The following is a 134,151-nucleotide window of genomic DNA, read 5'->3' as shown; positions in this document are numbered from 1 at the left end:
AGAGCATCACGCTCATGTGTACACAACATGTTCATACATTTCAGAAGTCCCTCCGCTTTACAGGTTCACAGGCAAGTGTCTCCCGGGGAGACAGATGACCAGAGCGTGTGGGGAAGGACGGATGGAGCCACACGCAGGACACAGGCTGGGCGTGGAGCCCGGACGCAGGCCTCCTGGGGGCCTCGCTCTGCGCGGGGACAGCCTGCAAGGCTCCCCAGCAAAGCCCTGTCACCAGGAGCTGCCCTGAAGCCCAAGGAGGGCCGGGCGGGGACGAGCCAGAGCCCGCGGTCTGCCCGCCCCCTGGTGGTGACCCAGGGGACTGCCGCTGCGCGGGGCCCGCAGGGCTGGGGTGGGGGGGCTGGGGGGGTGGATGATGATGGACAGACAGACCAGGGATGGGAGACCCAGGCAGGATGTGGCTCCCTGCCCTCAGCCCCAGACAGGGCCAGCGTGGTCCCCTCCAGGCCCCGGGCTGGCACGCACGAAGAAAGCACAGCCAGGAGGGCCGGCTGCCCGCGCTCTCGCGTCTCCCACCCTGCCTGGGCCCAGTCTCCCCATCTGCGAATGGGAGGAATGTCGCCCCTTTATAGGGAGCACACGAGTCAGGGCCCGCCTACACAAGCAGCGGTGTCATTACTGTTCTCATCCTCTTAGTTTTACAGAGGAGGAAGACGCCTCGGCCACTCCCTTCCCCGAGGGCACCAGCTGCTGGGCGCCCGTCCCCTCGCCCCGTCCTGCCCTGACTCAAGGAGGAAAAGCTCGCTCCTGGAGGGGCCTTTCTGCAAGCCGGCCCCGCGGAAGAAGGGCTCACCCGCCCTGCGTGGAAGCCAGGAAGTGGGGCACCGGGCAGAAGAGAGCTGCAATGGTGGGCCTGAGGCCGCCACCTCGCAGAGGCCGGCTCGCCAGGCCGGCCCCCAGTGGCGTCTGGACCTGGACTCGGGCTCAGTCAGCCACACTACCCGGGCTCCCAGCCCTCAGCCGTCTGTGCAGACACAGGCTCTGGTTGAGCTCTGCTCCCCTCCTGAGCCTGGAATCCCATGCCCGGCCCGAGAACCCAGTCCTGGGGACGGTCCCTCACACGTGCTGTCACATCTGGTTTGGGGGAATCAGGCACGTCCTGTGGGACTCCCCTGGGAGAGGACTCTGGAAGCTTCTGCCTGGTCTCCCGCCCCCGCCCCACATGCCCTTCCTTCTGCTCATTTTTACTCATGTCCTTTCTCTGCAGAAACCACAGCCGTGAGGACGACCATGGCTGAGTCCTGGGGTCCCCGGGGGTCCCCACTCCTGGGAGGATCCTGGGGACCCCAAGACAGCCCATTACTGGTCCTCCAGACCCAGATCTGGGAGGGTGTCAGCCAAGAAGGAATGCAACATTCAGGGTCCCCGCAGAGCCCACCTGCTCCCCACGCAGGAAGGGAGCGCCAGGGCCATGTGGGGGAGGCAAGATTCTGGAAGATCTGGCGAGAAGCAGACGGGGCAAGGCTCTGCACGAGGACGGGGCAGGCACGGCAGGAAACGGACCACAAAGAAGGAGCTCAAGAAGCCGGGCCCACGAGGCCGCAAACACCCGCACGAGGCCTCCAAGGCCAGAGAGACGGCATGACCTGTCTCCGGGCAGGACAGATCGCGGCAGCGCTCCCAGCGGACAGCGGAAAAGAGTGACGAGAATGAGAACCGCGGAAATGAAGGCAACCCGGGGGCCCAAACCAGGAGCCAGGAGGCCCACAAGTGAGCGAGAAGACCCCAAAGTTGCGAGGCCAGACAACCGGGGTGGGCAGAAGGCCCCAAAGATGACCCTGTCCTGGTCCCTGGCCCTGTGGATGTGTCACCTCACGAGGCAGAGGGGACTCTGCAGACAGGTTAAGTAGAGCCCCCTGGGATGGGGGTGACCCTGGATTCCTGGGGCCCAGGGTCATCCCAGGGTCCTGAGCAGAGGGAGGCAGGAGGGTCAGAGGCCGAGATGGAGACGCTGTGCTGCTGGCCGTGCGGACAGAGGAAGGGGCCCCGAGCCCAGGACGCAGCGCCTCTGGAAGCTGGAGGAGGCGGGACACGCTCCTCCCCTGGGGCCTCAGGAGGACCTGCCCTGCCCTCACCTGGGTTTAGCCCCTGGGACCCTGTCGGACTCCCGATCCCAGGACGTGAGATGATGTGTGTGTTTCACTTTAAGTCCCTAGGCTTGGAGTCATTTGTACAGCTGCCACAGAAACGTCCTGTAACACCTTACAGGCAAACCAACGAAGGTCGAGCGCTCTCTGGACGCTGGGGTCACAGGCGGTGCTGTGGGGCAGGCCCTCTCTCCATCTCCCAGTCCTCCTCCCAGGACACGCCGCAGGACCATGCTGCCCAGCAGCCAGCCGGGATGGAACGCAGCTGTGGCCGGCAGAACGTGGCCCTGGGTCTGTGCTTTGGGCCCGGCCCCCCGCCCCACAGAGTGTTTCCAGGAGCAGGGGGCAAACCCCCGGTCCCTCCCGGCCGGCCCGGGTTCTGGGGCCCATCTGTCAGCACGTGGCCCACGTTGACCGGTGCGTGTGTCCTCCCGTGTTTCCACAGCTCCCACGCGTCACACTGGCGCGTCTACCCACACGGCTCCCACGGGCCCCGCTTACCATGCGCCCCAGCCCGAGAAGCCGACGGCCTGGATGACGGTCAGGACAAACTGGGCTCCAAAGATGAAGAAGAAGGCCATGAAGTTAAAGGAGCTGTCGGCTCTGGGGAGGAAACGACACGCCGTTACCGTGGCCCACGCCCCGGACGGCGCCCCTGAGGAACAGGGGCAGCAGACGGCAAAGCGGGCTTCCCTCCTGCTTCCGACACTGACGCTCGGGTCACCGCGCACGAGCCCAGCAGGCTCTGACTGCAGGGGCTAGCACGCAGCACCTCTGAACAGATGCTACAGCCACTGGACCTCCACTGGGAAGGACGTGGGGCCGCTCTCCTGCGTCCTAAGGGTTTGACCACGTCCCGCGTGCACGCCACGCTCACGCGCTTGTTGGAGAGTAATCTGGGCAGACGGTGCATCTCGGGTTTGAGGGGCCCTGCAGACTGCCCTGAGCCCGAGGGACAGCTGCAGGGCCCCGTCCCAGGCCGCTGCCGGTGCACTGAGGGCGGGTAGGTGCTGGGGGACCCGGGGCTGGAGGAGGAGGCGAAGCTCTCACAGAGCAGGGCTGTCCCCGAGGGCCCACGGCGCTGTGCTGTCCTGCACACGTCTGCCCGAGCCAGCTGGGGACCTCGAGCCCCGGCCCTCCTCCAGCTTCCGCAAATGTGGGCGGGCTTCTGGTTCTTGGCTCCAAGAAAGGCTGACACACTCTGAGCCTGGGATTCAGGGACCACCTAGCAGCAAACACGGCACAGGCCTCAGAGCAGGGGGCCGGCTCGGGGCAAATGTCCACAGCAGCACAACTCACAACGGCCAAAAGGCAGACACAACCTGAGTGTCCGTCAACAGACGCGTGTGTCCATCCACACACTGGACTATTACGTGGCCGTGAAGAGGAGCGAGGCCCTGACACAGTCGCACGTGGACGGACCTGAACACACAACGCTCAGGGAGAGAAGCAGACACAGAAGGACACACGGCGTATGATCCCATTGACGGGAAACGTCCAGAACAGGCAGATCCACAGACAGAGAGCGGGCCCGTGGGTGCCAGGGGCTGGGGAGGGGGTGCGGGTGACTGCTCATGGGGACAGGGCTTCTTTTTAGGGTGATGGAATGTTCTAGAACTAGAGATGATCATACAACCTGGTGAAGATGCTAAGAACAGTGAACTGTTAAGTAGGTGAGTTGTGTGCTACATAAAGTCCATCTCAATAAGCTTCTTACAAAAGAAAACAAAACAAGAAGTAGCTGGATTCAGTCTGCAGACTCGATATAAACTGTCACCCAAACCGGACAGGAGAAAGGGACAGTTACTGATCCCTGGGCCAGAGTGACAGGTGTGGGCCAGGGTGCAGGCCCCAAGAGGAGCTGAGCACACACCTGGTTGATGTCCCGACCGCCTTGGTCGGGAGCCGCGCATCCGCCCCACACACTCCCAGAGGCCCCTCGGGGTGCGGGCCGGGCGTCGTCTTACCGGAAGGCCTTGTACGCGGGCCGGAACCAGCACACATAGCTGCAGGGGGAGAAGAGCAGCAGCCAGACCAAGGCCAGGCCGAAGTTGGCTCCCGAGCCGCCGCCGATCCACCAGGCCAGGCAGGCGATGAGGTTGACCCCCAGGGTGGCGCAGTAGACTGGGGAGGGGCGACGAGGAGGGTGAGCCGGGACACCTCCCACCCCCCGGGCGAGCCGGCAGGGCAGGCAGGCCAGCTCCCACCAGCGCGGGGACCACGGGGCCAGACAAGGGCTCCCACCCAGCCGGCCCCCTCGGCTCTGTCCCCCACACCATGTCGCTGCCGGGACAGAACTTGACTAGAAAGACGAGGTTTATCACAAAACCCTGAGGCTCTCCCCAGCCGAGGACGGGGCAGCTGCGTGGCCTGGACGTGCCTGGCCTGGGTGTCTGGGGTCCAGGGAGCCCCGCCCGGCCCCGCCCGCCGCTCACACAGCCACAGCCGGAAGATCCTCTTCACCAGCAGCTGGTGCTCGATGGGGATCTCGTCGGAGAAGTTCTGGTAGAAGCATGGCTTCAGCGGGATGAACTTGGGCAGCGGCGGGAAGTTGTTCTCCTTTCCTGCGGGACAGACGACAGCGCGGGGCCACACCGGCTCAGCTCAGTCACGGATCCAAAGACGTCCCCGTCCTGGTCCCGGGCCCTGTGCACGTGTCACCTCACACGGCAAAGGGACTCTGCAGACGGGCTAAGTCGAGGCCCCTGGGATGGGGGTGACCCTGGATCCCCGGGGCCCAGGGTCATCCCAGGGTCAGAGGCAGAGATGGGGACGCTGCACTGCTGGCCGTGCGGACGGAGGAAGGGGCCCCGAGCCCAGGACGCAGCGCCTCTGGAAGCTGGAGGAGGCGGGACACGCTCCTCCCCTGGGGCCTCAGGAGGACCCACCCTGCCCGCCCTGGGTTTAGCCCCTGGGACCCTGTTGGACTCCTGACGCCAGGACGTGAGACGATAAATTTTACGCCACCCGTTTGTAGTGACTTCTTCCAGCGCTCACAGGAAACACAGACCCGGCGGCAGAGCCCGCGTGCTGTCAACACCTGTGACTCCAGAGACATTTCTGGCACTGGGAATGGATGAGCTTCCCGGGGCCACTGTAACTAATGAGCACAAACTCGGGGGTTTAAAACAACAGAAATTTATCCTCTCTCAGTCCTGGAGGCCACACGCCCCAGATCCAGGCGGGCAGGGCCGCACTCCCTCCACACACTCCAGGGGAGGGTCCTTCCTTCCTCTTCCAGTCTCTGGGGTTCCAGCATCCCTGACATGTGGCCGCATCGCCCGTCTCTGCCTCCGCGGTCACATGGCCTCTCCCTGTGTGTCCGTCTCTAACTCTCCCTCTTCTCAGAAGGACGTCTGTCACATCATGTTAGCGTCCCCCATCTCGTGACCTCATCTTACCCACTTACACCTGCAAAGACCCTACTCCCAAACGAGGTCCCATCGTTCCCAGGTAGTGGGGTCTGGACTTGAACCTGTCTTTTGAGGACAAGATTCAACAGTGGCATGCTCCCCAGCACGGCTGCAGGACACGTGTCCTGGGCCCTGATGAGGGCCGGACAAGGGGCAAAGCAGACAGAGGCCTCTGTCCCCCGGGGCCACCGTGCCACAGGGGCAGACCACAATATCGTAACAACTGAGTAACTGTGCTAGAAGATGCTGTCAGGGAGAAGAACAGAGCAGGCGGGACTGCCAGGCACGTGTGCTGGGGTCGGGGGAGGCCTCATTCAAAGGGTGGCATCTGGACAAAGACTAAGCCGGTGAAGAAGAGAACCCAGTGGCCTCTAGGGGAGGGTGCCGCCAGTGCAAAGGCCCTGGGGTGGGTACCTGCCGGGCTAGGAGCACCGAGATCAGGGGCAGGAGGGCAGGTGGGCCGGGCAGACCACACTCTTTTGGCCACTGAGAAGCCTCAGGACGCCACGGAGTGCCCTGAGCCTGAGCACACAGGGGATTCAATCTGCTCTGAGCCAGCCCCCTCGCTGCTTCTATGATGAGAGGCTGGGAGGAGGCCTCCAGCCTGCCACTGCGGGTCATAGACCCCTCATCCCCGTCCCAGCTGAGACCGGGTCCCAAGGCCCCCACAACAGCTCCTCCGGCCCCCAGCCCCAGGTCCTGCTGCTCCCTTGGTCACCGGTACCCCTCTCCCGGCCTGACATTGACGCCACACCTCCCGCCAGCCAAGTGAGGACAGGGTGACATTCTCAGCAGCCAGTCCCGCCAGCAGGCACTGGGACAGGACGGAGGCTAAAACCGCCAGCCGAGTTGCCCGCCCCTGTGAAACCTCAGTTTCCTGGCAGATAGGGAGCCCCAGAGGGACAGTGTGTGCAGACAGAGGAACAGTGTGGCCTCGGGGGTCTGGTCCATGGCCGGCTCTGCCCCAGCCGGCTGAGCGTGGTCCACCCGCCTCCCTCCTCTCCCCATCCCCAGCAGGACGAGGCGGGCAGCCCGGGGGGCTCTTCACCGCGGCCGCCGGAGCGAGGGTGCTGTCGGACACGGGCAGGTGCGAACCCAGGTGCCCGGATCTCGATGCCCACCATCATGTCAACGACAAAGCAAGCCCTGAGGCAGAAGGCCGGCTGGGCCGGACACTCGCCTGGGGGACAAGAGTGAGGTGCGTGCCCGAGGGGGTCGCAGTGCGTCCAGCTGCCCGGGGACACTTCCTAGAAGGACAGAGAAGCCGGGACGCCTGCTGCAGGGCCCCGGGTAAGACTCACCTGACATTTCTGCTGTGATGACCAGCTGGGGGCGAAGCCTGCAGCCACCTAGGGGGAGACAGCCACAGTCAGGGGGTCCCCACGGCTGCCGGGTAGAGTGCTAGCTGCCAGGCCACCCAGGGGGTGTCTGGACTCTTCCCGAAAGGCCAGCCCCAAATGCGGGACCCCAGTCACCAGCTGGCCTCACAGCCTCCTGGGGGGCGTCTGCACTGACAGGGGGTCAGGCTGCAGCCCCACCCCGCAGTGGCCACAGCCAGGACGTTCCTGGGAGACCAGCGACCTGCCCCCACTGCTCTCCCACCTCCTCCTCCTCCCCCACGCCAAAGGATGGCTCTGAGCGCCTCCACAAGGTCCCACTTCCAAGTCACCGAGAACTGTGAGCACACTTGCTGTGTGACCTCAGGCAAGTCACACAGCCCAGACTCTCTGGGTCTGCAGGGTTTGCCCCCGTGAGCCTTGCAGGGCCAAGGTCCCCACTGCACCCCAAGCGAAGCACCCAGGGACAAGCGGGCACGCAGTGGCCCTTCCTAGAGGGAGCCACATGACTGTGTCACGGAGCAGCCCCCATGCCAGGCTGCCCCAACGCGCACAACCGAGCAGTGTCCGCCGGATCCACAGGGGCTCTGCACGCGGACGGCGCCACTTCCAGACAGGGCTGCGCCCACACGGCCACGGCCAGTCCCTGCCCAGTCATCACGGCACAGCTGGGCCTGAATGTCCCCAGCGCCTGGCACTGGGGCGTGGACACCAAGGCCTGCAGGCCAGCATGGGGCAGGAAGCTGGGACAGTCCAGGTGGGAAGGGTCCAGTGACACCGAGTTCCCCAGGGCCCACCCCTCAGCCCAGTGACAGCCCCACCTGGACCTTCTGTCTGGCCCAGCCCAGGCTGCCTGCAGTCCTGGCGGACTCACGGCCCATGCCAGTGTCTGTCCACTGCACAGAGCCCACGCGTGCCCTGCGCCACGGGCGTCCCCCGCTGAGGGCTCGGGGGGGCTCAGAGCAGGGCTGCCTCGGGGCCGCGCAGGGTCTGGGTGCTCAGATAGGGCACGGTGCTATGTGACAAACGGGCCTGCTCTGAGTCCTGACACCTTGCTTCTAGCCCTAGCTGCTCTGTGGCAGAACCCCGCTGGACCCCCCTGGGTCCCTGTGAAGCAGACATAGGATGGCCTCAAAGGAGCCTTGGGGTCAGCTGACTCTGAGCTGGCGGGCTACACCAGCGGAGACACACCCCGGCCAGGCACGCCCTTCGAGACCCAGGACACGGGCAGGGAGGTACACCTGGGGCCCCACTGTGCCCACACTCGGCTCAGAAGCTCCCTGCCCTACAACCCCAGGCCCTCAGCGGAGGGACTGCCCCGAACCTGGGACCCTCGGCCAGCATGGCCCCGTGACTATCAACAGACACCAACCTGGTTTGGGGGTTGTGTTTATTTTACAGGTCACATCTGTTTTCCGACCCGAGACAGAGGAGACACAATCCTAGAGAACCCATGGGCTCGAGGCTGAAGGTGGCTGGAGGAACGAGGCCTGACTGCCCGGCTCCACGGTCCACGGCCCGGCTGGATCCCAGCTGTGCTCCGGTCCTGGGAGAGCTCAGTCCGGGCAGAAACGTGCGCCCACGGGCCGGCGGGAACAGCGCGGCTGCTGGCTCCGAGGCTGGCAGGCGTGAGTGTCCCTACAATTGAGAGGACCACAGCCTCCTGGATGACGGCGGGGGAGGCCGGGGCAACATGTGGAGTCCGCGAGGAGGCCGGGGCCACGCCTGGAGTCCGGGAGGAGGCCAGGGCCAGCGCGGAGCAGAGGAAGTCCGGAAGCCGGCGGGCGGGCAGGCACGGGGCCTACGTGTCAGGGTCCAGCCGGCGGCACGCGGCCTCCAGCACGCCGCGGAACACCTGGAAGCGGTGGTTGAGGTCGGGCCGGGCGTGGAGGCGGAGGCGGGTGCCCAGGGCGCCGTCGGGCGAGGGCGCGCCGTAGAAGACGCGCTGCACGCGGGAGTGCACCAGGGCCATGGCGCACATGGCACAGGGCTCGCGGGTGATGTAGAGGTCGTAGCCGGTGCACACGTAGGGGAGGCCGTCCTCATCCGTGTCCACGTCCTCGTCCAGCTTGCGCACGGAGCCCACGCGGACGGCCTGGGCGCTGGCGGCCGGGGCGAAGGAGCAGGCGGGGTGGGGCCTGAGGTCGTAGGTGCCGCGGCCCTGGCCCTGGGCCACCAGGTCGATGCACACCATGGTGGCGTGCAGCAGGGGGGTGGCCGGGCTGCGGCAGTCGTGGCCCGTGGCCAGCACACGGTCTGAGGCTGGGTCCACCACCACGGCCCCCACGGCCCTCAGGCCCCTCGCGGCCGCCTGCTGCGCCGCCCGGATAGCCCGCTCCATGTGGCCCTGCATCGCAGCCCGCTCCTGTGCTGAGAAGAGCCGCCCGGCCAGGGCACAGGTCACCTGCCTGTCCTCGTGGAAGGATGTGGGCCAGTGGGCACGGGCCTCCTCAAACTGGCCCCTGGTCAGGGGCGGCCGGGCAGGCACGGGCACCAGGAAGGGCTGTCCCAGGCCACGGGCGTCCACGGCTGGCCACGGCAGGAGCTCAGCGAGCGAGCGCGCGCCCACGGCAGGCTCCGCCAGGCACAGCAGCATCTCCAGCGTGTGCGGGCGGCTGGCATCGCGGCTCGGCCGCACCCTCTTGAGGTGGGACTGCGCGGGCAGCGGGTGGACAGCTGACACCTCCTTGAGAAGCCGTGAGGTCTGGCGCTTGTCGAGGACGGGTGCAGCGTAGGCCAGCACCAGCTCCACGGCCCCGCACTGCTGTTCAGACAGGACCGGGAGGGCCTGCCATGGCGCGGGTTCTCGCTCCGGGCTCCCGGCCTCCTGGTCCCCACGCTGCTCTGCGGCGCCCGGGGCGGGGTCCATCCTGGGCACGGCTCCGACTGTGGGAGACAGAGACCGGAGCAGAGCATCATCCGTCAGCCGCGGGAGGCCGGGGTGAGCCGGAGGGGTCCGTCCCAGGAGCGCGCCGCATCGGAAGGCTCGTCCGGAGCTCCAGCCCAAGGACAACGCGTCACTGGCCACTGCGCTCTCGCCCACATCCTACTAGCTCTGGGTTTACAGAGAGTTTAAATTGCCACCACTTTTTCTCTTTCTCTTTCTTTGAGCTGTGCCTTGAGCAGAAATGCAGCCCGGATGTCGGAGACTTAAGACGGACGAGAGAGCGTAAACCGCCTCAGCTGCCTTATGTTGACAGTGTGCTTACGTGGTAATGCTTTGTGTGTCTTGGTTAAACAAACACATCCTTAAAATTGGTTTCACCTGTTTCTTTGTGCGATTTAAAAACTGGGCTTCTAACTGCTTTTACCCCTCACAATGCGCACCCCCGGCTCACTCTGCACCCCACGGGCTCCCGTGTGGTTACTGGCCAGGTCCCTCGGAGGGCACGTGAGGTCCTCATCCAACACAACGTGCCCTAAGGTCACGACGCAAGTCTGGCAAATGCACAGAGCGGAGGCGTGGGGGCAGCTGTGAGAAGTGGGAAGTGGGGGGCCCTGCTTGCACCCCCGACGCCGGTGCCAGGCAGAGCCCCCAGGAGGGCCCACAGCACCGATGCCAAATCCTGCTCCCGGCACACACCAAGTCCAGGAGCCACGGCCCAGATGGCCTGCCCCGGGCCACAAAGCTCTCACTGTCTCCAGGGCAAAAGACAGACACAGCCTCGTTTGTCCCTCCCAGACTACATCCTCTGCCCGACTAAAACAGAACAAGCCACAAGGAAAGGAGGCTGCCAGCGGGACGCTGCTGGCTGGGCCACCAACCCCTAGGGAGGATGGGTAAAAGTGACAAAACAGTCACTATCTGAGCCAGCAACTCCACTCCTAGGTATGTGCCCAGGAGAACTGAAAACACACATGCACACAGAAACCTGCACACATGTGTCGATGGCAGCACAATTCACAACGGCCAAAAGGTGCACACAACCCCAGTGTCCAACGACAGCTGACGGATCCACACACGGGTCCACCCACACACGGGTCCACCCACACAGTGGAGTATTATGAAGTCGTGAAAAGGAGTGAGGCCCTGACATGGCTGCATGCGGACAGACCTGAACACACGATGCCCAAGGAGAGAAGCAGACACAGAAGGACACACGGCGTGTGATCCCATTGACCTGAAACGTCCAGAACAGGCAGATCCACAGACAGAGAGCGGGCTTGTGGGTGTCACAGGCTGGGGAGGGGGCAGGGCTGATGCTGATGGGATGGGGTTGCTTTGCAGCGTGATGAGGATGTTCTAGAACCTGATAGAGATGAAAGTTATTCAACTCTGTGAACGTATTAAAAACCACTAAAACGCTCCTCATGAGTGGGTGACCTGCAGTCCGTGAATTGTATCTCAGCAGAGCGGCTGCGAAAGGGACCGAGAGGGGAGGATGTGAGTCAGCAGACCCCAGACGAGGCCCGGCGCCTCGAGGACAGCTGCGGGTCCTGTGACCACCACGGGTCCTCAGGCTTCCACGAACGGGCTCCCCTGCATCTCCACTGACCCGGGGAGGGAGATCCTGGGACCATCCCTGTTCTAAGGGCCGAGACGAGGCTCCCAGAGGTGAAGGGACTTGCCGGGAGCCACGTGGCTGGGACGGGCAGAGCTGGGACCTAACCTGGCAGCCGGCCGCTCACCAGCTCAGTGACCCTGCCTTCCGAGACAGACTGGCAGGCTCCGGCCCACGCAAGATGGGTCCATACCCCGTTCTACACGAGAAGGAAACAGCTTCTGCAGAGGGTGACGCCTGGGCCACCTGCAGAGCACCCACCCACAAACCTCCCGCTTGAACACTCCGGGGGGACCTGATGCGTGGCGGCGGCGGCCACCGCACCTCAGTTCCTCTTCTCCCAGCTCCTGACCCCCCACACCCTCCGCCTGCGCTCTCCCCGGGTCATGCCCAGCTCAGTCCCTTCCCTTTGCCAACAGCTTCCGTCTCCAAGTCTCCAAGGGGCTCAGGCGGGTCCCTTCACATTTACCGTTGCAGTCCTGAGCCTGCTGCCTCTGTCCAGGGCACAGAGGGTTCAACTGCAAAGACAGCCCCTTCCCCATGGACCACACACCCTGGAGGGGCTGCCTGGACCAGAAAGACGGGACCCCTAATGGCGACGGGGTCAGTGGCTTAGGACCACCCACCCTTCCAGCATCCCAATGGAAAATGGGCGTGCTCTGGAACTCCTGGGGACAATGGGCAGCCGGTGGCATCCAGGGGCTGTGGGCCTGGGGTCCCAGCAGGAGTGAACTCGGCTCCAGGAGGACGGGAAACGGCACTTCTTCCACGAGCGAGTCAGGCTCCGCAGGCGACACCCAGTAACCCTTGGGCTTGAGGCCTTATCTCATCCCCAGGTCAGGACGGAGAGAGCCTGGACTGGGTGCATCCAGGCCCTGCCCAAGGAGCCCTGACCCCAGCTCGGAAGGAAGCTCCCCTGTCCCCTGAGGCCTCAGGCACCAGTCCTACCCCCCACACCAGCTTCCCCCTCCGGGAAACGGGAACCCACCACTGTCACTCGGGGCTGTGTAGGGCACAAAGCAAGAAAACCCAGGCCTGGCCTGGAAACCACCCTACAGCTTCTCGGGGGCCCCGACTGTGGCGGGTGGAGCCCAGGAGGGCTCCTCAGAGGCAGTGACCCACAGCCAGGCCTGGAAGACAGGCAGAGCAGGGCAGTGAGTCCTGAGCATTAGGAACAGCCAGGGCTGGGGTCTCGGAGGCGCCCATGGGCTGGGTGGGCGCTGGTTCCAGACGCTGTTTCCAGGACTCGGCTCCACCGGAAAGGGACGGGGCCTCAATTGAATTCGCATTGCTAACACGCCCCCAATGGAGTGGGGTTGCGGGGTGATACCTAGGACGCCCCGATGAACCCGAATTCCAGAGGCGGCGCATATGATCTTTTGGGGTGCGCCTGTCCCATGCGATCTTTGGGACGTACAATTAAAAGAAAAATCACTCCTCGTCTATCAGGAATTCGAATTTAACGGGGCGTCCTGCGCTTTTACTTCCTGAACCTGGCCCCCCTACAAGCGGCCCTCCTGTGCATGACAGCTCGAGACCCTCGGAAATGTGGGGCGCGGGAGAGGACCCCTGATCCCCGGGGCCCGGATAAGAAGTAGTCTCGAAAATTCACCCTTGGATTAAGATCGTGTGGGATGATGAGCGTTTAGGAGGGTCCCCGCGCCCAAGGCGGGCAGGAGGCTGCAAACGGGGTACCCCCGAGGCAGGGGGCTGGCCGCGATGACCCGCGGGCACGCGCACCGGAAGCAGCTGGACCCGCGGGGCCTCCACGCCGGGCCGCAGGGGCGCGCGCACGCGCAGAAAGGCGAGGGTCGCGAGGAGCGGAGTCCCGCAGCCCGGCCGCCCCGCGCGCACGCGCACGCGCACACGCGCCGCTCCCCCCGCCCGTTTGAGGCGCGCGCCAGCCCGGCCCGGCTGCCCCGTCGCTCCCCACGCGGCCAGCGCCCCCCGCAGCCGAGACCCCCCCGTGGCCGCCCCCTCTCGCATCCGGGGGGGCCCGGGTCGCGAGAGCCCGAGACCCCAGAGGCCACGCGCTTACCTTAGGAGACGAGCGCGAGCGCTGCGCTTCTCCAAGTCTTAGCAACCGGCCGCCCGCCCCGCCTCCGCCTGGCGCCGCGGGGCACGACGGGAGCGTAGTTCCAGGGGCGGGGTCGGCGCGCGGCAGAGGCGGGGCCGGGACTACAATCCCCACAACGCCGCGCGCGCGGCCGCCTCGCTCCGCCCCTCCCCAGAGCGCCGCTCCCGTGACCGGCAGTTGAGCGTTGAGTTGCGGGTTCGAGACCCGTCCCGGCGGCGGCGAAAGTCGGACCCTGGGGACCCTTGGAGAAAATCAGTAGAGTAGGGAGACTGAGGCAGAAAGGCATACGACACCCACTCCAGTCACTCCCCGAGCACACTTTGGTGCTGCCACCTGGTTCCCGAGGAGCTGTCCCCAGAGACCTGGATGGACTCAGGTTCCAATTCTGGTCTGAGGCCCAGGCTGACTCCAGGGCTCAGTTTCCCCATTTGTACCGTAGGCAAAGGGGATTCTTGACTCTTCCGGGAAAGCCATGCTAATTTTATGAGCAAATCCAGTTATTCATTCCAGTGAAACAGGGTTTAACCCAGTGATTCTCAGCATCTGTTCCTGCAGAAAACAACACTCTGGGAAACCATTTTGCTTGTAGCTGGTCACTTTCTTTTTTCTTTTCTAAATAAAAACTCAGATTGATGTGTGGTTTAGTTTTTCCTTTTCTTTTTACACATCTCTCCATCACTGGATGTGCCAGTCAAGCTAGCCAAGACCCCCCGTTTTGCTGATTATTAAAAAAAAAAATATATTGATGGTCTTTCATTGGGATGTCGCTGGAAGCAATGCCTAATTTTTCTGCATGTCGAAAGTGAATCTCTTCGCTGTGTTTTCCTGCCTATTTTTAATTTCTCAGAATCCAAAAGACATATAAGTAGGGATGTAAAATGGTCCATCAGCTGGGGTAAAAACAGTTTGGCTGTTCTTCAAAAAGCTGAACATAGAATTACCCTACAACCCAGCAATTCCACTTCTAGGTATAGACTCAAGAGGATTGAAAGCAGGGATTTCAATGGATGCTTGGACACCATGCTTATAGCAGCATTATCCACAATAGACAGAAGCTTGTCAATCAGAGCATTTCCCTCCCCCTGATCACTGTGATTGGTTCAGGGATGGACATGTGATGCAGCGATACCAATGAGAGTCAGCCCTGGGACTCTGTCTGAAATGTGAGCAAAAAAGTGGCTCTCATTATGCTAGAGTTAAGCCTGGAATTCCCGGGGGGCGGGGGGGGCATCGTTTTTGCCACTCAGCAGTGGAGCCTGTCTGAGAATGAAGCCAGAGCAGAAGAGAGCAGATCCCAGAGAGAAAGCGAGGTCCATGCCTTGAAAACATTGTTTGAGCACCTGGATCCAGCCATGCCTGAATCAGGAAGCCTTTGGGCTTTCCCGTGATTTTTGGTTTTGCTGTTTTTTTTTTTTTTTTTTTTTTTACTTAAGCTAATTAGAGTCATAATTTCAGTGCTTTAGAAATCCAGATCTTTGACTGATAAGGTCCCTTTTGTTTTGACATTGTTCATCATCTAGCCCCTTTCACAAGCAACATGACCCTCAAAATTCGTGGTGATAGGTTAGTGTCCAGCACCAAAAGGTTGGAAAAACTGTGAAATCGGTTCCTTAATGGTAAGCTTAATGGCAGCGGAAAGCACATTGAAATCAGTCAGAAGCCTGGTTAGCTGCTGATGGGCTGGGTGCCATAAGCTCTTCCACGTCTGCAAGGCAGTCAGCAAACGACTCTGGAGGAGGACAGGGACTTCCCTACAAAACCCCTGCATCTCCATGGGGCTGGCGCCAAAATCAACGCTCTTTGCGCCAAGCATGGCTCGTGTTTATCTGGCTCATTATCCTGTTGACTTTCTCAGGCGGCTCCCGGCAGCTGTGTGGGCCCCAGGTGCTTCCCGCCTCGGCCGCGATCCTCAGACAAGGCTTTTCCTGGAAACGCGCTGGGGGGACTTCCTTCAACTGCCCGGGGAAGGCAGATGCAAGCCCGCCACAGCCTGACAAGGAGGGGAAAGTTGCCATCCCCTGCTTCCCAGACGTCACAGGACACTTTACCACCCCCAGCAGGGCTCTCGGTAAATGAGACTCCAAGAGGGCTCCATGACCCGATCACATGTGCGCGCGCACGCACGCACGCACACACACACACACACACAGAGTCGATCAGCTGCCAACCACCTGTCATCGGTCAGTTCCTCCAGGCTGGAAAACATTGGTTTCTGAAAAGCAAACTTAAGCGTCCTCAAATTCTTTTTTTTTTTTTTTTGGAAGATTAGCCCTGAGCTAACTGCTGCCAATCCTCCTTTTTTTTTTTTTTTTTTTTTTTTTTGCTGAGGAAGACTGGCTCTGAGCTCACATCCATGCCCGTCTTCCTCTGCTTTATATGTGGGACGCCTACCACAGCATGGCTTTTGCCAAGCAGTGCCATGTCTGTACCCAGGATCTGAACCGGCGAACCCCAGGCCAGGCCGCTGAAGCGGAATGTGCAAACTTAACCGCTGCACCACCGGGCCAGGCCCTCAAATTCTAAGACCCAACCTCTATGAGCACAACCTTTTAACCCTTAGTTTGCACACAATTATAACCCACCTTGTTCTCTGTTTTCCCAGGTTCCAGAGGCTGAGCCAAATGACAATAATTAATAATGAGTGACATGGGGCCGGCTGGCCTGGTGGCACAGCGGTTAAGTGTGCATGTTCCACTTCAGCAGCCGGGAGTTTGCGTGTCATGGGGTGGAATGCACCCCGCGTGGCACACAGTTCCAACCAATTCCTCCCAAAAACCATGAGCACACAGGACCAGGGGGTGTCAGGGGGAGCCCCCAGCTCAAACACTCCCAAGTCGCTCCTGGGACCCCTTTATTTTATTGTCTTCCCAGCACTTATGATCACCTGGTGATATGTTATTTCTCTAGAATGTCCGCTCCACCAATGCTGGAAATTTTCTTTGATGCGGTATCCGCATCGCCTGGCTCAGAGCGAGGTCCCCATGCACGTGAACAGAAGAGGTCATTATTACTATTATTTTGGCAAGACAAATGGGATCGCCCACGCATCCCCCCCACAGCCCTGTGACCCCCCCCCACCCCGACTCTCCAAGGATCAAACGGGCACTGTCGCCACCTGCTGACCAAGGGCAGCACGGCCGCCGTGGCCGGTTTCAGGCGGATGAGCAGCAGGTTATCAGACCACTTCCCAGACACCGACACCCACCGGCCTCCCCCTCCGCAAGGCCAGAGGGGTCCAGGTCGCTGAGCGAGGCAGGGGTGGCATCAGCAATGGGTCTGCAAGCGGGGCACCCCCAGCAGCGGCACCTGGGGTCCTTTAGAAATGCAGATTCTTGAGCCCCACCCTAGACCTGCCGAATCAGAAACTTGGGCCCAGCCATCTGTGCTTCGGTGCCCTCCCCCCAACCCCCGGCCTTCGGGGGGATTCCGGGGCAGCTCAAGTTTGAGAAGCGGCACTGAGCAGCAGTTCTCAAGCCTAATGACTTTGCAATGTCTGGGGACATCTGTGGTTGTCACCGCTGGGGATGCTCCTGGCATCGAGTGGGTGGGGGCCAGGGATGCTGTGCAACACCCCACAGCGCCCAGGACGGCCCCCCACAACCACGAATCGTCCACCTCAAACGTCAGTCGTGCCGAGGCCGAGAAATCCTGCCCCAGAGCCAAGCAGGTACACTAATCATCGTGGGGGACCTTGGGCACGGGTCTTGGAGCTCCGAACCTCAGTTTCCCCACCTGTAAGCTGGGAACGATGACAGGACCTAGTCACCTAAGGTTGTTGCAAAAACCCGGACGAGTGACGTCAAGGAAGGACCCAGCCCCCGATCTGGGGGAACCTATGGGGCAGCAGACCCCTCCCCTGAAAACGGAGGCCCCTCCCGGACTTGGGGAGATCTAATCAGGGAAGTGGGGGCCCTTCTGCAGGAGAAGGCTGTGCCCCTATGTCAGGGGCTGGGGGAACCTTCTTGTCCTCCTGTCCCCCTGCTCGGTCCTTCAGGTCCCAAAGCCCGGCCGGGTCTCTACCGCGAGCTGCGGGGAGCCACGCGCGACGTCCCGCCTCCGCTCGGAAAGAGCGCTTTCTATTGGCCCTGGGGCAGGGCGGCGAGGTGCTATTGGCCGAGAGGCGTGTCGCGGGGAGTGATGGACGGGCCGAGGGCGGGGCCTCCGGGGCCCTGCGAGTCTTAGGTTTCGCTCTGGTCCACGCCGTCCGGAGGGAGGATGCGCGGCGCGCGGAATCCCCCGCCCGCAATTCCGGGGTGAGGGACCGCGGTGGCTTCTCTTTTCCTTTCTCAGATGGGGAAACTGAGTCTCAGCCTCCTGTTATTTCCTCCACCGTGGATTTTTTCACATTAATTTTGATTTTTAAATATATGGCAATAAAATAGTTTTTACCTCCATCACCGAGTTTTTTGGGCGCCCTCTTGAGTGTGGAGCCTAAGGCGAGTGTCTCACTCTCCTGACACGACTCCCAGTTCTGCAGAGAAGGGTGGAAGCAAGCGAGACCTGTGGGTCTGCAGCGGCATCTTTGGGCTTCCCTGCTGGGGTCCAGTCATTACTCCCAGATCTGATCTCCAGCGGACCGGTGGGGGGTCCTGGCTCCTCCTTTGGCCTGAGCTCCTCCTTAAAAGTTGATTAATTATGCACAATCATTCAGTTTTGTAACATCTGTATTGAGATATAATTCGCACACTACACAATTCACCCATTTACACTGTCCAGTTCAACGGTTTTTCATACATTCATAGAGTTGTGCAACCATCACCCCAATCTATTTTAGAGCATTTTCAATACCATAAAGAGAAACCCCACATCCAACAGCAGTCACTCCTCATTCTTCCTCCCCAGCCGCTGGCACCCACGAGCCCGCTCTCTATCTGTGGATCTGCCTGTTCTGGATGTTTCACATCAATGGGATCACATGCCGTGTGTCCTTCTGTGTCTGCTTCTCTTCCTGAGCGTCATGTGTTCAAGATCCATCCATATTGTGCCGTGTGTCCATGCTTCACTCCTTTTCATGGCTGAATAATATTCCAGGGCACGGCTGGACCACATTTGTTTATTCACTCACCCATTGATGGACATTTGCGTTTTCCACTTCTTAGCGATTATGAACAATGCTGCTGTGAACAGGTATGCATGAGTTTTTAGTCGGACATATGTTTTCATTTCTTCTGGGTTTATCCCCGGGGGCAGAATTACTGGATCACCTGGCAACCTGAGACCCATCAGACTGTTTTCCACTGCGGCTGCCCCATTTCCACTCCCGCCCACCGAGAGCGAGGGTTCTGGTTCTCCACACCCTCGCCAACACTTGCTGTTATCTATCTTCTGGAATACTGTTGTCCTAAGGTGGGGCGTGCCATCTCACTGTGCCTTTGGTTTGCATTTTCCTGGTGGCTCTGGATGGTGAGGAGACAGTAATTATTGAATGCTTACTGTCTGCCTGGGCCCTGCACGCAGAGCTCTGGACAACAGACTTGGTCCCTGCTCCTGCAGAGCTCATGAACAGGAGACGGATGGTAACCGGGTAAGATAAAACACTGCTGAGATCTTCCCAATAGAGCAAGTGCTCCACGGGATGCTGAACGCAGATGTTGCCTTCATAGTGACCAAGTGGCTGTGGTCCCTGGAGCGGTCAGAAAAGACATCTCCGAAACGGTGACACTTCCCCTGAGCCCTGATCATAAGTTTTCTGTGGGAAGAGCATTCCAGGCAGAGGGAACAGCCCATGCAAAGGCCCTGAGGCAGGAGTTGGCTTGTCATGTTCGAGCTGGGAAGATCCTGCAGCCTGAAGTTTGGTGAACACAGGGGTGCGTGGAGATGAAGCCGTGAGAGCCGGAGAGCCCGGCTGCTTCAGAAAACCATTTGGCAGTTTTGACTAAAGCTAAGCTCATGTATATTCTATGACCCGGCAAATGGATGAGTGTCTGTCGTGGACTGGATTGTGTCCTCCAAACTTCATGCACTGAAGCCCTAACGCCTAGGACCTCAGGATGTGACTGTATTTGGAGACAGGGCCTTTGAAGGGGTAGTTAAGGTAAAATGAGGTCATTAGGGTGGGCCCTCATCCAGTTTGACAGGGGTCCTTATGAGAAGAGGAGATGAGGACACAGACATGCGCAGAGGGCACGCCGAGGAGAGAGGGCTCAGAAGGAATCAGCCCTGAGGACACCTTGGTCTCGGACTTCCAGCCTCCCTCGCTGGGAGACGATCCACGTCTCTCGTTTAAGCTCTCGGTCTGTGATACTGTGTGATGGCAGCCTGAGCAAATTAATACAGGGCCCAATAAAATGTGTTCACATCCAGCAAAAGATTTGTATGAATGTTCTTAGCAACTTTGTTCATAATAACCCCAAACTGGAAACAACCCAAGTGTCCATCTGTAAGTGAACGGGTCAAGAAGTTGCGGTCCATTGATACAACGGAATACTACGCAGCAACGAAAAAGGTGAGTGACTGTGCCACCCTACCCCCCGGCTGCATTTCTTGGACATGATGCTGAGTGGGAAGTAGCCAGCACAAAGGGAACACACCACAGGACTCTGTTTAGAGAAAGTATGAAATTGGGCAAAACGAATCAATGGTGATGAAAGTCAACCAGTGGTGACCTCTGGGAGGGGAGAGACGCGGACAGGGCAGGAGGAGGCCTCTGCGGCAAAGGAGGCTGGAAGTAGGTGATGGTGCTCAGGGTTGTATATATATGTGTGCAATTTTTTTATAGACTATTTTGTTTTTGAGAAGTTTTAGGTTCATAGTGAAATTGAGCAGGAGGTACAGAAATTTCTCACTGACCCCTTTCCCCAAAGCACGCACAGCCTCCCCTCTGATCAACATCCCCCACCAGAGTGGACATTTATTGCGAGGATGAACCTACGTGGACACGTCGTACTCACCCAGACCCCGCAGTTGACAGTGGGGTTCACTCCTGGTTTTGTACTTTCCATGGGTTTGGACAATGCGTGATGTCATGTGTCCACCATCATAGTGTGATACAGAGTGGGGTCACTGGGTCACTGCCCTAAAAACCTCCGTGCTCCGCCAACGCCTCCTCCACAACCCCGGCAAGCACAGATCTTTTTCCCGTCTCCATAGTTTAGCCTGCCCACAGGCACTTCAATGCAGCCGCGCGCTTAAGACTTGTGCACGTCACGGTGTGTAAGTCCTGTCTTCATCTTTTTTTTCTTTTTTGAGGAAGATTAGCCCTGAGCTAACATCTGCCGCCAATCCTCTTCTTTTTGCTGAGGAAGACTGGCCCTGAGCTAACACCTGTGCCCATCTTCCTCCACTTTATATGTGGGACGCTTACCACAGCATGGCCTGCCAAGCGGTGACATGTCCACACCCGGGATCCGAACCGGAGAACCCTAGGCCACCGAAGCGGAACGTGCGCACTTAACCGCTGCGCTACCAGGCCGGTCCCACGTCTTCATCTTTTACACATTATTTCTGGTGTATCTATGAGGGGGTTTCCAGACGAGGTCAGCCTTTGGGTCGGTGGTCTCAGTAAAGCAGACGGCCCTCCCCAAAGTGGGTGGGCATCATCCCATCCATTGTGGACCCGAATAGAAAAAAAAGGCAAAGGAAGGGAGGATTTGTCCCCTCTGCCTGACCGCTGGCGCCGGGCCATCCATCATCTCCCGTCCTCGGACTCGGCCTTACAGCGTCGGCCCTCCTGGGTCTCGACAGCCTGCAGATGGTACATCCTGGGACCTCTCAGGGTCCGTAATCATGTGAGCCAAATGCTCGCAATAAATCTCTTTCTGTCTATCTGTCTTTACACCCTTATAGATCCTCTAGGCTCTGTTTCTCTGGAGAGCCCCGACTAATGCAAGCTCCCAGGAGGGTCTTCCCGGCACCCCTTTCTTTGCTTCAAAACCCCATTGCTTCCTGGGGTAGGGCAGGGGGGGAGGTGGGCGCTGGGCCTGGCTGGGTAGTCAGAAGGAGGGGCTGGGGGCTGCTCTGGAAAGTCCCGGGGCCTCCTGGCTGTCTCCTCCAGTCCCTCTCCCCGCCCCCACCTGATCAGCTGGGTGGCCGTGCTATTTTAAGATGCTCCCCACACCCCCTTCCTTCCTTGCCGTGTCAGGAGCCCACTTCCTGATTGGGTCTCAGTCTTCCCCCTCGGGGTGGGGCAAAGACAGATTCGCCTGTTGGGGTGTTTCTCTACCAGCCCCAGGTGCCCAGCCCCCAATTTGGGCCTCCCTGCCCCTTCCTCAAACCAGGACTGGCCACATAATGTGCAGATCCCCATTCAAAATGAAAGTACGGGGCCCCTCGTTCAAACATGATTAGGAATTTCAAGACGGTGGTCACAGAGCAGTAAGTCATGCTCGGGGCCCCTCTGAGCTGGGGCCCTGGGGCTGGCCCGGTGGTGTAGTGGTTAAGCTTGTGCACTCTGCTTCGGCGACCTGGGGTTTGGATCCCGGGCATGGACCTACACACTGCTCATCGAGCCATGCTGTGGCAGCGTCCCACATACAAAATAGAGGAAGATGGGCACAGGTGTTAGCTCAGGGCCAATCTTCCTCAAGCAAAAAGAGGAAGATGGGCAACAGGTGTTAGCTCAGGACCAATCTTCCTCATAAAAAAATCCCCAAAACAAAAAACACCGAGCTGGGTCCCTGGGTGTGTGCGCAGGTCTCAGCCCAGGAAGCTGGCACTGCCCTAAGCTTGGAGCCCTGCCCCCTGCCTTGTCGTATCATACACTCGTGCTTATTTATTTTATTGTGGTAAAATACACATAATGTAAAACTCAAAATCCTCACCATTTTTCAGGGCACAGCTCAGCGACATGAAGCACATTCACATTGCTGTGCAACCATCCCCTCCATCCGTCTCCAGAACTTTCTATCTCCCCAAACTGAAGCTCTGTCCCCAGGAAACACTGACTCCCGCCCCTCCCCCAGCCCCTGGCCCCCCATCCACTTTCTGTCTCTGTGGATGTGGCTCCTCTGGGGACCTCCTGTGAGTGGACCACACAGTGTGTGTCCTTCTGTGTCTGGCTCATGTCACGAGCATCACGTCCTCCAGGTCGGTCCACATTGGAGCAGGCATCAGGATCTCCTTCCTTTTCAAGGCTGCGTAATATTCCCTTGTCTGAATGGAACATGCTGTGTTTATCCAGTCATTCGCCTATGGACGCACCTTTTGGCTATTGTGAATAACGCTGCTGTGCACATTTACGTACAAGTACCTATTTAAGGCCCTGCTTTCAATTCTTTTGGGTCTATACAGAGATAGACGCATCAGCATTAATTTTTAATAGCCAGTCTTCTTTTCGCCATCTAGTTTTATTTCAGCTTCTGGCTGATCATAACAGTGAAACACACCCTTTGCCAAGTAAAACTATCACTAAGTCAGAAAACACATCAAAGCGTGAAGGGAGAAAAATCACCCATAGTCTCACCTGCCAGGTCACTTCCCGTTCCTGTTGTGGCGTGTTTTTCTCAGCGGGGGGACCAATGATCGCTTTGTTTCCCAGATGCAGCTTTCTGAACCTTCTCATTAGAATTCTCTGCTTCCAGGAACCTTCCCCGAAGGTCCCCGTCCAGGAGGGTGAAACACCCCATGTGCATTGCTGTGGCTGGAAGCAACCTACGTGCCCATCAAGAGGGGACTGAATGTACATGAGGTGGGCCAGCCCTGGGGGTTGCATGGGAGGATCACAAGACGAGCCGAGGCAGAAGAAGTGAACATCTGTGCAGTTTTATTGAAAGCTGCTGTGTGTGTTAAAAAAAAAAAAAAAACAGTGAAAAAGTCGGGGTGATCTCTTTGCACCTGCTCACAGGCGCACACGGATGCAAGCTGAATGAATTCTCAGCGCTGAATGAGGAGCTATTGGGAGGATTGGCTGCCTTAGGATGGGGTCACCTGTTTCCTGGGAAGAGGCTTGGGAGAGAGACATTCTGTGCACAGCCTTTTAGACACTTTGTTTGTTTGTTTTTTGCTGAGGAAGATTGGCCCTGAACTAACATCTATGCCAATCTTCCTCTATTTCGTATGTGGGGTGCTGCCACAGAGTGGCTTGATGGGCGGTGTGCAGGTCTGCGGCTGGGATCTGAGTTCACAAACCTGTGAACACGGGGCCGCTGAAGCAGATCGTGGGAACTTAATGACGACACCACCAGGCCGGCCTCTGGTAGACGCTTTGAATTTTGAGCTGTGCAAATATATTTCCTGTGAAAACATAAATAAAAGTAAAACTATTTGAAAAAACAAGACAAAACCAACAGCCTGGTATTGGTCCCTGTACCTGGGGGCCGCATTTTTTTCATCAAGGGTTGACCTTAATCTTTTTATCCAGTCGGCTCTTGCTACACCTTGAAGACGCTTTTGTTTTCACTACTATACGTAACGCCGGGATGGACAGCCACGGACAGAACTTGCTGTTTTCATCTCATATTATTTACTTAGATCCTTAGAAAGCGAATTCTCCCTCCCTCTCCCCTCCCTCCTTCCCTTCCTTCCTACCTTCCTTCCTTCCATCAACATTTCTTGAGCACCTACTGAATGCTAAGCCCTGAGCTGGGCACTGGGGACACACAGGGGACAAAGCTGACACTGACCCCTTTCCTGGTGGAGCTCACCATCTCGACCTGTGCTGTCTAGAACCTTCTAGGTGACAGACCTGTTCTCCACCTGTGTGTGGCTCTTGAGCACTTGAAATAAGGCCACTGCAATGGAAGAAGTGACATTTAAATGTTCTTGACTGTTCATCAATTCGTTTAGATTTAAATAGCCACCTGGGGCTAGTGGCTTCCGTATTGGACAGGGAGGGGCTGGCATTCCTGGCTCCAGGGTGGAAGCGTTTTTAAAGACCACGGATTCCTGTGGCCAAGTGATTTTTTCCAGACGGGTTGAGTGTCTCAGGTCAGGAATGAAGGAAAATCACAGTGTCGGGATGGCCTGAGGGCGGTGCTGGGAGGTCCCCCAAAGCTCATACAGCTTCCCTCCACCCTAGCAAAAACGCAGGGCCATGAACTGGGGAATTATTCGCACCCCATGTGTTACACACCCACAGATTCCTCAGACAGCAGGGGGCAGCCGGGAATATGGTGGACAAGAGTCTGGGTCCCTGCTGTGAGGAGCTCATGGGATACAGGGAAGACAGGTGATAAACCAGGAAACAACTCAGTAAAGTGATGGCAGGTGGCAAGTTTTATGATGGAGATAAAGAGGGCAATGGGACTGTTGTGCCCACCGTAGGGACTTTGGCTGGGGGTGGTCAGGGAAGGCCCTCTGAGGAGGTGATGTCTGAGTGGACACCTGAAGATGAGGAGGTACTGGCCATGTGTCTCTGGGGGTGGGGCACTCCAGGCAGGAGGCATAGCTTGTGCAAAGGCCCTGGGGTAGGAACAAATCTGGCAAGGCCAGTGTGGCTGAAGCAGAGAGAGCAAGGGAAAATGGGGTGGGAGGTCACCCAGGACCTTTCGGAAGGGGTGGCTGTCCTTCTGAGACCCTGGGAGGTTTACAGCTGTCCCTTTATCTGTTGCAATGTGACATTTGGCTGGGAATTGAGCCTCATCCCTACCTCCTGGGCCCACTCCCCCTTCACCGTGTCTGCCAGTATTCCCCTCGGGGCATGTAGGTCAGGTGGAGCTGGCCTTTCTGGTGCCCTTCCAGCCCAGGGGGAGAGGGGCTGGAGGAAGGAAGGAGACTGCAGAGAAGCTTACCCCGCCCTCCTTCCCTCCGCTCCCAAAGAAGTCACAAAGAAATTGGCAGGAGCCTGGCCTGGTTGTGACCTTTGGACCCCAGGAGAACTTGAGCTGACGCTGGGAGCCTTCAGGGGGGCAGCTGAGGCAGGGGGGCTCCGGGGCACCCCTCGACAGCCCCCTGGCACACAGCTGGGGGAGGTGGCAGCTGGGGGAGGTGGCAGCTGAGCCCTGGGCAGGAGGCCAGTGGAAGCCGGCTGGAAACCACCCCTTGGCGGTCTCCATTCCTGAGACTGAGTCCTGTCTTGGCAGCTGACCCAGGAATGGGGGCCCTAGGGGAGGGCTGGCCGGGAAGGCCAGAGCCTCAGGCTTCTCTCTGTAAAGGAAGCTAAGATTAGAGTCCCTGGCAAGGACAGGGGGCTGGGGCTGCCTGCAGGGGGTGGGGGATTTCGAGCTGTAAAATGTGAAAGGTACTTGCCTGGAAGGGCAAGCCTGGCTAACAAATTTACAATCCTGCCTCCAGGCTGGACCCTATTGGCCTCTGCAGTTTTCCTGCCTGTGTCCCTGTCACCTGCTCAGAGACTCACCCTGACACCCTGGCAAAGAGCTTCCCTGGTCATCTTTGGCCACACTCCCATTTTGCTCTTAGCCCTCATCCTCATCCATCTCCTCTCCTTCGTGGTATGATGCTCCGCCTCCCTCCTTGCAGTGTGAGCTGAGCCTGCGGGACCAGGGTGAGGAGCGCCGGGCACTCGCCTCGGGCACAACATTTAAGGGACGGCGGGGCAAGGGGCGGGGGGAACCCAGCTACCAAGATTCATAATATTTAACGCAATATAAAAAAAGCAGAAACGAATGCAAAAGAATCCACGATGAACAAAACATCAAGATTTTAAATAAAGGCAGGATCCGATCCTGCACTTACTTGCACGACCTTGTCCCCCGCCCCTCACCGTCGTCAGGATCCTGGTTCCAGTAAGACTTTTTTTGGTTTTTGGTTTTTTACTAGTGCATTAACATATTCCTTAGGTCGATGACTGAGTTTTTCGGCGCCTCTGTAAATATTGTTTCTGGGGCGAGTGCCTCAGTCGCCTCACCCTAATCCCAGTCCTGGAAGGAGCGAAAGAAAAAATGAATGATGCTGTCTCCGCTGAAAACCGAGGCTGGAAACTCGGGCCCCGCCCACTCCGCCAGGACACGCCCACCCACGATGGCCACGCCCACCCAACCCCGCCCCTCTGCTCCACCAGCGGATAAAAGCCCCGCCCACAATCCTGGCCCCACCAACCACAAATCGGCCCTGGTCCCACGCTCGGCCACGCCCCCTTACAGGCCCCGCCCCCTGACGCGCGCCGCGCCGGCGCCGGGTCCCCAGTCCCTCCGGCCCCCAACGCGCGCCCGCGCGTCACTTCCGGGGCGGTGGCGGGAGCGAGGCTGACTTCCGCCCGCAGGGGAGCGGCGGCGGCGGCGGCGGCGGCGGCGGCGCAGGAGGCCGGGCCCGGGCGCCGAGGGACGGACGGACGCACGGGCGGGCGGCCGGGAGCCATGGAGCGCGGCCCCGGGGCCGAGGGGCGCGAGCCGCGGCGGTGAGTGCCGGGCAGGGGCGAGCGCGGCGGCGCGGGGCGGCCTCGGTGCCGCCACGGCCGTTTGGGGAGCCGGGCCGGGCCTCGAGGCCAGGGCAGCCGGGTCGGACGCCCCCGAGACCCCGCACTCCCGGCCGGGGGGCCCCGGACGGGGGTGCTGGGAGCGCGGGCCAGCGTCCCCGGCTCCGGCAGAGCCGTGTTCCCGTCCATGCAGCCCTCTAACGTGGGGTGGGTGCCCACCCTCCTGGGGACGCGCCCCCGCCTCGGGGAGCCCGCCGTCCGACCGCGGACGCGACCCCCGCGCCCGCCGCAGCATGCTATAGCCGAGCCCTGCTTCTTAAACGTCTCCCAGCCGCCTCTGCCCCTTCTCAGGCGTCCTCCCGCCCGCTGGGATCCCGGGGCAGGCTTCCCGGCCTCTGCTCCAGCCCGATTTCCAGGCCGGGGACATCCCATGGCCTCTAACCCATAGTGTCCACCCCCGGCCCGGGAGTCCCCGTGCCCCCCAGGATGAAGTCCAAACTCTGCAGCAGGGCTCACGGGCGCGGCCCGACCCGGCCCGGGCTCCCTCTGGGACCCCCGCTGCTCCCCTCTTCCTCCCGGTGTCCCCTCTAGCTGGGGACCCGCAGTTCCTGGACTGCTCTGTCTGTCTGTCACCTATGGGGTTTTGCCCATGCTCTCCGCTTTGCTCTGTCCCCTGGCCATTGTCCCTGCACCTCTCAGACGGCACCTTCTTCCCAGCCGCTTTCCCACCCCGGCTGGCTGGGTGAGGTGCCATCACAGTCGTCCGTATTTAGGTCGTCTTAGAGTATTGCAACTGCCTGGTTCCTTGTTTGTTTTTATAACACCGCCAGCCCGCACGGCGCCTAGCAGAGTGCCCAGTATGTGCTTGCGGACGGAGCCCCTGGGACTCCGGGTGCCACTGGTGTGTGCCTAGTGAGCAAGGCGTCTGGGGTGTGCACTGTCTGGTCCAAGGCCCGGTTCTGGGGGCACACTCGGTGACACCCGTAAATGACAGTGGGAGGTCCCAGGTGCGTGTGGCCCAAGAAGAGGCTGTCCCCCTTCCCTGTCACACCTGGCATACTGTGGCTTCCGTCTTTCGTCTTTTTCCCTTGTCGTTCACCCGTTTGTTCAGCAAGTGTTTGTTGAGCGAGAACAGATAGTGGTCCTGCTCTCATGGAGTTTCTCTCTGTTTGGAGGGGAGGTATGGTTGAGCTTGTAAATACAGGCTGTGATGAGTGCTGTGGAGATGGACCTGGAACCGGGAGAGTGTGTGTGGGGCACCTGACCCGCTTTGGGGGGCCCTCTCCAAGGGCGCTGGAAGGGACATCTGAAGGGTGGACAGGACAAGGGGCAAGGACCATGTGGTGAGGTGGAGGAGGGGGTTCCTGGCAGGGGAACTGCATGGGCTCTGGTGCTGAGGCAGGAGGGCGCAGTGCGGCTCGTCTGGGGAGAGCGAGGGGAGTGGGGGACAGGATGAGTGAGGCTGGCCCTGGGGGGGACTGCTGGCCCAGCAGGCTGTGGCGAGGGATTTGATCTCCATCCTGAAGGTAGTGGGAGGCCACTGGGGCACCCCACAGGGGAGGTGGGTGATCAGACTTGTGTTGTGAAAAGGTCCTTCAGCTGCTGGGGGGAGAATGTCCTGGAATGGGATGATGGTGGCCAAGGGGACTAACAAGGAAGGAGCCTGCCACCGCGGTCTAGGTGAGAGGTGACAGAGGCGGGGACCAGGTGTTGGCAGGAGAGAGAGAGGTAGAGCCAGCAGGCCCTCGTGATGGGTGGATCAGGGTGGAGGAAGGAGGCAAGGACGACATCCGGGTTTCTGGCTTGGTCAGTGGGGCTTGTCCACCTTGGTGTGCCCCTCATCCTCCAGGGTGCTAGGGGCCTCCCCCCTGTCCGCTGGCTCCCAGCCAGGCGTCCCTCTCACAACCGAGCTTCACGGGGCTGCCCGAACTCCAGACCCTCCAAGCTCCCCTAGCTCCCCCCAGCGGAGCGTCGCCTGTTGGGGCCTGGACCGCTTTGAGAATCTACTGGAGCAGTCTCGGTTCGGTTGACACTTGGGGACAGATAATTCTTTCTTGGAGGGGGCATCCTGGGCGCTGTGGGGGGTTGAGCCCCATCCCTGGCCTCCACCCTCTGCATGCCAGTGGCTCCCTTCCCCAGTCATCACAACCAGAAATGTCTCCAGGCTTCGGCAGGTGTCTCGTGGCAAACTCCCCTGTGTGTGACAGCGGGTGTGACGGACTCTCCCCTCTGAAAACTCCCTGCCTAGAAAGTGTGCACCTGGCCGGGGGCTCGGGGATGCCTAGAAGCTGTCAGCATCCCCACCTTGCCTTTGGCCACTCTCTGCCACTCCCCGCCGCGTGCCCCGAATCCCAGTGCCTGCGGGATGTGGCCCTCCAGCCCTCGGGCTCAGATCCCAGGTCCGGAGGGAGCAGGTGTGTTTCTGGGCCTCGGACTGCTCTGAATCCACGCGTCCCTGGCCCAGCGCTGTTCAAACGCTCTGGCCCCAAAACTGAACAAGGTGCCCTGCTGCTCAGACGGCGCTGCACACGCGCGCGTGCGTGTGTGTGTGTCTCCTCTGCCGGTTCCAGGCCGTGGGGAGAAGGCAGTGAGCGCACGGGTTCTTCTCAAACCTTTGAGTCCCTTCCAGCCTCTCCGTTGGCAGCTCGGATCCACTGTCGTTGCTTTAGCAGTTTAGCTGCCGTCTATTTAACACAACACTTCACGGCGTCCTGCCAAACGGAAGAACGTTTGTGTTCCACTCTGAGCCGTGCCCCCGCCCACCACTAAGCCCCTCGTCCCATTTACTCCTCTCTCAGGTGGGTGGTGTCTGTGGTGGGAGATGAGCCCCTGGCCCAAGGTCACAGACCCCTGCACTGGCAGAGCTGGAGAAGGAGCCCGGCTCCTGTGGCCCCCTGTCCCTCGGCAGGCCGACCCCCCAGCCTGGCCCCAAGCACAGGGGCCGCCATTGTGCCCGCTCAGTAGGCCTTCCGAGCCCCGAGATGTATCCTGCTTTTGTTCCCCGAGCCTTTGTTTGTTGTATTTCCTCCATCTGGGCTCCTCTGTCTCTGGACATCACAGTCCTGCCCTCTTGGGCCCCTCCCATTGGGCAGCAGCCTGTCCTTGCCTCGGCTGCTCCGTGTTACCTGTGGGTGGTGGATGAATCCTTGAAGGATAGCACGGAGATGGGCCAGCTGTGTGGCCAGAGGCATGGGGGTGACAGGGTTTCCCTGGGCCTGGAGCAGGGGCTGTGGGAGGAGAGCTGGGGTGGACCAGCAGTCTGATCGCCAGCACCGCCTGCGGGCCGAGGCTGGCCTGACAAATGGGCTTAACTGGCAAGAGCTGGTGACTGCAAGCTGTGGAAGGGTGGTGGCAGGCGGGGTCCTGGTCAGCTTTGGGTCCCACTGAGGTCCCTCGGGAGGTGTGTGGTCCCCGTGGAGAGTGGGCTTGGCCCGCGGGTCCATGGGGGCAGTGGGTGGAACTCTCTGGGCAGGAGAGGGTGGGCTGGACTGAGGGGAAGGCCAGGAGGCTCAGCATGGACGAGGTTGGGTCCCCCACCTCCCGGTGGTGCCCCCAGGACCCCGTATCTGCTGTCCCCTGTAGGGTTTTCCTCTGCACGACGTGGAGACACGAGGCTGTGAGGCTCCCGAGGGCTCGGCTTGGACCGCGATGGGGCTGGGCTGCCGCCTCCTAACGGGGTTCTCGTCTGGGGCGGTGGCCGGGGGTCGCCCTCCCCCCTGCCCACGTCTCGGAGCACCCCCACTCCTGCCCTGCTGGGTGCGGCCCGCCCCGGGGCGCGGCGCCCGCCATGAACGGCCTGTCGGTGACCGAGCTCTGCTGCCTCTTCTGCTGCCCGCCTTGCCCTGGCCGCATTGCCGCCAAGCTCGCCTTCCTGCCACCGGAGCCCACCTACTCACTGGTGCCCGAGCCCGAGCCGGGGCCCGGCGGGGCTGGGGCGGCCCCCTCGGGGACCCTGCGGTCGTCTGCTGGCACCCCGGGGCGCTGGAAGCTGCACCTGATGGAGCGCGCTGACTTCCAGTACAGCCAGCGCGAGCTGGACACCATCGAGGTCTTCCTGACCAAGAGCAGCCGCGGCAACCGCATCTCCTGCATGTACGTGCGCTGCGTGCCCGGCGCCAGGTGAGCCTCGCCGACACGACCCGGAGCGCGGAAGGACCAGGGGGACCTGGAGGGGGCGGTGCAGGTGCCCTGCAGATTGTCCTCCGTCTGCCCCTGCTCGCCGTGGCACTGCCCTGGCCCCTGATGCCGGGCATCCTGCACAGGAGGACCCCATGGCTCACGGAGGTGGCTCCTGGTGGCTTCAGGGTCTTGGTGCTCACCTTCCCAGGGACGGTCTGTGGGTGCTTGGGGCCTGGTACCTGAGGCCTGGCCAGCAGCTCAGGCCAAGTCTGAACCCCTGGAAACAGGTACCCTGGGCCTGGGACAGGCAGAGCCCTTCCCTGAGCCCCACGGTGGGCAGAGGTGGGGCCTTCCAGGGGCTTCTGCCTTCAGACCAGGCGGGGTTCTGCCTCCAGGCTGAGTCCAGAGGGCGAACCCTACCTTTTGGCGGGGTGGGGCAGGAGGAGGAAGACTCGAAAGTCCATCGGCCAGGGTCCAGCCTGGTCACCTGCTCTCGGCGTGACCTGGGGCAGATCCTGTTCCGTTGGTGGCCTCGCAATGCCGCCATGGGACATGAGGCAGAAATGGGTGCTGTGGTCATTCTCTGTAGGGCAGGAAGAGCCGCATCGCTGTGAACAGGGACTGGCTTTATTGGTTTGTGGGCAGGGCCAGCTGTCCAGAGCAGAGGGGCCAGCCCTGCCCACGGAGAAGCTCCAGTCTCATTCTCCTGGACGGTCCTGAGCAGCGGGCATAGGTGCCTGCCAGCCTCGGGGGCTGTTGGACTCCCTCCAAAAGGAGTTATTTCAGAGAGGCGGCCGCTGCCCAGAGGGGACATGTGGTGGTCACTGCAGCTTGCCGAGCTCATGCTGTGGGGCCACCCTGGGCTGAGAATGTGACCGATGGTCCTGGTGGCCCCCTTTCACGGAGGGGAAGCCCGAGGCTCCACTGGCCGTCCCCTGCCCAAGATCACACAGCCGGGAGGAGCTGGGCCACCATGCCCAGGCGCCCCGTCCCCCTCGTCAGTGCTGTTGTCCCCTGGGGGCGGTGCGGATCGCCCCTGACCTGTGGCCCGCCCCCAGGTACACGGTTCTCTTCTCGCACGGCAACGCGGTGGACCTGGGCCAGATGAGCAGCTTCTACATCGGCCTGGGCACCCGCATCAACTGCAACGTCTTCTCCTACGACTACTCGGGCTACGGCGCCAGCTCGGGCAGGCCCTCCGAGAAGAACCTCTACGCCGACATCGACGCTGCCTGGCAGGCCCTGCGCACCAGGCGAGCCTGATGCTGGGGGAGGGTCCCGACCCGGTGACAGTGGGTGGACTGGAAGGTGCCCACCCAGGGACTCTGGCCGGCATCCCTGGGGTGGGAGGAATCCCAGGCTGGGTCCTGCTGGGTGGCCCTGAAGGAGAGGGAGCCCGTCAGTGGCCACACTGGGCTGGAGGGTGAGGCCTGACCTGTGTCCCTTCTCTGGTGACGGGCATGCTTGGTGTGCGGGGAGGCAGGGCGGGCAGCCCGCACACCGCCCCTTCCTGGGCGTGGGCCCCCTCTGGGAGCCCTTGGCCTGGTAAGAGGTAGGGACGGGGCTGGGGCTGTCCCTAGGGGAGTGGAGGCTCTGTCTGGAGGGAGGGGCGGGCAGAGGATGTGGGCCCCGGAGGTGGTGGGTGAGGCTGTGTGAAAGGACTTGGGGAGCCCCGAGGCCAGGGAGCTCTAGGGATGCAGGGTGGGCCCGGGCAGTGGCATTGGGCTCTAGGGGCTGGTGGGTGGCCGTGGGGCTTGGTCCCATCCTGGGGGTGGAGGGTGGTGGTTGGGCTGCTCTGGGCCTGGAGAGTTCTCGAGGGTTCCTTCAGGCAGCTTGGTGCTTGGCACAGCCCTGGTGGCCAGTGGAGGTCATTGAGCAGAGGCCGGGTCCTCCCTGGGTGTGGTCCCCCAGCACACACCTGCGTGCTTGACTCAGACGGAGCCACCTGGGTCCGGGCCGTGCCTCCCTCCCTGGACCCCGTCCCCCTGGAGGCGGCACCCGCTGACCTCCTGCAGGGACCCAAGTCAGCCTGCCCTGGGGAGGCAGGGCCTAGGTTGCCAGAGTGACACACCAGGCTCACCAGGCACTCCTGCTGCAGGTCCCCGGAGTGGGGTGCCCTGGCACCGCCCTGGCTCCAGGGACCGGTCCTGGTGCAATTATGTGCCTGCCCTTAGCTGCCTCAGCCCTTCCGCCGCCCTGCTGGCCGGGGCTGCTGGTAGTATCACGCTGCTGTGGGGTGAGGGCTCTGAGCTTCATCCACTCGTTTAAACTGGTGTCACCAGCGTTGTCCTCCAGAGACCTGGGCCTTCAGCCCAGCAGCTGGCAGAGTCAGTGGGAGGCTGAGAGGCTTGGGCTCAAGTGGTGACCAGGGCTAGGGAGCCCCGGGAAGAAGAGCTGCTCCATCTGGCACCTGTCGCGTTGGTCCAGGTGCAGACGCACAGGTGATAGGGCTGGGCTGGCGCTCAGCGCAGCCATGGCCATGGCAGCCCGTGGAGCAGGCCGGGGAGGAGCGCCAGATGGTGGGCACAAGGCCAGGTGGCGTCCCGAGGCCCTAGGGGCAGGCAGTGGTTAACCTGGAGTGCTGCCAGGATGGGGACAGGTTCGGCCCACCCCTGGGTGGCCAGGGAGGTGGAGTCTGGCTGCCCAGGTGGGTTGCCCGGGTGAGACACAGACCTGCCCTGGCCTCTGTCCGCCAGGAGAGGGGCGTCCACTCGGGATCGGGGTCTTGGGTGTCTGGGAGGAGAGCTATCGCGGCCTCTTGCATGGAGAGGGTGGCCAGTGGGTCCCTGTGCGGTCGGAGCTCGCACATGGAGGCGTGGAGCTGGCTTGGGGCTGGGTCAGCCATGCTGGGGGTGGGGGTGGGGTGCTAGGGGAGGCCTGTCGGGGGTGGCAGCCCCGGAAGGGGCCGGACTGGGGCCCGGAGGTGGGAGTTGGTGTGGAGGAGGCGCGGGACCTGGCCGCTGTGTAGGGACGGCGCCGGGGAAGGAAGCGCAGCCCACCCACCTCACCACAGCAGCCCCTCTTCCTGCTCACCTGTGGTTACTAAGCTCGTAATTGGCTGAGACATCAGGGGACAGGGCTGCCACGATTCCCCGCAGCAAAGGGGTGGGCGAGGGGTGCAGGGAGGAAGACAGGCCCCCTCCCAGTGTGACCAGGGAGGGCTGTCTAGTCCTGAAGGCCGACACAGGAAGGCCCAAGCAGGTTCTGGGTGTGGCCCTGGTCAAGTGTGTGTAGGGCTGGGGGCGCGGGGTGAGCAGGCGCAGGAGAGGCCCCAGGGTCTACCCTGTCCCCGGGAGCCACAGCGGGGCGTGGGGTCCTCACCAGGTGCACTCCCCATGTGCTAGCCAAGTGGATACTTGGAGAAACACAGCATAGAGCCAGGTGACCTGGGGCGGCTCCGGCCGGCTCTCCTCACGCCTGCCCGCCTCCCCACTGAGCGCACTGCGTCGTTGTTGGGCGCCCCTGGGCCAGCCCCTATTGCCTGGAGGCTGTGCGCGAAGGGGGGCCCGCCCCAGCAGGCTGGGCAGTGGGAGGGGCGTGTGCGCCGGCGGCCCCGGCTGAGCCTGCCCCCGCCCCCGCCCCCAGGTACGGCATCAGCCCGGACAGCATCGTCCTGTACGGGCAGAGCATCGGCACGGTGCCCACCGTGGACCTGGCCTCGCGCTACGAGTGCGCCGCCGTGGTGCTGCACTCTCCGCTCACCTCGGGCATGCGCGTCGCCTTCCCCGACACCAAGAAGACCTACTGCTTCGACGCGTTCCCCAAGTGAGCGCGGGGCGGGCCCGGGGGGCGGGGCCTCGGCGGGGGCGGGCGCAGAGGCCTGACGCGCCCCTCCCCGCAGCATCGAGAAGGTGTCCAAGATCACGTCGCCGGTGCTCATCATCCACGGCACGGAGGACGAGGTGATCGACTTCTCTCACGGGCTGGCGCTCTACGAGCGCTGCCCCAAGGCCGTGGAGCCGCTGTGGGTGGAGGGCGCCGGGCACAACGACATCGAGCTCTACAGCCAGTACCTGGAGCGCCTGCGCCGCTTCATCTCCCAGGAGCTGCCCAGCCAGCGCGCCTAACCGAGCGGCCGAGCCGAGCCGCGCCGGACCTCAGCAATAAGGCGGCGCCCGGCCCTGCCCCGGGGGCTGCATGTGAACCCTCGGGCGCCCCAGGACTCCCAGGCAGCCGGCGCGCAGGGGGCTGGGACCTGCCCCGGCCCAGGGGCTGTGGACAGTGTACAGGCGATGAAGCTACGCTCTCCTTTGCTTTGGGAAGCAAAACGAAGGAAAAACGTGAAAACAGAAATTAAAGATTTAAAATTTTAGGATTTCTCTTTCATGACTCCTGTGCTTTTCCTGCGGAAGAGAGTGGGTGAGGTTCGGGTCCCATCCAGAGCGCCCCAAGGCTGCTGGTTGCTTGGGTGGTGATGGAGGGGCGGGCAGCATTCGAACCCAGGACCCTGCCGGCCTTCATCGGGCGCGCCTCCTGGTAGGGTGGTGGGCTCCCTGTGTCCAAGACAACCCTGGGGGGCTGGCCGCGGCGGGTCTGTGCTCGGCCCGCTCTGCGGCCCCAGCGAGGCACCCTTCCGCTCCTATGATAGTCCTCGGCCCCTCTGCAGAGAGGGTCTTGAAGGTCCGTGGCAGGTCTGAAGGCTCCGTGGGGGTTTCCCCAGGAAAGGGGGCTGACCCTGGGGCGGGGGTTACGGGAGCGCCCCTGCAAGACACCTCGGGGCCTTTGAGCTGTGTCCTCCGCCCAGGGTGCCCTTGAAGGCGGGACTGGGACCAGGTCTCCACCACCACCCCCTGGAGTGCCCCCTGCGACCTCCAGGGGCAGAGCCCTAGAGCAAGGAAGGTCCCGGGGGCCGGTGGCCTGTCCTCCACCTAGGCAGTGGCAAGGCCACGGCCGGGAACTGCTTTCGCCCTGCCGTCGTCCGAGGTCTCGCGCGGTCCCCGGCCCCTTTAAGAGGGGGCGGTGCTTCGACCTGGGGGCGGGGCCGACGCCGAGGGGGCGCGGCCGCCGGGAACCGGTGTCGCGTGCGAGGCGGCGGCGGCCGGGGCGGAAGCGGAAGTGACGCGAGCGCGCCCGGAAGCGCCTGCGGCGGGCGGCGGAGCGCGGAGGAGGCCGCGGCTCGGCGGTAAGTGGCTGCTTGGCCGGGCCCTGCTCTCCGCGCCGCTCCCGCCGGCCCCCGCCTTCCCGCGCCGCGGCCTCCCCGGTGCAGAACGGGCCGCCCGGGCGGGGCGCACGCACTTCCCCGCCTGCCGCGGGCTCGGTCTCGGGGTTCGCGCCGGTCCGCGGCCGTCCACGCCGCGTGCTGTGCTCTGAACTTCCTGTTCGCCATTCGGGATCGGGACCCGGGTGCTCCCAGAGCTGAGGGTGGCCCGCCGGGCACAGAAAGGGCGGGCCGCATGGCTGTGCTGACGCTGTCACGCGGGAGGGGAGGCGACCCCCGGGGCCCTCCTGCCGGCCCCTCCCGCCGCCGTCCTGGGCCGGCCTCTGGGCTGACCCAGCCCTTGGGCCCGTGGAGTCGCGGCCCACCCTTGTCTAACACGGGGAGATGCCCTGGCCTGGGTGTGGGCGCTCAAGCTGCCGGTGCCTTTGTCCCTCCCGAGGCCCACCGACCCCTCTTGCTGGGGGTCTAGGGACATTTTTGAAAATACAGGACGTTTAGAAGCAGAACTGAACGTGAGTGTGTCCTCCCTGAAGCAGAGAACGTCTGAGGTCCTATCTCTCGTCTGCCCTTCCCACCACCGGGCCTTTGCACAGGCTGGTCTTTGTGACCGAGGGGCTCTCTTTACATCCTGGTCTTGGGACGATGCCCCCAGCATGGGTAACATTCCTTAACACGCCTGAATTCCTCTCAGTCTCTTGCTGCGGTGTTTCTGCCCTGAAGTCGTGCCCCCCCCCCACCCCGACCGTGTCCTGCCCCCACGGACCCCTGGCCCTGCGCTTGTCACAGCGCATGTTGCCCTTTTCACCCCATCAGAATGTAAGTTCCCTGAGAGCCGGGTGTCCGCAGTGCATCGAGTTCAAAGCAACTGCTTACAAGTGGACAAAAATGTCTTCAGATACCCCGAGCAAGAAATCCAGAGTGTGAAGGGTGTTGGGCGCAAGCTCAGTGTCCTGCCCACCCCTGACCTGCAGGGCCTGGTTCCGCTCCCCCGGGGGCAGAGAGAAACCAGTTTCTCATGTGTCGACAGAGAAAGTCCGTGCGTGTGCATCGAGTGTGTTTCTACCCGATCCTGATTTTTAGCTCGGACAGTGTTCTCCGCGTTCCCAAATACAGATGGGACTCATTCGTTTGAACGGCTGCACCGTATTTTATCGATGCTTTAATTTACTTATCAGGCTTCCTGTTGGTAGGAATTTAGGTTCTTTCCAGTATTTTGTAACAAGCAGGGCTGGATTGACTGTCCTTGTACGAATGCCTTTGTCCCCAAGCACGAATATTTCTGCAGGCTGAATTCCTTAGTGCAGAGGTGCTGGGTCAGAGGACTTTCCATAGATCTCTGAATGGATAAATGATCTCTAAACAGGTCCTGCCACGATGCCCCTCCCCTGCAAAGGAGGGGTGTCCCCCATTGCCTATCAATGCTTGATCTTGCAGATCTGGTAGGCGTAGAATCGTATTTCATTGTAGCTTTTTTTTTTTTTCCTGAGGAAGATTGGCCCTGAGCTAACATCTGTACCCGTCTTCTACTTTACATGTGGGACACTGCCACAGCATGGCTTGACAAGCAGTGCATAGGTCCACGCTCGGGATCTGAACCCTCGAACTCAGGCTGCTGAAGTGGAGCGCATGAACTTAACCACTACGCCATGGGGCTAGCCACTCCCTGTAGCTTTATTTGTGTTTCCTAGAAGTATAATTGAACATTTCAGTGCTGTTGTCAGACTTATTTTTATGTTGATCATTTCTACCACTAAGATAATCATTTTGAAACCGGAAAAAATATTTATTGTAAACATGAAGCCAGTTGTGTTTCATTTTCTTTGCCCAATAGGGTCATCCGTGTTATTGTTTTCCTGGAGCACTTTATATATTAAGGAAACTAGCCCATTGTCTCTTAAAAGTGTTTTTTTTCCAATCTGTCCTTTGTCTTTGACTTGCATGGTGCTTTTTTGTTTGTTTGTATTTATTTTTGCCAGGTGTTTAAAATCGCCATTCATCATGATTACTTTTCTCATTTATGACTTCTGGATCGTGTTGTGCTCAGAAATACCTTCTCTACCCCAAGATTATAAAACATTTGATGTTTTCTTCTGGAAATGTAATGGATTCTTCTGGAAATGTAATGGTTTCTTTTTTTTTTTTTAGTATATATTTAAACTTTTGGTCTAATTCTAGAAAGGACTTTTGGTAAGGAGTGAGGTAGGAACCCAGACTGTTTTTTTCCAATCGTTTGCCCCAACTCCATTTCCCGAAAAAGCCACTCTCTCCCTGACTGCCATGCCGTCTTTATCCTCGCGTGCCGAGCCCTCGCATGCCTGGGTTTCTAGACTCCGGCTCCTCCTCGTCAACCCCAACCCTGCTGTCTCCTTTACCGAGTGTCCAGAGGCCCTGTCTCCCTTCCTTAAAGTCAAGAGAAAATTGTCATCTCACAATAAAGAGTGGATGGCAGGAATGTGTGCTCGGTCACCAGGCTCTCTCTGATGGGGGTTCCAAAGGCTTAAGTCCGGGCCCCCCGGATGCTCGGGGTGTGTGGTGCAGGCCGTGGTTGACGCAGTGGCTTTTCTCACGACGATGTGACTCACGCTCACACGCCAGCCCCTCTCCCCAGTGCCCGCCCATCGCACAGAAGGATAAGCCAAGGCCCGCTGCTGTGGCCCACCGGCTCCCTGGCCTCGCCTGGCCTGTGGGCTCTGCCCCTCTGCCGGGACTCGCCCCTCGCCCCTCTCCATGCCTGGTGTCTCTGAAGGGCTCACCCTCTGCCTCTGGCCTTGGGGGAACCAGGCAGGGGCGGTGATGGTGATGGGGGGAAGCCAGTGGTACATTCCAGGATGCACCCCCCCACACACACTCCCCCCGCTTCTGCTTGGTATGGCCCGTGGGCCAGGCCGCCTGGGACAGGGGCCAACTTTCAGTTCTCCATTTTGTGAATTTCCCAGGACACGTGTGTTCACACCCAGCAGCGTTCTCCTGCTGCCCAGCGGGCGCCTGAGCACACTCCCCCTGGGCAGGGCCCCCACGGCTCGCCGGAACCTGCTGCCCTCCCCAGGACACCTGAGTGGCCGCCCCTCGGACATGGGCCCTGAGCCCCAGAAGCGGATGCCAGGCTTTCTGTTCTGTGGCCTGGGCACACCCTGGTCCCCGGAGAACCCAGGGGACAGAGCCCGCGGGGGCTGTGGGTGCAGCAGGGACGGCTCAGCGTGTGGCGGGTGCACCTGCCTCGGCGGCACAGACCCTCCCCAGGGTCGGGTCCGGGACCCTGCAGATGCGCTCCCCCCAGGGCTTCCCTCCTGGGACCCTGATCACCGTCGAGCCCAGACTGCACTTCTCGGGGGTCCCAGCACCGAGGGCCGGTCTGTCCATGCTCCTCCCGTCCTCTGTGACCCTGCTTCCCCGTCCTCCCATTAAACTGAGCTGGCAGGACCACCCCGCTGGCTCTGCCCGTCTCTGTGTGAACTGGGGCCCCCCCGAGGTTCCAGAAGAGGATGGGGCTCTGTCCCCTCCTCCTCCCCTTGTGGCCATGTCAGGAGTAACTGCGCGGAGGGCCCACATCTGAGATGGGGTCTCCGGTGGTGCCACCCCTCAGGGCCCCGAGTGCCTGATCTGAGACATCGTGCCCCCCAGGACGGGCGCGGGTCTGTCTGGTTCACGTCGGGGGGCAGGACCGAACTGTTGGCTGTGGGATCCGTCAGATGGGCCCCGGCCCAGCATCTGGTCCCCTTCCATTTTAGAGCTCCTGCCAGGCGCCAAGTCAGTCTTCACGACAACCCTGGGCCAGTGGGCTGCCATCCCCACTGTCCCCACCCACAGGGGACATGACTCAGACCAGGCTACCCCCAGAGAGGAAGCCCTGGGACCCCAGCCGGACTCAGGCCCGGGGCTCCCATGGTGGTCACAGTCTTGGGACAGGCGTGCCCCTGCTCGACAGTGGGCTCTGTGCCTTCAGACCCCAGCGCCACGTGTGTGTCCACAGCATGTGCAGGGGAGACGGGAGGGTCGGGGCCTGGCCGAGGTCACTCGGCTGCAAGGAGCCGAGCCAGGGTGCTCTCAGTGCAGCCCACCACACCTAGCCGAGTGCCACGCGACTCTCTTAGAGGAGGGGACCATCTTGCAGAGGGTCTTTCCTGTCCTTCAGCAGATCACGTGGAGCCCAGAAGAGCACAGGCCTGCGGGAGGTGGCCTGGAGGCCCGGCCCAGGGTGTCCCCAGTGGGCCCGGCAGATAAGACCCCCTTTGCGGCTGGCCATCTGAGGGTGCATCCCAGGGGTCCTGGGCAGCCAATGAGTGGAGGCTGTGAGGGGGCTGGGGAGTGACTTCCCACGTGAAAGGAGGTGAGAGGACACCCATAGGGCCACATCCTGCTCCTCTCGTGCCTAGAGAAGCAGCTCTGAGCAGAGACCTGGCCCCTCTCGCGTGGAGTGTGTGCCAGCAGTGGCCTCGTCGTCCCCCAAGCAGACGAGCTCAGCCATGTGCCCCCCGGTCTGGCTAGGCCTGGCCTGGGGCCGGCTGCACCCAGGCTGGGCCAGTGTCCGTTGTCCCACCTCGAGTTCTCGTCTGCTCACCCTCCCGCGTGTGGCGGACCTCCGGGCGCCCGGCCCCTGTAAGTAACTTCTCAACACGTTAGAAATAAACACGGATAGGTTACAGAGGAGAACAAGAAACGTGCATTAATTTTTAAAGTGCTCTGTCACCAAAGTGTAGCATCCTGCTGGCACGGTGGCTCCCCCAGGGGTGGGGTTTTTGTGTCTCATTTGAGAGCAGTGAGCAGGACTGTCACGGAGAGGTCAGGGGTCGCACCCACGGATGCCCGATGCCATGCAGGTGGCAGACACGCGGCCGTGCTGCCTGGCGTGCCCCCGAGGAGCTGGCCCATCGCCTCCTGACCCCCCATGTCCCCTCTCCCTCCTCCCGTGCCCTGGGTCCCTGCAGGTCCCTCCAGAGGTAACTGCTGGGGACAGGCTGGCAGAAGTGGCTGCAGATACGGGTGGAAAGATGGAGAATTCCCAACACGAGTCCCCAGCGCTGGAGCGTGCTTGTCCCTCCTAACCCTGTGGCCTGCGGCCCGGCTCTCCCACAGCCACGTCCTCCTGGCTCTGTGGCCGACCTCTGGGTCCCTTCTCTCCCCGTTACAAACAGCACAACGACACACGGACTTCCTTCCTTCCTCATGAATGTTTCTTGGGCTCCTTTTTAGAGAGGAATTGCCGGCTCCCAGGGTACAACGTTACTGTTTCGATCAGCTACTTACAAAGTAACAAGAATGTAAAACTTAACGTGGTCCTTATTATTCAATGATTCCCACCTTTGCTCTTGACTTGTTTTCTTTTCTTTTGTGGGGAAGACTGGCCTTGAGCTAACATCTGTTGCCAGTCTTTCTCTTTTTTGTATGTGGGATGCCCCCACCGCGTGGCTTGGTGAGCTGTGTTTAGGTCCGTGCCCAGGATCCAAACCCGCAAACCCTGGGCTGCCGAAGCGGAGCCTGTGACCTTAACTGCTAAGCCACCAGGCCAGGCCCCACTCTTCACGTTTTACAATTTTCATCCTGGAATAATTTGGGGTTTACAGAAAAGTTGCAAGACAGTACAGAGAGTCCCGGCCGCCCTTCACCCAGCGCCCCTCATGTTAATATCTTGTCAAAACCAGGAAGTGAACTCGTGCGCATTCCCATAAACCATCCACCAGACTTGCCTCCCATCTCACCAGTTTTTTTCCACAGATGCCCTTTCCTGTTCCGGGGTCCCCACCCTCCGGGACCCCACTGGCCTCCGTTTGTCACATCTCCTTAGTCTTTTAAGATCTCCAGCGCGTCCCCGTCTTCCTTGTTTTTTGTGATCTTGACAGTCTGGGGGACGGTCAGGTATTTTTGTAAAACGCCCCCTAATCTGGCTTGTCCGTTTTCTTGTGATCAGGCCCAGGTTATGGGTTTTGGGGAAGGACACACCGAGGTGAGGTGCCTTTTTTGATCACTTCCCACGGGGGTCCCCGACACGCACATGATGTCACCCTGAGGTTCACTCTGACCGCTGGGCTAAGGTGGGGCCCGCCGGCTTCCCCATGGGCAGGGTGCTGGCCGCCCCCTGCCCTGCTCTGCTGTTGGGAAGCGAGTCCCTGAGTCCAGCCCACACCAAAGGGGGGCTTATTCTGAAAATGACTTTTCATACAGAAAACAATAAAAAAGAAGGACGCATGGCCCCTAGTGCACTTAGATAACCTGTTGACATTTAAAGAAAATAAGAGTAATAAATACACACATGAGTAAAAAAAAACCTGAACTGTACAGAAAGTACTGTTAAAACAAAAAGTAAAGGCTTCACTGTCTTTGAAAAAATAAAGAAGATCTGGTCATCCCAGGACGTCTAGACACACATCCACATCCAGGCACATGCAGACACACGGGGAGCAGGATCCCCACCCAACCCATCTGTGCGCACCGCCCCAGGGCAGCCATGATGTGGAGGCACCCCGCTTTATGCAACCTCCCCACACCTCACCACAGGAGGCCGACCGTGGCCCGCACCCCTCTGAGCCCCCTCCCCCTCCATACCTGGCTGCAGCTGTCCCCCACCCCCACCCAGCTTGGCTCCACGGGCCCGGTGGCCTGGCAAGAGCCCCCCTGAGCCCCTGGGTGCCGTCAGGCAAGGGTGGAGACAGAACCCGGTGTCCCATGTCTGGAGAAACAAGGGGCTGCCCGCCCCGCCTAAGCTCAGGCCACCTCATGGGTGTTTTCCCCAACCCCCCGGCTGCCTCCCAGCGCCGTGCAGGGCCACACCGCTGCTCAGCCCTCTCCCAGCCTTGGTCTCTTCATCTTGGAAATGGGGATGACTCCTGAAGGCTCGTGAGCGAGGATGCAGTGACACAGCACGAGGCCCAGCTGAGCACAGGGGCAGAGGGAGCGGGGGCCTCAGGCTCATTGGGTTTGAATATGCTGGGGGTCGAGGTGTGAACATGTCCCATAGACGAAAGCCACCGTCTCAAGACCCTGATTCCGGCTGGGAAGGGGTGCATACCTGAGGCTCCGGGAGCGTGTCCTGTCCCGGGCCAGCAGCCTGCCGGTCACGGCCAGGATGGCGGCCCTACCCCCTGCTTTGCCGCGGCTGCCTGCTCCTCCCCGTGGGAAGAAAGGCCCTTCCTCAGCCATTGCCAGTGTCCCTGTGGCTGCCCCTTGCTGCCCCCTGCCACCTCGGCAGGGAGTTCTTCCACTTCAGGCCCCAGGTGGAGCCATGCTGGCCCTACTGCCTCCCAAGTCAGGGCCTTGCCCACCCACCTGCGCCATCGTGGGACTCCCAGCTGCCCTGCTCAGACTGCGAGCCCCTCAAGGGCAGGCCGCTGGGGAGAACACTCTGGGCGCAATAAACATCGCTGGAAGCAAGGATGTGTCGTGGCCTCTTTCTCAATCCTGCTGGTGCTCGCGTGATCTTGGGGGAGAACCCGCAAGGCGCTTCCTGCCTCATCTGGACTTGGAGAGGCCGCCCTGGGGGGCTGGGCAGCACCTGTGCGTGGGGCTGGGGGGGGTGGTCCGAGGCCCCCTAGGGCTGCTGAGATGGGGGCTAGGAGCCTGCCCAGGAGGTCCACCTCCTCGATCCTCAAAGGCACCTGGATGGGCGCGTGGCTGGCCAGAGTTCACCTCCAAGCCCACAGCCTTGGGCCACTGGCCTCCTTTGTCAATGGGAACCCGTCCCAGGTCACACTTCATCTCTGCAGCCTGAGTCAACACTCCGTACCCCTCTCCCTCCTGTTTGTCCAGCCACAGCATACAGGGCATTGCTGGGGCCCGGGGGGGGGGGGGGTGGGGGTGGGGGCTGGCACAAGCTGGCACCACCAAGGACAGTCTGGCTTAGGGGATGGGGAGGACCCAGGGGACAGTGCCTGGGGGCAGAGAGAACGGGTCAGGTCAGCGGTGTGGCAGCTGAGGAGGATGAGGATGAGGCCCGGGCCAGGGTCACGGCCGCTGCCCACAGCCAGGCCAGGGCAGGTCACCCAGCAGGCGTTAGTGCCTGGAACCCGTGCAGGTCCAAGCAGCTCCGCCCCCTGGAGGCCGCGCCGGTCACTGCACAGCCCCCAAAGCCGGTTTAGGAAGGGGCGGGGGCGTGGTCGCAACAGAGGGGGCTACCTCGTCGCCCCACTTCTGCGCGCGCCGCCTTGGGCGTGTTTGGTTTGGCGGACCCTAGCCATCTGTGTCCCCGATGTCCTCGCCGGTATTAAACAACTTAGCTTGGACGTCCTCGGGGGCTTGGAGAGGCCCCACTTTCTCCGTCTGAGCTCTCCGGATCCCTGCCCGGCGCCGGAGAGGAATGTCCCCGACCGTCCTGTCCGGGCAGGGCCAGGATGCTGTGTCTCGCTGAGGAGCCCTGAGTCCAGCCCTTTGCGACCCCACCCGGCGCCTCTTCCTGACCCCGCTACTCTGGCCCTCCTCGAGCGGACACCGGCCCTCCCCACCGCTACCGAGGCGCGCACCAGTGACTCCTGAATGGGGCGCAAAAAGAGGAACGAGCGCAGGCTAGCTCGACCCAGCCGGGCGGGAGCCCCACCCTTCCCGTGCCAGCCTCGGGGCACTCGGTGTCTAGGCCCGGGAGGTCCCGCGGGGTTGCGAGGGCAGCCAGGGGTCTCCCAGAGAAGGTGGCGAGGAGACGCAGGGTCGTGCGGTCAACCACAGCCCCAAGCCGAGAAACAGGAGAGGGGGAAGGGTCGCGCACGTGGCCGGGGGGCGGGGCTGGCCGCTTCCGCACCCCCACCCGGCCACGTGGGGAGCTGAGCCCTTCCCCATCACGAGCGGGGACGCGCCCGGGGCCGGGTGGGGGGAAGCGTCCGGGGAAGGCGCGGGCTCTCGCCGGCCGCGCGCCCCGGCGTGGGGTGGGCGCGCCCGTGAGGAGGCGGGGCGCGCGCCGAGAAGGGAGGGGTGCGCCGGCAGGGGGCGGGACCGCTCCGGGGAGGGGGGTGGGGCGTGCCGGGATGGGGCGGGGCGCGCCCCACGGAGAGGGCCGTACGGGGGAGGGGGCGGAGCTCCCTGGCTTGGGGAGGGGGCGCTCCGGGAAGGCGACGGGGCCCGCGCCGCAGAGAGAGGGGCGCGCCGGGAGGGAGCGGGCTGCCCCGCCCGGCGCCCCGCGTGGGGCAGGCGCGCTCCGGGCGGCAGGGGGGCGCACTCCGAGGCACGAGTGGGCGCGCCGGGGGGCGGCTCCTCCGGCCCGGGCCCCGCCCCAGGCGGCCGCGCGCGGCTCACAGGGAGGTGGAAGGCGCGCCGGGCGGGGGGCGTGGCCGCGCGCCCCGAGGGGGCGTCCTCCGGGCGGGGCGGGCCGCGGCCGCCCCCGCGGGCTCCGGTGCGTCAGGGCGCGTCAGGCGGGGCGGGGCGGCTGAGCGCGGGCGGCGGCGGCGGCGGCGCGCGCCGGCCTCCTCCTCCTCCTCCTCCGCCTCCCGCACTCGAGCAGCCGCCGCCGGCCGGACGGGCGCCGCTCCCGCCGCCTCTGCTCCGCCCGCTCGGCCCGCGCCGCGCGCCCTTGCCCGGCATGTCGGCGGCCGTGGCGTGCGTGGATTACTTCGCCGCCGACGTGCTCATGGCCATCTCCTCCGGCGCCGTGGTGCACCGCGGGCGGCCGGGCCCCGAGGGCGCGGGCCCCGCCGCCGGCCTGGATGTGCGCGCGCCGCGCCGCGAGGCCACCCCGCCTGGGCCCCCGGGGCCGCCGCCGCCGCCCCCCGCCGCCCCCAGCTCGGGCCCGGGCGCCGCCGCCGCCGCGCCCCACCTGCTGGCCGCCAGCATCCTGGCCGACCTGCGCGGCGGGCCCGGCGCCGCCCCGGGGGGCGCCTCGCCCGCCTCCTCCTCTTCGGCCGCCTCGTCCCCGTCCTCCGGCCGCGCCCCCGGCGCCGCGCCCGCCGCCGCCGCCAAGAGCCATCGCTGTCCCTTCCCGGGTTGCGCCAAGGCGTACTACAAGTCCTCGCACCTCAAGTCGCACCTGCGGACGCACACAGGTGAGCTCGGCCCCCGTGGGGGCGGGCTCCCGCGCCCCCTCCCCCGCCGGGACCCCGAAACTGCGTGGCGCGTGGGGGGCGGGGAGGGGGGCGCGCCCGGGCCGCCGCCGCGCCGGCCGGGAGGGCGGGGCCTCGGTGGGTGGGGCGCGCGCAGGGGGCGTGGCGGCCACGCGGTCGGGCGGCGAGCGGATGGCGGGCGCCGCGGGTCCGCGGGCGGGATCCGGGCTCCCGGGCGGTCCCTCTCCCCGGTCTCGTTTCTCTTTTATTTTCCTTTGCTTTCGGATCTGGGGGGGGGGGGGGCGCCGTGGTGGGAGCGCGGAGCTGTGAGGTTCGCGTTTCTCCTCTGTCCCTGCCTCAGTTTCTTATTTATGGAGAGGGACGAGGAGCCGCATCGCCGCTTCCCGGGTGGCCGGGAGGGTTCGCCCCAGAGGGCGGCGGAGCGCCTGGCGCGGAGCCAGGGTGGGGGGTGCCCGGCCTGTATTTTCCTTTCCTTCTGTGTTTTAATAAGGCGGAGGGCGGGGCTGGGACGGTGGGTCGGGAGGAGGGGAATTGGAGAGGGCGACCCCTGTGCTGAAGGAGTCAGACCCTCACCGCGCTTCCCAGCGTGTTGGGTCCCCCCCACCTGCTGCGGGAGCCGGGAAGGAGCGCTGGGCTATCGGGGGAGAGTTCGGCGCCACTGTCACTTCTCGCAGCCCAGGGCGGGGGTGGGGGGCTGGCTAGAGGAGCCGGGCGGCAGGGGGGCGCTGGCCGCCCTTTCACTCTGAGACAGCCTTCTTGTCTTATTCTGAGCTTTCCTACCCGTGGGTTCCCGTTCTCAACCCTGAGAATCTTCTCCAAGCTGTGGGTTTGGGCTGGGGGCGGGGGAAGGTGGCGTGCCTGGATTTGAGTGTTCCCCTCGGGGAAGGGCGGGGGAGCAGGTGGGCGCCCCGGGGCGGGGGAGGCTGGGAGGGCGCGCATCGATTTGGTGTTTTGGCTCTGCCACGCCACTTCCTAGCGCACGACCCGCTTGCTCCGGGTTCCCGTTTTTTCGACTGTTTATGGGGTGCTCAAACCCTGTTTCCCTTTGAGAGTCGCCATGCGATGCGGGTCGCGTTGGACAACAGGCTGTTTCAGCGCGGGCTGAGGCGACATGCTCCCGTGGTGGGAATGCGTGGTGGGGGGCGTAGGAAAGGGGGCTTGGCTCAAGTGATGTGTCGTGTTGGAGACGGGGTGGGCAGCCCCAGGCTCACGAGGGGCCTCGAATGCCAGACGCCTGTCCGCAGCTGCACCTCTCTGCAGTTGTTCCACGTCTGGCTTGTTTTCCGGGCCTGCAGGCTCTGCCCACCAGCACACACAGCCATGGCAGGACTTGGGGTGGGGGTCTGTGTTTCCTGCCAGGAGCCACTGTCCTCTGAGTGGTCGCTGGGTGTTATTTCCTCTTCAAGGCAATGGGGTTCAGGTATTTCTGTGGGAGGCACGTCTGGGGGTCTGTGAAAATGGAGAGATGCCTTTACGACAGGGTCAGAGGGGGGTGCCTCTCTGGGTGGTGGGCGGGGGTCTAAGAGAGCCCAGGCACGTTGGGGTGAGCGTGCTCATCTGAACAGCGCCAGGCTGATGTGGGACCCCATCTTTCTCACTCATTGTTCTGCCCCCCTCTACTTGTCTCATCTCCAGCTTCAGGTGCCTGCTGGACGACGTGGCTCCTGAGAGCCTTTGGGACCCCCCAGCACACTGGTTAGGTTTGATTTCTCCCAAACCGTGTCTGATCTCCCAGGTCGGGTGAAGGGGATGGCCAGGCCACCCCCCACCGTGGCTTCCCAGAGACACCTCCCCAGGGTGTCCTGGGGTCCTTCAGAGCCTCCGTAGGCCCCCGGGCAGTGGTGGCCGCCCCCCTCAGCGTGGGGGGTAGGAAGGACTCCTCACCGCGGCCAGGACGTCAGTGTCGCCATCTGTGTTTTTAATGAGAAACTGAGGCCCATGAGGCCGAGTCGGGGTGTCCCGGTGGTGGCTGCAGATGTTGGGGAGGGCAGGGTGCCATCCTCGCCGGATCCTGACCCCCCGTGGGAGCTGTGGCTGTGGATGTCCTGTTTTGAAGCTCCTTCTATGATAGTGATGGAGGGACCACAAGGGGCACGGCTCCTGGACCATGTGGCTCTTGCTGACAGTGGAAGTCCCTGGCCCAGGCACCCTTGGTTCTGTTCCCCGAGGGTCTCGGACCCTTGGGTGTTTAAAGATTGCTTGTCTGGTGTCTCTGCGACCCCCAGGACTAAGAAGCCCTGTTGGGGTCTGTCTAAAGGCCTTTGGTCTTTTTGGCCCCTAGGGGCAATGGTTGCTGTTATGCCTGTCTTGGGGGTGGGGAAGCCATGCCTGTCCCGGGCCTCGCAAGGCCAGCTTGGTGTTGCCCATCGCCGGGGGCAGGTCTGGGGACAGATCTGAGGAGGAGCAGTAATTAGACTCAGCTGTCTGTTGAGCTGTCTCCCGAGGGCCATCGGGAGAGAGCCTTGCCGGAGGACCGTTCTCTCTGTAAAGGAAATGACACCAGTCCTGCCCTAGCCCCGTTTTACAGACGAGCAAACTGAGGCACTGAGCAGGCACTGGGCTGGAGCCGGGTGTGGTCCCCACATCACATCCCTGCTCCATTTGTGGCAGGGGCTGGGGGAGGTCAGGAGAGGCCGTGGGGTCTTCTCACAGGGCCACCGAGTCCCCGGGGAAGCAGGAGGGCCGTCCCGTCTCCCCGGTGTCTGGCCTGCAGCCCCTGGCCCGGCGCAGCACTCTCTTGCGTGGGGTGAGGAAGGACTTTGGAAGCTGAGGGCTGCGGGAGATGTTGACGCCGTTGCCGTGGATACAGAGAATGAGGGAGCAGGGAGATGGGGCGGGGGCGGGAGCAGAGGCTGGCTGTGTACTCCCTGCTCTCCCAACCTCCTCCACCTCCGGACGGCTCCCTGGGGCCCAGAGGGGCCCCCCTCCCGTCCCCCCCCCAACCCGTGCAGAGCATGCAGTGAGCCATGCGCCTTGTGGGGGGCTCAGGTCTTCTCCACCCAAGAAAGAGCTCAGATCTGGAAGTGAAGCTTCCAGGCCAGCGTCTGTCCCTCTGGGTACTGTAGACACTGGGCTGGGTTATTCTTTTCTGGGGGACCGTCCTGGGCGCTGTGGGGGGTTGAGCAGCATCCCCGGCCCCCACCCACTTGATGCCAGGAGCTCCCCTTAGTTGTGATGACAACAAATGTCCCCAGGCATTGCCCAGTATCCCCTGGGGGGGGGGGTTGCAGGATCACCCCCAGTTGAAAACCTTTGTTTTACTTTCAAACCCCGTCTTCTTAAGTCTGAGGAATATCAGCTGAGCATCTGCTGGGTGTAAGGTGCTGGGGGGACCACCCAGTCCTTGTTCCCTGGGAGCCTGGGGGGCGGTGACAGCAGCGGTGAAGGAGGAAGAGCCCTCTCAGCGGGTACCCCGGGGCAGGGAGGGCTGCGCGCCAGGAGAGAGGACGGCACCCTGGCTTCAGGGGCGCTGGGGCGTGGGTTTTGAGGACCAGGCGGTGGTGTGAGGTGAGGAGCGGGCAGAGCAGGTGAAGGGTTTATTAATCCCAAGGGCAGGCTGGGGGGTGGCAGGCCTGGCTTTGCTGAGGAAAATCCTGCAGAGGAAAATCCGTTTATGGAGAAAGGATTAGGACCGGGGAGAGGAGGACGGGCTGGCGCGTGGGAGAGAGAAAGGTGGGCCCGAATGAATTGGGTGGGGGGCAGAAGGCCCAGGGTGTGGGGGGCAGGAGGCGGCTAGGGTGACCCCCAGTGTTCTGACAGAGCAGCCCCAGGGATCGTATTGGTAGTGGTGGTGTTCCTTGCTGAAGAGGGCCCCTGGAGGAGAGGCAGACGGGGAAACTGAGGCCCAGAGGGGAAGTTGCTACCAAGCCCCCTCCCCCCAGGAATGTATGAGTGATCAGCAGACCCCAGCCCCCACTCCTAGGCAGAGCTGGGAGCTCCGTTAGGGTCAGGTGGGGCTTGAGAGACTGGTGGCTTATCTGGGGGGGGGCCAGTGCCAGGCCCGAGGGGGTGGGGGTGGCCTGGGAGCCTCCAGCCGGTCCCCAGAGACTGCGTCCCCACCTAGTTCCCTCCAGCAGGCAGGGTGCAGAGAACAGCTGGAACTGGCTGCAGGTGCGTGTGCCCCAGCTGGGGGGGTGGGGGAGGGACCCCCAACATTGCAGGGGGCGATAACCCGCCTCCTCCAGGCTCCCTGATAAAGGTGGCCCAGATGGCCCGGGAGCTGGCAAATGATACCAGCTCGAGGAGCCGGCCTCCCGGAGGGAGGGAGGGAGGGAGGGCGGGTGGCCGGGCTGGCTGGGCTGCCCTTGCCCAGTGCTCTTTCCAGAACAGCAGTGTGCAGAACACACGTGCTCAGGGGGCCTGTCGAGCTGTGCCCCCCTCACCCCCAGGCATCAAGAGCCCCCAAGCCGAGGATGCCAGCCTGGCTGGGAAAGTGAGCCCGGGGCAAGCCTGGGTCCTCGGGGAGGAAGGAGGGACAGCTGGTTGTAGATGGCCAGACTTTTAAATAAAAGGACGTAGTGACAGCTCCTGCTGGGGTGGGGGGACACGAGGCGATGAGGAGGCAACAGTTAACTGTTGTTGGAGCCGGAAGTCTGAGCTTGGTTTTCCGGCCCGTAGGCGCTTTCCACAGATGTGTGAGGCATCCACGGCATGCCAGGTCTGTGTCCTGGGCTTTTCAGCCGGGCCGGTGGTGGGGGTCACGTGTCACACCCAGGAGATGCTGAGAACAGATATAGAACAGCTGAGAAAAGGGACATTGGGGTGTAAGGAGAGACTGTTGTGAGGGGTGACACTGAGCAGAGAAGGGACAGAACAGTCAAAGGAGAGGTTGCAGGCTTGGGAAATGGTGTGTGAGGAGCCATGGGCAGGTGGGAGGTGAAGGGCCACAGTGAAGCCCTTGGCATTGACTCAGTGGAGGGCCGGCTCTGGGAAAGAGCAGAGAGGCACACAGGCTGTGTGGCCCAGGCACCAGCTGATGGGCTACTGCACCAGTCCAGGCGTGAGCTGGGGGCTGGAGTCAGGAGGAGCCAGGGTGGAGTCTGGAGATATTTTCAAGGGGGCTCGGACTGGATTTGCTGCCAGGTACCATGTGGGGAAGGTGAGGGATTGAGCTGGCCAGGGAGATGCCTGCCTAAGCTTTTGGTGGCGCCAGCAGAATAGTTGAAAGGGGAATCCTACAGAGGAGGAGTGGGGCCGGGGAGGGCAGTAAGCCTTGGGTTTGGGGGGCGTCCAGGGCCCAGGAGGTATTTGAGACCACAGAGCAGATGATCCTCCCATAGGCTGGTCTTTTTAAAGCCATGAGGGCGGCCAGCCTCGGGGGGACTCTCTGCTCTCCAGGCCCTACCATCAATTTTCCATTCCTTTTGCTGCCTCTCCAAAACTGTCCTGTGGGTTCTTTGTGGCCTGCTCAGAGGCCATCTCCTAGGGGAAGCTCCCTGCCGCTCCCCATCATCTACTGCAACCCCAGCCTTCCCCATCTCTCCTGGGCTGCTCCCTTACCTGGGCCTCTCCCCCAGGCAATCTGCCTGGTAGGTGGCCATTTGTTCAAGGGCCAGCTGCTGGCCACACCTCCCTCTCCACCCCTAGGGATGACCTCAGGAGGTCACGGCAGAGCTTAGCTGTCAGACCCAGGGCCCTTGAAGCCCCTGGCCCAGCCCAGGGCGGTGGGGCATTGTCCCCTGAACGCCAGGAGGCTGACCCGGACCTGGCACATGGTACGACCTCCACACTCGCCTCTGCTCCCTTTTTCTGAGTCTGCGTGGCAGCCTGTTGTCCCTAACTCACCTGTCCCAGCCCAAGTTAGAGGGTCAAGTCCACCGCGGCCCCGCCCACCGCGTCCTCCTCCAGCACCAGGCCCAGCCAGGTAGCCTGGAGCAGCGGGGTGTGCGCGCGCCTGGGCCCCTCCCGGCGCTGAGCCCCGAATGTTACCCGGCTTCCCGGCCAGGGGACTGAGAGACGGTGGCAGGGCCTGGCATTCTGCAGGCATTTGCCCAGCGTTATGGGGGCGGGAAGCCTCGCAGCGTGGTACCAGCCACCCACCCACGTGTGCACGTGCGCTCCCCAGCAACCGGGGTGGGGCGGGGCCGCAGGCGTCCAGACCCGCGAGGCGACCCCCGCCCAGGCGGGAGCGAGACCACGTGAGCGGGGCCGGCTGGGGCTGTGGATGTCCCCGCCGCCGCCAAGCTACGTGCGGCAGCTGTGTCCCCGGCGGCTGCCTGCGTCCTGCCCCGGCGGCGCGCTGGCACCGCTCTTGGAACCTGCTGGTTGCAAAGTGGAACCGCGGGGCGGAGTGGAGGGTGAGAGGCTGGGGGCCAGCCCCGCCGCCCTCAATGGGGAAGTGAGGAGACTGCGGGGTGCAGCGGCAGCGCGGTGGCCCCCCTTCTTTTCGGCTTTTCCCCCCGTCTGCGCCCTGCAAGATGGCGACAGGACTGCATGCCCCTCGGAGGGGCGTCCCTCCCGCAGGCCCGGGGTCTGGTCTAAAGCCGGCAGCCCCGCCCCCATAAGCAGACTCCCCATAACACCCGTAGACCGCTGCCCTCGGGAGCTGTCAGATCCGAGTGGTCGCAGTCGGGGTGGAGATGGGGGTGGGGGTCCCTTCCGGCGCTGTTTTGAGGCCCCAGTCCTTGCTGGGGCTCCCCTCTGAGCTGCTGCCATCGCTGCCTTCTCGAATGTTCCGGGGGAGGGATGGGGTGTGGAGGGGGCAGCCCCAGGGATTTCGGGTTGCCTGTGGTCTTGGGGACAGCTGCTCTTCCCCCAGCAGCACAGTAGTGGCCTGTGACCCCCTGGGGAGGTGGCACCAACCCACCTGGATTCACAGCCTCCTGGGGCCTGCCCTCCCCCAGCTGCATGACTGGCAGGAATCCCCCAAGAAACCTTGGAGGGGTCTGCTGGGCTCTGAGCCCCGCTTCTGTCGTGCTGGGGGGGGCCGGGAGGAAGGCGTGGGGGAGGGGAAGTTTTAGTCCAGCCCCCCTGAAGTCCCCTGGTGTCCCCCCACCCCAGGGAAGCCGTGAGCATTCGGAGCAGAGAGGTCACTGGGGCACCCTGGGAATCCAGGCCTTGCTCCCCCCACGGCTGCGAGTCTGTCCCATGGCTCCTCTCGCTGGGACCCCGGTCACCTCTACACTCCCCACCCCGCCATGGGTCCTGCCTTGGGGGCGCTTCTCGACCCCTGGCCGAGAACGCCTTTCTGTCTCGCTCCATTATCCCCCATTGGTGGGCATGTCCCGTGGGTCGCCACAGTGCCTGGCAAGGGCTCCCCCCTACGCCCCGTGTGTAACCCATGGGGTGACCCCGCTGTGGCTCCCTCCACCCTGTCTGGCCGGCTCCCGTCCTACTCGGGGCTCCATCCAGTGCCACGAGGGGCGTTGCACAGGCGCGTGGGCGCCTCGGCCCCCGTGTCCATATTCTATCCACAGCCCCACAGCCCCTTCAAGACCCCTGGGCAGCGGGCGAGACAACGCCCGAAGATTCCAGGGTCCCAGGTACCCCGCGCGGCGTCCGGAAGGGTGCCGGCTCCGGGATGCGCACGGCCCCTTGGCCTGGGGCTTGGCGGAGGTCCAGGGTGGACCGAGTCTAAGGGTGGGGCCCTTGGCGGCCCGGGCCGGCTGGGGAGACGCCGACGACACACGCTGGGGGCGCGCGGCCCGGCTAGATGGGGTGGGGGGGGTGGTCGGGCGGCACCGATTGGGGCGCAGAGACCCAGACAGCCTGTGGCTGGGGACAGGCGGGCCGCGATGGCGGCCGCCGGGTGGGGGGCAGGATGGGCGAGGCCCGGCCTGGGCGGTGGGAGGGGTCTGCGGAGGAAGTTGCAGGGTGGCGGCCCGCCCCTCCCCAGCGCCACCCGTGCGGGGCGGGGCGAGTCCAGCGGCTCCGGCCTCCGGGCCCCGCCCCTTCCCGGCGCCGCTGCGCTCCTCACCCCGCCCCACCCTCTGAGCGCTAGCGCGCCGCCACCGGCCTGCTGAGCTGCAGGTGGCTGGGGGGGGGGGGGGGGGGGAGGCCCTTCACGTGTCCGTCTGCCCGCAAAAGGGCCACTAGGGTCAGCGGAGGGGTCCGGCACGGGAGTCGGCCCGGATGGAGCCCCCCCACTGTGCAGCCCGGGTGGTCATTCCCTAAAGGAGGGGGTTAACTGGGGTCACCAACCCCTGGGAGGCTCCCGAATGCCCCACAGGAGGGGTGGGAAGGAGCTGCGCAGGGGTGGGGACAGCATGGCCCGCTGGCGTAAGGAGCTCTAAAAACCCGGCGTGCACGTGTGTGTGGCAAATACACTAGGAGACCTGGTCACCGAGGTGGGGCCGTGGGGGCGGGGTGGGGCTGGTAGGACTCAGCGTGTGTAGGGTCTATTAGTAACTGACGGAAGTGCTCAAGTCGTGTTATTACTGCAAGATCCTAGCTAATAGGAGACGAGAATATTTATTAGGGGTTCGTGAAGTGAGCGGGGGGTCGCATTCTTGGCACATTTTCACGTTTTCTATTCACACCCAGAATTCAGCCTCTAGAGCGAGGTGGAGCATGAGACAAACGACCTTTGGGATCTGATGGGACTTCTCTCTCTTTCTGTCTCCCCACCCCCACCCTTCCCCACTGACCGCTGTCCGTCTGTCCTTTGCCTTCTCCATCCAGGTGAGCGCCCCTTCGCCTGCGACTGGCTGGGCTGCGACAAGAAGTTCGCGCGCTCCGACGAGCTGGCCCGCCACCACCGGACGCACACGGGCGAGAAGCGCTTCCCCTGCCCGCTCTGCTCCAAGCGCTTCACCCGCAGCGACCACCTGACCAAGCACGCGCGCCGCCACCCCGGCTTCCGCCCGGAACTGCTCCGGCGCCCGGGCGCCCGCAGCTCCTCGCCCAGCGACTCTCTGCCCTGCAGCCCCGCACCCAGCCCGGCGCCCAGCCCGGCCCCCGCCGGCCTGTAGGGCCCGGCCCGCCCGCCCTGAGCGCGCCCTCGCAGGGCCGGGCATGGAACACCAGCATCACGCCTGCTGTCTAGGGCCCGGGGCGGGGCTCTCACCCACGGGTCAGCCCGGCCCCTTCCAGCGTTCCCCTGAGGGCCCCGAAGATGCCCCTGCCCCCCCTCGAGAAACCAAGGAGGGGGAGCTGAGACTGCACGGGGTCACCCGGGCCTCGGAGGGGTGGCTGGAGCCCGCGTCTGTAAATAGCCAGGATCTTTGATTTTCTTTCCATCTGTTAAACGGAGACCCCAGGCGGGTGGCTGGCGGGCGCTCCCCCCCCTTCCCCACCTCCCTGCTTTGGCGGGGGTGGGGGATGGGTCTTGGGAGGGGGGCAGAAAAGGCGCCCCCTTAACCAGCGCTCAGACTCAGCCCCCAGGCCCCTCGCTCCAGGTTGGGATGAAGTGTGCTAATAGCCATAGATGAACCAGGGGTTGTCGCAGCCCCTGCCTGTCCCCACCCCCCCAACCCCACCTGGGGCCCCTCACCCCACCGAAAGCCATTGGAAACGTTCAGGGAACGGGGTGCGGCCCTGCCGCCCCCTCTCGGGTACGCAATCTCAGGTGTCCACAGGTTCTGCCCCACTGCCCACTGTGGGGGGGGGGGGGCCGCCCAGCGCCGCAGCGGCAGGGGCAGGGCGTGGTGAGGTGGTAGGGTTTCCATAGGGGTCCGCATTTTGCTTCTGAGATTTTGGGGGGAGGGAGGGGAACTGGGGTTCTTCCAAAGAGCATTTGACTCACTTTTGGGGAGAGGCGCATATCATGAGATGGGAACGCAACGCCGGCTTATTTATTTTTTTCTGTCCATGCTGGCCTGGGGGGCCGCGGGGCCCCCTCTGGGTGGGTGTGTGAGTGCGTGAGTGAGAAAGACTGCAGGGGAAGCTGGCGCCACGCCCGGCTCCCTGCTCCTGCCGGGGTAGGGTCCCCGACTTTGGCCTTCCACAGCATCATGTGACAATCAGTCCCTCTTGTTTGGGACCATGACAGCCATTGGGAGAAGTGTGCCCCCTCCCAGCCCTGCAGGTGGGGGCTGGGCGCCCTGGCCCCTCCCCTTGTGCCGCGAGGCCCCTGGACCCGCGGTTGAGGTCCCGCCCACGGGGACTCGAGGCAGGCAGGCTGACCCCCGGACCCCCTGGGATAGCTCGTTTTTTTTGGACCGGGTAGAATATTTTTTCAGGCGCCGATCGCTTTCTTGATCCGGGCCCCCGTGGGTGGTCCGTCGTCCTCAGGGGGGTTGTGGGGGGGGAGGGTCTCCATGAACTGAACTTAGGGTGGGGAGGGGTCAACGCCACATCGTCTCCTAGTGTCTTCCCACTGTGGCTTCGGTTGGGTTCATTTTGGACTGAGGACTCCCATCCTGGAACGGGAAGGGACCCCCTGCTCCCTGCCCTGAGACCCCGACAGGGACACCCCCCCACCGTTGGCTGCAGGAGATTCGTCTCTCCTCCGTCTGTTCCCGAAGCATTCCTGTCTCCCCAGTGGGGACTGCGGGGCTTGGATGGCGGTGGTGTGGACCCGGCCCCCGGCCTGGCAGGATCCAGGGATGGGGGTCGGGGGTCGGGGGTCCGGGGTCCCGGGGAGGGGGGCGGGGTGGGCGGGGTCTTCCGGCTCGCCTCCCCCCCCCCCCCCGCATGTCCTTGCGGGGCAGGTCCATCAGTCCGCAAACGCTCCCCTTCGGCAGCATTGGTCAGATGCCTTAGTCCGTGGGGTGGGGGGCAGGCCGGGGCCCCGTTTTCCTTTGTGTCTGCCTGGACGTCCCCTTAGTTGCCCCAGCCCTGGCCGGCGCCTGTCCCCAGGGGTAGGCCAGTGGGTCCGAGGGCCCAGGAAGCCAAGAACTCGTCCCCGGTCCCTCTCCAGTGTCCAGGGGCCTGGAGAGCCCCGCGCCCCGCCTCCCGCAAGGGGCCGGTGGTCACTGGGACCTGGTTTCAGCCATTTAGCTGTGGCCCCTCGACAGGGTGTGGGGGGAGGAGGGGAGGGCCCCAAGGGACTTACGCTTTCGGGTGGCGCCCCTTCCCCTGCCCTGCCTGGCCTCATCCTCGTATTTAATTAATTAAAACAAGCCCTTTTTTAAACCCGACTCCAGTGCCCGCGTGGTTTTTCCCATCGCCGGCCCCCAGCCGGGGCGCCCTGTGAGCTCGTCTGTCCCAACTTGCAAATGTGGACCCCAGGTCCCCAGCCTTCTCCTGGGGAAACTGAGGCAGTGGGCTAGTGAATCCGGGGACCTCGTGGGGGTCTTGGAACGGCCCCACTGGTTGGGATGCAAAATCACACTCACGCCCCCAGCCCTAAGGCCGGAGAAAGGCGCTGCCGGCAGCGTGTCACCCACGCCTCGTGCAGCTGCGCCCCCCGCCCGCCTTCCCGCCTCGTCACCCGGCAACCGAGGCGGGGTGACACGGCTCTCCGGGGGCGTCCGCCGCCCGCCCCCTTCCGGCGCCGAGGGGGGCAGGGGTGTCTGCTCGAGGCGGCTCGCGGGCGCGATAGGGCTCCTCCCTGGAGGGTTGCCTGGACCCCCGGCCGTTCCCCACCCCGCCATCAGTGCCCCCCCCCCCCCCCCCCGGCTCCTGTGCCCGGTGGTCTGGCCGCTTCTGTGCGGTCCGCCTATTCTGTGCCTGTTCCCACCTGGGAGGGCTCACCTAGTGCGGGGGAGCGCAGGAGTCCCTTGGTGAGGGGGCTTAGCGTCCCCAGGAGCATTGAGAAGCTGGTGAGAGCTTTGAACCCCTCATAGGAAAAATGCACCCCAGATTCCAGCGCTTTCCAGAGCCCGGAAGGCCGGTGGGGCTGCGGTCCAGGGGAGCGCAGACCCTCTCGGGGGCTTCCCCGCTTCTCGCCCCAAGGAAGGTGAGGTGAGGTCCCGCCATCTGGTGGCCGCCCCTGGTGCTGCACCGCCCGCGCTGGCTCCCGCTGACCTCTCCCCAGGGTCCTGGCCTTGCGGCCACCCAGGTCGCCCCCGACTTGGGGACGCGGCCTTCGCCCTTGCTCGAGGACCCCCTCCCTGTTGCATCCCTGTCGCTCCTGCTTCACCTTGTCTGCTGGGTTCTGCCCCGCAAGCGCGCAGACGTCGCTCCCCGGACCCCTGTCCACTCCAGTTGGGCCAGCTTCTCCGCCCCTTCGTGGCAGGGCTCCTGGAATGTGGGGTCCATGCGTGCAGCCCTGCCCCTCAGTCCCTTGGACACACTCCCACAGCTCGAGGATGTCCCCTCCTGCCTGCTGGATGCAACCTTGGCATGCAGACCCCTGACCCTCCCGGATTCTTCTCCCTCCTCCCAGGCTCAGGTCCTCATCTCTGTGCTCCTGGCACACTCGCATCGCCGTGTGCCGATGACACCTCCAAATCCATCGCCAGCCGGACCTCACCCTCAACTCCACACTTGGGATGTTCCCACACCTGCCTGGTCCCCTCCTTGCCCTCCCCTCCTCCCTCTCTCCCCCTTGCTCACTCTGCTCCAGCCTCCTTGCTGTTCCTCTAACACCGCAGGCCTGGTCCTGCCCCAGGCCCCTTGCATGGGCTGTGCCCTCCGCCTGGCATGCCCTTCCACTTCATACCTCCTTGGTTACCTCTGCACCTTCTTCAGAACTGCTCGAATTCCACCTTTTCCTAGGACTAGGTGGACCACCCTTTTCCCAGCCCCCTGCCCTGTTCTGCTTTTCCCCCCACAGCACTTTCTGCCTTGTATCGTCGTACTGTCTCATTTACTTATTTGCTGTGGTTTGTCTGTCTCCCCATCTAGAGCTCCCCTCCACCAGGGTGGGGATCTTGCCTTCTTCACCGATGTTTCTAGCACCGTAGGAGGCATTTGGTACATATTTGTCGAATGAATGACCGAGGCCAGCGTGCATGGATGGAGCGCTCAAGGAGTGCGAGCCCGGAGGTGACCTCACTAGCATCGTCAAGACCACGCTCAGGAGCCTATTCTCCTGTTGGTGGTGAGGAGGCACTGGGAGACCCCTGAGCGAGCAGTCTCAAGCCCAAATTCCCGGTCACAGTGGGGGGAGGGGTCCTTGGCGATTGCCAGCCGGTGGACCCAGGGTGGCCAGCTCTTCCCAGAGAGGCTGGGAGTTGCAAACAGACTGACATCATTTTAAACACTAGGACTGAAACGGAGCGGGAGCTCATACACACACACACACACACACACACACACACACACACGCATCTTCACAGCAGCACCATTCACAGTAGACAAAAGGCGGAAACAACCCAAATGGCCGTCATCTGATGAGTAGATAAATCCGATAAGGTTTAGCATGGCATCTCGGACAAGGCCTCGTATACAGTAGGCGATCAATACTTGGTGAACAGATAAGAGAATGAGAAGAGGACACCTCCTGGGGACCTGAGGTATCGGTTGCTGACAAAAGCCCAGGTGGGAGAAATGAAGCACTTATTGAGAGCCAACTGTATACCAGGGCGGAGCTGAGTTTTAGAGCGTGAACGGGGTCACCGAGGCGGGTTCCTGGGTACAAGAAGCGCCCGCGGGACTCGCCTAGTCCAGCAGAGGGCGCTTTAGGGCGACATGCTAATGAGACGCAAATTAAACGCAAATGAGCCGTGACCGGGCCCTGAGGGTTGTTTTGGTCAGGCGCGCCGTGGACAGCCCAGGCGCCGCAGGGGCCTGGGGCTCAAGATGGCCGTGCTGCCGCCGCGGACGGCTGGGCGGCGGCGCCAGCGCGGCTCCCGGAGGCCGCAGCAAGGGCAGCCCGCTCCCTCCATCCCTCCTCCCGCGGCCACCTGTCCTGGCCTATGGGTCCGCAACCCGCTTCGGTCCCGCGGGAGTAGGCGTTTCTGATCAGGCGTGCTGCGGGCAGCCGCTCCCGGGGTCCCTTGCGGCGACGTCCCGGGGGCCTCCGGGGGCCTCGGAGCAAGATGGCGGCGGCGGGGTCCGTGAGGCGCGGGCGGCGGCGACCGCGGCGCCAGTGAGGGCCCGGGGGCCCGGGCGGCTCCGGGCCGGGGCCCCGCCGCGGGACGGACCATGCTACGCTCCACCGGCTTCTTCCGGGCCATCGACTGCCCTTATTGGGCCGGGGCGCCCGGGGGACCCTGCCGGCGGCCTTACTGTCACTTCCGGCACCGAGGGGCCCGGGGCCCGGGCGCGCCCGGTGGCGGCGGCGGAGCGGCGCCCCCCGCAGCAGGTAATGTCCGCCTGCCCGCCCTGGGCTCGGCTCTCCGGCCCGGGGCTGGACTCCACCGCCAGGACTTCCCCGATCCCCCGTTCCCGGCCCAGCCCCCTCCCTGCACCCTCGCGGGCGACGTCCCCGCAGCCGGGTCCCGGGTCCCCCCCACCCCGGGCCCGGTGCCAGTCGCGGGGCCTCTGTGAGCCTCCGTTTCCGCGAGTGTGGAATGTAAACAACGGGAGGACATGTCCTCCCAGAGCTGTCGCGAGGGTGGAGGGTGAACGCAGGCCGAGCGCCAACGCTGGCGGCCAGGCTCGGGCCTCCCGCCCCGGCCCTCACTGGCGCCCCAGCGTCCGGGGGGACCCTTCCCGCCGCGCCCCGACCCCGAGTGTTGTGGCCGCCCGTGTTCATTTCCTCGCCGCTTCCCCGGGCCGCGCCTCTGGTCGTGGCCACCCCTGTCTCCAATGGCGGAGTCAAGAGACTCTTATTTCGGAGCCCCCCTCTGTGTGTCAGACGCGACTGGAGGAGGAGTAAGTCAAACCCACTTGACCCGGACGGGAGGGGGCTAGGCTTCCAGCTTTGGGTTGGGCAGAGAACGCTAGTGGACTGCACGTCCATCGGAGCGGGGATGGCCAGCGTCATGGCAGGGTTTCCTGCGAGCTGCGGGGGATGAGGCAGGGCTTCTTGTCGGAGGTGTGGCGTTTAAGCTGAGACTGAAGACTTGGGGGGGAAGGCGCGTTCACTGTCTGGCTCCACACCTGTGTGGGCCATTGGGCATGCAGAGCCGTTGAGGGGGGCAGACAGATGTGCCCACGGGTCCTTACTGTCGGGTCGGACCTGACCCCCAGCTCTGCGGGGGCCGGGGAGTTGGCAGGGAAGGGCGGGCCTGCGGGATCCTCCTCGGAGGTGGTGGCACCCGCCTTGTGTGATTTGTTTTTCTTCTCTTGAAGTGAAGTTTCTTGACTCCAGTGGTTTACTCATCTGCATCGTACGTGGTGTTCTGCAAAGAGCCCCCTGACTTCTGGGGTCTTCGTCGTTGGCACAAACAGGGCAGGACCACACTCGTCGCCCTGACCTTCTGACCTGTCTTCGAGTCCATATGTCGCCTCCTAGCTTTCCTAATTCTGGAGCATTGATCTCTTTTCTCACGTGTTCTCTCCTTTCATGTCCAGTCTTTTCATTTCTTTCTACATCACAAATGGCCAGTTAGTTTTCAAAGGGTCATTTCTGGGACCTTATTTGGGGATATAGTGCCGCGTGCCCTGCTTTCCCTGCCCCTCTCCCCAGGCCATCTGCATGTGCCTTTTGCACCATCTCTGGTGGTGGGAAGGCCTCTGGTTACCTTGGGGTAGCACGCTGCCTACCCTTGCAGAGAGGCAGAGGCACATCCCAGCTCAGCCTCTTTCTTGCTGTGGGGCCTCTCTGACCCTCTGTTTCCTGCTTTGTGGCATGTTCCTGGGGCCGCCCCCTGTGGAGGCCTGGGGAGAGTGTGCCCAGACCTCTTCCTCCCTTTCAGCTCCCCCTGCTCCAGATTCTGACAAGCCTGGTTTCCTGTTGGGTTGGAAGAGGCTGCAGCCATCTAGGCTTTGGCCGGGTCCATTTGTGCCCAGATGTGCACGGGCCAAGCCGCGGTGCCATGTCTGCCTGGGCTCATTTTTAAGCAGCTGGCAGGGGTGCTAAGGTTCTGGCTGGGAGCAACCTGCAGGTGGGACTTGGGGGTTTCTGTGTGGCCCAGCCCCTCCAACCTTGGGCTGCTGGCCTCTGAGCCTTCCAGCAGAGTCTGAAGCCTGGAGGAACTAGGCAGGGGTCCTGAGCCGTCCAGCTCCTTGTGAGGGCTCCAGGATGCCCGCTCCAAACTTGGCCATGGAGTGCCCAGTTATGGCCGCACACATGTGGGCAGGCTCCCTATCTGTGACCCTCAAACAGTGGCGGGGCTGATTGTCCCAGTTTTACAGATGAGGAAACTGAGACCCGGAGATGGGAAGCCACTCGCTGTGTATGCATGGCTGGTAAGTGGGGACGCGGGGTCGACTCAGGCCTTCAGGCCCCACCCAGCTCAGCCCCTCCTGCCGGTTCCTAGTGCCCTGCACCTGTGGGGCACACGCGCCTGGGCGCAGTTGCTCTGTTGGGCTCAGTGCTCTGTCCTGGGGCTGCAGGTGACAGCGAGACCTGGGAGAGAGAGAATTATAGGACCTGAGCACTGAAACCTGAGGGCAGGCCAGAGGGGAGGCCTGGCTTACGGTGGATGGAAGCACTGGCCACAGCTGTGTGGCAGTGGCAGTGGTGGCAGCAGCTCCCTGGGTGTCCTTCCCCTGCCGGGCCTCACATGAGGCCCTCGGCTGCCCTGTGGGGTCTGGAGCCCCGAGAGGCAGGCTTGCTTCTCCAGGGAAGCTGCTCAGAGCCGCAGCAGCTGGGGAGGGAGGACGGAGTGGAGAAACGAGCGCTGCCCGCAGAGTGAGGGCTTTAGCTCCTCTGTGAGCTGACGTGGCGCAGGAGGGACAGGCGTCCCGACGTGTCCCTGCCCAGAGCAGGCCTGTGGGTGTGCGGCCCCTCAGCTGCTTCCCCAGAGGCTGGTGCCAGTGGATTTCATGTGGGGGGGCTTCCCACCGCCCTGTGACGGTTCCTTCAGACGGAACAAGGATGCGCTTCCCTCAGCCCTGCGCCTTCCCAGATAAGCGACTGCCTTGTTTCCCTCCTTCCAGGGAGGGCGTTGGCGGCAGGGGAGGCCCCAGCAGACAGTGCTGCTGCCCTTGGTGTCCCTGGGCCTGGCAGGGCACTTGAGGCCCGGGGACTGTTTTCCTTAGTTGCTGGTCAGGGTGGCCTTCGGTCGGGCCAGCGGGGCCTCCCACTTTGTCGGGGTGGGAGCTTCTGAAGCTGCTTGAAGGAATAGTGGAAACTGCAGACAGCGGGGCCATCCTGGGCCTTGAGGGGGGTGGGTTGACCAGCATCCCTGGCCCCCACCCACTTGATGCCAGGAGCACCCTCAGTATGACAGCCGCAGATGTCCCCAGACATCACCTGGTTTCCCCTGGGAGTAGGATCACCCCGGGTGAGACCCTTGGTCCTAGGCCGATGCTTGCTGGGGCCACTTTGTTTTCAAGCATCACCCGCTGCCCCTCCCAGAGAGCTGTGCATCAGGTGCGGCTCCGCCTCCTGGGGCCGGGTGCCAGGCTCGGGGGACTGAAGCTTGAGGAGCCTTCACGCCACCAGTGGGTGGGTGGGTGGTTCTCTTGTTCTCTTGTCGGTGATGTTTCTGTGAAGATGGGAGGAGGGGAGGTGCGGCAGATTTCCACAGCAGTCCTCTCTTTGTAGATGTCCTCAGCACGGACTTCCCCTCTTACGCACCACGGACCGCGGCTCCCGGTGTGAAAAGAACTGGCTCTCTCTTTGTGGTTCCGTCCCACATGCCCAGAAGCAGCCCTTCTCTCCGGGGGCAGTGTCCCAGCTGGTGGAAGCCCGCACACGTTGCCACTCTCCATTCAAAGCACTTTTTTCCAGGACTCAGGGTAGTGTTTATCTTAAAACATTGGAGAATACCAGAAAGTCAAAAGAAAAATGTTTTGTGAGTTGCCCCGAGTCCTGCCAGCGTGCCGTGCCTCCGCCCAGGCTTCGTGACAAAAGGCTTTGTGTCTTTTTCCTGTGGTTGTGGTCCTGCTGCGCCGATTAAGTTGGATTCTAGTTTCTGAGGCTCCACAGTCCCCAGTGAGGCGCAAGGCTGTCCCCAGCCCTGTGGTTCCCACCTCTGGCGGCCCGGCCCCTCTGGACGGCCTGGGGAGCTTTAAAAACCTGCCTTCTCGCCCGATCCAGGTCCGCGCCACTTAAATAAGGATGTGTTTGCATATAAAACTGTTTTGATACTTGAGGATTCTGTGCTTAGTGTCCATCAGTAGAGCAGTGGGTCTCCATGGGGGCGATCCTGACTCCCAGGGGACACTGGGCCATGTCTGGGGACATCTGTGGTTGTCACGACTGGGAGAGCTCCTGGCATCGAGTGGGTGGGGGCGGGGGATGCTGCTGCACACCCCACAGTGCCCGGGATGGCCGCTTCTCTCTACACGCACAGATTTATCCAGCCCCAAATGTCAGTGGTCCGAGCAAGACTGAGGAAGCTGGTCAGTGTCCCAGCACTGGGCCTGTGTGTGTCCTTGGGACGGGATGGGAAAGTGGGCCAAGCTGACAGGGGACAGACAGAAGCCCAGAAGAGCACCAGCTCCCCACAGCTCCTCAGGGCCCGGGGACAGAGGCCAGGGAGCCCCAGCTCCTGGATTGGGTCAGCCGGGGCAGTGGAGCCGTCTGGGAGGAGCTCGGGAGGCCTGTGCGGGGTGTTTGAGTGTGCCCCCCTCCCCCGAGTCCTCCAGGGGCTCCAGAGAGGAGGTGCGGGCGCCAGGGCTGGTCAGCCCCTGCAGGGGGGTGGAGCCGAAGCGGAGGCCTTTGGGCTTCGCTTTCTATTATGCAAAGAGGCGGCCCAGGAGGGGCCAGCCTGGTCTCCAGCTGGTCATTGTTGCCACCTCAGCCTCAGTTGCCTCTTCTGCAAAATGGGGTGATGGTGTGGGCCTCTTGTGTGTCACGTGGCTGCACTGCAGAAACTCTTTCTCCTGCCCTGCTGTCCTCTACCCGCCCCCGGCCCCTCAGAGGCCCCTTTACGACTGGGCTTCTAGGGGTGAGCAGAGTGGTGGGCGCCCAGGCGTTCGGGCTGTTACTCTGTACCCCCCCGTGCAGGTCAGTGGACTGGTCAGTGGGATCTTTTTTTTTTTTGAGGAAGATTAGCCCTGAGCTAACTACTACCAATCCTCCTCTTTTTGCTGAGGAAGACTGGCCCTGAACTAACATCCATGCTCATCTTTGTCCACTTTATACGTGGGACGCTTATCACAGCATGGGTTTTGCCAAGCGGTGACATGTCTGCACCCAGGATCCGAACTGGAACTGGCGAACCCTGGACCGCCGAAGCGGAATGTGCGCACTTAACCGCTGCGCCACCCGGCCGCGGGTGGGTGGGATCTGACTCGCAGCAAAGAGCGGGACGCTGAGAAGGGGTGGAGGAGCAGAGGAGCTGCCGGTCATGGGAGCTGCTCAGGGCCGATGCAGGGCCAGGCAGCAGTGGGGCCTCCTGGCCGCCCGTCCTCCTTCGTGCTGGCCGGGTCTCCGGACATTCCTGCGGGGGCAGCCTGCGCCCTTTGAGGAAGCAGGCACATGTGCTAGTGATTTCAGGGCAATAAGTGCGGCGGCTTCCTCTGGGCACTGAGCTTTCTGGAAGGGTGGTGTGGAGCGCCGGTCCACATTGGCTGCGTGGGTGGCAGGCAGGCCTGGAAGTGAGGCGTTTCTTGGGGAGCCGCCCTCCCGCTTGCTGCTTCGTTTGCTGGAAGAGAACGGGGTGGGGGGCTGATGGGGCCACAGTCTGGGTCTGGGGCTTGGCCATTCATAAGCTGTGGCCCTGGCCGGGACACACAGGTGCCCTGGGCCTCAGGGTCGTCTGTAAACTTGGGAGCCAGCCCCGGGGCCCCACATGGCCTTGTCTGGGACTGTCTGACTCCAGCGCGTGTCTATGGACCGCACAGGGCCCTGGAAGCAAGAAGGGCTGCCCAGCAGCCAGAGCTGGGCTGGGTCCAGGAGAGAGAGCCATTGGCACCTGTGTCTGCAGGGGAGCTGGGCGAGGATCCCCGAGCAAGTGGGTACGTCTTGGCTTTGGAGGATGAGCAGCAGTGTGCCTGGTGCTAGAGGCGGATGGGGCACAATCCAGGACTCTGGGCAGGGAGACCGTGCAGTGAAAGGCCTGGAATGTTCTCATGTTCTGTGGTTCAGAGGGGCGTGGGAGCAGGAAGGAGAGGCTGCCCCCCAGCATCACTCCCACCCCCAGTGGGCCTGGCAAGGGTCCTTGTTGTCACACTGACTTGTAACTTGTCCTTCTCTAGCACAGGCCCAGGGAGTGCCACCGTGGTCTGGCTGGTCCACCCCAAAGACGGGGAGCCAGTTACCTTTCCATGTGGCTGCCAGGAGCTGTCTGTCCTCCAGGGGCTGCCTCTTCTGATCACCACAGAGGCCCGTGTCCACGGGAGTGGATGTGCTCGAGGCATCGAGGGGCCGTGGCTCTTGGGCGGTATTTCATTTATTCCTTCACTCACTCGTTCCACACACCTTTGCAGACATTTGTGCTGGCCAGCTCGGTCAAGGCCAGGGGAAGAGAAGAGCCAGTGGGTCAGCGTGCTGAGCTGCTGGACCGCAGGGGACAGGGGGAGGCAGGGCCTGGAAGGTGATGGGGAGGGCGTGTCCAAGGGGCACTGGGACTGCATTCACTCCAGGTCCCTCCTGGTGATGCTTGTCCCTGTGTGTCCAAGAGGCCAGGTCCATCCCTGCCCAGCAGACGGTCACGCGTCACAGTCGCATGTCTGGAAAGACCTGTCTCTGGCAGAGTGGCCCAGGGGACCGTCAAGGACTAGCATCGTGGGCACTGTTTCAGGAGACGGGAACAGAGTCCCCGTGTACCCGGGTTCCAGCACTGTACCACCCAAACACCTCAGTCCCCTGGTTCCGCCGGGAGGATGTGGGAGGGCTGCCTGGAGGAGTTGCTGAGACAGAGGCCTCGTGGCCCTCTCTCCTGCTCTGGGCGGGAAGCCAGCGTGGACATGAACGTGGAAGGGGACTGGCCCACCTGGAAGGCCAGCCCTCCGTCACCCCCTCCTCAGTGCCTGTGTGCAGGGTCAACTAATAAAAGCTACTGATGCTCACGTGTGACCTGGCGTGCAGGCTCTTTCTTAGGGGACGCGGCTGGCCCCCCCTAGCCTTGGTCCCACATCCAGAATGCTGTGAGAGACACAGCATTCATCTCCCCTGGCTGGGGCCTGCACCCCCACCTGGCTTCACTCGGAGCACCGGAAGGTGCTGGGGGCCTCCCAGGAACCTCTGCTGTGGAGGAAGGTGGCCCCAGAACCACCCACTGGAAGACGGGTTTGGGGAATCGGAAGTGTCCCGGGGCCAGAAAGAGTGAGAGAACTCTCTTTTAAAGATGTTCTTATCCAGACCCGGACAGTGACTTGTGTGCCGCGGACAATCTGCGCGGATGGAGGAGGGCAGAGGAGAGGCCGGCCCCGCAGCCCCAGGCTCCCTTGTCCGTGCCCTGTTCCCAGTGGCCGCAGTGGGCCCTGTGACCGTGGCTTCCCCGTCCTCACTCTATGCCGCCCTGCAGTTTTGAAGTGTGATGGAGCTCCCAGCAGTCATGATCCTGGCTGCTTGGCACCAGGCGGGGGGTGTTTCCAGGACAGTGTCGCCCTGTCCTCCTGGGATCGGGATTCGGAGGGAGGGCGTGCAGCCGGGCAGCCTTGTGGTGGAGGATGCCCAGGGTGGCGCCCAGGGGTACGGAGGGGCCGAGTTGGGTGGTGGTCCAGGTCTGCCGGGGGCCCTCCGGCTTTTCTTTCCCAGAGCCAGCTGTGTGGTGCCTCCTGCCCCCAGCCCTGGCCTGGCGCTGCTTCCCTGCTGGGGGCTTTGGAGCTGAGATGAAGCTCGAAATCCAGGGTCGCGGGAGGGGTTGGGGGGGCTCCTCTGGCCTCATCCTCCTGCCCTGGAAGTGCAGGCCCCCAGACACTGCTCCTCCAGGCACAGCCCAGCCTCAGCCGGGGACATGTCTCTGACGTCCCTTCATATGTACCCTCGAGTACCCACCCCCAGGAGCCACCTCGGTTCTCTCCCCAGGTGTTTGGGGTAACCCAGGCAGCCGCGGGGCTCTCCCCTCTGGTCCAGAATGAGTGAATGGCCGGGTGCCTTCACCCCTGGGCTTCAGGCTCCTGGCCTGTCCACTGGGGGTGGCCAGACATCCAGGAGTGGGGCTTGAGGGTGTCCTGCTTGGGGGGTGGAGGGGAGGCCCCCAGGAGCGGGGACTCTGGGCCTGGAGGAAAGGAGTGAAGGCTGGCCCCCCTGAGGACCTCAGGGGCTACTCTGCCCCCACTGGGGGGAGGCCGGCCTTCAGGGGCACTGTCTGCGAAATCCCAAGGTCGGGGGTGCTCCGACCCTGTGAGCCCGACTGGCCTCCCGCCCTGCGTTCCGGCCGAGCCGTGACGGCCACTGGCGGCGTCTTCCAGCACCGTGGCCTCGGTTCCCTCCTCCGCCTTCTAGGCTTCTGCCCCGTAGGCAGCTCGGGGCAGGGGGTCCAGTCGTTCCACGTGACTAGCCCCGGTGTCCTGCTTATCTCTGGTGCACAAGGACTCTCTCCCCGCCTCGTGCCCACCACCCCTGCTCAGGGTCGCAGGCTGTGACCGCCACCTGGGTTGGAGGAGTGAGTCCCCACCGGTGTCTTATCAGGGGGACGAGACCCCCGTGCAGTCGGGTGCTTGTCATCTTTGGGCCTTGGGCCGAGGAGGAGGAGGAGAAGCAGATGGGTGACGGCCAGTCCTGCGGAGTCAGTGCCAGGTCTCCCTGTGGGTGGGGAGGACCCAGGTTTGGGGTCGGACAGACCTCTCAACAGCCACACGGGGCTTAGGAAGCTGCTAGCCCTGGCCGGGACCCGGTCTTGCCGTTGGTGAGGTGGGCTCACACGGGCAGGGCGACTGTGAAGACCAGATCGGGGAGGCCTGGCGCGCCTCCTCGCATTCATCGTGGGGCCGGGGAGAGGGAGTCAGGCACAGCAGGGTCGCGCACCTCCCCCGCGCAGCTGTCTTGTCTTGTCGTTGTGTTCGCTTGTCGTTAATTCCTGTGCAGCTGGGGCGTGTGCAGCGGGTGTGTGAGCAGTTCTGGGGCTTAGGGGGCGCGGCGGACCCAGGCCAGGGCGTTTCTGGGCAGAGGGAAGGTTCGGAGAGATTGGAGCTGGCCGCCAAGGACTCGGAAAGGACCACTGCCCCGTCTTGTTTGTCTCGCCTTCCATGGGCCCCCACGGGTTCTCAAACTCAGCGTCCCCAGCCCTGGAGCTGGGGCTTTGGCCTCCCCTTGTGGAGGCGGGGAGGCAGGCCTGCTGCTCTCTGCCTTGCTGCACGCCTGCGCCAGAAGCTGGCGGTTGGAGAGGGTGTCAGGATGGGGTCCCCAGAGAGCTGCCCGTGTTACTGGCGCTGGCTCTCTCCTGCAGCCGGAGCAGATCCTGGTCAGTGTGTGGCCGCTGCCTGCACTGAACCCAGCATGGCCGGGCCCGGGTGGGCCGTGGGGCGGGGAAGGGTCTTCCCAAGGGGAACCCCTCAAGTGACCGCCAGGCAGGCCCTTTGCCTTGTGGGTGTCCCTGGAGCCGGGCAGCAGCTGGCACCCTCATTGCCCCGTGGCGGGGCGGAGGGGAAGTTAGCCCCTGGAAGTGTAGCCCCACAGCCGGGCCTTGGGGGGCTTTTCTAGTCATCCCTTTCCCCAAAAACAGCCCAATTAACCTTGTTTACCAAATGCATGCATGTGTACCTGGTACGCACCCCTGAAAGAGCACCCATTCGGCTCCCTCCACGTTCGCTCCCAGGAATTGGAGGACTCCGCCTCGAGGGTCCCCTGCCTGTCCACATGCTGACGCGCCCCCATGGGTGGGCGGGCAGGGCTCCTGGGGCACTAGGCAGCTGACACACAGGTTCTAGAGTGGCTTCACCAGTTGCGACAGGCCCCCAGGGACCTGGCCCCCTGCAGCAGGGTGGAGCAGGGGCCAGGTGTCTCGAACAACGACCTTCTGCATTTGTCCCCTGACCCCCGGAAGCCTGAGGGAACCTCAGTGGGGGCTCCGGGACCCACCCGCTTCAGGGGCCAAGTGCCTGGCATCTGTGTGCTCTTAGCTTCTAAAACAGTCCAGAGTCCCCCAGGCTGGTGACCTAGCCACATGTCACCATAGCACTGCGGGGAGACTGAGGTCCCCGAGGGGCAGGCTCCTGACTTTGACCTTTTCGAGCCCGCATAGGGTGGTTTCTTTTGCTCTATGGTGCAGGGGGCCAGCCACCGCCTGGGGCTGAACATACCCCGTGTTGACAGGGCTCCTGGATGCTCAGTTCTGGGGGCTCTGTGCTCGGCTGGACCCACCTTAGAGTCCGAGCGGCTCAGCTCCCCAAGTGCACCCACGCTTCCCACCTGACAGGGCGCTGGGTTCCTGGGCTGCCTGGGGCCGGAGGGGTGGGGCCGGTGTAACTGCCCTTAGAAAACAGCTGCCAGTGCGGGGCTCCAAGTTAGGAAACAGGACCACCTCTGACCTAGACACCTGGTCGGTCCCCAGAGCCTTTGCGGCCTGCTCGCTCCGTCCCTCCCTTGGGTCTGGGTCCCAGGGTTTCGGGCGGAGGAGGGAAGGGGAAGGCTTCGGCTGCCCTCTGCCCAGAGGTGGGTCTGCGACAGCCGTCTTTGGGCCTGTTGTGGGTCTGGGTGGGCTGGGAGCCCGGCCCTCCATCCTGCTGCTGGGGTCTCTAGCCTTCCCTCTGGGTGGTCCCTTCGCCTTGTACCTCCCCAGGGGTGGCCATGCGTCCTGATCCTGAGCTGTGAGATGGGGACCCTGAAATGCTTGCTCCCCAGCACTGCCTTGGCACTGGCCTGGTGCTGTGCAAACGCCCCACGGGGAGAGCCCCCAGCACCCCATCCCGCCGCCCCCCATCTATGCCCACAGCCCTGGTGTGTCCTCGGTGCTCCAAGCCGTAGACACACACTTCCCTTCTCTTTTCTAATGTAATCTGAAGTAGAGCCCGCAGTGTGAGCTGGCCGGTGCCCACGGTGAGCCTGGCCCTCGGCCCCGGCACCCAGGCCGGCCCGTCGGGAGGCAGTGGCCACTCTCACTACATGATGCTGCATGCGTTTCTTTGGCTGCAGGAGCCCGTCGCCACACCCGGGTGCCTTCCCACAGCGCAGATGTTCTCTGAGAGTTCTGGGCTCAGAGGTCCCCAGCGGGCCCCCTGGGCTGGACCCAGGCCCGGGCAAGGCGAATGGGCTGTTCTGCTGCTGCCTGCCGGGCATCCAGTCTTGCGTGTCACTTCAGCGGTGGTACCCAACCACGCCTGACGGGCTTTCTGGGGACGGGCTCTTTGTACTCCGGGGTATCGGAACCTGCTGTGTTGGAAGGTGGTGTAGAATGCTTTTTTCGGACCTTGGGCTTTATTTGCTCACGTTTTATTTGGAATTTCTGCACCTCTGTCCGTAAGTTAGTCTCCTGTGAGTTTTTGGCCGACGTTGGTGGCCTTGGGGTCATTGGGGTTGCGCTGGTCTCGCAGAATATGCCCTAGAACCAGCTAAGTGGCACAGGAGTGACCTGTCCCCCGCCGCTCTCGGGACATTAAAGGACGCCCGCTTTGCCCTCCACGCACTTCGTGTTTTCCAACTGGTGACATTCTTTGACCGTACGACGCCTTTTCCCTTTGCACGCCCACGGACTCATACCACGGTTGGGGTTCTCTCGTTTTCTCTTCAAAGTGTTGTGTGGGTGTCCGTCGTCCACCCAGGGCCCCATTGATGCACTGGACACATCAGTGGTTTCTGTCCTGTCGCTGGCACGCGCATGGCTAGGTGGACTCCCCTGTGGGTGAGAAAGCGTGTGAGACGGAGCCCAAGGCGCCCTCGCCGCAGAGCCCTGCACGGGGCAGACCAGCCTGGGGGCTCTGCACGCCCCCAGCCCCACCCCGTCGAGCGTCTCTGTGCCCTGCTTGGGGGTCAGGCCCTCTGTGGGCATCCTCCCTGCTCCCTGGCTGGAGGAAGGAGCTCGGGGTGGCTTCCGTGTGGGCCAGGTCCAGTGGGGAGCCCACTGCCACCTCACCCCAGCTCCTGGGATCCCATGGTCCTGTCTGTAGGCTCTACCCGCGCCGGTTGTCGTGCACATTCCACGAGCTGCCCCAGCAAGTCCCCGGACCGAGTGGCCTTCTCTGGGGCCCGGTGTCAGCGCCCCTCACCCCGCCATCAGCCTCTGTGGGGTGAGGCCCGCATGGAGGGGTGCTCTGGGAACCTTGACTTGCTGCAGAGCCTTGGTGGGAGTCTGCTGGAGGCCTGGCCCCCAGTAGGTTCTGGAAGGCTGGTTGTCTGCTCTTCCTCGCCAGCCCCGGGGGTCGCACCCAGGCTGAGGCAGTGCGGTCGCCTTAGCAGGCCTGCTCACTGCCATCTCCCCTTCTGCCTGTTTCAGGGCTTGGCTATGACCCGTACAACCCCGAGCTGCCCAAGCCCCCAGTGCAGAGGGAGAATGGTGCCCTGGGCAGAGAGGACACGCCCCGCTCGGACATCCTGGAGCTGGAGCTGGTCAACCAAGCCATTGAGGCCGTGCGCTCCGAGGTGGAGCTGGAGCAGCGGCGGTACCAGGAGCTCCTGGAGACGGCCCGCGAGCACGGCTCTGCTGAGGCCCCTGCCCTGGCGCCCCGCGGCCCCGCTGCCTGCACTGCCGCCAGCCTGGACGAGGACGCCTTCTCGCTGTCCTTTGACTACAACCCCAGCGGCCGCAGCCTGCTAAGCCCCGATGCCACCTACCAGCCCACCCCTCTGGCTGCACCTGCCGAGCCGGGCAGCAAGTACTCGCTGGCCTCTCTGGACCGGGCTCAGGGCCACAGTGGAGGGGGCGGTGGCGCCTTGGAGTACGTCCCCAAGGCTGTGAGCCAGCCTCGGCGGTACAGCCGCCCCGTCCCCAGTGGCAAGTACGTGGTGGATGACTCCAAGCCGTCCACAGACCTGGAGTACGACCCGCTGTCCAACTTCTCCGCCCGCCTGCTCGGCAGGGCCGGCTCCAAGGACGACAGGGCCCCCAAGCGGCCCAGGGGTGCCCACGCCCGCGAGCCCTACACGCCCGCACCCAAGAAGCCCTGTGACCCCTTTGGCGGCTGTGACGCCAGGTTCTCGGACTCCGACGATGACGCCGCCGTTGTTCCGAGTGACAGGCCCGCCACCTGCAGCCCCCCAAGAGCCCGAGTGGGCACTGAGAGCAAGGTCCCCGGGAAGCCGGGCTCCAGGGACGGCCAGGAGCCTGAGGAGGGTGGCCCACGGGAGACCAAGGAGATGGCCGTGCAGTATGATGTGGGGGACCTTGGGCAGCCCCCCAAGGGCCCAGGCGAGCCGCCCCCAGCCAAGCCGCCCCCGGCCAAGCCCAGCTCCCCGGCCCAGGCCTCCCAGGACCACAGTAGCTCCAAGGAGGAAAAACCCAAGAAGAAGAAGCGGGGGGCGCCGCCGGCCCCCAGCCACAGGGACGGCGTGCAGAAGACAGACCGGGGGAAGGAGGGAGAGCGCGCAAAGCCGTCAGAGAAGGCTTGTGCGGACAGGAGGGGCCCGCAGGCCGGCAGCCCCCGGCACAGGGCACAGCGGCCCCAGGGGACCAAGAAGAAGCCATCTCCGGCCACCCCAGTGGCCAACTCAGGGAAAGACCGGCCGCGGCCCAGCCCCACCAGAGGGGGCGCCCCCCTGCCACCCGACAGGACGGGCCGGCTGAGCCCAGCGGGGAAGCTGGTGGAGCGGAAGGCCCGCTCGCTGGACGAGGGCACCTCCCGGGACGCCCCCAAGCTGCCGAGGCGGGCCCTGAGCCATGCTGACCTCTTCGGGGACGAGAGCGAGGACGAGGACCCGGGACCCGCAGGGCCTGGACTCCGGCCCCCCGCCCTCCCCAGCCTCAGCTCCACCTCGGACTCGGACTCGGACTCCAGCCTGGGCCTCTTGGCTGCTGGGGGGCCGCCCAAGCGCCTCAAGGCCTCCCCGCCCGCCTCGCCGGGCCCGTCCTCCTCGTCCTCCTCCTCAGGGGCGGGCTCAGACGTGGACTACGCAGCCCTGGAGAAGGAGGTCGACTTCGACTGCGACCCCATGGAGGAGTGCCTGCGCATCTTCCGCGAGTCCACCAGCGTCAAGACAGAGGACAAGGGCCGGCTGGCCCGGCAGGTGAGGGTCTGGGCCCCGCCCCCGAGGCTCCCTGGGCCTGGAGACGGCGCTGGCCGGCGATGGAGGTGCTCGCTCAGTGTCAGCCTCTTGACTCGTCCAAAATTCAGGGACCCTTGTTGGCCACCTGCTGCCTCCCTACGCCCTGTCCAGAGAGGACCCTGACTTCTGGCCCCCGGCGGGGTTCCTGTGGCAGCGATCCGGGTGCCCTCCAGCACAGGGGTACTGGGACCCCGCCATCCCGCTCCCTCTCTCCTCTCCTCCCCCGTCTCCTCGCGTCCCTCCTCCATGCTCCCAAACCGTCGCCAGCCTGGACCTGTCTGGGTCTCCTCGTCTGTTGTCCCCACATGGGCCACCAGAGGGAGCTCGCCTTAAGCAAAGCTGGATATGCGAGGACAGCGCGGAAACCTGCACCTTCTCCTCGGGCACAGGCGGCTTGCAGGGGCAGGGTCACAGGGTCGCACCCTGGGCTCCTGGGTCCCCGAGCACCCGCCCATCGCAGCCCCTCCATTCCCACCTTTCTGAGCCCCTGGCCCCTTCGAGGTAGGGGAGCAGGAGGTGGGGGTCCCAGCATGGTGAACGCAGGGATGGGGCACGTCCGCAGAACCCACCCTCAGTGAGGCCTGGGAGGTGGGCTCAGGACTCTCAGCCTTGGGGGACCTCGGCTTGGGGGGCTGAGTCTGTTTCCTCAGCTGTGAGGGGCCAGGGGGACCCCGTGGCAGCCCCTCCCTCAAGCGAGCCTTACTGCCTTCGCTCATGCCCTCTCGGACCTGGGAGTCCCAGCCTCCCTGTGCCCAGACCAGGGGGTGGCGAGGCTGAGGGAAGCCTTGCTCAGGGATGGGCATGTGTTTCAGCCCCCCAAAGAAGAGAAGATCGAGGACAAGGGCCCGGGTCTGACCACTCTGTTCCCTGGGCAGAAGCGGAGAATTTCTCATCTTTCCAAGCAAGGCAAGGAGGTAAGGGTGCACTCGGGGTCCTGGGCAGAGGCTGGCAAGAGGCAGAGGGACCCCCGTCTGCAGAGATGCGGCCCCTGTGTCCCTTCGCTGACGAATTCCTTTGGTAGGTATGTTCCCGGCACTCTGGGTCCTGGCGGAGAAGTGGCCGCGGCCCACGTGGAGTCCTCACGTTGTGCTCAGTGCCGGGGAGGGAGAGGAGGGATGGCCCGGGGACAGAGCCCTCCAGCAGGGTCACACGGCCCCATGCCAGTCCCAGCTCCACGTGCACTGTGTGATCTTGGGCAAATGGCCCGACTTCTGTGAGCCCAGGTTTCCTCCCCTGTGGCCTGGAGACAGGAACAGTTGTGGGTCACTGTGGGGGCAGTCAGAGAGCTAGCACAGGGAGGCTGGGCTCCAGTTGATCCAATCACCAGACCCCTCCCAGAGGAGGGTTCTGGAAGCTGGAATCCAGAGAAGATTGGATCAAGTGGGATGGGTTGGTGGGCCAATCTAATCAGACCCAGGGATTCCCTCCCACCCTGTGTCTATATCAGGGCTGAGAGCACGGCCTGGGTGCTCAGAAGCCAGGCCTGGGAGAGCAGGGCCCCGCAGGCTCCCTGGGACAGTGAGGCAGCATGAGTTTGAGGGCGTACACGCTGAGCTGGTTCCCAGTGCCGAGCCCATTCCCGCTGGGGCACCCGCAAGCTCAGAAGAAGGCGTGGGGGGCAGCCTGCACAGCCCCACCCCCAACCCTGGAGGCCCTGCTGCCCCGCCCGCCGCCCCACCAGCAGCCTGTAGCCCTTGGTAGCCTGCTCTGGGTGCCCCCGACATACAGCCAAGTCCTGAAATTCGTCATTGTCCAGGCAGAGCCTGTGAGGAGAGGCCCGGCGCCGCCCGCCCGGCCCCTGACCGCCCAGGAGGTGTGTTACCGGCGGGCCCAGCAGGCGCAGAGGGCATCAGCCAGCTGGCTCCAGGCTGCCCAGCGGCCAACCGAGAAGCTGTCCTCCGCCCACATCTCGGCCCCAGGGGAGAGGAAGAGGATCGCCCACATCCCCAACCCCCGCCTGGCTGCAGGTGAGTCCCGGTGCATGGGGCCAGGCCCCCTTACTCTGCCAGTCATGGCTTGGAGGGGGCCCGGCTGGGTCTCGGGGTGCTTGTCTGTAAGCTGGGGCTGAGTCTCCCCAACTGTCAGCAGGGGGCTGGCGTGGGCCTGGTGTGGTGCCCAGCGGCCCTCCGCCTCTGCTGCCTTTGGCGTCTTCTTCCCTTCCCCCTGGGTGTCCCAGACCCGGAGCCTCCTCTGTGCTGGCCGCCTGCCTGCCTCGGAGGCCCTGGCCAGAGGTCTCGCTGGGCTCTCCTGCCCCATCCCTGCCGGCCTGGGCTTGGTGTGCCTGCCTCCCCCAGGCTGCTGGGTGCTGGAGGCCGGCGGCCTGTCGGGGGCTGCTCCGTGTGTGGGCACTGGGCTGGAGGCATTGGGGATGGGGTCAGGGACAGGAGCTGGCCTTGGAACGGGCTGGGGCGCCAGGGCCCACCCAGGCGTGCGAGGTGTTCAGGGGGCAGCTGATCTGGGGAGGGGCCTGGGCTGTTCTGTCTCCTCGTCCGCCCCCGGGGGTGCTTGGCCCCACTTGTTCTTGTCTGGAAGTCCCGTGGGCAGGGCACTCAGTGGCTGAGTCTCTGCACTGGTGTGTCTGGGGCTGTGGAGGTGTGACAGGCCAGGGCCACCAGCATCTCTGCGAGCACGTGTCCCTTGCACATCCGCTTCCCTGGGCTGGGGAGACCCTGCCGTCCGGCCAGCTCCCAGGGGCCGGGGTGTCCTTGCTGCCGTCCTTGAGCAGTCAGCTGTCTGGGCCCCAGGGCCTGGAGGTGGGGGTGCCTCACACAGTGGTCTTGCAAGCACAGGCATCCTCAGCCCTCCCCTGGTTTCCCTGGTACCGAGAAGCTTCTTTGGGCCAAGCTCTCCAGTTCTGGGCCCTCTGTCCCCGGGCACCTGGTGAGCACCTGCCAGGAGAGGCCGTGCGGTGTGTTTCAGCAGCGGTTCCGCCTCAGGGGGTCGCGCTCGCACCTGCTGCGCTCGGGGCGTCCTGGTCATCCGCCATGGCCTGGGACTGTGCCGGCCACAGCCCTCGCTGCACAAGCTCGGCCGAGCGGCCTGCGGGAGTCTGGCATTCTGAGATCGGCGGCTGGCACTCCTGAGCCGCAGGGTTGCCCCTCGATCCTGGCGCTGGTTTCCCTTTCAAGTCTGCGTCAGCCTAAACCTGTTCCTCTGCCCCTGGAAAGGGCACGTTCCGCCCAGCCAGCGCCTCCCGTTCCTCTTGCGAGGCCGGGGGGCCCACCCTGGTGGAGGACAGGCTGCAGCCGGCCTGCAGGCACCATGGTCCCCACCCTCCCAGGCGCCAGGAACCTGGACCCTCCACTCTTGCCTCGCTCGGTCTCCTCATCTGCTCCTGTTCCTTCGTCAGGGCCAGGCCCAGGGTCAGAGCTGGACAGAAGACCCCCTGCCCACACACATGGGGCACCTTCCCTGGCCTGCTGCCCCGCCTGGAGCCCTGGGAGGCAGCTGGCAGGTGGGCGCCCTCCTCCCGGTGGGACGGGCTGGTTTGTGATGTCATCAAAGGGGGAGGCAGAACACAGAGGCAGCAGTGGGCAGGCGGCTGGTCACAATGCCCGGGCCGGGGCCTCCCCTGCCCTCCTGTCCTCAGCCCAGGAGCCAGGCCTTTCCTCGCTCAGACGTCAGTGCCTCGGAGTCGGGGGCTGGAACATGCGGCAGAGGCTCCCCACGCCCCCTGCCACTCACCGGACCCCCCCGCGGCGGCGTTGCCTGAGCCGGTCTTCCGAGCCCCGTTTTGTGTCCCCGCCCCTCGATGGACTTGCCCGAGAGCAGATAGAGCCTAATGTCATTCCACAGCCCGAGTCCCCGACCCCGGCCCTTCCCCCTGTGCTCCAAGATGCACGTCCTGCTGACGCTGAATGATCGTGGCTGCTTGGTCCTCTGCAGCTCGGTGATGGGCGTGCTCTCCTCCTGCACTCATGTCCCCTGTGCCCCACCAGCCCCCACAGGTGCCAAGAGGACCCTCGAGGCCAGCAGCAGCCAGCCCCCCAATGGCCCCGAGCCGGGCAGCCAGCCCCTGAAGACGCGCACGTTGTCGGGCATGGCGTCCAAGACCACCACCACCGTCACCCCCAAGCGCGTGGCGCACAGCCCCTCCTTACAGGTAACCGCCTGCCCACCCCGAGGGAGCCAGGTACCCCCAGCTTGCCGACATGCCTGGCGGCACAGGCTTGCTTTTCCCTCTTCCCACTTCCTCTACTGTTTTTCCTTTAGTTAATACACTCTCAGAGCAGCTTTAGTTTATAGAAACACTGAGCAGAGAGCAGAGTTCCATGTGCACCCCGTGCTCTCAGTTTCCCTTCTTTGTCAACACTGATGTGGTCGCCTCTTTGCACCAACAAGCCAGTGGCGACCCCTCGTAGTGACTAAATTTAGCCCAGAGTTTGCAGCAGGGTCCACCCTGTGCGTGGTGCCTTCCGTGGGCTCTGAGGAGTAATCAGAGCACCCGGCGGGGCGGCCACCCTCTGCGGTTCTGTGTCCCCTCTAGAGCTTGAAGAAGCCCATTATCCCCAAAGAGTTCGGGGGCAAAGTCCCCACCGTCATCCGCCAGCGGTACCTCAACCTGTTCATTGAGGAGTGTCTCAAGTTCTGCTCTTCAAACCAGGAAGCCATAGAGAAGGTGCGCGAGCCCAGGAGCTGGCAGCCGGCTGGCGGGGCGGGGGCCGGGCTGGCGCTCGGGCGGTCTCCCAGGGTGTCTCCCTGGTCCGTTGCCCCCCAGGCTGCTGTGTGGGCCCCGAGCCAGGGCCGCAGGGCTGAGTGGCGTGTCTGTCCCCAGGCGCTGAACGAGGAGAAGGCGGCCTATGACCGTAGCCCCAGCAAGAACATCTACCTGAGTGTGGCCGTGAACACCCTCAAGAAGCTGCGGGGCCTGGTTCCCAGCGCCGTGCCTGGGCTCAACAGTGAGTCGGGCGGGGCCGGGCTTGCCTGGGGAGGGTTCGGGCGGGCCTGCAGCCAGGACCGGCCCCGGGCTGCGCGAGCCGGGCGGCCGCAACCCTCACGGTGGCCTTTTTGCAGCTCTGAGCGCGTGAGTCTCAGACAAAAGGCGGGGCACGTGTGGCCCGGCTGTCAGCTGCGCGCTCACAACAGCCTCGCCTCGCTGTTAGCTGCCTCCTCAGCCAGCGGGGGTCTCGAGAGCCGGGCACCTGCTAATGAGGCGGCCTCTTCAAAGCGCGAGGCTGGCTGGGGCCTGCTCTGTGCATTAAGCCCAGCGAGCGAGCGGGCCCAGGACGCCTCGCCAAGGCTCTCGAAGGGCGCATTAGGCGGCGCTGGCCGGCTCTCCCCATTCTCCTGCTCTCGCCTCGGCCCCCCCGGCTCCTCTGCCCGCCCTCGCAGAGCCCGAGGAGGCCATTAGTTAAATTCTTCCCTTTCGTCTCCGAGGGGGCAAACGCCGGCCGGGCCAAGATCTGGGGCTTCCAGGCAGCTGAAAGCCTCCTGGTCCCAAGAGTTAAGGTGGGGGCGAGGGGGCTGCCCAAGGTCGTATGAGGTCAGGCCTTTAGTCTACCCTCCCTGCCCTGCCCCCTTCCAGAAACCAGCAGCCGGAGGGTTGTGTCTCACGAGGTGGTGCTGGGGGGCAAGTTGGCCGCCAAGACCAGCTTCTCGCTTAGCCGCCTGAGCAGCCCCCGGGTGGAGGATCTGAAAGGTGAGCCTGGCTCCTCGGGGGTCCAGCCCACCCCTGCTCCTTCCCCCGCTGCTCCCCAGAGAGGAGGAGAGGCCCCCCCCAGCAGCATCGGCCGTGGCTGCCCCCTGCCTGAGGCCCGTCCCCAGCTGCTGTGGGCTGACCGCCTCTCCCGGCTGTCCCCAGGGGCCGCCCTGTATGGCCGCCTCAAGGAGTACCTGCTCACCGAAGACCAGCTCAAGGAGAACGGCTTCCCCTTCCCGCACCCCGAGCGCCCAGGGGGCGCTGTCATCTTCACGGCCGAGGAGAAGAAGCCCAAGGACTGTGAGTTGCTTCCCCCGGGGAAGGCCATCTGGATAGAGGGAACAGCATGGGCGAGCGGGTGCAGACGCAGAGAGACGTGGGGCCCGGGACCGGCCTGACCCCCCCCTTCCTCCCCGCCGCCTGTCCGTCCACACAGCCTCCTGTAGAATCTGCTGCCGCTGTGGCGCCGAGTACCTCGTGGCTGCCTCGGGCCGCTGCGTGCGCGACGAGGAGTGCTACTACCACTGGGGGCGGCTCCGCCGGAACCGAGGTGAGGCCTGGCCGCTGCTGCCTTCTGCGTCCTGGGCCCCGGGCTGGGCCGGGCCGGGCCGCCCCCTCCACCCGACCCCCTGAAGTTTCTCCTCGTCTGTCAGTCTTCATGACAATAGTAGAAGGCCTTCCTGTCACGCTGCGCAAGGCAGATGAGAGGGAGCCCGCCCTTCCTCTGTCGGGGGTGTCCCGGCTGCGGCTGCTGCCTCACGTGGTCACTGTGGTCCCGCTCGGGGAGGGCGCGGGCCGCCTGCAGACCTGTCTCTGGGCAGGGGTGCCCAGGGCCTGGCACAGCAGTGTTCTTTTCGGCGGGCCTCCCTGGGGTCCATGCCTGCATGTGTCCTCACGGCCAGGCCAGGTCAGGGTCTGCTGGCCGTCCCGGATCCTCACCCGCTCTTGGGGCCTGAGGCCCCTCCAGGAAACGGGGCTGGCCGCCCCTGCCGCCCAGGCACACCGGGTGTCAGTGACTTTCTCTGGGCGGCACAGGATCCGTGTGGCGGGGCTCCCCTGACGGCTGTCTCTTTCCAGTGGCGGGCGGCTGGGAGACTCAGTACGCGTGCTGTTCAGCTGCTGTTGGCGCCACCGGCTGCCAGGTCGCCAAGGTAGGTCTCTGGCCTGCGAGGTGCCTCCTCGTCCCGGCGAGAGCTGAGGTGGGCCCGGGCCACCCTGAACTGCCTTTTTCCCATCCTTCAATTCGTCTGCCCTGCCCAGTGGCCTCGGAAGGGCAGGACTGTCCCCAGAAGCCTCTCAGTACCGCCCGGCCCCCAGCCACCTCACCGGCTCTCCCCAGGGTCCTCCCCGCACGGCCCGGCCCCCACCCTCACCTTCCCTTCCCTCCCCACCAGCAACACGTGCAGGACGGCCGGAAGGAAAACCTCGAAGGCTTTGTGAAGACTTTCGACAAAGAGCTTCCAGAAGATGCGCACCCGGGAATCTACGCCCTCGACTGTGAGATGGTGAGTTGGCTTGGCTGCACTCCAGTGCCCGCGGAGACCCCCTCGGGGCCCTTGCTGCTCACGGGGGCTGTCCCAGCTCCTGCCCTGAAGCTTGGAGCCAGTGGGGGTTTTAGGACAAAGAGCGGGTTAAGAGCTGGGAGCAGCCGCCTGCGCCCAGCCTTTCTCCGGGGAGTTGCATCTGCAGCCCCGAGGCGCTTCCCAGCCCCGCCGGCAGCTGCTCAGGAAGGGCTCTTCTCCCTCGACACACACCACGCCACGCACGCCGAACCACACGGCCCGACACGTACCACACATGCTCAACCACACGGCCCTGTACACCACGTGCACTGTGCACCGCAGCCGACACACACCACGCACGCCGAACCACATGGCCCGACACACCATGCAGTCTGTGTGCCATGGCCAACACACTACGCACGCCGTGCACCACAGCTGACACACCATGCACGCCAAACCACACGGCCCAACACACACCATGCATGCTGAACCACATGGCCCACTTTACTCAGGACTCGGGTGGGAGCCAGGGCCCTCTTGGCACTCGGGCTGTGTGGGCATAGGCGCAATGCCGGCTTTAGGAGAGGGTGCCCTGGTTCACGCCGCTGCGACCCCCAGAGGGCAGGCCAGCACCTCTGCCCCCAGGGCTCAGGGACAGGGCGGCCTTGTCCTGAGCTCTGGGCTGTGGCGTCAGGTCTGTGCTGTGCACAGAGGGAGGGAGCAAGGGAGGGAGGGAGGAGGCGGGCTGTGGCGGCGTGTCTGAGGTGCGTCTTCCCGCCCCGCAGTCCTACACCACGTACGGTCTGGAGCTGACGCGCGTCACCGTGGTGGACACGGACATGCAGGTCGTCTACGACACCTTTGTCAAGCCAGACAACGAGATCGTCGACTACAACACCAGGTGCGGCCCGACCCTCGAGGACCTGGGCCCCCAGAGTCGCTCTGCTCCGCACACGGGCCCAGCCGTGCTAACACCCTGCTCCTCCCACCAGGTTTTCGGGCGTGACTGAAGCCGACCTCACCGACACGAGCATCTCACTGCGGGACGTCCAGGCCGTCCTGCTGAGCATGTTCAGCGCCGACACCATCCTCATTGGACACAGCCTGGAGAGCGACCTGCTGGCCCTGAAGGTACCCCGGCCCCCCGCAGGCTCGGCTCCCTGGGGTCCACAGAGGGCGGCTGGGCTGTCGTGGGCCTGGTGCCCTGGGCCAGGGTGGGAGGCGTGGGCTCAGTGCCCGGGCCCCTTCACGCGCCAGCCCCCGGGCCCTGAGCTCCTGGTGCTGTCCGCCCGTAGGTCATCCACAGCACCGTGGTGGACACGTCCGTGCTCTTCCCGCACCGCCTGGGCCTCCCCTACAAGCGCTCCCTGCGGAACCTCATGGCCGACTACCTCAGACAGATCATCCAGGACAACGGTGAGGGCCCGGGCCGGGCCGGGGTGGGGGCTGGGGCTGCGGGGCGCGGGCAGGCCGTGAGTTCACCCCCGTGACGCCTCTCCCGCTCTGCAGTGGACGGGCACAGCTCCAGCGAGGACGCCAGCGCCTGCATGCACCTGGTGATCTGGAAGATCCGAGAAGACGCCAAGACCAAGCGGTGACCGCCGCCCCGCCCGCCCGCGCCTCTCCCACAGCCCCGCCAGTCCTTAGCCCCAGGCCTCTTCCAGAACAGTGCAATAAATCTCGAGAGCTAACCCTGTCCCGGCGCCCGGCCGGAACACCCACCGAGAGGACCCCCTCGCCCCGCCCCACACCCAAACTGTCCCCCGACCGCTGCCGACTCACGGGCTGAGGCGGCCGCTCGTGTCCCCGCGGGCCACGAGCCACCTGCTCCTGCCCCCTCTCACCAGTGGGAGCGGGCAGGTGGGTGGGCTTGTGGCCATTTGTTTGAGACAGGGGTATCTTTTGTTATTTTGTATTATTATTTTTATTATGTTTAATTTAAACCTGACCACTCGCACAGTTGTCTTCCCGACCCAGAGGAGCAGGACCCTGGTGCTGCCTGCCCTCCTGGGGTCCAGGAGCCGTCAGCCGGCGCCTCGGCAGCCACCGGGACCCAGGAGTCCAGCCGGCCTAGGCCTGGACGGGCGGGAGGGCTGCCCCCAGCCCGCCTGGGCTCCGTGACCTCGGAACCGAGCCAGCCCCCCTGCCAGCCCCCAGGCCTGCAGGTCCTCCCGCCGTGGGGGCTGTCTCTGAGGGCCGCAGCCCTGAGCGCCTGAGCCTCCCCAGCCCCGGGCAGGGATGGAATAAACGTTTGTATGGATTTTAGACCTCCCGGCGTCTGCGGCTGTTCTTGGTGCCAGGCTAGGACACACTCCCCGTGACCGGGGCAGCCGTGGAGCTTGGTTCGCCTTCTTGGAAACCAGCCCCAGTGCCCAGGCTGCCCCGGGGCCCTGCCATCCTGCCCTGGGGCCACTGTTCCTGAGCAAACCCAGGGTCCCAGTGGCCTCACTTGGCGGCCTGTCACCCTTCTGGCTCCTTTGGGGTGCTGTGGGCAGCGCTGGCTTTGCTCGCTGCTGCACCCGCCCCGAGGAGCGTCCGGGGTGAGGGGCCCCAGCTGGCCACTGCACGCTGCCATCTGAGCAGCTGCCTCGAGGTGGTGGGGGGCAGCTGCCAGCCCCTTGCGCGTGCCCCGTGTTGTGCTGACTTGTGGGTGGGCAGACCAGGGCTGTTCAGGTCCCGCTTTTAATTTATTTAAAGTAAAAAGTGAAAGGCCCGTGGAGAGGGACATGCTGGGGCGCCCAGGTCCAGATGCCCCAGCACAAAGGCTGGAAGGAGGGCTGCCCAGAGGAGGCCTCCACAACCCTGTCACTCGGGCTTCTGCTGAAGGCCAAGAGGATAGGGTCCCTGGCTGAGGACATGGCAGCTCTCCTCTATGGGCTTCCTGGGCCAGGGCTGCAGAGGAGAGTCGAGTCCCCTCTCTGGTCCTGGGGGGCCCCTGCCGTCGTTTCCCTCTGGGGTTGTTCCTGTGACCCGTTGGCTTCCTCCCCCCCATTCTGTAAACAAGGAATTGTTTTCTAAATAAACGGTGCAGGCGGCTTCACAGAAGCCCTGTTTCTGAGTGGTGTCTGCCCCCTCCCCAGAGCACGAGAGGGCCGGGGAGGCCTGGGCAGTGGAGGTGGGGCTCCCCAGCTCCGGAGGAGTGCCCGCCTTCAGCTCGCCAACCCTGCAGGCTCCAGGCTGCGGGGCCTTGGCAAACCCATTTTTCCCTGCTGTCACCATCCCAGGGACGGAATCAGGTCCCCTGCCTCCCTCCTCATGGCGGCACCCAGCAAGGTCTCTCCTAAAGGCTGTGAGAATAGTTTGTTTCAGTCCCGCTCGCCAGGGTGTTTCTCATTAACCACTGGGTAGGGCTGGCTAAGAGGTTTGTTGAGTGAATGAATGAAAGGAGAGGTTTACCTGGCGACCCCCCAGAGGCCAAGCAGAGTGTGCAGACCGGCTTCCAAAGAAATGTGAGTGGGAGGTTGGTGCTCTGACAGGGGGGTCAGATCGGGTGTCTGTCCTCACCACACCCAATCATTCATTCATTCATTCATTCAGCCAACATTTGCTCAGAGGTGATGCTGGTGTCAGAGGGGGCTCCAGCCCCATGCAGGGAGGGGAGGCTGGGGCACAGAGTCAGACGCAGGCGCTCCGGTCTGTTGGGTCAGGGCTGGGGACAAAGGTGGTGGGGGGGAGAAAGCACCCAGGGCCCACTGGACCCAGACCCTGCTTTACAAGGTCTCGCCCCTAAATGACGGGCCCCTTAATGCCCTGCCCCGCATTAAGATCCCTTCATCCCGCCCTACTGCTGCCCTCTGATTCATCCCAGCCCCCGCGGACCCTATCCTACGCGCTGCAGCTGCAAGACTAACCCTGGATCTTGGCCCCAGGCTAGGCTTCTGCCCCGGCCCCGCCCCTACCCTGGCCCTCTCCGTAAGGCCCCGCCCCCGGCCGCATCCCGCCCCAAGTCATGGCCCCGCCCACTGCTGTGACCCTGCCCCCTCAGACCACGCCTTCCGCGCTGGCCCCGCCCCTATCCTGGCCCTCTTGGTAAGACCCTGCTCACAGTCCCGCCCACTGCTGTGACCCCGCCCCTCGCGCTACCGCTTAGGCCACGCCTTCTGCTCTGGCCCCGCCCCTACCTGGCCCCGCCCACACACCCCGCCTTCCTGTATGACCCGCCCCCTCCGCTCCACCTTCTATCCTGGCCCCACCCTTCGGCCCGCCCCCGCCCCGCCCATCGGCCCCGCCTCCCGTTATGACCACGCCCACCCCCCCCCACTTTCTGCCTTGGCCCCTCCCCCCAGCCCCGCCTCCCATTCTGACCCCGCCCTCGGCCCCGCCTTCTGTCCTGGCCCCGCCCCCGGCCCCGCCTCCCGTCCTGACCCCGCCTTCGGCCCCGCCTTCGGCCCTGGCCCCGCCCCCGGCCCCGCCTCCCGTCCTGACCCCGCCTTCGGCCCCGCCTTCTGCCCTGGCCCCGCCCCCGGCCCCGCCTCCCGTCCTGACCCCGCCTTCGGCCCCGCCTTCTGCCCTGGCCCCGCCCCCGGCCCCGCCTCCCGTCCTGACCCCGCCTTCGGCCCCGCCTTCTGCCCTGGCCCCGCCTCCCGTTCTGACCCCGCCCACCGGGCCCACTTTCTGTCCTGGCCCCGCCCCGCGCCCGCGCCGCCCGTTTCAGGCCGGTTTCAGGCCCGTTGGCCCCGGGCTAACAGTTCCACCACGTCCGCCGCCCTGGACCCCCGCGGACCGCCCGCGGCAGCCCGGCCCCGCCCTCCCCGGCCGGCGCAGGTGAGCGGCGGCGCTCCAAGGCTGTGCGTCCCCGGGCGCCCGCGCACCCTCTCTGGACCCCGCCCCACCCGAGGGCGGGAGGGCACCGGGGCGACGGAAGGGGCGCCCCCATAGAGAATCGCGCAGGGCGGGGTCCCCAGGGGCGTCCTGTGGACGCAGATCTCCCGGTCGGGGCCGGGCGTCGAACCCTGAGCCGCGGCGGCCGCGGGAATACTGGGGCTCCCCGCGGGTTAATGGGGCGTTCTGGTGAGCCGAGAGGGAGTGAGTGAGCAGGAGCAGCCCTAAAGGGCGGGCTCCTGTCCCAGACAAACAGTGGGGTGGATTCTGGCCATCTCGGTGTCGCCTCCAGCCCCGTCTGTGCCCGCTGGGTCTCTCCGGCTCTGGGTCCCACTGGCTGGGCCTCACTTTCCCCCATCTGGAGAGTGGGCACCGGCCCCACTCAGGCCCGGGGAGCATCAGAGCTGGCCCTGAGCCGGGCCCTCCCTCCGGGGGACACCGATGACTCACAGGCCGGCCATCCCCGTCCCGGGAGGTTCCTAGTTCAGTGGGGCTGCCCAGACGGGGAGAACGGGCCATCAGAACGGGGATGGGGGACACCCCGGGCAGAGAGGAAGCCCAGAGGACGTGCCCCCACAAGCCTGGACGGTCCGAGAAGTATGAGCTGAGACCAGAAGGGTGAGGAGGCCTTGACGAGGCCTGTAGGAAGGGGGCCAACGGGGTTGGGGGGGCGCCCAGGGCTTGGAGGGGAGGGAGATGCTGAGTGCTGGGCGGCCAGGCTCATTTGGGGAGCCGCTGAGGGCCCCCCATCAAATTCCTGACCCCGAAGGACCAAGAGTGACCGTGAACTAGCTGGGGGAAGGTTCCGGGCTCTGTGGAAGGCGTGTCCGCCCCCATCTCTCCCACCACGCTCAGTTCAGCTCTCCAAGAGTGGCTTGGCCTTCCAGACAGAAGGCATAACCCTGGGGCCCCGTTTAGTCAGTCAACAAACATTGATCAGGCGTGTAACCCAGCTGGGCATTGCATGCCACGTGGGGTTTGGGACAGAAGGGGGCAGCAGGGGGACCCCGGGAGGCGATGGGGGCCTGGGCTGAGGGTGGCCATGGGGGTAGGGAGCAGTGCCCAGATGTACAATCCTTCATCCTAAGGTTACCAGCCAGAGTCGGGGGGGAGGCGAGCAGCGTCAGGTCACTAGCTGGGGGAACTGAGGGACGTGGGGGCTGTTGCGGCTTTGGGGATCAGCCCGGGCCCCCCTGGGCCTCAGGACATTCTAGGAAGGACACACTGCCGGCGGCTGAACCTTCAGAGCCCGGGGAAGGGGCAGCAGGTGGACATGAGAGGGGATGTTTCAGAGAGGGTCTCCTCTGGGCGTGAGCTCCCGGATGGCAAAGCAAGGGACAACGTCCAGCGAGGGCCGGGCCACCGGTGTGACCTCGCGTCCCTCTCCTGACAGCCCCACCGTCATGGGCAGCCTCGCCTACCGAGAAGGCCTTGAAGACGAAGAGAAGAACTCGGGTGCGTGTCCTGGGGCCGAGGACGGGGCGCGGGGCCGGGCGGAGGAAACCGAGGGGCATGACAAAGTGTAGTGGCCGAAGCGGGGGCACTGGGGAACCCCCCCAAACCCATCTGACCGGTCCAGTGCGGGGGGTCCTCATTGGGTTACAAATAGTCCCAAACCCTCTGCCTGAAATGTCGACTCGAGACTCAGGGGCTGCGAGCCCAGAACTATCTGGGCTGCCCAGGCCGGGCGTGTGGCCTCAGTTTACCCCTTCTGTAGAAGGAATGGGAGTGAATGGCCTGTTCTCCGAGCCCAGGGATGGGCCCTGGGGGCGGGGCGAGGGGCCACCCCTCACACCCCTGGGCTCCCGGAGCGCCCACTGTGTGCAGGGCCCCTGGGCCCTCCCTTTTGTTTACCGGCTCTGGCAGCCCACGGGGCAGCGTCCCCAGCCCCCGGGTCCCCGGGGGCCCATTAGCCCTCCTCTGGAGTGTCGTTAGCGGTGTTTGTCCGCGGGCCCGCGCGACGCTGGCTCTCTCGGCTTCAGGGTTCACGTGGGAGGTGAAAGCCAACAGCCGGGCCTACAACAGCCGCTTCAAGGAGAAGGCCTTCCTGTGCTGGCAGAGGCCGAAGTACAAGGTGGGCCGGCCATGCCGGGTCCCTGTCACGGAGCCCGGAGTGCCCCGTTCCCGCCGAGTCACCCGTTGGGTCGGTCCTGGCGTCTCCGGGGGCCCCCTCATCCCGCCCCAGTTCCCATCAAAATAAGTTAATACGAGACCTTGAAGCTACAGCTTGTCCGTCTCGGCTCTGCCTAAAATCCCCTGGGGGGGGGGGGGTCTCCTCTGGGGAAATGCCGGGGTCCCAGCTCGGGCTCAGGGAGTCTCTGCACCCAGTCAAGGACTCAAGAAATGCTAATTCAAGGCCTTGCATTCAGCAGGCGCTTAAGTAAATGCTGGCCTGAGGCCTTGCATTCAGTCGGTGCCCAATTAATGCTGGTTGGTGATGGCCGGAGGGCAGGGCAGGCGCCCACATGCCACCTCTCCCTCCAGACCAACATCATCCACACGGCCAAGTACAACTTCTTCTCCTTCCTGCCCTTGAACCTGTGTGAGCAGTTCCGCCGCATGTCGAACCTCTACTTCCTTCTCATCATCATCCTCCAGGTGGGGCGGGGCGGGGCGGGGCAGCCCCCCTGGGGGTCCGCGCTCGGGTCACCTCCTCCGGGAAGCCCTCCCTCAGCCCCCTGGCCAGCTGGCTCTGTGGACCCCGGGGCGGTTTCTCCGTGTGGTCGTCTGTGTGGTTACGGGGCCGGCATCCGGCTCCCCACGCCCCGGAAGCACCTTCATGGCTGGGTCCCCACTGCCCAGCCAGGGGCTTGGCACACAGGAGGCGCTCAATAGATGCTGAGCAGTGAGGGAGCACGGGCGGCTCCTCCAGGTCCGAGGAGGGTGGAGTCCTCCTGCAGGACGGACGGCCCCCTTGACCCCAGCTGGCCGAGCTGACCCCAGAGGGCAAGGAGGAAAGAGCGGGCGAGGGCGGGTTCTCGGGACCTGCCGGGCAGTCCCGGCTGGGGCACCTCCCTCCCCCAGCGAGTGGGCAGTTTCCAGGACACCCGACCACCCCCGCCCTGCTTCTCCGTTCTGTTCGGAGTAAAGTGAGAGGCTCTGCTTTTATCCATCGGTCCAGTGGACGCTTATTGAACACCTACTGTATGCAGGTCCTATCTGGGCACTGGGGACCTGGCGGTGGCCCTGACACCCGTCTTCGGGTGGCTCATGGGCTGGTGGGGTGACTGCCATTAAACCACGTGGTGGGGACCAGCGATGGGGGACCAGGCTGGTCTGGAGGGGGCCGCTGGAGGAGGTGACGATGGAACTCGGACCTGAAGGGTGATGGGCAGGAACACAGCTACAGGGAGGGAGAACAGAGAGAGCCAAGGCCCCGGGGCATAGGAGGACTTCCTGGAGGAGGTGACCTGGGAGCCGGGCGTGGGAGGGAGACGAGGCACGAGGGAGAAGTTCTGGGCAGGGAGAGGGGCTAGAGGGCAATTGTCCCGTGGTTTGTGGGGAGAGACGGCCGGGCCCTGGTGGCCAGCAGGAGCGACACGATGCCAGGTTGAGGGGCCGGGCGTGCCGGTGGGGAGGGCAGGAGGCCGCGGTCGGGGGGCGCCCAGGCGGGTAGACAGGGGCCAGCGTGACCTCCTCTGTGTCAGAGCATCCCCGAGATCTCCACCCTGCCCTGGTTCACGCTCTTCGCCCCGCTCGTCTGCCTCCTCGTCATCCGGGCCACGCGAGACCTGATGGACGACATCGTGAGTGGGGTTGGGGAGCGGCCGGGACAGGGATGGGGGTCAGAACGGGGTCCCCGGAGCCCCGGGCGGGTGCGGGGAGGGTTGGCGTGGGCGGCCCCGGTGGACCGTGTCATCCACACGGTCTCGCGGCCACAAGGGACAGGTGCCCGCTGGCCCTTCGGCCGGGCTGTCTTGGCGGCCACACGGGTGTGGCTGCACTCTGCCCTCTGCTCCTGCCGACAGCGGTTGGCCCAGCCGCCCTCCCGCCCGGGTCCCCGGACAGACGCAGCGTGCTGTGGCCTCGCTGGCAGGGCCGCCGGTGTGAGCAGGGACGGCTGTCTGCCCATCGCTGGGCGGCGTGGGGCACGGTGCCGTCTCTCTGACTCCCCCTGTCGGTGCAGGGGCGACACAGGAGCGATAGGGTCATCAACAACCGGCCCTGCCAGGTCCTGGTGGGCAAGAGGTGAGGCCACGGCGGGCGGCCGGCGGCGCAGGGGTCCATCCCGGTGCGGGGACCTCCAGCACGGCCGGCCAGACACGGCAGGGAGGGGTGCCCGGCGGAGGGTCCAGCACCTTCCATGCTCCCAGACATCCCGGCTGGGTGTGATGGGGGCCCAGGCCAGCGTTTATGGGGCGCCTGCCATCTACCAGGCCTGGGGTGGGCCCTGTGATGGGGGCAGAGGCTGAGGACCCCGTTGTCAGCACTGGCAGGGCTGAGCTCAGCTGAAGGGGCGGGCGGGGATGGCTGAGCCCCCCTGCCAAGACCTGCGGGTGGGGACGTCCCAGAAACAAAGGCCCTGCTCTTCCAGCTGCGGGGGCGGGGCGGGGGCGAGGGGGCCGGGGGTCCCCAGGCTGGGCCTGGGAGGGGCCCCCTCTCACACCTGCGGCCCCCCTCCCCGCAGCTTCCGGTGGAAGAGATGGAAGAACCTGTGTGTGGGCGACGTGGTCTGTCTACGCAGAGACAACATTGTCCCGGTGAGCACCAGGGACACCACTCCAGGGCGGGGGGGGCTCCTTCCGCCGCCGGCGTCGTGTCCCCCGCAACGCCGTGTGCTCACCCCACCCCCCTTCCCGCCCCAGGCCGACCTGCTCTTGCTGGCCAGCACCGAGCCCAGCAGCCTGTGCTACGTGGAGACGGCTGACATCGACGGGTGAGGCTCGGGGCATCGCTACGGGTTTGGGGGTCTGGGCGCCAGGCCTTCCGTGATGGGCTAGCCCGCTCGGGTATAATGGTCACTCACCCCAGGAGCATTTATGGGGCGCCTGCAGGCCAGCAGGGCAGCGAGGTGAAACCAGACAAAGGGACCCACCTTCTTCACACCAACATTTCTGGGAGCCCTACTGTGCGCCAGGTGCCACCACCCCAAAGGCAGGAAGGCCGACACTCTGGCCTCAGCCCTTTTGCAGACACCCTGTGTGACCTTGAGCAAGGCCCTCTCCCTCTCTGGGCCTCAGCCTCCTGATGAGCAGCTGACGCACAGTAGGTGCTTGGCGAAAACGTCTGAGTGACTCTGGAAGGGGGCTAGGGGGGCGCCTTGCCTGGGCGCCATCTGGTCCCCACCTTCCCCTCGCTCCCCTTCTCATCACCAGGGAGACCAACTTGAAGTTCAGGCAGGCGCCAATGGTCACCCACCATGAGCTGAACAATGTGAAGAAGATGGCGTCCTTCCAAGGTGAGAGGTGGTGAGTGGGGGACCACAGTGCCGTCCACCCCTCTGGCCTCCGTCCGCCCCTCCGTGCAGTGGGCGTGAAAGCCCCCCGCCTCACTGGGTTTGGGGTCCGTAATGAGGTGTCGGGGTAGGGGGTGTGTCCCAGGCAGCATCTACCCAGACAGGTACGGTCAGTTCTGCCTGCTACTGTTGTTACAAGACCCCCTGCAGCATTTTATCAGGAGTTTACGTTTTATTTGTAAAAACATGGCCATGGGGCCGGCCCCGTGGCCGAGTGGTTAAGTTCGCACGCTCTGCTGCAGCGGCCCAGGGTTTCGCCGGTTCGGATCCTGGGCGCGGCCATGGCACCCCTCATCAGGCCTCGCTGAGGTGGCGTCCCACATGTCACAGCTAGAAGGACCCACAACTGAAATACACAACTATGTACCCGGGGCGATTTGGGGAGAAAAAGCAGACAGAAAAAAAAAAAAAATTGGCAACAGTTGTTAGCGCAGGTGCCAATCTTTAAAAGAAAAAAAATAAACACGACCAGATTAAAGGAAACCTTTTTGGCGGTTTGATCGAAAAGGCAGCCTGCGTCCATGGGCTAAGGACTCGCAGCCGTGGTGGGAAACGCCGCCAGCGACAGGGCGCCATCCCCCCCCGGCAGTTTCTCATTTTCCGTCTGGAGCCATCTCACCCCTGTGGGTATAGTTACCGTTTGCTGCGGCCCAGCAAGGGGACCCTTGGTTGTTACGATTTTTCCTGTCTTGTTGCAAAGGCAAGTCGCTCTGTGTGGTTCTGCTGCAGACTCTTTGTCTCAAAGCGCAGCACCCTGGCTCCCGACGTCCACACGCTGGTCGCATGACTGGGGAAAGGCCTCGCTGGTGTGGACGGAGGCCATGCCCGTCCCAACAGCTCTCTCCAGGCCCTGACCTGACCCAGCCTCCCTGCAAGGCATCGCCCCAGTTTTTAGAGGAGGAGTCTGAGGGTCAGAGAGGTGGTGAGAGGCGTGGGTTTGTCCCCGGGCTCCTCCGCCCCCCAATCCACCCCACCCCACGACAGCCCCTATTTCCACACTCAGGACAAACTCAGTCTCTGAGACGGAGTGAGGCAGAGCAGGTGAGGGTTGTTCAAGAACCCCATGGCCCTCCAGGTCGCTCCCTTCTGGGGTCCCAGCCTGCATCTTGTTGTCGTTTTTTTTTTTCTTTTGAGGAAGAGTAGCCCTGAGCTGACATCTGCTGCCAATCCTCCTCTTTTTGCTGAGGAAGACTGGCCCTGAGCTAACATCTGTGCCCATCTTCCTCTACTTTATATGTGGGACGCCTACCACAGCATGGCTTGACAAGCGGTGCTGTGTCCACACCTGGGATCCGAACTGGTGAACCCTGGGCCACCGAAGTGGAACGTGCGCACTTAACTGCTGCGCCACCTGGCCGGCCCCTACCGTTGTCATTTTAACCCTTGCCAGGCACAGCCCTTGGCCGGCCTTTGCACCCTGAGCCTGTTTTCTCAGACAGAAGGGGGGCCAGCGCTATCATGCTGGGGAGCGTTGGTGGAGAGGCCCCAGCACCCAGTAGGAACTTCTCTGCTCCCACCACCTTCCGGAAAACTCCACCCCATGCCCTGCATTTGTCCCCTGTGGTTTCGGGGTGCTGGACGAATCTCCTGCCTGTGGGTGTCCTTCCTACTTTCCCTCCTCGCACATTTATTAAGCACCAACTGTGCATCAGGTGCTGGGGTGGGCCCCAGGGTCCCAGCTCGACCGAGACGAGGTTGGCACCTGCTGTCATGGAGGAGTAGACGTCTAGTGACATCCCTGGATCATAACCATGAGGAAGAGGCTGGCGGGGGGGAACCAGGTCAGGGAGGGCTTCCCTGAGGAGGTGTGAGTCCTGGTATGGGGAACAGCATGTGCAAAGGCCCTGAGGCCGGAAGGGGCCAGCACTGGAGCAGCTAGGCCACGTGGTGGGGGTGGAGGTGCCAGCAGGGAAGTTTGGGGCTGTGCGGGGCCATGAGGGCGGCCAGAGCCAGAGGGTGATAGGAACATTTCACAAGCCCACCCCTGCCGCGTTGGAGAGGGGTGGCCCGAGCCCAGCCATGCCCGCAGCTCCCTGACCTCCCAGTTGCTCACAGGCAAGGTGGTGTGTGAGGAACCCAACAGCCGGATGCACCAGTTTGTGGGGTGCCTGGAGTGGATGGGGAGGAAATACCCCCTGGACATCGGCAACATCCTCCTACGAGGCTGCAAGATCCGGAACACGCACACCTGCTACGGGCTGGTCATCTACGCGGGTACCGCCCCTCTGGGCCCCAGAGTGTGAGCTGTCCTGGTGGGGGGCGGTGAGAACCCTGAAGTCATCGGCAAGAAGTCACAAAGCCAGGCCCGGCTGCCACATGCATCTGTGCCGTGATGTGGGGCTCCTGGCGTGGCCTCTCTGGACCCTGGGTTCTGAAACTGTAGAGATGGACGTGTTCAGCCAGCGTCCTTGTCTTGGCTGGAAGAAGTGGGATGCTTGTGTGTCAACAGGAGAATGGGCGGCTGGACAGGTGGATGGATGGATGGGGGTGTGGGTGGAGGGTGGGTTGACGGAGGGATGGAGGATGGGGTGAGTGGGTGGGCGGGTGGGTGGATAGAAAAACAGATGGAAGGGCCGGCCTGGTGATGCGGCAGTTAAGTTCACACGTTCTGCTTCTTGGCGGCCTGGAATTCGCCGGTTCAGATCCCAGGGGCAGACATGGCACCACTTGGCAAAAGCCATGCTGTGGTAGGCATCCCACGTATAAAGTAGAAGGAGATGCGCACGGATGTTAGCTCAGGCCAGTCTTCCTCAGCAAAAAGAGGAGGATTGGCAGCAGTTAGCTCAGGGATAATCTTCCTCAAAACAAACAAACAAACAAACAGATGGATATATGGAAGGAGGGGTGGATGGATGGAAGGATGAATGGAGGGATGGATGGAAGGGATAGAGGGATGGATGGATGGAAAAATGGAGGAATGAATGGAGGGATGGAGGGAGTGATGGATGGATGATGGATGGATGGAGGGAGGGATGGATGGAGGGATGGTGGAGGGATGGATGGAGGGAGGGATGGAGAGATGGATGGATGGATGGATGGAGGGAGGGATGGATGGATGGATGGATGGATGGAGGGATGGTTGGAGGGATGGATGGAGGGATGGATGGTTGGAGGGGTGGATGGAAGGAGGGATGGAGGGATGGATGGAAGGAGGGATGCAAACCCTGCAGGTTTTGACACGAAGATCATGAGGAACTGTGGCAAGATCCACCTGAAGAGAACCAAGCTAGACCTCCTGATCAACAGGCTGGTGATCGTGGTAAGCGGCCCGGGGCCCCTGCCCCGGGGGGACGGCGCACCCACAGAAGCCCCACCGCCGTCTTCCAGGCCTGTCTCCCCTCTTCAAAATGTGCGGCCTGATCCCACGGACAGGTCTGTGGGCCAGAGAATCTTTTCTTAAAACAACGATTAAAAAAAAAAATGTTTCTGTAAGACAAATTTTGATCCTGACTTTTCCCAAAATCTCAGGAGATCATAAAACGCTCCCCTCCTCTCCTGACCTTTAACACCCCTTAACTTTCTGTGCAGTCAACTTTATCTTCTTAAAAGTTACTGTAATAATAATTTAAAAAAACAGCAGCTGGGACACCTGGCCAAACCCTGCCGTTCCCCCCCTCCCCGCTCCGGGACGGCCAGCTGCCTCCCCGCCGCCCCTTCATCCTGATGGCAGAGCCCGGGGCGGGGGTCCCGTGTCCACGTTTGTCCTTTCTCGCCGAGCGTGTCACCACCAGCGAGTCCCCGGGGTGTCTCGGGGCCGCCCGGGTGCCCCCACGCTTGGCCGTCTCCCGCCCGCCCCACAGATCTTTGTGTCCCTGGTGCTGATCTCGGCGGCCCTGACCGTGGGCTTCTGGTACAAGGTGAAGGAGTTCAAGACCAAGCACCACTACGTGGCCGCCAAGCACGCGCGCACCATGGCCACCGAGTCCTTCTTCATCTTCTGGGGCTTCCTCATCCTGCTGAGCGTCATGGTGCCCATGGCCATGTTCATCATGTGGGTCCCCGGGGCCCCCCTCCCACTGCCCGCCCGCCAGCCCGCTCCCCGGGGGGCACGGGGGGCCAGGGAAGTGACCCGGCTGCCTTTGCAGGGCCGAGTTCATCTACCTGGGGAACAGCGTCTTCATCAACTGGGACACGCAGATGTACTACGAGCCGAAAGATATGCCCGCCAAGGCCCGCAGCACGAGCCTCAACGACCAGCTGGGCCAGGTGGAGTACATCTTCTCGGACAAGACGGGCACGCTCACCCAGAACATCATGACCTTCAAGAAATGCTGCATCAACGGCGTCCTCTACGGTGGGGCCCCGCCCGGCACCCCGCCGCGGCCGGGACACTGGCCTTGGGCTGATGGAGGGCCCCCCCCAGGGGGCTGCATGGGTCTCGTGGATGTCCCACCTGCCCCGTGCCTGGCACTCCCACCCAGATCGAGCCACAGAACCGCGGCCTCATGTCATTTGGGGGTTGACAGACTGAACTTGGGAGCCCCGGCCACTGTGGGCATGTGGACGCTGAATTTCGAATTTTCATGGCGTTTGTTGTGTCACGGGATAACGTCCTTGTTACAATTTCCCCCAAGCCGTTTAGAAACGTGAAAACCCTTCCGAGCTCGCGGGCCACACGAAAATGGGCGGCGGGGTGGGCGTAGGTCTCCACCCCCGGTCTAGCTTCCAACAAGGGCACGTGGTCTAGACCAGAAGCTGGCAGAGGACCGGGCTGGGTCATAATCAGGGCGGGTGGGCAGCGACCAGCACCTCTGGCAAATGCCACCTGACCCTCGGCCGGGGACTGGGAGGGGGGCGATAGGGAGCAGTGGGGTCTGTGGCAAGCGGCATCCACCCCGGGCCGGGTCCTGTGATGTTCCTAGAAGCACTGTGGACCCAGGTTTTTATGTGAAATCATCCAGTTTTTCAAAGTAAGCAGCCAAGTTTCCCAGTTTTCAAAGGACACCATGAGGACATAAGACAAAACGTGTTTCTTAGGACTGAGTCCCCCTCCGGGCTGCCCTCCTGGGCCCCCTGGGAGATGGGGCTGCCTCTTTCCCTCCTTTGAGCAGAAGGTGAGGCTGAGGCTGGGGGTCCTTGGTTGCTGGGGGCGACAGGTCCTGAGCGCTGGGCCCGGCTGGTCTGGCTGCATCTGGCGGCTCCAGGAAGCCTGAGCTTGGCGGGTGGGGGCTGCGGGACCCCCGAGTGGGGCCCGGGGAGCTGAGGCCTGAAGCGGGGTCTTTCTGCAGGCGACGAGGAAAAGAAGACCGGCCGCAAGGTGAGCGTGGCCAACCCCGAGGCGCCGGGCGGCCGGGTGGTGGGGGGGACGGCCAGCTACGCCCCCAGAGCCGGCCCATGCGCTCACCGCCCCGCAGGAGAGCCCCTACCTCTGGAACAAATTCTCCGACGGGAAGCTGCCCTTCCACAACGCGGAGCTCCTGCAGGCTGTGCGCGGCAACAAGGACAAGATGGTGCGCGAGTTCTGGCGCCTGCTGGCCATCTGCCACACGGTGATGGTGCAGGAAAGGAACAGTGAGTGCCCGGCCGGCCTGTGCCACCTCCACCCGCCCGAGAGGGCGCTCCGGCCCCCGTCCCAAGCCTCACCTCTTGTGGACCTAGAGGGCGTCCAGGCCCGGGGCTCGAGGTCTGTTATCAAGCCGGGAGGGGGAGGTCCTCAAGGCTGGGGCCCAGGCATCCAGCTTCCTTTACTGGGCTTAGAGGTGGTACCGGCCCAGGGACCCTCATCCCACAAATATCTGGTGTGCTTCCGCCCTGTGCTGGGGATGGAAGCAGAACCGGCCGCCAGGGTTGGGGTAGGGGTGGGTCCTGACCGACCGGGTTGTTCTCAGCGAACCGCTGGTCCTGCCCCGCGGCCCCCTCCCCCTCCAGACCAGCTGTTGTACCAGGCGGCGTCGCCCGATGAGGAGGCGCTGGTGACGGCCGCGCGGAATTTCGGCTATGTGTTCCTGGCGCGCACGCAGGACAGCATCACGGTGATGGAGCTGGGCGAGGAGCGGGTGTACCAGGTGCTGGCCATGATGGACTTCAACAGTGTCCGAAAGCGCATGTCGGTGCTGGGTGAGCGGCGCTAGGTGGCCGGTCCCCTGGGGCCCAGAGCCCTCGCCTCCCCCCCGGGACGGGGGTGGAGGCGGGCGGGGAGGGGAGCGCGTGTGGTGGGCAGCCCGGCCTCTCCCTCCGCAGTCCGAGACCCCGAGGGCTCCATCTACCTGTATACCAAAGGCGCCGACACGGTCATCTTTGAGCGCTTGCGCAAGAAAGGCGTGATGGAGTGGACCACGGAGGACATCCTGGCCGTGAGTCCTTGTGGGACGTGAGGGCAGATGGGCAGGGATTGAGGGCCCAGGGACAGGAGGAGGGGGGCAAAGGAGGACAGTGTGTAGAGAAATGGCCTCAGGTAACCATGTACAGTTGGCCAGGTTGTGCACTGCACGAAGTCCTTTCTGCCTCCACCCCCAATCCCGCACACACATGGGCTGGGAGGGGGCTGAACTTCAAGCTGCACTTGCTCAGAGGGGGTGACTTTTTCTCAGTTACTCAAAGGCACCTTGTGGTTAGCCTTTGACCCTGGACGCTGCCCCCCTCCCGGCCAAATCTTTCCTCTCTGTGGCTGGATCCCAAACTCCTCAGCCCAGCTTTCGAGGCTGCGTCTTTCTTCCCATCTAGCCTGGTATGGCCTTGCCCCTTGAGGGGTTCCCAGGACCCCCATTTCTGGCTTGCAGTTTCCCCGTGCTCAGGTGATGCCTCAGGACCTTTGCATGCACTCTCCCTCCTGCTTGGAATGCCTTCCTCCTCTTAGTCACTCAGGATCTTTGGGGACCCAGGACTCAGCCACAAGGTCCCCACCTCCAGGGAGCCTCTCCTGCCTGGACCCTAACATGGGGCTGGCGTACGATGCCGGCACCTCTCTCTCTGTCCTATCCTTGACCCTGTGGGGCTCCCCGAGGACTTTGCTGGGTCCCCAACATCACTCCGCACAGGGGCCAGTGGTGGGAGCTGTTTGTGGAAAGAATGTCACGCATCCCTCTGCTTCGGGCCTCCCAGAGTTCCCTGCGCTGCTGGGAGCGGGGAGCGGGGTGTGTGGGGAGCCGGGAGTCAGGTCTCCGACTCAGAACTAGGGAACTGCAGTCAGATCATGACCCAGAGGCCAGGAGTAAGACGGCTCGGCTCAACGGCCCCATGGAACAGATGGGTAAACTGAGGCACAAGAGGGACAAAGGCCTGTCTGAAGCTCCTGATGCCCAGGGGCCACCCTCTAGTCAAGAGCAAAATTGAGAGACACCGGGGGCCACCGGTTGGGGCAGAAAGCAGGGGGCAGGGTGGGGGGCATAGGACGGAAGCAGGAGCCATGGCAGATGCCTTCCTCAGGGCCACCTGGTCCCCAGAGCAGCGTCCCTGGGGTGAGTGAGCTCTGGGTCCCCCCCCGGGGGGCTCGAGACAGAGTCCCTCAGGATCCTTCCTGTTCCCTCCCCACCCCGAGGCCTCAGCCCCTTGAAAAATGAGGCCAAGTGTGGGGCGCAGACATTCCTGGGCCCCGGGGTCCGGGAGGGGCCCAGGGGGCTGCACCCAGGGTCTTGCAGGGTCATTAGAAATTGCCACACCTGGGGCCAGCCTGGTGGTGCAGCGGTTAAGTGCACACGTTCCACTTCGGCGGCCCAGTGTTCGCTGGTTCGGATCACCATGCTGTGGTAGGCGTCCCACATAGAAAGTAGAGGAAGATGGGCACGGATGTTAGCTCAGGGCCAGTCTTCCTCGGCAAAAAAAAAGAGGAGGATTGGCAGAGGATGTTAGCTCAGGGCTGATCTTCTTCTTCTTCAAAAAAAAGAAATGGCCACGTGAAGCGGCAGGAGGGGGCTGCTGGCCAGGGGACCTCAGGTGCAGAGGTCTGGAGGCAGAATGGGGCTGGGCACCAGGGGGCCCAGGGGCCCAGACAGGGCAGGTTTGGGCCCCGGGTGGTGCACCACCCGCCCCTCTCTTGGGGGAGGACGGGCTGTGGGTGGGGACAAGGTCCCAGGAGCGCAGGCAGAGGGCAGGGCCGGGGGCGGGGCTGGAGGCGTGCAAGGAGGCAAGGTGGTGACCGGGTGGTGCCCGCCCGCCGGCCCCCAGTCTTTGGCTGAGCAGACCCTGCGGACGCTGTGCCTCGCCTACAAGGAGGTGGACAAGGATGCGTATGAGCAGTGGCACCAGCGCCACCAGGAGGCCAGCCTCCTGCTGCAGAACCGGGCCCACGCCCTGCACCAGCTGTATGAGGAGATGGAGCAGAACCTCCAGGTGGGCGGAGCGGGGGGCGGGCCCGGGACCCCCACCCCTGCCGGGAGCTGGCTCCCTGCTCAGTCTCTTCCCTGCCCCCCGCCCCGTGCCCCCTCAGCTGCTGGGAGCCACAGCCATTGAGGACAGGCTCCAGGACGGCGTCCCCGAAACCATCCAGTGTCTCAAGCAGGGGAACATCAAAGTGTGGGTGCTCACAGGGGACAAGCAAGGTGCGTTGGGGGCGGCCGCCCTCAGCGTGGAGACAAGGGAGGCGGGTGGGAGAGAGTCATAACCTGCTCGGAGCGCCACCGTCCACCCCTTCCGCCTGTGTGGGTTCAGCGTTGTCCTCCACCTTGTCTCTGGGAGAAGAGAAACTGGAACAATGAAAAATGCTGGGGTTCCCAGGGCACCTCCCTCAGGTGGGCAGTGTGGTGCCGGGTGCTTCCTGTGAGGTGGGGCCCTCGGTCCTCCCTTGTCACAGATGGCCCAGTGGGGCTCAGAGAGTTTGGGGCACCTGCCGGAGGTTGCCCAGCGACTTAGGCAAAAAGCTAGCCCACCTCGGGTCCAGTGGGCCTGGAGACCTGACTGGCCACCACCCCTGCAAGTTCTCTGGGACCCCACTGGGCACGGGTGCCAGCGGGGCCACATTAGGACTTCTGTGGGCATGAGCCACACACATGCACACAATATTGAAAATGACATCTCACAGCCGTGTCGGGATAAAGAGAAATATCCAGGCCGGGTTACGGTCACTTTGTTTTTCCTTCTGATTTGAACGGGAATTAGGTCATTTTCGTGGGTTCCTAAAAGTGCCCAGGGCCCTGGGCTTGCTGTGTCTCCCATTCCCCCTTGGCCGTGGCCTCAGACTCACCTCTTTCCAGGAGCCTGGCCCCAGCCAGCTGGAGGGGCGGTCCCTCTGCTCAGAGCTGCAGCCAAAGTCTCAAGGCTGGCTCTCATTGGCCGGCCTAGGTCGCATGCCCTCCTCTGAGCCAATCACCGTGGCCGGGGGGCGGGGCGTGCTGCTGTGATGGGCGGGGCTGGGTCTCCGGGGCGGAGGGGGCGTGGCCCGGGCGGAGGCTGCCCGGTGCTGAGCCCGCCGCTTTGCAGAGACGGCGGTGAACATCGGCTTTGCCTGTCAGCTGCTCTCGGAGAACATGCTCATCCTGGAGGAGAAGGAGATCACGTGAGCAGCGGGGACCGGGGCCCGGGCCGAGGCCGGGGCGGGGGCGGGGGCGGGCACCCCCAGCCCTGGGGGTCTGCCGAGCGCGCTCCCCTCCACCCGGGGCTGGGCTCCCAGGGCGGGGAAACCGAGGCACGGCTGCGGAGGGCCTGGAGAGGGCTGAGCCCCAGCTGGGTCCCCACCCCCCCAGTCGGATCCTGGAGGCCTACTGGGAGAGCAACAACAACCTGCTGGGAAAGAACTGCCTGAAGAAGCGGTTCCTGCCACAGGTCAAGATGGCCATGGTCATCAACGGGGATTTCCTGGTCAGTGCCCGCTCAGGGAGGATGCGGGGGCGCCCTGGCGCTCGGGAGGGGCCTGGGAGGACCCGCGGGGCCGGAGGTGGGAGGTGGGAGGTGGAAGGGGCAGAGCCAGGGAGGGTCAGGTCCAGCCTAGGGATGGCCCGGGAGGAGCGGAGTGATGCGCCCCCTGCCCCCCGACCCCCTCGTCCAGGACCAGCTGCTGCTGTCCCTGCGCAAGGAGCCGCGGGCGCTGGTCCAGAGCGCGGACGCGGACGCGGAGGAGCCGTGGCAGGAGCCTGGCGAGAGGAGGACGGACTTCCTGCAGGCCCGGCGGCTGTCCCTGATGTGGCGCTCCCTCGGGACGCAGCTGAGGAGCACGGGGCTGGCGTCGCCGGACCAGAAGGCGCGCGCCCACGAGAGCCCCGAGATGCGGCGGGAGCGCGCCTTCGTGGAGCTGGCCTCGCGGTGCCAAGCGGTCATCTGCTGCCGGGTGACGCCCAAGCAGAAGGCCTTGATCGTGGCCCTGGTCAAGAAATACCAGCACGTGGTGACCCTGGCCATCGGCGACGGCGCCAACGACGTCAACATGATCAAGAGTGGGTGGTGGGCAGCAGGGCGGGGGTGGAGGGGGGGGCGCGCGCGGGGGGAGGTGGTGGGCGCCGGGCGGGCTGGGGGCGGCCGGGACGGACAAGCTGTGTGTGTCCCCCTCGCAGCCGCGGACATCGGCGTGGGGCTGGCCGGCCAGGAGGGCATGCAGGCCACGCAGAACAGCGACTACGTGCTGGCCCAGTTCTGCTTCCTGCAGCGGCTGCTGCTGGTGCACGGGCGCTGGTCCTACCTGCGCGTCTGCAAGTTCCTGCGCTATTTCATCTATAAGACGCTGGCCAGCATGATGGCCCAGGTCTGGTTCGCCTTCTACAGCGGCTTCACCGCCCAGGTGCGCTGCAGGGAACGGCCGTGTCTCTCCCGTAGTCTTCGCAGAGAAGCCGGCGTGCTCACACTCTGGGGTCCTCAGGAGGCGGGGCTGGCCTGAGGTCACAGAGCAATGCAGCCTCTTGCATGGCTGCATTCATAGAGGCATAGAGTCCAGGGAAAGGGAGGGGATTGTTTCTGCTCAGCTCTGTGCCCAACATTTTCAGGCCTGTTTGGCAAATTGGAGCTTTGCAACAAGGGCAGGGCAGATGCCCCAAATGGGTGTCCTTCTAGGGAGAGAGGGACACCCTGAACCCCAGAGAATGTGACTGTGAGGGCTGCTTCCTGACTTGAAACTACTCAATGGTATCAGGGCGGAGACTAGATGTGCTCTCTGGGGCCTTAGAAGAATCATAGGGCTGTGTGAGAGAGTGAGCTCCCCGTCACTCATACCCAGGCATTTAAGCGGGAGTTCGACAGAGGCGCCCTTGACAAATACGTATCGCTCCTTTCACTTTTTTATTTCTAGACATTTTATTCTCTTAGACGCTACTTTAGAGGGCGTTGTTTTCTTAATTCCCTTCGGGGACGGCTCGTGGCTGCTGTACAGAAACACAGATGGTTTTCTGTAGGTTGATCTGTGCCCTGAGATTTGTGAATTCCTTCGTCGGCTCTTCCTTGTCAACTGGAATTCTTCTGCAGGAAGAGCGGCTCCTTCTCCCCCATTTCTTTATTCAGTTCCTTATTCCTCTCCGTGTGGACTCACGGAGGTTTACTCTGTTCTCTATTTTGTTGTTCGGATTGTCCCCGATTTGTCCTTGGGACACGTGTCTGCTCTTCTCCGAGCGCATCCTCACTTCCTGGGGCTACAAAGGGGTTCCCTGAGCAAAGCCTGGGGTCAGCAGCTCCCGTGAGGAGCTCCGCGTCTTTGCACGAGAGAAGGGCAGTTGGACACCCAGATCCCTGTGGCCGCTGTGCTCATCGCTGCTGGGCGCGCAGCCGTCTCAGCAGATGGAGCCAGCGACGCGCACGTGGTAACCACGTGCCGACCCACAGCCACGCCTGTGTCTCTCCGTCTGTCTGTCTCTGTGTCCTTTAAAGACCATGAGTTCACGCTGAGTCCGGTCCCACAGCGCAAGGCGCAGCTTAGCCTTTTCCACATCCTCGTCTGTGACTCTCTCCTCCGACAGTGAGAAATTCAAATTCTCGCAAACTTCCTGCTTGTTACCTATTTGCTCGGGCCCAGAAGGCACAGGAAGTGGTTTTTCGGAACCGAAACCCATCTCCTTTGAACTGGACTGCATTCCTGCATCGGGAAGGGAGCTGAGCTCCCTACCTGTGGGGTCTCTTCCGAATCTCTCACCCACCAGTGATTCCCTGAATCTAAAATGGTCTGAAAACGCATTCCCCAGCCGTGTTTCCTCCTGTGGCTCCTTGGGGAAGCCAGCCAGTCCCAACCCACGCAGAGGCGCTGTTTTAATAAGATTAGATTGTACTTTTTCCCTCTGCCTTTTATCTTCCAGCTTTTCTCAAGCCTCACTTAACCCACCCCTGGTCTTAGCCCCAAACTTGATTGCAATGTGACTTTCCAGCTCACCTGGAATCCTCTCCTGGAGCGGGGGCCCAGCTAGCTTGGGTGGGTCTCCTCAGGGAAAGATGCGTTTCTGGTTCCGCTGACCGCGTTCTCCTCCCCGCCGCCGCCCCCCAGCCCCTGTACGAAGGCTGGTTCCTGGCGCTCTTCAACCTGCTGTATACCACCCTTCCGGTCCTGTACATCGGCCTGTTCGAGCAGGTGAGCAGCCCGAGGCCTGGCTTCCTCCTTCCCTGAGGATGCTCCTGTCTCTGTGCCCCCTCCTCCCGCTGGGGGCCTAGGGTGGCGTGGGGGCCATCTCCCACCCCTGAGCCGGTCCCAAATGCTGCCGCTCCCTACCCACTATGCCCCGTTGCCAGGACGTGAGTGCGGAGCAGAGCCTGAAGTTGCCGGAGCTATACATCGTGGGCCAGAAGGACGAGCTCTTTAACTACTGGGTCTTTCTCCAAGCTGTGGCCCACGGCATGGGCACCTCCCTGGTCAACTTCTTCATGACCCTGTGGGTCTGCCGTGATTCGGGCGGGCCCGTCATCTTCGGCGACTATCAGTCATTTGCCGAGGTCGTGGCCCTGTCGGGCCTGCTGTCCGTCACCATGGAGGTAAGGGGGCCTCGGACACGGGCCGCTGAGGTCTCGCCGCCGGGTGAGCCTGCCCTTTGTGGACCCCGGGGGGCTCAGCCCTCGCCCTCCTCCACGGAGCCCAGCCCCGGGGTTCCCGCCCGCCCCTGCTTACCCCTCGCTCCTCGTGCAGGTCATCCTCATCCTCAAATACTGGACCGTCCTGTTTGTGCTGGCCATTCTCCTCAGCCTCTGTTTGTACATACTCATGACTTGGGCCAGCCAGAGCTTCTGGCTCTTCAAACTCTCCCCCAAGACCTTCCCGTTTCTGTGTGAGCCCCCAGCAGGGGACGGGGTGGCGGGCCCCGGAGATGGGCGTGCCCAGGACGGAGTGCCTGCTCTGCCCTCCCTGACCCGCCGTCTCCTTGGCCGCGCATGGGGAGGCGCGAGCGCCTTTTGGGAATTTGCACAAAGGTGTCCCTCTGGGGGGGGAAGAGAGGGGGCGGAGGTGGGGTGTCGGGCGGAGCGGGCAGCAAGCAGGCTCTGGGGAGGCTCCATCCTGGGCCGGGCCGTGACCCTGCCCTCTCACCAGACGCTGATCGCAACGTGCTGTCCCAGTCCCCCATCCTGCTGGTGATCCTGGTGAACGTGTCGTTGAACACGCTGCCTGTGCTGGCCTTCCGTCTCATTCACCAGACCCTCAAGAAGCCACGCCCCAAGGTGAGGGGGCCTGGGCTCCCTGCTGGGCGTTCCCCTGATCCAGAGTTTGTCCCAGGGAAGGACTCTGATTGGCTGGCCCGGAGTTAAGTCTCAGGGAAGGACTCTGATTGGCTGGCTCAGAGTTAAGTCTCAGGGAAGGACTCTGATTGGCTGGCTCGGAGTTAAGTCTCAGGCTAGGACTCTGACTGGCTGGCCCAGAGTTAAGTCCCAGGGAAGGACTCTGATTTGCTGGCCTGGAGTTAAGTCTCAGGGAAGGACTCTGATTGGCTGGCTCGGAGTTAAGTTCCAGGGAAGGACTCTGATTTGCTGGCCCGGAGTTAAGTCCCAGGGAAGGACTCTGATTTGCTGGCCCGGAGTTAAGTCTCAGGGAAGGACTCTGATTGGCTGGCTCGGAGTTAAGTCTCAGGCTAGGACTCTGACTGGCTGGCCCAGAGTTAAGTCCCAGGGAAGGACTCTGATTTGCTAGCCTGGAGTTAAGTCTCAGGGAAGGACTCTGATTGGCTGGCCCAGAGGTAAGTCCCAGGGAAGGACTCTGATTGGCTGGCCCAGAGTTAAGTCTCAGGAAAGGACTCTGATTGGCTGGTCCAGAATTAAGCCCCAGGGAAGGACTCTAGTTGGGTCAACCTGGGTAAGGAAGAGCCTGGCCAGTCAATGGTGGCCAAGGGCTCTGAATGACCCCCATGAAGGAGCAGGCTACCTGAGAGCAATCAGCATGGTGTGGGAGGCTGCTGACCCTCGCCCTCCCCTTTGCTGTGCAGGAGGAGGAGGAGGCCCCGAGTGAGGAGCTCGTCACCCCGGAGCCCATGCCCTACATACACCGGGAGTCACGTGGCCGGCGCTCCAGCTATGCCTTCTCCCACCGTGAGGGCTACGCAGACCTCATCACACAGGGCACCAGTCTGCGGAAGCCACCAGGGGTCAACAGCGACATGCTGACTGAACAGAAGGTCCCATCCGATGAGGAGCTCCCCCCGAGTTTCGAAGAGCTACCCTGGTACTCCAGGAGGATGTCATTCCTGGGGAGGAAGAGACACCAGCACCGGGGTAAGGTGTCCTCTGAGGACATGCAGCCCACCACTGTGGTGAGCTCATCCTTCACTGTGGATGGGCCATCCTCTCCTCATCTGAAGAACCAACTCTCCCTCGCCAGGAGCGTGGCTGCCAGCACAGAGTGGCAATCCAGGTCTTTCCAGGAGAAGTTGCCAGTGAAGCAGGGGAGGTCACTATCGGTTGGGTACTGGTCATTTTCTCTTCCTAAGAGTCTGCCACTAGCCAGGAAGAGGCCACCCTCCCTTCAAGACATGCCACTGTCACTCAGGGAAAACCAGCTGCCACTGTCTGGGAGTCAGCCACCGTCTTCGGGACAGCCGTCTTTGGAGAGCCAGCCAGGGGCCTGGGAAGCAAGGAAACCCCTCTGGAGTGTCTCGCTGCCGTCCTTGAAGAGCTTGGAAAAGGAGCTCGAGCTCCCAGAGGAGGAGGAGCTGGGGCCACCTCCCACCGACACCTCTTCTACCCTGGTGGAAGTCACGCCACTGTCTACAGAAGAGTCATCCGCCTACGAGCTGCCCATGGAGGGGGAGCCCGGGCCGGAGGAGGGGCAGCCGGTGGTGCCCAGTGGGGACCAAGTGCCACCCAACCCAGCGGAACAGCCGCCCCTGCCTGAGAAGGACCAGTGACCGCCCAGGCTTTGTCAGCATCAACCGGCGAGCATGAGGCCGTCCCCCGAAGACAACGGCTCCACGTCCTTTTCTTTCTCTAATAAACCAGGGTCCCTCGGACCCAGGGCTCCCCGAGGCTCCCTCACTTCCTTTTACCTCTTTCTCTGGTGCCTCATGGAACCATCTTCCCTGGTTTTAAAGATGAAAACCCTGACCCCTAGTGGCCTGATGGGGGATTTGCAGGGAAAGCGTCTCTTTCCTTTGGGATTTCTTCCGGTGGAGAAGGTGGATGGAGCTGGATGGCTCTCGCAGAGGAGGGAGGTGCCAAGCAGATTCTGCTGACCGGCCCTGGCTCCCAGACCGCTGCCTCCCGGCCCCTTCCCAGGCATCAGCTGAGGTCCACTTGCGGCACCACCCAGCCTCTTCCACCACCAGGCCGCCTTGCCTTCTGCCCCTCCACCGGGAGGAGGGGGGATGCACAACCTCCTCGTGCTTCAGGCTCCAGAGAGCAACGGGCAGCGACGCCTCCCAGACCCAGGCCCTGAGGCTCCCGCAAAGGCCCACAGCTCTGCTCTCAGATCCTTAACCATCCCGTGGAAGGTGGAGGCCCGCGGCGTGGGGGCTCAGGGAGGGCGGCTGCCAAGGAAGAGGGCAGGGCGCGGAGCGCAGAGGTGGGCTGGGAGAGGCGGCCTACCCCTCCCTCGACCCTTCCTCCCTCCCCATCCTCACGGTGGGCAGCCCTCCCCTCGCCTGCACCTGCCGCCCCCCAGCCCACCGCCTTCGGCCAACACACACACTCAGGTGAGTGACTTGAAAATAATTTATTGGAGAAAAACAAAACAACAGATCCAGCACAGCAACGGTTAACAATGATGATGATTTTTTTTCTTTTTTTTAAACTTTTAAGCCTGTCGCCTGAGGGTGGGGTGGAGATGGCGTCCATTCCCTCTAGCACTGGGGGGGGGGGGGGGGCTTCGGATGACCCATGTAGTGTCTCCCCTTAAAGCAGCCCCAGTGTCCAGTCCCGATTAAACACTCAGGGCCAGGCGGCCTCTTGGCCTTCCCTCACCCCAGGCTGAGAGAATCCCCCCAAAGACCAGCCCCTGGGGGGTCAGCTGGGGCCACCAGGAGGAGCCCCGGGATGTGATGGGCAGAGAATGCGACTGGGCCCAAGTTCCAGCTGGCACGGGGGCTCGGCGGGAGAGGCCTGGGAGCATGACCCCTGGCCCTCATTTGGGGTGGGTTGAGCCTGCGGCCTTGGGCCCACCCTCCACGGGGGGCTTCTGTTCTCCAGGGTGTAAGGGACCCCCTCTGGCTACCACAATCCACTGCCTGGGGCCCGGCCTGGAGAGCGGGCTCTCTCCTGTGGGGAGTGTGGGACCTCATGGCAGAAGTGGAGTCACAGGCAGAGAGGTTGTCCCGGGGCCCCGTTTCATGATCTTCGGGCAGCCCCTCTGTTCTCTAGGGTCCCAACGTGGGTCAGGAGGGAGGGGTCCCCAGGTGTGCATCCCCCCATCTCCCAGGCCGGAAGGAAAGGTGGACCCATGCCCAGCCCAGGGCCAAGGGGGATGAAGGTGTTGGTGGAGCTCCCCTGGGTGCCTGCCTGGGGAGGGGGGCGTCTCAGGAGGGCCCCTCGGATCTCAGAAGGTTGGGTACGCCCCAGCCCCCCACCGCCCTGGGTGACAAGACTTGAATTGTCTGATTGTCTCTCTCCTCTGAACAAGACACTTGGGAATTCATGCTACCATGAAACCAACCAGGTTGGGGTCGGGGTGGGGGTCCAGGAGGGCAGTGACACCCACGGGCCCCTGAGAACGAGGAACAGGAGGCCCAGGACCCCCGCCGGGTGGCACAGGCGGGTGGCACGTGGGTGTGGGAGGTGACCAGGGTTGGGTGCTGAGGCCCTGCAGCCATCGGCTCCTTCCTGCCTCTCCACCTGCCTCTGGGCCAGCTGGCCAGACACAGATCCTGGCCACGGGGGAACCGACACAGAGCAGCGCGAAGGAGCCTGGGACACCCCCGCCCCGGGGGGGACGAAACACAACGATGCGACACGGAATCGGGGGCTCTGCCCATGGCCCCGCCCACCCCCCCTCCCCCTGCACATAGTACATTATCGTCAAGAAAGAGTACATTGGTCATGCAGCAAATCAAATCCCATCGCCTCTTTTTTTTTTCATTTTTCTTCCTTTTTTTTTCTTAAATTACATTTGAACACAGAACACACAGAATAATAAATACTCTCATAAGACATGACTGCAAAAAACGAGAAACAGAGCTCGCCAGAATACAGAAAGGTGCACCTCTCTCCCTCTCTCTCTCTCCCCCCCCCTTTCCTCAAGGACTCGCTCCAGCAGGACATCTGTGAGCGCCCGCCGCCGTCCCCCCCTCCGCCCGCCCGGCCTCCGCGGGGACCACCCGGCCCCGCCCGACATTCACCAGTCTCCCACGGAACTCGCCAAAGACACGACATACCATCGTCTGCAAAATTATAATTTAACGGTATAAAGCTTCAAGTCACGTATTCCAAAAACTAGCTAAGGATTTTTTTTTTCGTATCACATAAACTATACATTAAATATTTTGAGGTATTTCAGAGAAAATTGTCAAAGGCTCGAAGGAGCTGTGCTGGAGGCGGTGTTCCCTGCACGGAGAGGGGTCTTTGGTGGGTGACCACCGGCTGCGGGATGGGGCAAGGCCCAGGGTGGGGTCAGAGGGTAGAGGTCAGGGCCAGGGCCTCCTGGAGGGGGCTGGCCAAGTGGGGTGGGGGGGTGGGGAGCTGGTGTGTGTGAGCGTGTGCGCGTGTGTGCATGAAATGAGAGTGTTTGAAATGGACCCAGGAGTCCAGGGACTCTTCCATGACCTGCGTCAATGGCGGCTTGACCCAATATGATCACCGTAGAATGTTCTAGAATGTTCTACAACTAGAAGGATCCCAAGCCAACTCCTCAGTTTCCAACAGAGGACAATACCAGAGGGCCTGGTCTCTGACCCCCTGGGCATTGAACGCCAGGAACAGCAAGTGATCAACCCAGCGGAGGGTGTCGGAGAAGCCCTGTCCACTGCAAGCAGGGACTCTGGCCAGCGGGCCTGGAGGTCAGGGGAAAGTGGAAGAAAGGGGCCTCGTCCACCTGGACTCCAGCGCCCGGCGCCCAGGGAACACCACGGGAAGGACGGCAGCCGGTGTGCGTGCGTGTGTGCACACGCATATGTACGCGTGTGTCTGGGGGGAGGGGTTGGTTGCTGGGCGGGAATGGGGACCCCACCCCCACCCCCAAGGGTTCTAGAAGCATCACTCAGATCCAGTTGCTTAAAAAGCTGGGAGAATAGCAAGTCGATAAGGACATGAGAACATTCCACACACATCTTTGGTTCAAGAAAAAGGCACCCATCGACCTCACTATCCTCTTTCTCCTCTGTCTCTCTCTCTCTCTCTCTCTCTCATCCTTGCTCGCTCTCCGGTGGGGGACGGGGCTGAGGGACCGGGGCCTGGAGGGCAGGCCGGAAGCCGGCCTTTGCACGACCTGGGCCCAGGGTGAGGGAATGAGGGCATCCAGCACAAGTCCTTGGGGGAAATCTTTGGTATCAAGTGTGATTTTTCCAATCACAGACACGAACGCTTGAGTGAGGTAGCCTTTACCTGGGGTGGGGGGGGCATTTCCCTAGAAACGTCTTTTGCAATCTCAAGGGGGGGGTGGCCACCTCCCTGGGAGGCGGCAGAAGGGATGGGAGGCTGGGGGAGGGGAGAGGTTCCTTCTAGCCTCCAGCTCTTGAACCTCCCGGGGAGGCAGGCTCTTGGGATCCAGCTGCCGGCCAGTCTTGGAGGTCACCCGGACCTGGCTGGGACTAGACGAGCAGGGGAGGCGGGGGTGACGGGAGGTCCTCCTCTTCATCTCGGACCCTTCCTTCCCCCGGTCACTTTTTTTTGGCAAAAAAAACGGAGCGAGCAGATTCCACCTTCTTCAGCATCTTCTCTCTGCGGAGAGATAGTGGCGAGCCTGTCCCCACCTTCAGGCCCAGGCGGCACCCCCTGAGCGATGGGAGGCGGGGTGGGGGGGTGAGTTCCAGAGGGTTCCAAGCAGGAAGCAACTCCGTGACCCCAGCACGGTGGGTGGGGGGGGCTCTGGATGGGCCCTGGGGTTTCCTCCGGGTCGCGCCTCCGTGGAATCTGGATGTGTCCTTCTGTGTCCTGGCGTCTGTCTCTCCCTGCGTGTCCGTCAAGGTGCCTAAAGGTGACAGGACTGACAGCGGTGTGCCGGAGACGGGGGGCGGCTGCAATTTACCCGCATACTTGAGCCGTCCCCTTGGTCTGGACCGGGTGGGAGAGTATGCTCGCCCGGGGGGGCGCTGCAGACCCCCTCCCCAGACGTTAAGGCAGGCAATTCTTGGCACAAGGAACCCTGGCCCCCGGAGGGGCGGCTGGGTTCTCGGCTGAGCGGGGCAGATCCGCCGGCGGGTCGGGGTCGGTCTCGATGTGGGTGGGGGCGCTGCGAACATCCGGCTCCACGTGGGTTTTGGCGACTTTGGAGGGAACGGAGCTCTGGGGCGGGGGAGGGTCCGTGGGAGGACCGGTGGGCAGGAAGCCTCTCCTTGCCTCCCGCTCGGGGTGGGGGCTGGGGGCTGGGGGCTGGCGAAGGAGGGGTTATTCTTAAAATTCCTTTTTTTTTTTTTTTAAATACCCGGATTATATTTCTAGTATGTGCTTCTTGACCCGCTTTGGGGGACGACCCGGTGAGCCCTGGTTTTCCTCGAGGCCCCCCGGGGGCGTCCTGAATAGAGAGGGAGCTGGGGGGCCCCTTTCTGTCGCCCCCTCCCCGCTGGGGAGGATGGAGGGTTTCCTGTGGCCTGGAGGGGGTTGGAGTGGAGGGAGGAGGGGGCCCTGTTTGTGCACTTGGGCTGGGGGGGTGTGCTGCGTCCCCTCCCTGGGTGTGGAGGACCCCGGACTGCAAACCCTCCAGGCGCCCCTCACCCCCTCCCCGGGGCGGGTCTCCGGACCGGCAGGGTAGGGTGGCAGGCGTGGGGGGGCGGCGCCCCGGGCCCGTCGAGGCTGGGAGGGCGCGTGGCCGGGGGTGGGGCGGGGGGCGGGGTCTCAGGCCTTGGAGAAGGTGGCGGCGGCGGCGCCGGCGGGGCCCCCTGGGGCCGCCCCGGGCTCCTCGGCCCAGCGGTTCATGCAGCGGCGCCGCGCGTTCATGAAGAAGTTGCTGACGGTGTTGAGCTCCAGGCCGAGCTGCTGCGAGATGGTCACCTGCATCTCCTTCGACGGCCGCTTGTTCTCCTTGAAGATGGCGATGAGCGTGCGCCGCTGCAGGTCGGTGAACACCAGGCGCTGCTTCTTGGGCTGCAGCGCGCGCTCCTTCTGCTGCTCCTGCTCTTTCCGCTTGCAGGCTGCGGGCGAGGGGCCGCGCGCGGGCAGGCGAGCCCGGGGGGGGGGGGGGGGGGGAACGGACACAACAGCGCCACCGCGCAGCCGGCCGGGAGAAGGCGGCCACCCGAGAAAAGACGGACACAGCCCAAAGCAGAGAGAGAGAAGAGGAGGGGGACACCAGGAAAAAGAGAAATATGGGGGACAGACGGCAGGGGGAGAGGGCCGGACAGACAAGGAGACGGAAATGTCAGCAGGAAGGGCCGCGTGCGAGAGATCAGGAGGCAGCAAGCAGGTGGTTGCGACATCCAGAAAGACAAGGAGAGCGAGGGCAGACAGCGTGTGGGGAGGCAGATGAGGCGGGGTGGGGCGGACAAAGAAGGGGACACAGTATGAGCACATGGCCACAGGCGTGAGTCACCACCCCCTCCCATCCTCCTCCTGCAGGCTAGCCCCCTCCCCAGCCTCATATCCCCAAACCCCTCTCCAACCCAAGGGCCCACGGAGAGGACAGCTGGTGCTGCTGGCCTCCCGACTCCCTTCTGCAGCCCACACCTGGGGGGCGTTGAGGGAAGTGACTGGAAACTCTGCGTGGGGGTTATCTGACTCAGTGTAGACCTGGGTGAGAAGCGGTTAATTAACAGGCTCTTGGGGCAAGTCACAAACCCCAGTAACCTCCCCCTGGAGTGATGGCACAACTGGGTTCTCAGCAGCGAGGGACAGTCCAGGCCTCCTTCTCTGGGCTGTCCTCTGAGGTCTCCCACCACTGGAGGGACCCTGTATCAGGCCGACGTTGGCGTCCGCAGCCTGATTCTGAAATCTGAGCTCCCACCCAAGCCGGCCCCCCAGCGGCGGGCTGAGACCCGGACACGGCTCTCCCACGAGCATCCACAGGGCCCTCTGGAGTGGGGAGGATCCAGGGCCACCTGGCACAAGGAAGGACAAACAGCAGGAGCTCCAGGTGGCGGAGCAGGCCTGGCACCCTCGGTCCGGCTCCTTCCTGCCCCAGCCCCAGATGGGACCCCATCCCTCGAGGCAGCGGAGGCCAGTGGGCAGAAAGGATGGGCCTTATCCGCTGGGGCTGGCGACCTCGGCCCAGGGGCTGGGGGAGGCTGTGTCTTCGGCGTGAATTCTACCAGCGTCTCAATTTCTCATCCACGTACCGCTCAGGGGCTGCGGGTGATGGAGAGCCCGCCCATCCCGCTCCCCGTGAGCCCCCCATGCCACGGTTGCCTCGCCAGAAGTGGTCTGTGGTGCAGGCTCTGCTAGCGGTCCTTGTCTGCCAGCCCTGGTGGCCTGCTGGGACCACACACCGAGCTGGCTCTTTCTGGTTCCGGAACAGTCCGAACCAGATGGCACGCCAGATCGATGCCCACGCACGTCCGCAGGAATCAATGAATGTTCCCTGGGCCGTGGCTCATTTCTCAGGAACAACAGGTTCCCCCGTGTGGACGGACACACCACTTCACTCCCCGTCTCCCTCTCACCCGGAGCTCACCGGCTTCTAATTGGCCGCTTCAGGTTGTATGATTACATGAGGGTGACAGCTGGGGGTTACCGGTCATTTTATAAAAGCCACTAATGGGAGAGAGAGAGAACAAACGAGAAAAGTGGTAGGAGGAGAGGAGGAAGATGAACTCAGAAGAAACGGACCAGTCAGACAAAGTTGCAATTAATATCCTCGGAGGGAGAAGAGAGGACCACTGCATCCATGAAACAAGAACAGGATGCTGTTCAATAAAAAGGACAATTAACCAGCAGGACGATGCTCTAAGGATTTAAACATATAAGAGGGGGAATAAAATTTGGATCGGAACCCAAAGTGAAGCCAATTCCCCTGGAAATGGAACAAAGGAGGTGTAGAGATGGCAAGGGAGGGAAAGATGACAAAGCGAGAGGAGGAGTGAGCAGGTCTGTCATCTGATCAAAAGGCCGTTCAAACTAGAGGAAGAGAGGATCAAATGAATAATGAAAAAAAAAAAAGATCCAAGGCTGAAGGGCACGAGAGTCCAATTTAAAAAAGTCCACGAGGGTTCAGCTCATTGAATGGAGAGAAGACATTGCCCAAGGCTCATCCTCCTGAAATTTGAGAGATTCAGAATAGAGAGGAGATCGTAAAACCTCCCAGAGAGGAGAGCCGGATGACCCACGAAGGACTAAGAAGTGGGGTGGAGAAGACAGTGCAGCAATGCCTTCAAAATTCGGAGGGAAAATTACACTCAGCTAGAATTGTACGCCTGGCCAAACACCAAGCACGAAGGTGGAACAGAGACATAGTCAGACATTCCAGGTCTCAAAAAGTTGACTTCCGTGCACCCTTTCTCAGAAAGCTACCGGAGGACGTGTTCCATCAGAACGAGGAGGTAAATCCAAAAAGGAAGGTGTGGGAGTCAGGAAATGTGATTCAACCCAGGAGAAGGGAAAAGGGGTCCCCCGAGTGATGAGGAGGGGAGAGCCCGGAAGACAGCGGGGACAAAGGCACCAAGGACATGGAAGGCAGCCCCATCCAGATGGGACGGGAAACCAAGGGGTGGGGAATAAGTATGCAAAATCCTATTGAGCTGGTTTTGCATTTTGTTGGGGAATGTGGGAAGAATTTGTGATTGGCAACTATTAACTCCCAGAAAAACAAAGAGTCGAGCAGGAAAGAAAATGGAACCCTAGTTACGTGGCTCAGCTGTGGACGGTATCTACTGAAACCACAATAATGTTAATATTGAATATTATTGAGGCAGGAGGCTGTGTTTGTAGCATTATTGAGAAGCTGACCGCGGGAGAGCGTGTGGTATGGATGCGGAAAGCCCGGGAGGCAAAACCCAGAAGATGAAGCGTGCGCCCGGCAGCCCTTTGTGTACAAAACGGGGGAGCAAGGCCACCTGCTGGTATTTTATCCGAATAAGGAAACGGGAGGACCTGCCTTGACCTCCCACCTCCTCGGAACTCGGCCGCCCTGTGAGGGTCACGGGAGGGGACCAGATCCCCGCCCTTTCAAAGGGAAAGCTGGGTCTCAGGCCTGGAACTCAGCCCCAGGCCTTCACGTTCCAGAGGAGGCCCTTCTTGATCACCTGTTGTAATCTTCAATTCATTCATTTATTCACTCACTTAGCCATTTACTCTCATTCATCAGACATTCACAGTACAGACGGGGATACAAACGCTCCTCAGAAAGCCCCAAAGAGCATCCCATGTATCCCGTCTTTTCATCCTTAGGACAATTCCATAAGGCAGGGATTTCTCTCCTTAGTTAATCGGAGAAGGTAAGCCACTTGCCCGAGGTTGCCCAGCAAGTCCCCGGCAGGCAGCACAGGACGGGAGCCGGGGTGGACTCGGGAGTCCGATGGGGAGGGAGGGAGGCTGTGGGGGTCTCCTCTTTCCCCGCCGCCTCCCCTTCTCCAATCACGTGCCCAGTGGGGGCCCCAGAGGCCGAGTGGGGGAGGGGCCGAGCGAAGCGGAGTCGTGAAGAAACTTCGCGTTTTGTCGATCGCAGCAAAAAGCGGCTCCGTCCCCCCTTCCCGGCGTTCAATCTAATTACAGCTCCTCGCAGCCCGAATCGATCCGGCTCCAGTCGGAGCTGTTTACCGCGAGCAGCTTTTGTCATCGCTTCCATCCCCCACCGCCCCCGGCGCCCCGGCCTGGAGGCGGTATCCGCCGCGGAGGTGTGAGTGCCCGCGGGGGGCAGGCAGCCCGGTCCCCGTCGCCAGCCTCCCCCCCCCCCTCACATCAGCATCCCTCCCTGGGCCCAGGATCGCCCCTCCCAGCCCTGGAGGCCACTGCGGACCGAGCGGAGGGCGACCCGGGGCGGGGCTGGGGGCGGAGCCGCACGGGGAGCCCTGCACTTACCAGCGAACGCCAGCCTCCTGTTGCGCCGCCGCTTCCAAGACGCTCCACGGGGACGCCACTGCGGCTTCCGCCTGCATCGCCTCCTCCACCGTCACCTCCACCACCTGCATCCCTCTACACCCATCACCTTCATCATCCCCTCCTCCGTCTGCCTTACTTCCACTGTCACCTCCTCCACCATCACCTCCTCCACCATCACCTCCTCCACCGTCACCTCCTCCACCGTCACCTCCTCATCATCACCTCCGCTTCCATCACCTTCTCCACCGTCACCTCCTCCACCATCACCTCCTCCACCGTCACCTCCACCACCTGCATCCCTCTACACCCATCACCTTCATCATCCCCTCCTCCTCCGTCTGCCTTACTTCCACTGTCACCTCCTCCATCACCTCCTCCACCGTCACCTCCTCCACCATCACCTCCTCCACCGTCACCTCCACCACCTGCATCCCTCTACACCCATCACCTTCATCATCCCCTCCTCCTCCGTCTGCCTTACTTCCACTGTCACCTCCTCCATCACCTCCTCCACCGTCACCTCCTCCACCATCACCTCCTCCACCGTCACCTCCGCTTCCATCACCTCCTCCACCGTCACCTCCTCCACCGTCACCTCCTCACCATCACCTCTGCCTCCATCACCTCCTCCACCGTCACCTCCTCCACCGTCACCTCCTCACCATTACCTCTGCCTCCATCACCTTCTCCATCATCACCTCCTCCACCGTCACCTCTGCCACCGTCACCTCCTCCATCACCTCTGCCGCCATCACCTCCGCCTCCATCACCTCCTCCACCATCATTTTCTCCACCTGCATCCCTCTCCACCCATCACCTTCATCTTCACCTCCGCCTCCACCATCTGCATCACTACCACCATCACCTCCTCCACCATCACCTCATCCACCATCACCTCTGCCACTGTCACCTCCTCCATCACCTCTGCCACCTTCACCTCCACCTCCATCACCTCTGCCACCATCACCTCCGCCTCCATCACCTCCTCCACCATCATTTCCTCCACCTGCATCCCTCTACACCCATCACCTTCATCTTCACCTCTGCCTCCACCATCTGCATCACTACCACCATCACCTCCTCCCCTGTCACCTCCTCCACCATCACCTCCTCTGCCATCACCTCTGCCTCCATCACCTCCCCCACCATCACCTACACCATGTGCCTCCCTCTACATCCATCACCTTCATCATCACCTCCGCCTCCACCATCTGCATCACTTCCACTGTCACCTCACTTTCACCTTCACCTCCACCACCTCCTCTACTGTCACCTCCTCAACCGTCACCGCCACCACATGCATCCTTCTACATCCATCACTTTCATCGTCACCTCCACCTCCACCATCTGCATCATTCTATCACTTTCACCACCTCCACCATCAGTGTCACTTCTACCTCATCATGTCCTCCACCATCACCTCCATCTCCATCGCCTCCTCCACCATCACCTCCACCACCTACATCCCTTCTACATCCATCACCTTCATCATCACCTCCTCCTCCACCATCTGCATCATTCTACCACATCACCTCCTCCACCATCAGTGTCACTTCTACCTCATCATTCTCTCCACCATCACCTCCACCACCTGCATCATCTCCACCTCCGTCACCTCCCCCATCATCACCTCCTCAACCATCAATATCCCTTTTACCACCATCACCTCCATTACTCCCACCTCCACCACCTGCATCAATTCTACTGCCATCATGTCCTCCTCCATCACCTCCTCCGCCCTCGGTGTCCCTTCTACCGCATCAGCTCCTCCACCATTAGCACCACCTGTAGCCGCATCGCCTCTATCAACAGCCACCCTCACTTCCCTCGCCACACCACCACCACCTCCATTTCTTCATCCCCACTGCCACCACTGCCCACCTCACCCTGTCGCCTTTCTTCGCATCGCCACCACCCCATCTATTCTGTTTCCTTCCCCTCCCCCACTGTCACCTGCACCGGCACCTCCATGATCCTCATCCACACCACCGAGCCCCATCATAGGGTCCACCTCACATGCACCCAGCACGGGGACTCAGCCCCGTGTTCCCTCCCCAGGGCTCCTAGCCTGTTGGGGGGGGATGAGGAATGGCCACCGACCTCACCACCCACCATGGTGACCAGGGCAGCTGGTGGGGGGGGGCTCTGGGATCTAGGAGGAGTCACCCCCTGCAGGGCCTCAATCTCCTCATTCGCAACATTGGGATGCTCTGCCTCCTTCAAACACTCTTCAGCACACACCAGCTGAGGGAGCCCTCCGCGTCACACTCGGCCCCTCCTGCCTCCCTCTGGGCACCTCTTACCACCCCTCACCCGGCTCGCTCCTCCGCTGCCACATGGGTCCCACCTCAGGGCCTTTGCACTGGCTGTCACCTCCACCTACATCACTCTTCCCACGTGTCTTCATGGCTCCCTTGCCTCCTCCTTGTCTTTATTCAAATACTTCCTCTGTGAGGCCTACCTGGACCCCCAAATTAAGACCACCTTCCCCCCACTGTCTTTTTCCCATAGCACTTATGACATTTCGCCCACTCTATCCAGAGGCCCCGCCGGTGAGGGTTTGGGCCCAACTTTCTCTCCCATCCGCCCTCCATGACCCAGGGACTGAGACCCTAAGCCTGAGACCCACCTACTCAGGGAGGCTCTGATCTTAGAGCCGCCGGGTGCCCCACTGCAGCCTGTCTCTCCCCCAGCTCCGTCTTTGGGAGCCAAGGGACACAGAGGGGCTGGGGCTGGCTCCTGGAGGCACCCAAAGGCCCCGGGAGGGCATAGAGGGGATCCAGAAGAGACTGAGACCCCATCCCCCAGTTGGCCCATCTTGCGGCCCCAGGCAAGTGCGCTAATGGGCTCTCTGCAGGGTGCGGCCCGCGCTTCCTGCTGTGACCAGCAGAGGGCAGCTGTCCCCAGCTCAGAGCGCGGCCCCAGGTGGGAGGGGTGGCCCTCTGGTCCACGTCCAGGTGGGGGCAAAGGGAGGGGACCTGGGGGGCTCTCAAGTTCCAGATGAAAAGCTTTTCATTTCAGATCCCCTGCTCATCTCTCCTTCTGCTCCCTGCCTTTCTAGAAAGTTGCTGGGGCCAGCAGGCCACCCTCTGCCACCTGGACCCCTCTGGGGGCCGGGAGGGTGAATCACGGCATCGTCTTGGTCCTCTGAGCCTCGGTTTGCTCAGCTGGAACCTGCTCTTAATCATGGTCTCTGCCTTGCGGGCTGTGGAAAGGGGTTTAGCCAGAAAAGTCCTGAATATGACGGTGGGGCTGGGACAAGGCTCCGAGCTCCCATCTCGGGGGGCCCTAGGAGGAGCTCGGCTCTGGGCCCACTTGCCACAAGGCCGAGAAGTTCCTCCCCCTCCCAGGGCAGGCCTCAAGCGTCCACATCTCTCCTGGAATATTCCTGGAGAGGGGAGGGATGGAGAAACTGAGGTCAGGAGTAAGGAGTTGGGCTGCCCCAGCCAGAGAACTCCTACACATCCCTCAAGACCCAGCAGCAGTGGCCCTTCCCCCCAGGAAGCCCTTCCCCTCACCCATAGCAGAGCCCCGGCTCCCTCCTGTGTGACCCCCAGTCCTGACCTTATGGCACCAGGCCTGGGCCTGAGACCCCCTCTGCTATGGGTCCACAGGAGGCTGCTGGCTGGGTGTGTTTGTCCAATGACTGATGCCCCTGGGGGTGGTGGGGCAGTGAGGGGCGCCCTGCTGGGGGACACCCAGCCGGTCACTGTCCTGGAGGACCATGCAGGACAGTGGGACCCCAGGGAGCGCCCTCAGCAGGGAGCACCCTGTCTGAGGCAGTCAGGGAGCAGCTGGGGCCTCATGGGGGGGGATCAGAGAGAATCAGGTCTGCACGGAGGATGCTGGGCTCACACCTGTCCTCCCCCACCATCTTCTGACAGACACCGGCTCTTTCCCCTCCCCCCTCCTCCTTCCCCTCCCCCCTCCTTCCCCTCCCCCTCCTTCCCTCCTGTCTCCCCCTCCCCCCTCCATCCTCCTCCTGCTTCCCCCGCCCCCCCGTCCCCCCTCCGTCCCGCCTCTTGTTCCCTTTCATCCTCTCCCCCTCCCCATCCCCTCTCCCAGAGGCCCCCTTGTGGTCAGGGCATGTAAGGGGGGGGCGCCCATAGGTCGTGGCCTCTGTCTCCCCACTGGGTCCCACAGGAGGTCAGTGGCTGTGCAGGTGGCCTTGGGTGCTGGGGGGTGGGGGGACGAGTGCCACGGCTGCACCTGTCCTGGACCATCCCTGGCTGGAGCGGGCTGACCACCCAGGTGTCCCTCTGTCCCCCCCTCATTGGGTGTGCTGGGGGGGAGGGGCTGCACAGGTGCCTGGCGGTGGAGGGCGCTGGATGTGGGTGTACGATGTGTGTGGTGCACCTTGCTCCAACGGGGGGAGGGGTCCACACACAGAAAAACCACATGCAGGTAACGGGGACACCTGCAGCTGTGGCAAGAGCCGTCCGTGTGGCAGGCGGGCAAGGTGAGCGGCAGCGTGGGACCTGGACGGCGGTGGAGGGAGAGGCCCTGAGCATATGGCCAGGTCAGCGGGTGTTGGGGGAGCCCCGGGGGCCAGCAGACCTCTGTGGACATCTGTTTGCAGCTGGCTGCGGGCAGGCAGGGGACACACAGAGTGGACATAAGACCAGAGGATGCAGCGTGAAGAACTGAGGGCGTGAGTGACCTGGCGGGGGCGGGGGGGGGTGACAGCGAGTGTGGCTGGCGCCCCAGGGAAGCCACTGCGTCTGAGGGTGGAGGATGCAGCCATGTCCATCCGTCCCCGGGGATGGCCCCTGTCTGCCTGCCTGGCCCTGGGCTGGCCACCCTCTGCCCCCTCGCTGTTCCCAGTCCACGGGGACGCTGGGGCTGGGCTCCACAGGCTGAGTGGCCTTGAGTGCACACTCTCTGGACATCAGATTCCCGGTTTATCAAGTGAACTCAGGGACTCGTGATCCTGATGTCCTTGTCTGTAAGTGGGGGTGATGGTCCCACCACGCAGCGGACATGAGGACCTGTGAAGCAAGCTCCGAATGAACGCCAAAGGGGGACCCTGCAACCCCTTCATCCCTCCTTTCCTTCCTCCATACATTTATCTGGCACCTACTGTGTGCACTGTGTGCGAGGCACTGCTGGGGACAGCCGGGAGCAAGACAGACGCAGCCCCCGACTCCCGGAGCCACATCCGATGTGGAGGACATGTTACTCTCACCGTCACACGGCTCCACGGAAGGTGACGACAACACAACCGGGCTGCTGGCTCCCCTGTCTGATCATCTGACCGTCGGGGGGGATGGAGGTGCACATGGGTGGGTTATTTGTGGGGAAGGACATGAGCCCGGCTGGGGTCCACAAGGCCTCCACTCGGGACAGACCTGGGCGTGGAGGTGGACTGGAGACCGAGCCCGAGTGTCAGGGACAGTCGGGCAGAGTGGTGGGAGCAGCATGGGGAGGGTGAAAACCCATGAAGGCTGGGTTTGACAAGGAAGGACAACAGCTGGACGATGGCCCCAGAACTCGGCGTGGGGGCACCTGAGTGACTGTCTTCGTCCCTCTGTGTCACACTCTCTGTGCAGCTAAGCCACTCTTGTCTGTGTGCCCCCTGCACCGTGCGCCTGTACCCACCCCCTACGGTGTCTGTCCACCTGGGCATGGGGTGTGCGTGTGGGCGCGGGAGCTGGAGCCACTGTCCCCCGCTCCAGCCACCACCTGAGCTCAGCTCCGGCCTCGAGGAGCAGACAATTCAATACGCAGCCTGGCCTCCGGCTGGGATGATGAGCTGTTTCCTTGGCGACAAGTCTCGCCCCACCACCAGCTGCCCGGCCCCAGATGTGGGGAACATTGACGCCCCACCGTCCCTACTGGGCTTGTCCCTACTGGGCTGAGCTGCCCTGAGCATCCCCTGATGGCCTCCCCAGCCCAGAGATGGTGACCGACTTGTCCAAGTTTGCACAGCGAGTCACTCCGAGGGGAGCCCGGAGCACACATGTGGACTCTCTTTATCCACACCCTGCACCACTGAGGGAGCGGGAAAAGGGGTTCCCCGGCGGGGGGGGGGTGCAGAGTCATCTCCTGGGAGGACCCCCGGAGGCCAGAGCAGCCACTCCATGTGTCCCCACTTGCCTCTGACGCCTCTCCACTCGGCCCCTTCTCCCCGTCCCCTGCCCGCCCAGCCCACACCTCCCCTTCCCGCCTCCGAACCACCTTGGCTGGCGCCCAGCCTGCCAGAGAGGCCCAGCCTCCCGCCCTCCCCGGCTCCCCCTGATGGGATTTTAATGGTCGCATTTTCAAATTAGTTCTGAGCCTTTCAAAGTCTTATCAGGGAAATGAGCGTTTCCACAAGGACGCCGGCTGCCCCTCCCGGGGGCCCATCTGGAAGTCCCACCACCTGGGGTTGGGGAACCGGGGTCCAGGGGCCGCTCTCATGCCGGGTCCTTCAGTCACAGAGACGCCCCCTCATCAGGCACCTTCACATGGGGGCAAACCACATTAGCGTGCACGCACATGCACACACACACACACACACACACGCCTGCATGCACGCATACACAGACCTTTTATTTAAAAACAAAATGTTAAGAAGTCACAGCGGCTGGCAGTCGGAAATGGATTTGAAAAAGATGACAGGAAAGGAACCTGTGATAAGAAAAAGAGCAGAGAGGCCAGCGCAGAAAAGGGGGGAGTGACCGGGGACATCAGCGAATGGGAAATTAATCCACAGATGAACTCACGAGCAAAATGGTCCACCCCGGCCGTGTCTACTGCGGCCCGAGGGTGACTGCCCACCGTCTGAAACGGCCTCAACGTCCGCTGGGCTGGGAGGTGGTTGAAGAGAGAGGGAGGTGACCAAAGAGAAGAATACTATGCAGCCCGCAAAAATGACCCCGGGGGGAACTCTCTTTCCCGATGTGGAAGGTCCCCACGACTTCCATCCGGTGCTCGCCATTGTGTGTGTTAGGAAAAGAACGTGGACTCGGGGCCCTGCCCCGTGGCCGAGTGGTTGGGTTTGCACGCTCTGCTGTGGCAGCCCAGGGTTCGGATCCTGGGCACGGACATGGCACCGCTCGTCAGGCCATGTTGAGGTGGCATCCCATATGCCACAACTAGAAGGACCTGCAACTAAGATATACAACTACGTACCAGGGGGGATTTGAGGAGATAAAGCAGAAAAAAAAAAAAAAAGAAGAACGTGGACTCGGAGCTGCTGGATTACGCACAACCTCTCTTTAGGAGGAGAAATAGAAAGTGTGGATTGCAGAAAGGAGGAGAAGGGAGCACGCTCTCTTGTTCCAATTTGCTAAATTTGGAACCTGGCGAATGTGTCAACCGTTTACAAAATAAGACGGCATTTTTTAAGAAGCGGGAACAAAGTTGGGGGGGGGAGAAAGCAGAGGCTTTGGCGACGCTCTGATTGCATGTAGGAGGATCTTTTCCTTTATCCACTCGGTGCTCCCCGCGGGGTGGAGATTCTGGTCTCCATTTGGGGAAACGGAGATGCGCAGGGGGAAGCGACATGCCCAAGGTCACCAGCCTGAGCCGAGGGCCCCGTCCCCCTCAGTCCATCGGGGGACCCCTCGCTCCGACGTCCGCGCTCCTGGCGCTGCGACCCCGCCGCGCGCAGCGAGCGCAGCAAGACCGACGCCGCCCTGGGGCGTCCCGCCGGCAGCGGGGATGTGATTCCGCACCGGGGTGGGATGCGGCTCCCGCTGGGGGCTGCCCTCTCCTGTGGAGCACGCGCCGGGAACCCTGAGGCTCGGAGGCCGCGGGCGTGCGGTGCTGGGCTAGGGTCTCCCCAGACCCGGCCGCGCGCGCCCACGCGCCGCCAGGCCGCAGACCGCGGGTGCACGCTGGATTCATTCGGGTTTGAAGCGAGACGTGCGGAAGGCGGCGGCACCGGCCGGGCTCCGAGGCTGGCTCTCCCGGCACTGCGGGGCGGCATTCGCCTGGCGGGGGGTAAACTGAGGCACTGACATCTCCCCCAGCGCGCGAGCGGTTGCGCAACGGCGCTTGGAGACGCCCGGCGCAAGGTTCCCCATCCACCCACCCTCGTCTAGGTGGGCGGATGCGACCCTCTCCCCATCCCCCAGCGCCAGGAAGGAGGGCCGGGCAGCATCTGCCCGGATCGGAGGAAAAGTGGTCCGGAGGGCCCAGGTGGGAGCGCACGGATGACCCCAGCCGCCAGAGAGGTCAGCGCAGGAGGCCGAGGTCTTCCTGATGCCCCCGCGCCCCCTGCGCCTCGAATCCACCAGACCCGGGCCGAGGGCCGACGCGGGTCCTGCGGCGGAGTCTGCGCGCTTGTCCAAGGTGAACGTGCCCGCCTACACTGTGTCCCTGTGCCGGTATACCCCGTCGTGGACGCCTCTCCCTGCCCCACTCCCTGGCTTTGTGCCCGTGACTCGGTAGGACTGAGCCACCCTCCCCACCCCCACATCTGCCCAAAGGGAAAGAGTCCAACCCCGGTTCCTAGCCCTACCCACGTCTACACCTGTTTGGCAGAGGGGAAACTGAGGCCGCAGGTGTCCCGGGACTGCCTGAGGTCAGGGTATCTCCCAGGCCTCGCCTGGCTCCTGCCCAGCCTCTCCCCTCCCCGACCAGCGCTGCCTTCCTTATTGATCACGGGCCATATTTAATTAAAACCTTGATTCAAACCAGCTTGAGCTCCCGTGGTTAAGCCGGCTCGCGGCTACATCCAGAGACCGGGCTCCAGCACCCGGCCGCGCTCCTGACAGCCGCTCTGGGCAGCCCCAGCTCCCAGCCTTTGTCCTCCAGGCTCCACGAGAGCCAGAGCGCTCTCCCGCGTCCACGCAGGACAGAAAGTCAGGCCATCCTATGCACCTCCTCTACATATTAAGGGCTCTGGGGAGCCATGCGGTGGGGTGCCAGGCAGAGGAGGGACCCGGTCCAAGGTGACCCTAAAAAGCCCCGTCCAGCTTTGGAGGGGGGAGGACACCAGGGGTGGGAGTGGAGCCTGGAGACCCCCAAGAAGGAAGAGGCGGCCAAACTAGAGGAAGTGGGTCACTCAGACTAGAGTGGTGATGGTTGATAGGGATGAAGCAAAAGAAGGAGAGAGAGATCACAGAGGAGAATGGCCAGTTCTTGGTTCGTTCCAGGATTTTAGGCCAAGGGGACTTCAGGATAAAGGAGCCAAAGGCCAGCTCCAGCCTCTCGCCCTGCGACTCGACTGTGAAGTGGGGGTGACCATCCCTGTCGCCCAGGCAGGAAGGGATTATGGGGCTGTGCCAACAATGCTGGGTCCAGGCTCACCCTCAGGGCCGGTGTCCAGGAGGGGGCTGTTCGTCAGGAGAAGCAGGGTGAGGGGGTGATCCTGGTGGCTTGGAGTTAGACGGGAGGAAGCTGGGACCTGGTCCTCACACACCCTCCCCGAGGGTCTCTGGTGGTCCCTGGGGGGGCTCACGTGGACCCGTAAGCCTGTCACCCCTGGAGGAGGCGGAAGGAGAAGCACGGGCTCCCAGCCTCCACTGTCCATTTGCCAGAGGGTCACCCAAGTCACCACTGTCCCAGGCTTCAATCCACTGAGTGCCCCCCCCCCGGCCTTTGTCCCCTCGGGGCCACCTGCCTGGAGTGTCCCCCACTGTTGCAGGAGGTGGGAACCTCAGCATCTGATTTCCTGCAGGAGAAGGCAGGGCGTCTCCTTCCAGGGGACCTGGGGCCTCGTCACCCTGGGCGTGGGGCTTTGGTGAGCACCTGGCTTCGTTCCTGAGCCTCAGCTCGGCCGTAAAGGGGGCACCACACCGGCTGAAAAAGCCGTTCTGGATGATTCCATCTCTCATCCCTGGGGGTTGATCGGAGGAGGGGAGGGCTTCTGGCACCCCAGCCGGCCACTCCCCATCTCAGACCCTGCCCCTCCCTACCCTCCCTCTCTGCATGGGGTGCCCCCAGAATCACTGAACCTGGGCAGGGGGCGGGGGCTGCCCCAACCCGGGTCTTGTGCTCTGGAAGGAGGGGGCTGGTCACCCTGGACGCCGTGCACAGCCCCACATGGCTCTGACCCACACAGCCCCTCACACTTTCCCCCCAGTCTGTGCATCCCCGTGGGGGCCTAGGGTGTCCTCTCCAGACCCCCTCCGTGGTCCCATGGAGCACAGGCTGCTGCAGCTGACCCCAGGTCCCCCCCACCCCCACCCCTGGGCAAGATGAGAAGATGGTGTGTGGAGGTGACCAGGCAACATGGCCTCAGGGTGCAGGTGAGTGTCTGAGGGGGGGAGCTGGGTTGATGAGGATAACTCAGCAAGCACCTGCCAGGTGGCTGGCTCTGTCCCTTTCTCAGATGGGGAAACTGAGGCTCAGATCTCGCCTAGGGTCGTCAGTGACCGACTCCCATTGAGGCCCAGGCTTCCTAGCTCCTCGCTCGAATGTCTTATCCGGGGGCGGGGCGTCTGTAAGAGGCGTGAACCTCCTGTGGTTCCAGGTAAGATTTTTCCAGAAGGCACAGAGGTCTTTGGTGGGGAGGGGGGTGTCTGGAGTGCTTGTGAGGGGATGGATGGCCGTCCCTCCAAGTGAGATGACCAGAGGGGACCCTGTGGGCTGGGTCCCTTCAGCTTCAGGATGCCCCCATGCACCCCCTGTCTGGGATGGTGGCTGCAGAGTAGGGGGAGAGGTGGGGAGGGCCTGTCTCCACGGCGGGGGGGGGGGGGGTTGGCTTGCCTTTTTTTCCCTTTTCATCATCAGCCCCAGCCGCCCGCCACTGTGCTGCCCACCCACCGCCACCCCTGCTGTCGGCCATGCCTGCGCCGCCCCCATCGGCAACTTGGTTCCAGAAATGGCCTCTCCCCCTGCCTCAGTTTCCCCCCCACCCCTCGGGGCTTCTGGGCTCAGGACTCACCAGTGGGTGATGAGGGAGAAAGGGCCCTTCTTTCCATGGCCTCCATCTGATATTTTATTTCATATATATTTTTTTTCTGATCCGTTACAAAAAACTCTTTTCCTCTGGAGTTGCAATTTAAACAATATTTGAGGACGGCCAAAGCTATCGACCGGGTGGCGGTGATGAATTAGAGACGGTAATTCGAATGCATCGACCACCGCCCCCGCCAAGGAGCCCGCCGGCCCCTCCCCCAGCCCCGCTCCCATAATTACTGTTCAAGATGCAGCCCAGGAGGGCTTCAAAGAGGAGGCAGCTGGGGAGCTGCGGCCTGGGGGTGGGTTGGGGCGAGGCCCCCCTGGCAGTGCGGTTGGGGGGCTGCAGGATGGCCTTGCCAGAATCTCAGAATGTCGCACCCAGAACCTGGCTCCCCCAATGCACACACATTTTACAGATGGGTAAACTGAGGCACGCAGCGCAGGCAGGTGTGGGGCCCGGGAGTGGGGAACTCTGATGTCCACCTGGCTAGATTTCTCCAGTGGTTGGAAGAAACAAAGAAATTCTCCCCTCCCGGCTGGGCCCCAGATCCTGGAAGGAGAGAGGAGGGGGGAGCTGGGAGAGACCCAGGCCGGGTAGACCCCACGAGGGGCTGCTGCAGCCCTGGAGGGATGTCTGCGTCCCCCTCTTTCTCTCTCTCTCCTTTAGTCTTTCTTTCTCCATTTCTGTTTTGCCACCCGTCTCTCCGCCGTCTCTCCATTTTCTTTCTCTGTTTTTGTCGCTGTCTCTCCCTGCCTATCTCTGTCTCTCTCCGTCTCTGCGTGTGTGTCCTCCTCTCTCGTGTCCCTTTCTCTCTCCCGGCCCCAGCGCTGGGCGGACACCCCGATGGGCCCGAGCGGGCAGCCCGCGGGCGCGCGGGATGGGGGCGCAGAGCTGGCGGGCGCGCAGGCGGCTTCGCCGGGCGCGGGCGGGGCGCGGGAGGAGGGCACGCGGCGGGTCCCCCGCGGGTTGAGCCGGGCGCCGGGCGAGCGGGTCGGGCACCTGGAGGCACCCTGGGGCCGTCGGGTGCGTGCGGGGCGGCGCGCTCGGGAGGGGGATGCGCCCCGCCGCCCCCTAACCGCCGCGATTTGCCGCCACTTAACCGCTTTTCATTTGCGCAGCGACCGGAACTAAAGGCCTCTGAGGCCGGCGCCTAATTACCCCGCGACCCTCGGCCGGCCGCCTCTCCCATCCCAGGCCAGCCCGCGGTGTGGACGCGCCCGAGCTGCAGCGGCGGCCCAGGAGGGTCGGCGGGGTCAGGGCGTGGGCAGCATCCCGGCTCACCGTCCCCAGGACCTCGGCGCGTGCCAAGCCCTCCGCTCACCCCTGCGCTTCCCCGGGGGAGGCACTGAGGCGGCCACTATTCCGACTCGCATTTCCCAAAGTGGGAAACCGAGGCTCCTTAGAGCCGCAGAAGTCAGGGATGTGGGGAGGGGGGACGCAAACTCGGCCTCAGTTTCCCCACCTATAATTCCACCGGCATCCAGAAGGGAAGCCCAACCACGGGAGTCCAGGCACCCTACGCAGCTGCGCTGGGATACTCACCATGGGGACCTCTCTCCTGTGGCTTGTCCTTCTGTCACACCCTGACCTATCTTTTGGGTGAGAAATGTGCGATTCAAATGCCACTGAAGGGGCACATTGGATACATAACATGACCGTGAGAGAAATGGAAAGCGGTGTGTTTTTTGGGGTACACCCATACTGGACACACTGTCCCCAGAAATATGTGCATGGGGTGGGGGGAGGAGGTGGACGATGGTCACGATGGTGAGAGGTCAAAGGCCACATGTTGCTGAGTCTGACGAATAGATGCCACTTATTACCGAAGGCCCTGCGGCCGGAGGTCCCCCACTTTGCACGCGGCAGGCCGGGGCTGTGGGCTGATAGGACCGCGTGTCCCCTCAGCACAGCCGTGTCCTTGCGTGTGTCACGGGGAGCAGGACAGAGCGGGGCCTGCCCTTACACAAGACCGTCCCGGTTCCTGCTGCCATTCCTAACATGTCACAAGGGCCTCCCTCCGTGCTCGGTCACCTGCCACGTGCGGAGGGGAATTTATTTCCCTGTTCCCAAAGTGGGGAATCTAGGAAGCCCATAGGAGGCTCAGCCAGTCTCTCACTCTGCAGAAGGGGGAAACTGAGGCTTCCATGCGAGTGCAGAATCCCTCTGTTGTCCAGTATGCCTGGGGGTGGGGGGTGTGAGGAGAGGAAAGAATACAGGAGCCCTCCAGGTCCCCCAGCCGGCACCCCGTCTTCCCCAGCCCCCTGCCTGCGTCCCTGCCCCCTGCTCCCCGGCGCCTGGGCTGAGCCCCAGCGCACTCCGTCCGCTCCACTCACCCCTGTGCGCAGAGAAGCGATCGATCAGGAGCCCGCCGCAGCTATTGTCCCCGCGGCTGGGGCGGCTGCAGCCCCCTCCCCAGTTCATGAGGGAAAGACCCCCCCCCACCTGAGCCACGCCTCCCACAGCAACAGCGCCGGGGGCTCTCCAGCACCCCGTACCCACCCAGAAGAGGGGGGCCTGACCAGGCCGCCTTGCTGGGGGCAAGTGTGGACCCAGCTGTTGTCAGCTGGGAGGTAGGAGGAAGCAGGGTCCCCAGGGGGTGGGGGGTTGAGTGTCAGTGTGAGAGAGACAGACAGAGACAGAGAGACAGAAAGAGAGAGCCACAGAAAGAGAAGAATGAGGAGGAACAGGAGAAAAACGGAAAGCAAGAGAAAAATAAATAGATGTCAGTTTGCCCCGACAGAGAGAGAAGAGGGAAACAACGGAGAAGCCAGGCCGCAGGGGCGCGCGCGCCCGAGCCAGGACCAAATGCGCGGGGCGGGCGGGCGGGCAGCCGGGGTGTGAAGGCCTCCGGGCCGCGCGGGCCGAGGGTCCCCCCGGGCCGCCCCGCCCCCCACCCGTTCTCGGTGACCTTTGCTGGCGGCCGGAGAGGGGGAGGGGGCTATCGATCGCGGAGGCCGAGCTACAAAGAAGCGCGCCCTGGGGCCGGGGGGGCTGAGCGCGGGCCCGGCCCTGGCTGCCACGGCGCCGGCGCCCGGTGCACGGTCCCGGCTCTCTGCCCCGGGGCTGGAGGCGCAGCGCGGGCCTGTTCGGGAGGAGGAGAGTGGCACCCCGCGCTGACAGCAGCGGCGCGTCTGGGGCGCAGCACCTCCACCCCACACACACCACACACACAATGAGCGACCCTGCAGGCTGCTTCTGGGGGATCCTCCCAGCGGTCTAAAAGGACCCAGGGACTCCCTCTCCCTTCCAGAGGGACTGGGGAGGGGGGCTATGGGGGAAGGTGGTACAATTCCTTTCTCCCACTTGGCGACGTACAGATGCACAGGGACTCAGATCACGCCGAAGGCTCCTGCAAGGAGTCCTAAGCCGGCTGCCGGGGCGCGCGGCCGCGGCATGGGGAGGGGGCCGGGGCGCCCCGCTAGCACCCTGCCGGGTGCTTGGGAGCCCCAAGCCGGAGCCCCTGGGTCGGGCGGTGTGCGCCGCGCTCCTACCTGCGAGGCGCAGCGCCGACATGCGCTGGAACTCGGGCTCCTGTAGCCACTTCCACATCCTGCGAAAGGTCTCGCGGCCCGACTTGAGCTTGCTCCACGGCTTGGGGTTGCGCAGCAGGTCGGAGAGCGTGCCCTGAGAGCGGCACAGGATGCGCTGAGCGAAGATAGCCTGCGGGATGCTGTAGCGTTTCAGCTCCGCGGTGATGCGCTGCGCCACCTCCTTCGTGTTGATCTCCTCCGCCGCCGCGCCCGCCCCGGGGCCGCCGCCACCTGCGCCCGGGCCGCCGCCGCCCGCGTGCGGCCCGTGCGCCCCGGCCGCCGCCAGCCCGCCCAGCGGCGCCAGCAGCCCCGCGGTGCCCCCGCCGCCCGCGCTGCCGCCGCCGCCGCCGCCGCCTCCGGGCAGCCCGCGGGCCAGCGCGTCCTCGGCGCGCCCCAGCAGCGCGGCGTGCGGCTCGAAGGCTGCGGGCGGCAGCAGCTTGTCCCCGGCCAGGTGACCCGGCGTGCCATAGGCGGCCAGCGGCGGAGGCGGCGGCGGCGGCGGGGGCTGCGGGGCACCGTGCAGCGCGGGCGGCAGCGTGTTCGGCAGCGGCGACAGCGGCGACCCCATGGCGGGCAGCTCCTTGCCATAGGGCCCGTAGAGGTGGCCCACGGAGGCCAGCGCTGCGCGCTCGTCGCGCATGAGGGTGAAGCTGCCGCTCACGCTGGCCGCCAAGCGCTGAGGCGGGGGCGGCGGGGGCGGCGCGGCCGCCGGATGCGGGTGCGCGTGGGGGTGGCCGCCGTGCGCCCCGGCCACGGCCGCGGCCGCCGCGTGCTGGTGGAACTTGTCGGCCACGGCGGCGAGGGGCGGCAGGTGCTGCAGGGGCGTGAGCGTCGTGTAGGTGCCGCCCAGGCCGGGCGCCTCGCAGGCCATGCCCATGGCCGGGTGCAGCGGGCCCGCCAGCTCCCCGCGGAAGTCGGCGCCGCCGGCCGCGCCGCCCGCGCTGCCCGCGCCCCCGGCGCCTCCGCCGCCGCCGCCGCCGTCCAGCAGGCTCGCCATGCCGGCCACCAGGCCCGGGCGCCCGGGCGCCACCAGGCCGCGGTGCTGCGCCGCCGCCGAGCGCGCGTGGCCCGGGCTCAGCAGCTCGCCCGCCTGCGCGTGGGCCACGCCGTGCAGACCCCCCAGGCTCTCCAGGCTGAGCTCCATGCTCGGCCGCCGCGCGCGGGCCCCTCGCCGGCTCGGCCACCCGCCCGCCGCGCGCGCTCCTCGGCGCCGGCCCGGCGCGCTCAAGGCCGCCGCATGGCCCCCGCCCGCTCCCCGGTGGCTGCGCGCGAGGCTGCCCGGCTGCGCGGCGCACGGCCCGGCCCGGCTGCGAGCGCGGCCACTAGGATGTGGCGGGGGAGCGGCCGCCGGCGCCCGGGCCCGGGTCTGACGTCAGCGCCCCCGCCCACCCGCTCCCCTCGCCGCCGCCTCTCGTCGCCTCACTCTCCGCCTTCCCCGGCCCCCTCGAGCGCCAGGCAGGCCAGAGTGGGCCAGACTCGGGGCTTCTGGGGTCCCCTGCCTCTGCGCCCGCCCGCGCCCCCCCGGGGGCCGGCAGTACCTGGGGACGATGGCCGGGGGTCCGAGGACAGATTCCCCAAGGTGGGACTGGGGGCATTGTCTCTGCGTCTCTGATTCCGTGTCTCTCCCCAGAGGGTCACCAAGGTTACTTTCCTGCCTGGCGCCCCTGAGTCCATCTCTAGGGAATGCGTGCGAGTGTGTCTGCGTGGGGACGTGTGACCTACGTGTTCCCCCCCAAGGCCCGAACACAGACCCAGGGAGGGGGATCCTGCAAGCTCAGCTCCCTCTATGTGAGCATAGCGCGAAGTCACAGCCCCTCTCACGACCTTTCTGGGGGGAAGTGGTGCACAAACGGGGGGGGTCCTCAACTGGGTTGGGGCCTGTTTGCCCCATGTGTCTGAGTCTACTCCCATGTGTGGGCACCAGGGCCTCAGTTTCCCCAGCCGTACAATGAAGCACCTGGCTTCAGGGGTGCCAAAGGCCCCTCCCAGTTCCAGGTCCTTCTAGTTTCCTCCATCTCCAGCTTGGGAGCAGCTTACGGTGACCTTTAAAGAACCCCATGTCCCCCTCCAGAGCAGGCAGGCCGAGGACACATCCTCTCTGCTTCTGAGAGGCCCTGCTTCCATACACACACACACACACCCCCACACACCCTCTCACACACTCACACACACATCTCCATTTCTCTTTTGGGTGTGGGAGCGAAGGTGCTCATTTTCCTCACCACCTGGAGACAGGCGAGGACCAGGGACCCCTGGCAACTGGGATAAATGGGGGGGGGGCCTCCCACACTCAGAGAGACCCCTGGTCGTCCCTCCAGTGGGGTGAGATAAAGTCAGGGAGGGGGCTCCGGAGCGGCCAGGCCGGACCCCAAAGGGTGCGGCCCTTGAAAGGCCAGAGGGTGCAGTGGGGAGGGAAGCCCCAAATCAGGCCGCCCCCTCGCTCCTTCCCCATTACATGTGCCCCGGGCTAACCTTTGCCCATTTTCCAGAACAGTAGAGAGAGTGTCGAGCTATCAAGGCCTCTGCTGGAGCCTCAGGCACCCCCATCTCAGCGGGGAGGACCCGAAAGACCCTTTTGGGGAGCCATACTCCCTCCCCGCAAACCTTCTGGGTGGCTCCCTCTCCACCGCCACCCGCCCAGGCCCTGTCAATGTGGTTCCATATTGGGGATTTGATTCTCCAAACTGCAACTCTGTGCCAGGGCCCTTCTGTGCCTCAGTTTCCCCTTCTCTGATGGGGAGGAGAGGGCCTTGCTGTCTGTCCAGCTGCACGCCTGTGCTGACCCCCACAGCAGGGGCCAGAGGGCCGCAGTCTCTGAGTGTGAGGGAGGTGGGGAGCCTGGAGGACCGGACCCCCACCTCAGGGGGACCGGACAGGAGAGCGGTCTGATCCTAGTCCTGGGGTGGGGTGGGGCTAAAGGGGAGCCCTGTTAGTGCTGGTGCTTCGGACTCAGCATTTAGTAGCTGCCTACTGCACACACACCCTCCTCACTCAGCCCCAGGGGAGTCCTGTCTCCCTTCTCCGTCTGCCTCAGGCCCAAGACAGAGGACAGCGGTGGCAGCTTTCCCCTTGGTTCCTACGTGTTGTCCAAGTGCTGGCAGGCTGGGGCCCACAGGCTTTTCAAGTCCAGGGTTTACATCTAATTTCAGGTTATGTGTCATTCCGCCCATCTTCCAGCCGGGATAACGGAGGTGGGAGAGAGGGGCAGGTCTGGACACCCTGAATGTCCCCCTCCCCTTGCGGGTTCCGGATCTGGGAGGTGGGTTCTGGCTGTGCGGAGCCCCCGCCTCCTCGGCCCCCCCATCCCACCTGCCAACAATCACGGATAATTAAAAATAATCGTGGGATCTAAAAATCAATTGATCGCATCGCAGGCCCTAGAAGGGCAGATCGGTGGCGGCTGGGGGGGGCGGGGTGGGTGTCTCCGTGGGTGGGAGGACAAAGGGAAGTACCCCCAGATGTGGACCCAAGGGTGCTCTGTGGGGGTCGGGGTCACAGATTCTGTATTTCCTCCAGCTCGATCGTCATTTTCATGTTTATGACGAGCATGCACGGCTTGTCTACAGGGGAAAGCGTCCATTTTGAAGGAAAAGAGGCTGACCAGGGCTGGGAGATGAGGCAGCCCCCTCACCTCGCTGCCCCAGGACACCCCAAGCCCCCTCGACTGGCAGGGGCCCCCTGGCCTGGTGCAGCCAACTTTATGCAGGGGCACGCAGCCCCCACTCCCTTAGGCTGGCCGAGACTTGGACTCCTCCAGAATCCCGCTCGCACTGGGAAATTGAGCAAAAATTTGCCGGCATCCAGAGTGGGAGCTGGCCCCCTGGAGCCCCAGAACCAGCTCCCCCCACCAGTGGCCTTTTAGTAATTAGTAAAATAGAATTGAGCCGGCCACGGAGGCGGGCCGGTGGCTCGGGCCCTGATCGATCTTGGGTTATTAGGCAAATTGCAGACGGGGGAAGGGTGGGCTGGATGAGGGGCAGGGCGCCCCCATCCTCGTCCCTGCTGACACTTTGGCTGCATGGCGGAAGCTCTCTGGCCTCAGTATCCCCTCCAGGAAAATTGGAGTTTGGCCCCCCCGCCCCTGGAGCCAGACGTCTGCACCTTGGGATGCTTTGGAGGCGCTGGGCTGCCACAGGCCGATGCCCACCCTCTCTGTGCCCAGCTTGGGCCTGGGAGAAGCCAAGAAGCAGCCTTGGGCCCCACTAACCCCAGGGCTTG

The 134,151-nt window shown here is 63.4% G+C and overlaps 8 protein-coding genes and 3 long non-coding RNA genes across 18 annotated transcripts in view; 6 read left to right on the top strand and 5 right to left on the bottom strand.

Moving 5' to 3' along the window:
- SCAMP4 (secretory carrier membrane protein 4) overlaps nucleotides 1–13,500 on the bottom strand; it is a 19,522-nt gene extending 6,022 nt beyond the window's left edge. Inside the window, exons 1-5 of one of the 2 annotated variants that reach the window (XM_070624695.1) lie at nucleotides 13,396–13,500; nucleotides 6,820–6,867; nucleotides 4,541–4,669; nucleotides 4,073–4,229; nucleotides 2,607–2,708 (exon numbers count right to left, since the gene is read on the bottom strand). In XM_070624695.1, coding sequence (XP_070480796.1) covers nucleotides 2,607–2,708; nucleotides 4,073–4,229; nucleotides 4,541–4,669; nucleotides 6,820–6,826 — 395 coding nt within the window. In that variant the 5' untranslated portion in view covers nucleotides 6,827–6,867; nucleotides 13,396–13,500. Of the gene's footprint in view, nucleotides 1–2,606; nucleotides 2,709–4,072; nucleotides 4,230–4,540; nucleotides 4,670–6,819; nucleotides 6,868–8,227; nucleotides 8,365–13,395 lie in introns of those variants that run through there. The other variant, XM_070624697.1, reaches the window with a different exon arrangement.
- ADAT3 (adenosine deaminase tRNA specific 3) lies at nucleotides 8,229–9,724 on the bottom strand. The gene has a single exon (XM_008511405.2). The coding sequence runs from the start codon at nucleotides 9,722–9,724 to the stop codon at nucleotides 8,657–8,659; it is 1,068 nt and encodes a 355-aa protein (XP_008509627.2). The 3' UTR covers nucleotides 8,229–8,656.
- A 9,617-nt stretch (nucleotides 13,501–23,117) lies between the features above and the next one.
- Nucleotides 23,118–29,397, bottom strand: LOC139083768 (uncharacterized). The gene is made up of 3 exons (XR_011540682.1): nucleotides 29,296–29,397; nucleotides 26,005–26,189; nucleotides 23,118–23,604 (listed from the first exon to the last, which is right to left on the bottom strand). It is a non-coding gene; the product is annotated as an uncharacterized lncRNA (long non-coding RNA).
- ABHD17A (abhydrolase domain containing 17A, depalmitoylase) lies at nucleotides 26,506–35,114 on the top strand. 2 transcript variants are annotated; one of them, XM_070622393.1, is made up of 5 exons: nucleotides 26,506–26,665; nucleotides 30,266–30,802; nucleotides 31,861–32,055; nucleotides 34,388–34,567; nucleotides 34,644–35,114. In XM_070622393.1, the coding sequence occupies exons 2-5, from the start codon at nucleotides 30,471–30,473 to the stop codon at nucleotides 34,867–34,869; spliced, it is 933 nt and encodes a 310-aa protein (XP_070478494.1). In that variant the 5' UTR covers nucleotides 26,506–26,665; nucleotides 30,266–30,470; the 3' UTR covers nucleotides 34,870–35,114. The 2 variants fall into 2 exon arrangements, with proteins under 2 accessions (XP_070478494.1, XP_070478495.1); XM_070622394.1 differs by lacking the exon at nucleotides 26,506–26,665 and adding an exon at nucleotides 29,233–29,870.
- Nucleotides 35,115–35,827: 713 nt separating this feature from the next.
- LOC139083767 (uncharacterized) lies at nucleotides 35,828–38,083 on the top strand. Its single transcript, XR_011540681.1, has 2 exons — nucleotides 35,828–35,924; nucleotides 37,452–38,083. It is a non-coding gene; the product is annotated as an uncharacterized lncRNA (long non-coding RNA).
- A 6,939-nt stretch (nucleotides 38,084–45,022) lies between these two features.
- KLF16 (KLF transcription factor 16) lies at nucleotides 45,023–55,646 on the top strand. The gene is made up of 2 exons (XM_070622392.1): nucleotides 45,023–45,916; nucleotides 54,554–55,646. The coding sequence occupies exons 1-2, from the start codon at nucleotides 45,457–45,459 to the stop codon at nucleotides 54,841–54,843; spliced, it is 750 nt and encodes a 249-aa protein (XP_070478493.1). The 5' UTR covers nucleotides 45,023–45,456; the 3' UTR covers nucleotides 54,844–55,646.
- Nucleotides 55,647–59,713: 4,067 nt separating this feature from the next.
- REXO1 (RNA exonuclease 1 homolog) lies at nucleotides 59,714–82,663 on the top strand. The gene is made up of 16 exons (XM_070622391.1): nucleotides 59,714–60,005; nucleotides 72,019–73,745; nucleotides 74,597–74,698; nucleotides 75,541–75,751; nucleotides 77,723–77,886; nucleotides 78,271–78,402; nucleotides 78,559–78,682; nucleotides 79,309–79,422; nucleotides 79,585–79,722; nucleotides 79,859–79,972; nucleotides 80,500–80,573; nucleotides 80,817–80,927; nucleotides 81,710–81,825; nucleotides 81,917–82,055; nucleotides 82,220–82,340; nucleotides 82,434–82,663. Exons 1-16 carry the CDS (start codon nucleotides 59,846–59,848, stop codon nucleotides 82,520–82,522), a joined length of 3,636 nt encoding a protein of 1,211 aa, XP_070478492.1. The 5' UTR covers nucleotides 59,714–59,845; the 3' UTR covers nucleotides 82,523–82,663.
- LOC139083766 (uncharacterized) lies at nucleotides 71,003–77,281 on the bottom strand. Its single transcript, XR_011540680.1, has 2 exons — nucleotides 76,673–77,281; nucleotides 71,003–75,024 (listed from the first exon to the last, which is right to left on the bottom strand). It is a non-coding gene; the product is annotated as an uncharacterized lncRNA (long non-coding RNA).
- Nucleotides 82,664–85,076: 2,413 nt separating the features above from the next.
- Nucleotides 85,077–85,802, top strand: LOC139084042 (proline-rich protein 2-like). The gene has a single exon (XM_070624627.1). It carries the CDS (start codon nucleotides 85,077–85,079, stop codon nucleotides 85,800–85,802), a length of 726 nt encoding a protein of 241 aa, XP_070480728.1.
- On the top strand, nucleotides 85,516–106,501 carry ATP8B3 (ATPase phospholipid transporting 8B3). 6 transcript variants are annotated; one of them, XM_070622387.1, is made up of 28 exons: nucleotides 85,516–85,688; nucleotides 87,139–87,200; nucleotides 87,728–87,819; nucleotides 88,230–88,343; nucleotides 89,393–89,491; nucleotides 89,872–89,933; nucleotides 90,373–90,445; nucleotides 90,551–90,621; nucleotides 91,061–91,143; nucleotides 93,256–93,414; nucleotides 94,371–94,459; nucleotides 95,058–95,191; nucleotides 95,286–95,494; nucleotides 96,429–96,457; nucleotides 96,555–96,711; nucleotides 97,069–97,257; nucleotides 97,381–97,493; nucleotides 99,304–99,468; nucleotides 99,566–99,677; nucleotides 100,555–100,630; nucleotides 100,818–100,932; nucleotides 101,120–101,504; nucleotides 101,622–101,845; nucleotides 103,529–103,612; nucleotides 103,771–104,010; nucleotides 104,162–104,300; nucleotides 104,561–104,688; nucleotides 105,447–106,501. In XM_070622387.1, the coding sequence occupies exons 2-28, from the start codon at nucleotides 87,149–87,151 to the stop codon at nucleotides 106,362–106,364; spliced, it is 4,311 nt and encodes a 1,436-aa protein (XP_070478488.1). In that variant the 5' UTR covers nucleotides 85,516–85,688; nucleotides 87,139–87,148; the 3' UTR covers nucleotides 106,365–106,501. The 6 variants fall into 6 exon arrangements, with proteins under 6 accessions (XP_070478488.1, XP_070478490.1, XP_070478485.1 ...); XM_070622389.1 differs by having other exon boundaries at nucleotides 85,554–85,688; nucleotides 95,001–95,191; XM_070622384.1 differs by having other exon boundaries at nucleotides 85,611–86,363; nucleotides 95,001–95,191.
- Nucleotides 106,502–111,435: 4,934 nt separating this feature from the next.
- Nucleotides 111,436–131,077, bottom strand: ONECUT3 (one cut homeobox 3). The gene is made up of 2 exons (XM_070622390.1): nucleotides 129,895–131,077; nucleotides 111,436–111,731 (listed from the first exon to the last, which is right to left on the bottom strand). Exons 1-2 carry the CDS (start codon nucleotides 131,075–131,077, stop codon nucleotides 111,436–111,438), a joined length of 1,479 nt encoding a protein of 492 aa, XP_070478491.1.
- Between the last annotated feature and the right edge of the window lie 3,074 nt (nucleotides 131,078–134,151).

This window comes from Equus przewalskii, chromosome 6 (genome assembly GCF_037783145.1).
Source record: "Equus przewalskii isolate Varuska chromosome 6, EquPr2, whole genome shotgun sequence".
In the NCBI taxonomy this organism is placed as follows: domain Eukaryota; kingdom Metazoa; phylum Chordata; class Mammalia; order Perissodactyla; family Equidae; genus Equus; species Equus przewalskii.
This window is presented reverse-complemented; position numbering and strand designations above follow the sequence as displayed.

Excerpts from the sequence above, each read along its gene's own strand:
- LOC139084042 (XM_070624627.1), top strand. The coding sequence starts at position 85,077 with ATGACCCGCCCCCTCCGCTCCACCTTCTATCCTGGCCCCACCCTTCGG.
- ATP8B3 (XM_070622384.1), top strand. The coding sequence starts at position 86,275 with ATGGGGGACACCCCGGGCAGAGAGGAAGCCCAGAGGACGTGCCCCCAC. Across the intron at positions 96,712-97,068 it reads GATGGTGCAGGAAAGGAACA|ACCAGCTGTTGTACCAGGCG; the intron begins GTGAGTGCCCGG and ends CTCCCCCTCCAG. Across the intron at positions 104,011-104,161 it reads TGCTGTCCGTCACCATGGAG|GTCATCCTCATCCTCAAATA; the intron begins GTAAGGGGGCCT and ends CTCCTCGTGCAG.
- ABHD17A (XM_070622393.1), top strand. The coding sequence starts at position 30,471 with ATGAACGGCCTGTCGGTGACCGAGCTCTGCTGCCTCTTCTGCTGCCCG. Across the intron at positions 30,803-31,860 it reads CGCTGCGTGCCCGGCGCCAG|GTACACGGTTCTCTTCTCGC; the intron begins GTGAGCCTCGCC and ends GCCCGCCCCCAG. Across the intron at positions 32,056-34,387 it reads TGGCAGGCCCTGCGCACCAG|GTACGGCATCAGCCCGGACA; the intron begins GCGAGCCTGATG and ends CCCCGCCCCCAG.
- REXO1 (XM_070622391.1), top strand. The coding sequence starts at position 59,846 with ATGCTACGCTCCACCGGCTTCTTCCGGGCCATCGACTGCCCTTATTGG. Across the intron at positions 79,423-79,584 it reads CCGGGTGGAGGATCTGAAAG|GGGCCGCCCTGTATGGCCGC; the intron begins GTGAGCCTGGCT and ends GGCTGTCCCCAG. Across the intron at positions 81,826-81,916 it reads ATCGTCGACTACAACACCAG|GTTTTCGGGCGTGACTGAAG; the intron begins GTGCGGCCCGAC and ends TCCTCCCACCAG.
- KLF16 (XM_070622392.1), top strand. The coding sequence starts at position 45,457 with ATGTCGGCGGCCGTGGCGTGCGTGGATTACTTCGCCGCCGACGTGCTC. Across the intron at positions 45,917-54,553 it reads GCACCTGCGGACGCACACAG|GTGAGCGCCCCTTCGCCTGC; the intron begins GTGAGCTCGGCC and ends TTCTCCATCCAG.
- ONECUT3 (XM_070622390.1), bottom strand. The coding sequence starts at position 131,077 with ATGGAGCTCAGCCTGGAGAGCCTGGGGGGTCTGCACGGCGTGGCCCAC. Across the intron at positions 111,732-129,894 it reads GTCGGCGCTGCGCCTCGCAG|CCTGCAAGCGGAAAGAGCAG; the intron begins GTAGGAGCGCGG and ends CCTCGCCCGCAG.
- ADAT3 (XM_008511405.2), bottom strand. The coding sequence starts at position 9,724 with ATGGACCCCGCCCCGGGCGCCGCAGAGCAGCGTGGGGACCAGGAGGCC.